Here is a 138,015-nt window from a genome sequence, read left to right as displayed (position 1 = left end):
CAGCTCCAGCTCCACGTCCTTACACTGTATGGCCATGGCCTCTGCTCTTTCCTCAGAGCTCTGGAGCCTCACACGCAGCTCAGACACCTCAGTTTCCAGCAGCTGCTTCTCTTGAGTTGCCTGGTGAGCTGTCTGCTCTATCTCTGCCAGCAGCTTGGCCTGGATCTGGAAGATGGATGCACAGAGCCTCAGGGACAGGGCTGCTCCTGAGGCTGCAGAGTGGGCTGCAGGGAGAGCAGCAAAGAAGAAATGATTTCAGGCAAAAACCATGCCAAAACCAAAAGGCAGAAAAGCAAGGATCCCAAAGGAGACCAATGTAGAGAAAAGAGGGAAAGGGAGGCAATGGGCATCCTTGAGGCTGCAGCTCTGAACAGCAGCTGAGATGGCTGCGCTGGAAGTGCCCTGCCCAGCCTGCCATAGCCACCTCTGTGTCCCCACATTGCTCAGTGCCCGGCACAGGCACCAACTCTGTCTGGGACAACACTGCTAACTGAGGGACACAGAGGCTCCAGAGGAGTCTGCTGCTGCTCCCCTCCCAGATTTCCTGCTGGGAGCCGGGAGAGAACGGTGCAAAACTTGGGCAGCAGACAGCAGATCCAGCCTCGGCCTCAGGGTGCAGCAGCAGCCCCGGGCAGAAGACGGCAGCTGTGCGTGCTGCTGGGAGGGGAAAGAGGTTGGGGCCTCCAAGGCAAAGGTGCTGTTGTGTGTCCCTGGAGAAGAGGATGCCACTGCACAGCTTACCTGGGTGTTGACCTCCTGCATTTCTCTTCCATGCTCAGAACAGAGCTGCTGTTCCTGCTTAAGAGCAGAAAATAACCGAGACACGCGATTGTTCAGCAGCAGGTTCTGTTTTTCCAGAGTTCTGAGGCACTGGTTCTTCTCCTCCAGAGATAGAATCAGCCTTGAAGCAAAGTCTGAGAGAGCCCCGGGAACAGTCCCACAGAGCCCTGTCACAGCCTCCTGAGAGCCCCGGCTGCCCCAAGGGCTCTGTCTGTGAAGTCTCTTACAGGCACAGCTGCACAGGAAAATCCCAAACATCTGCCTGGAGTCACCAAGAGTGTGTCCTGACTTCCCTTTAATGTTCTGAATTAGGAAAATTCTCCCAATCTGTTGATAAAAATCCTCTCAGTATGTGGTTAAATGCACTCTTACAGTATGCTGGGCTGGGCTTTGCATTCAAAGCATTCATAGTGTACACTATGAGTTTTATAGTTGAGACAAACTTCTATATATCTACTTATTATATTGTATTCCATTAAATATTTAGATTTTATATAAGCATTTCTGTTCAAATACAGATAACATTTTTATGTTTCATACTACATAATCAAAATAATAAAAAGGCCACATTTAGTCCTACTCCAGGATTTTTCCCAGCTGCTTTAAAAGCAGCTTGTGTTCACCTCGAGCTTCCATGCTGGAAAATCCATGCCTGTGACAGCCCAGGGCATTACCACTGCCTTCCCTTTCCAGGGTGTTGCCCTGAGTGAATCTGTAACAAAGCAACTGCTGAGTTTGAGGTAACAGACCTGGGAGAATCTCTCAAGTCTCAGGTGTTTTTCATTTAATACAAGCTTGATTCATGAGTGCAACAGGCAGCGAGCAACCTGTTACAGTGGAAAGGGCTTGGATGATTTCACAAATTCAGGGAGTGTTTTCTTTGTGCAGTTACAGCAACTAATTTACAAGTTGCTGTATTATTTTTTTCCTACAATATATAGATATTTTGACTTGTAGGTAAATTTAGCCATTACACATCGCTGTGTAGAAAATTCAAAAAGCCTTTTCTAAGTCCTGAATAGCTCAACACAGACAGGAACAGTACAGGAGATGTTGTATCTCGTCCCTGAGCCTACTGAAATAAAAGCTCTCCTGTAAGTGTTGTGATGTAGCTCACAGTCAGAATTTTCCACATTTGGCTGTACTGTTGGAGAACAAGCTCTGAAGCACCAGAGCTTTCTCAGAAACTGGTAAGTGGGAAAACTTTATTACTAAAGTGTCACAGTGTCTCTGAGCCTCTCCTCTGGGTAGCAACATCATTGCACTGAGTGGGGCATACACAGAGCTAAAGATTAATTATACCAAAAACTTAAAATGTAGACAACCCCATTTTTTAATTAATTTGTGTCTCCTTTGGGATAACTGCAGATTGTAATGCCTATCCCAAAGCTCCTCTCCCCACCATAGTTGGATTCTGTTACTTTCCACTCCTGTCCTCCCCAGGAAATTACTCCCTAGCACAAATTTAAAAAACTTTGATAGGGGCATTCACCTGGAATTGTCTGTGCTGGCACCTATGGAGCTGCCTGTAAGACCCACTGGAAACAACCCCATTAGACAGTGCAGCTAAAGCATCTCGTGCCTGGTGAAGACAGTGTGAAAGCCTGGAGTAATGTCCAAGGACAAAGAGGAAAACTCAGCTTGGTTTTAAGTGCTTCCCTGCAGATGGATGCCCTTCAGGACTAGAGCTCTGAGGAGCTGCCTTTCTGCAAATATCTGCCCTTCAGTGCTATTTTCACAGCCCATAAAAGCTGCTCTCTCATGGGTGATGATGCTCATTTCAACATCTCTGCCTCTCAGTATAAGGAATTTCTTTCCCTGTTCCAACAGGGAAAAATAAATTCTTGATGGCAAAAGTGCTATCCATGCAACCTCTGAGCTCTGAGCCCTTAGCTGGTGTTTACATCAGCACCTTTTCTGGGGAGAAAGTCCCAGTGCTGTGCCCTGGAGGTGGATGAAATGCAGCCTGTTCAGCTCAGGGCTGTACAGAGTGGGAATGATCACAGCCCTGTGCTTCCAGGCTGGGTTTTGTGCACACAGAGAGCTGGGCTTTGGCCCTGCCCACCCTGGGACCACAGGTGGTGGCAAACAAAAGTACATGAGGGAATTGGTTGTCCTGTAATGAGACCACCCAACAAACCCTCTCCCAAAAGCAAAGTCAGGTTAGAAAAATCCCCAAACCAGTCAGCAACAAAGCAAGACTAGAGTGAGACAGATCAGGAAAGGGACAAATGGCACTAGGAATGCATTTGCTGGGTCAGGGAGTGTCTAGATAGGAAAAGGAGACACAGTTCCCTGCTTCCTGCTCATGTGTGAGCAGATCCAGCAGAATCTCAGCACAGGCACGTCCCTGGGGCTGGGCCAGCATGGCCCCCAGAGCAGCTCCACAGCCAGAACTCCTTTCTCCAAAGCATCAGTGCCTGGGCACCGTGTGCTGTTTGGAATATGCAGAGGATGTGACACACGGGATAAGGAGTCCCATGGCTCACAGGATGCTGATATGCCAGCACTGGCTGTTGTGTCTTTTAGGCTTCAGGGGCCATGATAATGTGATGGCTGTCTCTGGTGGAACATCTCAAGGCCCCTGGCAGGTGGCAGCATAGTGAGATTTGCTGAGGCCACAAGGAAAGGAAGGGAGGATTCATGTTAGGATCTGGTCCTTTTGTTTTGTTTTTCCTTTTCTGTCCTTCAGAAGGAATCCGGAGTCTTCAAGGTGCCTCCTCACTTGGTACCACATCTTCCTCCAGTGCTCTCTCAAGCCATTTGCAAATATTTCCTTCTCACATCCCCTGCCCTTTTATCAGTATTTGTCCCCCATAATCAGTGATGTGTTTTTCACATTGTTTGTTCTTCTTCTAGCTTTCTCCCACCTTGGTCCTATATTAGGACAAACCTGGGGCCCAGAAGGTGAATGGCAAAACCTCCCCCTGTGTCCTGGCTTGTAAGATAAGCATGTATTCTATTTGCCATCTGTTGGAGGTGGGGCAGGTATCTTCTGTTAAGCTGGGCAGTTTTCTTATCTCTTCCAAGAACAATGTCTGCCTCTGGGGAGATATCTTCTGTTCATGGGCCATTGAATGACTCACTGCGTGACTGATGGGGTTACATCATCCCATTGCGAGATGCTCCACCCAGAGGGAGGAGCCAGCCATCCCTACCTGCATAAAATCAGCATTTCTTGGGACATCAGAACAACCACTTCACTGGATTCCCAAAGGAGCAGCTTCTTCTCTGCTGGATTCCTAGAGGAAGACCAGGCCCATCTACTCTATCACCAGACCTTCAGAGAAAACTACACCATTCTACAGGACCACCGCTCAGCAGCATTTCATCTGCCACTCTAGGAGGAGCAGCCACCACTTAACTGGACTATCACCAACACCCTGACTCCTCAGGGTGTCAGGTTGCTGACCCTATCAGTAGTTTTGTTTGTACTAATTACATTTTTTTTTCTAATTTAGTTGTTTTTTTTTTCTAGTAAAGAACTGTTATTCCCATTCCCTTATCTTTGCCTGAGAGCCTTTTTATTTTGAAATTGTGGTAATTCAGAGGGAGGGGGTTTACCTTTTCCATTTCACAGGAGACTCTTGCCTTCCTTCACAGACTCCTGTCTTTTCAAACCAGGACACCCTGTTCCAAGGCCATTTAGGGATCTCTCTGACCAGCCTTAGCTGTAATTAGGATAGCCTCACCCTTGTCCTGTCTTATTCCTTCTCTTTTGGTCTGTTGGAAATCCTGGAACACAAGATCTGGCTGTGAAACAGTGACACAGTGACCAGAGGTGAACCTCATCTCTCCCACAGTCCAGGCAGGCTGGCAGAGGTTGCTCAAAGCAGATGCAGATAAGATCCAATTATCTTCTCCATCCTTCCTGATCAGTGCCTGACCTCTCTCTGTTGTGCCCTGTCATTTTTACACCCTTGATTGGCAGTCCTGTTCCTGACACCCATGAGCACACAGCAGGCTCAGCCCTGAATCCACAGCTTTTCTCAGACCCCGAGAGATGTGTGCTCCTGGGATTCAGCATGAACCCCAAACCTGTGAGTTTTATGGTTTGATCCACCAAATCAGCTGGAGCTGCACAACTGGAAGCTGCAACTCTGTAGTTCAAGCCTTTGTTCCTTTTCCCTGGGCACTTAAGAGAAATGAAGACAGATGAGTATTGTGGTGTTTCTGTGCCACAGTGGAAGGAGGGAGGAGTGTCAGAAGAAAAAATTACATTCATCTTTTTGCCTCCTAAGGGCGAAAGGCTCTGATCTCTTGCTACAAAGGTTCAAATCTGTAATTAATCATAATCTGTGATATATGAAGCAGAGCTCTGGTAACCTTCTACAAGCCTTTTATTGTTAGTCCTATATAAATATCAATGTAATTTGTCTGTCTTGTTAGGGGCTAATATTTGGCTTGTGATTATTTCCTATAATCTGTTGTCAGAGGAGCCCTCAGTGTGAAATTCATGTTCTTTCTCCAGCCGTTCCAGCAGCAGGTGTGGCCATATATGAGCAGCTCGTGAAAACAGTCCAAAGTATGCATATTATGAATTTATAATCCACCAGCTGTGTGTTGCAAGACTGGAGTTTCAGAATGCTGCTGTCAAATGTCCGACAGTTTCTGTTGCACTTCCCTCTCCCATCACCCCATTCTTGTCACACCTCTCTGACTGGGAACCCAGTTCTGAACATGGGGCCTGCTCCAGAGGCAAAATGGGCAGGTTTTCTCCCATTTTCCCATAGTTCCTCTTGGGGAGGCCATAAGCACTGACACCAGAAGGATTCACATGCAAAACGGCCCAACTCAGTTCAGGCGTTCCTGGGGTGCTTCACTCTTGGGGTCATTCCCAGCATCCCTGGGTGTCTCACCTTCATCTTCCTTGTGTTTGTGGGAATGGAGAGAGAACAGAGGGCAGGAGGTGTCCCTTTGGCACCTGAAAGTGTGGCCCTGCCTACAAGGGTCTCTTCTTGCACATGGCTTTTTCTCTCCAAAATTCAGGATCAGGGAGCATTGCAGGGGATAATGTTCTCTTCCATAGCATGGGGGTAAGAAAGCAAAGGGACAAAGAAGCAATGTCTCAGAGACAGGCCACAGCAAATCAGTGAGCTTCAAATGAATGATTTTTCTATGGATTTTTAGTTCTCCAGCTGCAATTCCTAAGGATTTTAAGTCCTCTGCCCTGTTAAAACATGAAAGCTCCAAAAGCTATTGGCATCCAGTTGTGGAACAAACTAAAACTGCCTCTCATTCAGGTGATGTTACCAGTTCCCAGGACCTTATCAAGCAGTTCATCTATCTGCTGTGCCTTAGCACCTCCTTCAGAGCCATCCCAGCCAGTGACTCCTGGGTTTGGATCAAAATGGGACCCCCTGACACATACATAGAGAGCTGCTGAACTGACTGTGACTGTTTCTGTGCAGCACTGGTGGAATGGGACTTTTTTCCAGTCTTTCCTTTGCAAAATGTGAGGGAATGTCCTCCTATGCTTTGTGGGTCCCCTCTGGCCTTGGTCTTTGAAGTGGCCAGTGCAGGAGAGCAACCAAGCACAGATGCACATGGGCTGTGCTGGCTCTCAGACTCCTGCTCTCTCTTCTGCCAATGGATTCATTCCCCCATGGTCCCTCCATGTGGGCAGGGGCTCCCAGCATGGCTCAGAGTGGGTGTTGGTACAGCTAAAGCTCACATATGCTGAGGGAAATGGGTATCCTTGGGCTCTGAAAGTGTTTGTCCCTCTGCCCAGTAGCAGCAGCTGATGTTTTGTGGACTTTTGCATCTCCAAGATGGTCACAGACTCCAGCCAAAATTCTCTCTGTACTCCAGGTAGAGGAGGCAGGAGGTCCTTCCTGCCCCTGAGAACGCTACAGGAGGAATGCCATAAATTCGGTGCCCACAAAAAGCACTAACTGCACTCTGAACACAAATTTCTCATTTTATTCAGTTTGGGAACTGTATGAAAGGGCTGTCAGCCTCTGCTATGGGTATGTACAGAAAATCAGGTGATGTCTCCACATGGAGTGTCTAGACGCAGGTGGCACACTGCTGGGTTAATAACATTGTGCTGCTTTGGGCTGGGGTGGGGTTAATTCTCCTCACAGCAGCTGGTGTAGGCTGTGCTTGGGATCTGTGCTGGAAACTGCCAATAACTCAGGGGTGTTTTCGTTACTGAGCAGGGCTGCCACAGCCAGGGCTGTTCTGCTCCTCACTCCTCCAGCAAGAGGAGTGCACAAGGAGCTGGGGAGGGACACAGTGTGAACAGCTGAGCACAGCTGACTCCAGGGGCATCCCAGACCATCATGTAAAGCCAGGGAAGAAGGAGGAAGTGGGGGATAATCTGAGTAATGACAATTATCTGCCCAAGTCCCTGTTACCATGATGGAGCCTGACTGTCCTGGGCATGGCTGAGCACATCCCTGCCCATGGGAAGTGGGGGATTAATCCCTTGGTTTGCTTTGCCTGTGTGTGCAGCAGCCCACAGGAGTCCTTTTTGCTGCCTGCTGTGGGGCTCCAAGCGTTCAAGATAGTGACAGGTTCGATTGGAATGTGCTGGGTGGAATCTATAGGTGTGAGTGCTGTTGAGCTGTTAATTGGCAGCTCTGGTGCTTGCTGGGGGCTCGGCCCACGCTCAGATTGCAATCTTGTGCTCATTAGTGACAGCTTTTGGCTTTGGTCCTTTCCTAAAGCGACTGGGACCTGGGCACGAGTCCACAAAGGAGCAGGACACCCCAAAGTGTCTGATAAATTCACACCAGGGCAGGTACTTCTGGAAGTGCGTGGCTGTGGGCATGTCCATCCTGCAAAAGCTGTGCCTCCAAAGGGATAAATCCATGCTGGAGAAGGGACATCTCAGGGCAGCTGGTGCTGTCCATGCTGCAGCAGGTACACCTTGGTCATACATGGCTGTGCATGAGATCATGCTGGAGCACCTGAAACTGTGTGGCCATGGATTAGCACACACAGAGGGATGGAGGCAGGGGTAGGGCCCTGTTGGAGCAGGGCCACTCCCAAAGGGAATGTGGCTGAGGATAATGCCATGCTGAAGCAGGTGTGTCTCTGCAGGTGTTGTGGCCCCTGGATGAGGCCACACTGGAGCAGGTGCAACTCAGAGCTCTGTGGCTCTGCATAAATGTGTGCCACAGCAGGTATATTCCTTTGGAGACTGTGGCTCATGGATAAAGCTCCACTTGGAGCAGGGACACCCCTAAGGGACTCCAGTCTGTGATTAAATCCAAGCTGGAGCAGGGGCAGGGAATGAGGGAAGAGTTCACTGCAGTGTTAAACCCAATAATCAGGTCCAAAGAGGTGGAGATTGTCATGGAAATATCTTTAAGTTGTTGTAACCCAGGATTTGAGTTGCAGGTTATGGGAATTGCTACAGCAGGAACCATCTGGACCAGTGAAGGAACTACACAAGAAGCAGTTGCAGGGCAGCAATGACCTGACCTGGGCTGCCTTGGGTGCCCAGCAACTCCCCACAAACACCACTTCTCCAGCCCTGAGTGACCACCATGCTGTGGAGCCCAAAGGCATGGACTAAATGAAGTGAATGCTCACTTTGTGGACATTTGTGGACATTGTGTGGACATTTTACACAGTGGTCTAAAGACTAGGGGAATGATATCTGTGCATTATATCAAAAGATGGGAAGTGGGCTGGTGTTTAATGAGCTTGTGTGGATACTATGGGGCCTGAGCATGACATAAAGGGTATGGAATAAAGGGTGGAATGCACTTCTTTTGACTGGGATGGAGTCCATTTTCTTCCCAGTAGCTGGTACCGGGCTGTGTTTTGGATTTGTGCTGAAAATAACCCTGATAACACAGGGATGTTTTGGTGGTTGTTGAGCAGGGCTGGCACAGCCAGGGGCTGTTGTGCTCCCTGCCCCAGCAGTGATGTTACCATGATGGAGTCTGCTGTCCTAGGGATGGCTGAGCCTGCCCTGGGGAAGTGGGGAATGAATTCCTTGGTTTGTTTTACTTGTGTGTGTGGATTTTACTTCACTATTAAACTGTCCTTATCTCAATCCATGAGGTTTTTTTCTTGATTTTGATTCTCTCCCCTGTCCCACTGGGGTGATAAGTGGCTGGGAAAGGCTGAGCTGCCAGCTGGGAGTAAACCACAACAGAAAAGTCACAGAACACATAGGAAACCTCTGCCTGAGCTTAGACTAAAAACTGATGTGTCCAAGCCGAAATCCCCAGCCTCTGCTGCATTACAAGAATATAAAAGATGAGTGATATTTTTTTTATATGAATCCTATGCAGGTCTTCTAGATATCCAATATCTGGAACAGCAAGGCAAGGATTCCTGGCTTATTTTTCCTTCAGGGATTCCTCAGGTGAAAATCTCAGATCAGTTCTGTCCCCTCAGGCAGAGCTGGGCCAAGAGATGTTCACACGGACTTCAGTTTGTTTGGCCACAGTGCTGGTGGTGATCTTCCACGCTGGGAATTAAAGACGTTGGGTTTTTTCCCTGACATTTTCATTTTAAAAACATGTTTATTTTATTCCTTTTCCTGACAGGCTTCTCCCTGCAGTTCCTGCCACATTCCTTAGCGATTGTGCTGGCTGCCCAGCAGAGGGGTGTAGAAGCCAGCACAGGCACCAAACCTGCTCCCATTGCTCCCAGCTCCTCTTCCCGCTGTCCGCAGATCCCATCCCTCTCTGCACGTGCTGCAGGTGGGCAGGGAGGTGATGGAGGGGGTGAGGAGGAGCCAGCCAAGCCCCCCAGGAGCTGCTGGTGCCGTAGCCCAGGGCACAGCCCCGGTCTGGGCACACACAGGGCTGTGCCTTGGCCATCACTCCAGGCACAGGGAGTGCACAGGCACCAGGGATGATGGCTGGAATCCTGAGGTGAGGGAACCCCCAGGAGTGCTCAGGGGGCTCCCAGCCTCTCCTGGATTTATTTGTTTGGAGTGTGTGGCTGTTTGAGGAAGCTGCCACCTGGGTCTGCATCCGATGGGAATGAAGGTGTGTGGTGTCCCTCAGGAGCTCTTGCTGTCCTTTGACCTCACGGGTGACAGGAGCAGGCCGTGCATGGCAGCTCCTCTCACATCCTATCCTCCCCACCTTTGCAGGCTGCTCGGTTCACGCCTGGATGTGTTTTCCTAATGAGGCACTTCGGGGCCTTTCAAATGAGTTCCAAATTCCCTTCTCTCCATCTGCTTCCCAGCCTCTGTCCATCTGCTCTGTCAGGCCTGGCTGACATTTGTCACCGTGGGGAGGATTTTGGGTGGTGCAGCAGCCCTGGGACGCCCCGGGCAGCGCTCACTGCCCATCCCCGATGGCTGCCAGACCCGTGGCCAGGATGACCGGCAGTGCCCGGCCCCTGGGGTCTGCCCGCACCCAGCCCTGTCCCTGCCCCTGTCCCCTGCCCCTGTCCCTTTCCCTGTGTGCTCCACTCTCCCAGCTCTCCGGTGCCAGTGTTGGGCCAGCTCAGGATGGGGAGAGCCTGCTGTAGGCACAGGAGGGTGGGGATGGGCCTCCAAAACCTCCGTCTGCTCTGAGGATGGTGATTTGCTGAGTGCCTTTGCATGCCTTCCTGGGGGACTTCTATTCCCTTCTCCAGCTATTTGCCTTCTGCTGGGGTTCAGCACTTCTGACTCTGAATAAAAGCCAGAAATTCCCTGGACTCCAGGAGCTGGATGAGTGGAGGGACTTTGTGACATTGCGGCAGAAGTGTTGAGTCATTAAACTGACGTCCCAGAAAATGCTCTTTGCATTAAGGAGATTAATCACAGATTTCTTTTTTTTTTTTCCAAAAACCTCCTTAACTTCTGTGAATCCTTCCTGTGAGTCCTTCTCTGTGCTGCCTACGATACTTGGCCTCCTTGGCTCAAACTGAAACTGATTTAGCATTAAAAATGCCATTCCCAACAGTATTAATAACACCTAAACCCTTATGGGTGGAAATCCAAAGAGCTGATCTCCTCTCTGGGAGGAGATCAAAGAGCTGATCTCCTCTGTGAAGCAGCCTGTCAGCATTCCTTACCAACCATGGGAAAGGGGCACAGTTTACTGTAGTGGCAGCTGGCATAAGAATCTTTTGGGGATGAAGTGGAGGGTTAAGGCTGGGCAGAACTCTTGACCTGATGGTGCCCACCCATTAACCCAGCACTGGCAGGTCATGGAGCTGGAGGGATGGGGAGGCTGTGCCCCGGCCACTGGCTCTGATGAGCTCTGCCCCCCTGGTGGGTGGGGGACTCTCCTTGCAATGCCAGCAAGGATTTCAGCTGGAGCAGCACGAGGAAGCCGAGCAGGAGGGTGGAACACTGCTGCCCCAGGCTCTGGAGCAGCCCCAGCTCCAGGAGATCTGCTGAGCAGAGCAGAGGTGTGGGAAGAGGCTGTCAGGAGCTGTGACGGGTGTGCATGAGGGGATGTTGCTCTGGGACAGTGCTGGGGACACTTGGAGGGATCTGCCACACAGGAGTGGGGCTGGGCTCAGCAATGGCTTGTAGGAAATGCCCAAGGAGGGGAAGAGAATTCATTCACCCTGGTAGGACCTCAGAGCATTCCTGTCCAGTCAGGAGAGCAGCTCAGAGCTCAGCTGCTTATCCTGAGCATGTAATGAATGATACAAGAATTCCACACAAGGATAAACATTATCAAATAATTTATTCTTAGATCTTTATACATGAGCAGAGATAGAGATTTATTCTCAGCAGTGCAAACTGCTTTCCATGAAGGTTGTGTCTTCGGGCTTTGAATTAAGATGTGCTGAGTTTATTTTTCCCTGCCACAGCTTTATGTGACCAGACTTCAGAATTGGCCTAGTAAATCCAGCAGAACATCTCTGGGCTGTGCCATGAGTAAGAAAGAAAGATTTAATAGCACACATAACTGACTGGAAGAAAGACCCCAGTGCAGGTAACTGTTGGCACACCTGGGCTGTCCTTTGGGCTGAGCTTACAGCAGCTGAGGTGGAAGGTGATGAAAGGAGAAGAGTTTTGCACCTTTTGACACAGAGCTGGAGATCAACCTGTTTGTGGATTTTTTTCAAGAAAGAAAAACCACTGTACTGTAAGACTACTTTGTTATTTTGCTTCTCCGCTGATTTTACTGAGTTGAAGTTCAGTTTCCTTCTATTTTGAGGGAATTACAGATGCTCATATTAATAAGAGGTTTGCACTCATGGCTTAATTTTATCCTTTTCCCAAGACTTGCTGACAAGTCTGTTGATAAAATGGTTTCGTTTTCACTTAGTACAAACACAGATGGAAGAATATTTGGGTGTCTTAATAAAAAGAGTGTCTGGATGTCATTTAATAAGCTACTTTTTTTTTTTTTTATAGTAAAACCTGAAATACATCCACAGAAAAATAAAACCCATGGCTGTAGCATTTGCCACGTGGTGTGAAGATGCAGGATCTGGCTGCATTCCTGGCACCTGGGTGGGGCACAGCAGGGCAGGGGGATGCCCAGGGACAGCAGATCGCTGGGTTTTCACTGGGATGGGGTGTGGACCTGAGATTTTCCATGAGATGGCACAGAGGACTTTGAAAGACTCCTGCTGTCACTGTGGTGACCTCAGCATCTGTTATAGTGTGGTGCTGTGAGTGATGTGCAGCGATCTGTCACTGCCTCCTCCATCCTATGCTGCTTCAGGAGGGAGCTGGGCTGAGCCTGGAGCAAGGCATCCCCCAGCCCTGTCCGCAGGGGCAGTGCCATGGTGGTGACCACGAGAGCCCCAGAGAAGGCCTGGCTACCTGGCATGGGTTTATGAAGGAGCTGGTACCAGGGAATTGCCCCACTGGCCACTTGCAAAAGCTGCTCCAGTGGCTTGTTCTCTACCTTGGGAATGAAGCCTTGAGATGTAGGAACTTAGCCAGCTGAAAGGAAGCCTTCAAGTCCTTACAGAAATTCCAACTAGGAATTAATTCAGGCCTGGCTTACAGTCCCTGCAGGAAACCCACAGCACAGGTGGGTGCAGCCAGGGGATACAGGGATGTAGGGAGAAAAGCAGAGAGTGCAGGGTGAGAAGTGGTGGTGTTAAATATGAAAACACATCAGGCTGCTTGTGGGGGTGGCAGGGGAGAGGAGCTGGGTTTGTTTAGGCAATCCTGGAGCAGGCTCTTTGCATCTCCTCCCTGTGCTCCAGCACAGGGACAGCTCTGGGAAGGTGAGTAAGATCCTGTGCCATGTGTCCTCTCCAGGGTAGGAGACCCCCGAAGTGAGCACAGGGGTGAAGTTCAGCCCAGAGGTGACACTTGGGATGCAAAATGCCTGGCTCAGCAACGTGAAGGAGCAATCAGCCTGTCTGCACGTGAACTTCCCTGCTCCTGGTGATCGATCTGGAGACATCAGCACCTTCTAATAATGCTGCAGTGCCGGGGGGGATGGAAAACAGACTGTTCTGCCCCTGTCTGAGTGCCGTGACTCAGGGAAGCTCTTTGCTCAGGGATGAGCACCCACCTGACACCTCCCAGGCTGCCACCCCTGGTACCTGGCAGTGCCCGAGCGCAGTGCTGGGCTGCAGGCAGCTCCCCACCATCCCATGGGCTCTCCACAGGGTGGGAATGAAGATCCCAGGGGTGGAAGCCCGGGGTCCTGCAGGTTCTGGGAGCAGTGGCTGCCTTTGCAGCCAAGTGGATGGACCAGGAGCATGGCATTCTCCCAGGGAAGGGGGCAGGGAGCGTAGTGCTGCCCCCAGCCCTCAGAAATATCAGTACCAGTCACTGCTGGGATGAGGCCAGACAGAGAGAGCGGGAAGTATTCATTGCTGGGCCATTATTTGAGCTGCAGTACATTTTCCTTGGGTAGAGACAAAGAGAAATAAAGCAGCAGCTCAGTCTGGCCCATCCCATTGCCACATTCCATCCTCAATGGTGCAGCCTGCAGAGCCAGGCCAATCACAGTCAGGGGATTTTCCTGGGTTTATTCCTGGATGGATCAATGGAGACACCAAATTCTTTTGGAGTGGTTTGGGACTGGGGTAGTTTTCCCAGTCATCTTTTTGCCTATTCATTTCCACACCAAAGAGCTCTTGTGGTTGCTGGTGTGAGCCTGGCCCTGTGCCATCAGCTCTTACCAGAGACCTGGCAGTGCTCACCTACCTCTGTCATCCAGCAGCCCTTGAGGAGCCAGCCAGGCTCTCCTCTGGGACATCCTAACCTGAGCCTCTTCCTCCAGAAGGTAGGAGGAGATGCCCTGCTCAGGCTCCTCTTTGCCTCTCATCCCTGGATCCTTCTAGAACTCAGCTAAAGTACAATTCTCACTGAGCCAGCATTAGCCAGGGCCGGGTCCCAGCCCTCAGCCCTGTGTGAGGAGCAGCAGCAGCACTCAGGTGCCTCAGGGGTCTGGGCTGCATCCTGGCAGAGGGTCTAGCACTGGCTGTGCCATCAGACACCCTGTGAGAGCCTGAGCTCTTTAATTTTCTCTCATTAATGTCGAGCCTTGGATAAGCTTTGGGATATTGCACATGGAACCGGCAGAGGCAGCGCTGTCCCTGCTGGGGCAGGCACTGCTGGCTGTGGTGCCCCGTGGACATGCTCATGGGGCCCTGTTACAGAGTTTCTTTTGTATTGGAAAGGTCTGAAAAGCCCCCTCAGGTCAGCGAGTCCAACCCCTCTCCCAGCACTGCCAAGGCCACCACTAGCCCATGTCCCCAAGTGCCACATCCACACAGCTTCTGATGTCACCAGGGACGGTGACTTCACTGCCCTGGGCAGCTGTGCCAGTGCCTGACCACCCTTTCTGTGAGGAAATTTTCTGAAATATCCAATCTAAACCTTCTCTGGCCCAAGTTAAGGCCATTTCCTCTCACCCTGCTCCTGTTCCCTGGGAGCACAGCCTGACCCCACCCGGCTGTCCCCTCCTGTCACAGGGAGTTGTGCAGAGCCAGAAGGGGCCCCCCGAGCCTCCTTTTCTCCAGGCTGAGCCCTCCCAGCTCCCTCAGCTGCTCCCGGTGCTCCAGCCCAGTTCCCTTCTCTGGACATGCTCCTCATCACCCTCTCTTTTTGTGAGGGTCCCAGAACCAGACACAGGATTTGAGGTGTCACCTCAGCAGTGCAACAGAGGGCAGGCACTGCCCTGGCCCTGCTGGCCACACCATGGCTGGTAGAAGCCAGGTGCCACTGACCTCTTGCCCACCTGGGGACATTGGTGGGGGGATCCTGCACCCCCCAGCTGTGGTGCAGTGACTTTGTCAGCTCCATAGTGCTGGGACTGCACTGGGATTTCTGCTTTGCTCAGAGGTTCAGGCACTGATGCTGTGAGTTACTGGGAGCTTCCTACATGCAGCTGACGTCCTCTGGTCCTCCTACACGCAGGCACTGGATGGTGGTTACTGCTCCAGCAGCTGCCTGTTGGGTTTCTCCGATTCATGCCAAGTTAGCACAAAATGATCAAAGCAGCCAGTCAAAACTCCTTCTTTTTCCCTGCAGATCATTGGTGGCAGAGATTTTGATCCCTTTGAAGGGAAGAGCTAATTAACAACTCGCTGAATTAAGTAGAAGGTGCAGTGTATGCACTGACTTTTTGCTGTTTTCGGGGCTGTCACGAAGATTACTCATCCCGAGGAAATAATCGTTTCCATAGCGACTGATGTACTCGGTAGGGGAAGAATCGGAGACACAAATAACAAAGACAAAGGCCAAATCTATAATGCAAAGAGGCGGATGCAAACACAACAAACCCCAGGCTGCAGTGGGATGCAGTGAGGGAGATCCCAGGAGTAGGGGAGAGTGGGAAGGACTTTGACAGGGCAAGGGGCTGCAGGGCTTGGTGCAAGCATCTCTTCCAGGGAGTTCAGGTGGTTGCTGCTGCAGGATTTCTTGCTCAGCAGCTGCCACAGGCCTCCTTAAAAATCACAGAGATGTTCAATCTAGCCCAGGATGTGCAGAAAGAGCAGTGTTTGGAAGATAAGCAGGAATTGAATCTTCTCTTCACCTCTGCTGTGGTATCACATCTGACTTCATCCAGGTGAGTGATCCACAAAGCTTTTGCCTTTTCCTGCCTGCAAGTCCTGTTTTTATAGCCCTGAAATTCAGTGATCCCATAAACAAGAGCAAAGTGCCTCCACCTGCCAGCACCAGCTCCCTGTTGACTTCTGAATTGCAGGGACTGTAGGGGAATGTGCCTGGAGCAGTCTGGCCTCTGCCCACAACACCCAGCTCACTGCCCCTGGGCAGAGCTTTAGGCTCCAAACATCTTGCATTCCAGCCTTCTGGAGCCACAGGGGCTGGGCAATGGGTTGGGTGAGCAGCAATGAGGGCTGGCCAGGATATATTTATCCTCTGTCAGTGTAGGGGGGGGGAATGCTTTGACCTCTGAGGTCAAACAACAACCTATTTTACAGTCACTGCTCTAGAAGTCCTTGTTTCTTCCACCACATTTCTCCCTTTATCTTTCAGAGCAGAGTAAATCTGGTGGGGGACAGGATTTACCCCTGCAGTGGTCCAGCACAGGCCCAGATTCCCAGCTCAGCAGGAGCACCATGTGGTACAAATGCTGCACGAGGCCCAGAATATCAGAGATCCAGTTTCCAAAGCCCCCCGCATTGCCCAGCATCTCCCTGGTAAGAGTCCTGGGCCAGCCTGATGCCAAAGTGTCCAGGATTCATGGAATCACAGAATCACAGAATGGTTTGGATTGGAAGGACCTTAAAGCTCATCTCATTCTCCCTGCCATGGGCAGAGACACCTTCCACTAGATCAGGTTGCTCCAAATCCCATCCAGCCTGGTCTTGGACACTTCCAGGGATGGGGCTGCTTTGGTTCTTCAGGGTTTGGCTGAAATAAGCCAACACATTAACTGAGGCTGATCCCAGGTGACATGAGTGCTGGAATCCATCAGCATCCTGTGACCAATGTAACCAGTCCCACAACCATGAAATACTCTGGCTCTACCACTCCCAGGTCTGAAGCCTTTGGAACCCAGAGCTTCTTCCAGGCTTTCTTCATCAGGGTCAATGAAACATGGCAGAGGTTATATGAGTTGTTTAATAAACCAGACAGATCCTCAGCTCCCCTGAGGTCCCCATTCACAGCTGCAGGAGTATGCAAGGTGAGCACAAAGTGCTACAGGGTTCTTCAGGCTGAAAGAATTGGGACTGTTCCGCCTGAACAAGAGAAAGCGGTGGCAGCCTCAGAGCCCCTTCCAGGGCCTAAAGGAGCTCCAGGAGACCTGCAGAGGGACTGGAGACAAGGACACAGGGAATGGCTTCCCACTGCCAGAGGGCAGGGTTAGATGGGATATTGGGAGGGAATTGTTCCCTGGGAGGGAGGTGAGACTCTGGCACAGGGTGCCCAGAGCAGCTGTGGCTGCCCCTGGATCCCTGGAAGTGTCCAAGGCCATGATGGATGGGGCTTGGAGCAACCTGGGCTAGTGGAAGGTGTCCCTGCCATGGCAGGGGATGGAATCACCTGTAAGGTTGCTTCCAACCCAAACAGTTCTGGGATTCTGTGATTCTTCTATGAATCTTCTATGATTCTTCTTGGCAGGTGCCTCCAACCCAGCAGCCACAGTGCTGCCTGGAACATGTGGGAAGTTTGGCAGCAGGGAGGGCTGAGGGAAGGGATGAGGAAGGAGATACTGTGCTGAATAAAAATGCTTGAACAAGGAGGGTAGATGCTGGCAATTCCCTTTTGGCTCTGGCTCCTAAGCTCCACTATCTGTGGATAAATGCTCCTGCCAGGTGTCAGACAGACCCTGAGGTTTTGGGGTTGTGACAGCCTCTGTGCTCTTGCTGCCAGGCTCTCCCCTGTCAGAGCCATCCTGTACAGCTACAAGCTGGCAAGGAGGATTCCATCCCTTGTTCCTTGGTCTTCTCGCTGCAGAAAAGGGCCTGGAAGTGCCACGGCAGCAGCGGGACTGAAGCCCTGGCTCTCCTTGGCAGCCCTCCCTCGCTGTATCCCCAGCTCCCTGCAGAGTGTGCAGCCTTACAAAACACACCTCCCACCTGCTCGAGTGCCTCTGCCTCCTGCAAATATCCCTGAGGTCGCTTACGTAAACCAGGGCTGGTTTGCTGAGGCAGAAGAACATTTCCAAGCAATATGAGAAATAGCATCGCTGCTGCCTCAGGCAAACCTGAACCCCAGCGTTCAGGGCAGGAGGAAGAAGGAGGGGCAGATTTGGATAGATGAGTTTTTCCCCTGTAGAAAAACCTCTTCAAGAGAGAAATGTACATTTCTTCTCATGGGCAGCCCTCCTGCACTGCAGCATCTTTCCCTGGAGACAATCTCAGACGTGCTTCTCCTGTGTCCAGAGCTGCATCAAGCCTAGGGGCCAGGGGAGAGGTAACTTCCTGTGTTGGGCATTCTTCTCCAGGTCATTTGTGCAGATCATCTGCCTTCTGCCAAGGACTGGAGGTAAATACAGCACTGCATGAGATTTTGGGGGAGGCAGATGGTTCAGACATGACTGCCCTCAAATCTTTCCTTTTTATGGCCACCACAGAGGTATCCTGGCATAGACAGGTAGGGTAGGATTTCCAAAAGCTGCCACTGACAGAAAGGGTGGCACTGGCACAGCTGCCCAGGGCAGTGGTGGAGTCACCATCCCTGGAAGTGTTCCAAAGGTGTGTGGATGTGGCACTTGGGATCATGGGAACTGGGCAGTGCTGGGTTCAGGGCTGGGCTGGACTGACTGCCTTAGGCTGGAAATGGGTGTGTGATTTATTCCTATCTGATGGGGCAGTTCTCTCTGTTCACTGGGCAGTTTTTCCTTCATCTCTCCCACAGCCAATCCTCCCTCCAGGAGATCTCTTCTGTGCATGGCCAGTGAGTGTCCCTGCATGGCTGAGAAAATTCCATCATCCCCTGGGGAGATGCTCTGCCCAGGGGAGGAGCCAAGCATTCCTACCTGGATACAACCTGACTTTGGAACCCCACAGCAGCCTTTGCCCACTGCATTCCCAGAGGAGCAGCTTTCTTGCCCACTGCATTCCCAGAGGAAGCCCAGGCCCATCTCCAGCAGCCCTGGAGCTTCAGAGGAAAACTCCACCCTTGTGCAGGATCCCTGCTCCAGCAGAAGCACAGCTGGCACTGCAGGAGGGCTGAGCCACCATGGCATGGGACTGCTGCCACCACCCTGACCCACAGGCTGCCAGGGCCTGCTCTCACTCTGGCAGTGCTGATTTGTATTACTGCATTTTTAGTTTATTATTTTCTTCCCTAAAAAAGAACTGTTATTCCTATTCCCATATCTCTGCCTGAGAGGCCCTTAATTTCGAAATTATAACAATTTGGAGGGAGGGGGTTTGCATTTTCCATTTCAGGGGAGGCTCCTCCCTTCCTTAGCAGACACCTGGCTTTTCAAACCAAGACACACTGACTTAAAGGTCCTTTCCAGCCTTAATGATTCCGTGATTTTGTGCACAAAGGAGTTTGTAGCTTATTGGACTGGGCAGTTAGTGGTCAGAACTTTCCTCCAGGAGTGGAACACACCTGCTGGTGGGACAAGCTGGATGCTGGGCCCTCCACTGGTGGCACTGGAGTGACCCCCTCTATGGGGCTGGGTGCAGGGACCTCCCTGGGCACAGGGCACAGGGACCAGGCACAGGGACCTCCCTGGGCACCTGATGGACACAGCCCTTGGAAGGACATCCCCTGCTGCAGCTGGCTGTGTTTGCCAGCAGGTTGCAAACCAAGGATTTCAAGGTAGGGTAATGTCATCATCCCAGATCTTGGGATGCTGCTGTTAGCACTGAAAAATGTTTAATAGCAGGGTGGTAAATTCCGTCTCACTAATTTTGGGTCTGGGACATATTCAAGCGATTCCTTTTCTTTTAAAAACCTGTGGAATTCATCTGCAAAAGTTGGGATTATTAGTGCTGGGAAAAGACCTGCCTGCAACAAAGGGTACCTTGGCAGCCCTGGAGCCGTGTTTGAGCTTTAGGGCTGGAGCTCTGGAATGGGAGAAATACAGAAAGGCTGGGGATGGGGATGGGGATGGGATGCACTGTCCTGCACCAGGGAGACTTTTTACACAGGCAGATAGTCATAGCAAGGAAGGGTTTTAAAGTAAAAAAGGAGAGATTCAGATGAGATGTTAGGAAGAAATTCCTACTTATGAGGGTGCTGAGGCCCTGGCACAAGTTGCCCAGAGAAGCTGTGGCTGCCCCTGGATCCCTGGAAGTGTCCACGGCCAGGTTTGGCAGGGCTTGGAGCACCATGGGCTAGTGGAAGGTGTCCCTGCCTGTGGCAGGGGGTGGGACTGGATGCTCTGTAATGTCCTTCCACCCCAAACCATTCCATGATGCCTCTGTCAGGTGCAGAATGTCAGGCTGTGTCTGGGCTCCAGGGCAGAGTCTGTCTCTGGTGGTTTGGTGGCCTCAGGTGGTGTCTTCAGCGTGGGGTGAAAGCCCAGATCCCGCTCTGCTGGTCAGCTGGAACACAGCTGTGCTGACAAACCCTGGTGACCAAAGGCTTTTAGCTCTCACATCTCCCAGCACGTCCAAGTCTGGCAATGATGTGGCAGAGCCTGGGCTGCTCTGACCTGCAGCTGCTGCTGCAGGGCTGGCTCAGACATCAGCTGATGGCTGTGTCATTTCCATTTCCTTTGCTTTCCTCCTGCTGCCGGTCCCTCCCTCCCCAGTCCTGTGCTAAGAAATGAACTATTGATTTACACGAGGCATTCCAGAGCAGAGCACTCTCCCGGCCTCCCCTGCAGGTGGGACTGACAGGATTAAATGTTGTGGTTAATGCTGGATCTGGGTCTGGCTGGGACCTGAGCAGGGTTCAGCCCGAAGGCTTCCCCTGAGCCCTTCCTGACCCAGCCCTGTGTGGGCTGTGCCTGACCCTCCGGGGCTGGGGGGCTGCATCCAGAGGTGCAGTGGAAGAGGTGACTGAGCCAGGGTGGCTCGTGCAAGACTCCTCCTGCCAGTGCCAGGGACTGTCACATCCCAGTGCTTCAACCACCAGGAAGCAAAACCTCCTGCCCGAGCGTGTCCTTTGTGTCCCTGCTCTCCTGGTAGCCCTCTGTCCAAGTGGAGTCCAGGGCCTTGAGATGACAGGGAGCCTGGTACTTGATGCAAGGACCTCCCTTCCCCACAGAGAGCTCTGCAGGTTAATTACCTCTAAGGAAACATTAATTTGAGTGTTTCCAGCTTTCCCGACCACTGCGGACCTCGGGAGAACAGGACTTGCTTTTCCAGTGAGGACCCTGAGATCTTCTCCAGTTTCTCCCCACTGACTATTTTCAGAACAGAATGACTTTTTCCTTTCCCCACCCTCCTCTCTCCAAGAGAAGCCACCCATCTCACCCTGGTGGGCCCCTGCACTGCCCAGGGCTTGGGTGGAGCTGCGTGCAGGGCTCAGGCTCTCCTCGGGGCTCTCCATCCCTTTGCCCAGACAGGAACCTGCTAGAGTTCAAAGAGCATTTGAAAATGCTCTCAGGCACTTGGTGGGAGTGTTGGGGTGTCCTGTGCAGGGCCAGGAGCTGGATTTGATGTGGATCCTTTCCAATTCAGGATATTCTGTGAACCTGACCTTTGCAGACCCCACAGGGAGCCTTTAGCATCCAGCCATGGGGAAGCTCTGCTCTCAGGAGACCTTGCACGGTCTCCTTCCCTGCGGGGCACCCAGCTGTGCTTCAGAGAAGGTGGGAGAAGTGTGTTTGTGCCCGAGTGGGGAAAGCACTGGAGGGTCGGTGGCCTCGGTGGGACTCCTGCGTTTCCCCACCTGCCAGAGAACATGGTCCACGGTTTTGACCCATAGCACTCCTCTGGGATACTGGGAAGCTTCAATTCACCGGGATGCACAGGGTTCTTAGAGTGCCTGAGCAGGGAGGTACTTGAGGAGCAGCCAATTAGCTCAATATAATGAGCCTTAAATACTTTCCTTGTCATCCCCCTCTTCTAGCTGCTGCCTTCTTTGTGCTCAGCCCTGCATCCAGGTTTCCATAGGCATTCGCTTCTCTCTTTGCTTCTGTGATTACTTATAATTCCTGTTTAAATTCTTCTCATTTTCACAGTGTAATTAGGCAGATGAGCAGCTTTTGTTCTGCAGTCAAAAAGCAATTAGCTGTGCTTTTTGCTTGGTGGTTGTTTTTTAATTAGGACTTTGTTGATGGCTTTTGTCCTCAACACAAAATAAGGGTTGAGGGGTTTATGGGATGCAGCTGCTGCCCAGGGCGAGAGGGACTCCCTGCCTGCCTGAGGAGGTGGCAGGTCGGGGAGGTGGCCAGAGCTGTCCTTGCCATTCATCCCGGCAGCCACAGCCGTGTCCCAGCCATTGAGCTCCTGTCCCAAAGTGTCTGGGCAGGAACGCTGCTGGGGTGAGGCAGCTCTGAGAATCACGGGATATCCTGAGCTGGAAGGGACCCACAGGGATCAAGTCCAACCCCTGGGCCTGCACAGACACCCCAACAATCCCACCCTATGCATCCCTGGCAGCGCTGTCCAGTTGTGGCTGCAAGTGGTCAGTGCTTGCTGTGATGCCCCACAGAGAGATGCTCCTGGGGGTTTGTTGTGCACTTCTTTTTCTCTCACAGAATCACAGAATTGTTTATGTTGGAAAAGCCCTCCAAGATCATCGAGCCCAACCATTAGCCCAGCTCTGCCAAGCCCACCACTAAACCATCTCTCCAAGGGCCACATACAGGAAAATTTCCAGCCATGGTGACTCCACCGTCTGTTCCAATGCCTGACCACCCTTTCAATGAAGAAATTTTCTCTAATATCCAATCAAACAGCCCCTCTGCCACTTGAGGCCATTTCCTCCTCTCCTGTCCCTTTTTCCCTGGGAGCAGAGCCTGACCCTCACCTGGCTGCAGCTTCCTGTCACAGAGAGCTGTAGAAGGCAAGAAGGTGCCCCCTGAGCCTCCTTTTCTCCAGGCTGAGCCCCCCCAGCTCCCTCAGCTGCTCCTGGTCACACCTGTGCTCCAGGAGATCACCCTGTCTGTGTGAGCCCTTCCAGCTGCTCAAGGTTTAAGGGGCTCAGCAGCTTTCCTTAAAAAACTGGAGCACTGCCCAATCCCATCTCTGTTCCTGCAGAGTGGGCAGCCTCTGCTCCTCAGCTGAATGAGTGTGAGACAAAGGCACTGCATCTCATCTCAGCATGGCTTTTGGGACTCTGTGTAAGTGACAGCAAATATCCCTGTGGGCAGAGCCCTTATCAGAAATAGATGTATTTTTAATACACAGTACCCACCAATTGACGAGGTTGACCCCAATTTCCTCATTGCACTCTTCACCTCCCCTTAAACTCTGCCTTCCTAATGGCACTGAGACACAGCCCTGTGTCCCATCCCTCGCTACCCGGCCGGGCAGCCCCACGACCCCCGTGCCAGACAGGCCCTGGGGCCCTTGTGCCAGCTCAGCTGTGCTGTGGATCCCTGGGAACGCCATGGCATCCCAGCCTGGCCCTCCAGCCCTTTCTCCAGCTCCTTGGGGTTTGGTTGCCCTGCACAGGGGGGAAGCTCTGCAGCTCCTGCAGCGCACAGGGAGCTGAGAGGAGCCTTTGGAGAAGAGCTGATGGAAGGGACAGTGCTGTGTGAGTGTGCTGGCATCGGGCATGGGGGCTCGCACAGCAGGACACTGGGCAAGGGGGCTCGTGGCCACTGGCAGCCCTGTGCCATGGCAAAGGAAGCTGTGGCCCCCTGGGTGGCTGTGCCAGGGGGATGCTGTGACTGAGAGCAGGAATCTCAGCTCCTTCCACATCCCAGAGCTGGGTCCTGGGCTGCTCCCAGCACCTGGGAACTGCTTTGTGGGGAGACCACCCTCCCCTCGTGGGGGGCAGTGGCTGTGCTGCCCCTGCAGAGATGAGCAGGAGTGGGTGACATCCAGGGGAAGGTGGCCATGGCTGGGGGACATCCAGGGGAAGGTGGCCACGGGCTGCCCTGGCTGATGGCCAGCTCCCTGGGCCCCAGCACCCAGCCTGTGTCCCTGCCTCTCCTGCAGCAGGGCAGGGCCGGGGCTGCCTCGGAGGCGCAGCAGTGCTGGGGGGTGTTTGTGGTGTAAGTGTGGGCATCCACAGAGGGTTTTTGTAGCTGTATCTCAAAGTGTTTGGGGGAAAAACCAGAGCAGGTGGCCAGCACTCTGCAGGGGGATGGCAGTGGGTGCCGGTGGCATGTCCCCACCCCTGGCACACATTCCCTGCCCACGGCTGCCCTCACTTCACCGGCGCAGCAGATGCTGAGAGCCAGTTCTGGTTTTTCCCAAGGCAGCCGGATGATGGGAGCTGTTTCACCTGCCAACATCAGCACGACCCTGCTGCTAAACCCACCCTCCCCAGGGGCTGCTGGCAGCACCTGAGTGTTCCCTTCCAGGGGCACTGTCAGCTCTGTTAGGGGATACACAAAACCTGAGGTGTCACATCGACATTGATTTTATTTCCTCATGTTGAATTCTGAGTAAGGTGGCTTAGGGGCGGATTTCTATGGGAAGACACAAGTTAATGCCGTGTTTAAATCCTATTGGGGGAGCCTGGCAGGTGTCACGGTGGGCAGGACAGCCAGCCACAGCACTCCTGGTGTCACCTGATGAGGTGTGACAATCACCGTCAGCGCTGGGCCCCGGGGTCTCTGCCAATGGAGGGAGAGAGGTGACAGCCAGGGATGCTTCCATGCCAAACCATCCTGCCCTCCGGCTCTTCTATTTCTTGCCTTTTTTGCTGTATTTAAGGTGTCTCAGATCAGTCCATCAGTCAAATGTTCCATTCAGTGCTACGAGCAGCAGGTACTTCCTGATGGAGATTATTTGCATGGAATAACACAACGCTCCATCTGCAGAGCGGCTCTCCTGGAGAATAATGACATTTTGGGCTGTGCAGGAGCCAGCACAAAGCTCACTCCCAGCTTGTAATCCCCTGGAAGCCACTCAGTAGCACTTGAGCAGGGTGTAAGGGGGCAGGGCTGTGTGCCAGCCCTCTCCTTGCAGCCCAGGCGTTATCCCAGATGCATTGTTGAACAAAAGCTCTAAGTCCAGCTCTTTGCACTGGCTGAAAGCAAAATCACAGCCATTCGAAGCAGCTCCTTTGGAACCTAAAATTATCTTCACATCATATTTCTTCTCCAGTGGTGCCAGCACTACATTTTCTCAAATTCTGAGTCAGACATCAGGAGAAAGAGTGAAAATGTAATTGGCTCAAATATAGAATCACGGAATAATTCAGCTTGGAAAGATCTCTAAGACAATCAAGTCCAACCATTAACCCAGCACTGCTGTGCTCACCACTAAACCATGTCCCCAGATCCCCATCCACACGCCTTTGACCACTTCCAGGGTTTGGTGTACACTTCCAGGGATGGTAAAACATTTTGTAATACCCAGGGATATGATACAGTTTAGAGAAGGATCACAGCATCAGGCTGGCTTTCTCCTTTCTGCTGTCTCTAAGGCTTTAAGACCCTCTGGAGCTGAGGTTTGGGGTGAGGAGCTACAGGATTTTGCTGTTCCTTTATGTTTTAACAGGCCAGTGCTCACCTGCTGGGGTGCCCACGGTGATGCTGTGCCCAGTGGAGCCCTGGCTGTTGCTGCCGTGATATCCAGCTGGGGCTGTGTGCAGGAGCCCCTCGTTCCTTGTTTCCTGACACATTCCCTGAAAGAGCCACGAGCCCTCGGCGTTTCACTGGAAAAAAAAGAGAGGCAAACCTGTCTGTTGCTTGGTGCTGGTGCAAACAGGCTGGGACACTCCTGTCCTGGGGTGTTTGCTCGGAGTCCCCTCCCTCCGCAGGGCTGTTGGGCAGTGGGTGCCACTGGTGCTGGATGTGCTGGCGATGGGGACATGGAAGAGGTGCTCCTTCCCCCGAGGCAGGGCCACGGCAGCCTCCCTGCCCCCAGAGTGCCAGGGCAGCTGGCTCCTCAAGCCCAGCACCTCTTCATGGAAACTCTGCCCATCCAGCCCCTCCCTGGCACTGCTCCCCTCGTACAGAGCCCCCCAGAGCTCTGCCCCTCCTCCTCTGGCAGGTGTGGTGAGGCTCATTTAGAGCTCACCAAAGTTGCTTCTTTATTTGCATGAGGACATGGAAGAAATTACAGTAGTTACATCTTTTGCTGACCGTGAGCTGTGGCAGCTGATGTGACTGTCACTACTGCCACCGCTGTCACTGCTGCCACTGCTGCTGCTGCCAAGCAACCTCAAGCTCCATTGTCCCTCTGCCTCAAGCCATCCTCCCATGTCACCATGGACAGACTGGAGGGAACAGCTGCAGCTCTCAGGGGGGTTTATGCTGGATCTCAAGGAAAGGTTCTTCCCCAGAGGGTGCTGGGCACTGCCCAGGCTCCCCAGGGAATGGGCACAGCCCCGAGAGCTCCAGGAGCGTTGGGACAGCGCTGCCAGGGGTGCCCAGGGTGGGGCTGTTGGGGTGTCTGGGCAGGGCCAGGGGCTGGACTGGATGATCCTGTGGGTCCCTCCAGCTCAGGGTATTCCATGGTGTGTGATCTCCTCTCACTACTTCCCCCATGAACTGCAGCCCCTTTCCCTGGTGTTCCTCATGTTGCAGTGAGACCAGAAGGCCCCTGCCATGCTGTGCAGAGATAAGTGGTTGGTTTGGGAAGAGCTGAATGAAAAACGAAGGAATGGCACAGCTGCAGGGAGCACAGTGCAGTTCCCCCTGGGCACAGGAGATCCCCGAGCCACCTCAGGCTGAGGCAGCCCAGCTCACACAGGGGGAGTGAATACCTTCCTCCAGGACATTTCTCTGGAACCTGTTTCACTGAAATCAGACTTTATGAATTGTCCATGTCAGTGACTTCTGCTTTTGAGAAAAGTTTTTTTTAAATCCTTCCTTTCAAGGGCATTTTTATTCCAAGAGCATACTTTCTATTGTGAATTATATAATGGTGTAACATTTTAAAGTATCAGAAGAAAATGTACCAACTTTTTTAGGATCCACACTTCCAAAATAATTTTTTTTGGGATGAAAAGATGAATGTGCCTTTTTTCCCCCTTTTACCCATATGCCTTTGGAAGAATTTCACAATGTCAGCATTTTCTGGGAAATGGTGGTCCTGCTTTCCTCTCTCCTGGGGCTCTGGGTGGGAATGTCTGGGCTTTCCCTTGTGCTGTTTCCAGGGGTGCCTGTGACTGATCCCTGTGCACAGGCTGGATGTTGTGGTGTTTATCCTGCCGGGGTGATAATCCTCTCCTTCGAGCAGTTCCACAAAGCTCTTGGCAGGTTCTCTGCAGCTCCAGGGCCCCGTGGCAGGTGTCCTCCCCTGTCCCCTCTGGTGTCCATCGTGTCCAAAGGTGACAGGAGCGGGAACAGGGGTGGGGAGGGCTGGAGGAGTGACCCTGGGTGCCGGGACTGGTCTCTGCCCCTCAGGGACAATCCATTAACCAGTGCAGCCTCCCCTGTGCTGACCCCCAGTTCAGGACGGCGCTGGTGTTCCAGCCCTTCCTGCGCCTGTCCGGTATTGTAAAGGCAGGCGAACCCAATGGGAAGAATGATGATGTCTGACTCAGTTCAGAAGGCTGAACGAGTTCTTTATTATAACTATGCTATAATACATTCATTTACTATATAAAGGAGGATACTAAAACTACATGCTACTTTCTCTAACACTACTAAATCTAACTAACCCACAGCTTGTGACCCTGTTCTCCAGAGTCCAGACACAGGTGGATCCGATTGGCATCAGGCCCAAACAATTCTGACCAGAATCCAATCCAGCAATCACCCCAGGTAAACAACTCTCCAAACACATTCCACAAGGAAAAACAAGGAGCAGAAATAGAAACTGTTTTCTCCTTCTTTCTCTCTGTGCACCTCTAAGAAAAATCCTGAGAGAGAGAGAAATGTGCTTGCCACAGTCCAGCTCTTCCCCAGCCCCTCTGCGGTGTTTGCATCGCTGCTAAACCGGGCAATGATCGCTTCAAAGGGAGCCCGAGCTCCCTCCGGCTCCCGGTGACTCCGACACGGCAATTAACGCCTTCATTAGCGCTTCCCTCCCCGGGAACAAAAAGCCTTTCTCCTTTGGTGGGGACAGAGGAACTCGGACAGAAGGACCTGGGTTAGTGTCACAATCGCGGCTCAGCTCGGCAAGAGACAAGGGAATGGAAGAGAAGGGAAGGGACGGGATCTGTGCAGCTCCTTGGAGAGAGGTCGTCATCCACCTACCAATCTGAAGAGCCATTTGAAACTCTGGGAGCACCTCACCTAAGTCACCAAGTCCGGAGTAACTCACAGGATCATTTTGGTTGGAAAAGCCCTCTAAGAATGAGTCCAGCCACTGACCCAGCACTGCCAAGCTCACCACCAAACCATGTCCCCAAGTGCCACAACCACACAACTTTTGAACACTTCTAGGGACTGTGACTGGCCAGTGCCTGACCACCCTTTGCATGAAGAAGTTCCGCCTGATGTCCAGTCTGAATCTCCCCTGGCACAGCTTGGGGTCATTTCCTCCTCTCCTGTCCCTTGTTCCCTGGGAGCAGAGCCTGACCCTCACCTGGCTGCAGCTTCCTGTCACAGAGAGCTGTAGAAGGCAAGAAGGTGCCCCCTGAGCCTCCTTTTCTCCAGGCTGAGCCCCCCCAGCTCCCTCAGTCCCTCCTTATTCTCCAGACCCTTCCCCAGCTCCATTCCCTTCCCTGGATACACTCCAGCCCTCAACATCTTTCCTGTCCTGCAGGGCCCAAATGATGAGGAAGCTTCTCCCACTGTGACTTGCTTTTAAAATGACAATTTATTGATTTCTTTCTTGCCTAAACTCTCTCCTCAGCCCTCAGCATTTATTGTGGCCCTCACAGGGGCTGGTCCCTGCAGGGATCAGCTCAGGATGATGGATTGGAGCGTCTGCAGTCCCTGCTTTGCTTTGGCCAGGTACAATTCCAGCTGGGGTGTGCCAGGCTGTTCTGAGACTGATGAAGAGGCAGAGTGGGAGACTGCAGCCAGGTTTAGTTTGGGGACCCAGGTGAGGCTCCTTCCCTGTAAAACAGGGACAATGAGTCTTGCCTTTGTTTGCAGCCAAGGGGCTGCAAAGTCAGTGAGAGCAGGGAAATCCCTGGAAGCCTCTGGAGGAGCTCAGAGCCTGCCCTGAGTGCTCTCAGAGAGCCAGCTGGGGTTTGTATGAGCATTGTCTGCACTGGAAACCTCACAGCTGCTTGGGGCTGTAAGGACGCCAGAAAGGGTGGATGCTGAGGGAAGGGAAAGGAGAAAGGAAAGGAGAAGGGAAAGGACAGGATTAACCTCTGTCACAGCATTCATAAGGCTGCCTTTGCTCCTGGCAGCCTGCAGCACTGAGAAGAGGCAGAGAGAGCCCAAAAGGAGCTTAGAGGCTCTGGGCACTTGGACTGACACTCCTTTCCCAGAAGGTGTCTGGGTAACTCCACAGCTGGGAGCAAAGACCACTGGCCTTGCTCTGGTGTTGGCAGGATGCCCCAGCCTGGGTGTTGCCCCGTTATCCTGTGGGCAAAGGCTGCTGTGGGGTTCCAAAGTCAGGTTGTATCCAGGTAGGAATGCTTGGCTCCTCCCCTGGGCAGAGCATCTCCCCATGGGATGATGGAATTTTCTCAGCCATGCAGGGACACTCACTGGCCATGGACAGAAGAGATCTCCTGGAGGGAGGATTGGCTGTGGGAGAGATAAAGAAAAAATTGCCCAGTGAACAGAGAGAACTGCTCCAGCTCTGACAGATGGGAAATAGAATGCACAGCCCCAAACCACATCTTACAACCCAGGACACTGGGACAGTGGGAGGTGTCCCTGCCCATGGCAAGAGGGGTGGAATGAGATGATCTGTAAGATCCCTTCTTGCCCAAGCCATTCCAGATTCTGATCCTGGAGGCTGCTGAAGAGCTTGGCTTTCACCCAAAATATTCCCCCTCTCCCCACCTTGCTGTGGCAGAGACAAGTTGGAAATGTGTCTTAGGCTGGAAATGGGTGTGTGATTTTTTCCTATCTGATGGGGCAGTTCTCTCTGTTCATTGGGCAGTTTTTCCTTAATCTCTCCCACAGCCAATCCTCCCTCCAGGAGATCTCTTCTGTCCATGGCCAGTGAGTGTCCCTGCACGGCTGAGAAAATTCCATCATCCCATGGGGAGATGCTCTGCCCAGGGGAGGAGCCAAGCATTCCTACCTGGATACAATCTGACCTTGGGAACACCACAGCAGCCTTTGCCCACTGCATTCCCAGAGGAGCAGCTTTCTTCCCCACTGCATTCCCAGAGGAAGCCCAGGCCCATCTCCAGCAGCCCTGGAGTTTCAAAGGAAAACTCCACCCTTGTGCAGGATCCCTGCTCCAGCAGAAGCACAGCTGGCACTGCAGGAGGGCTGAGCCACCATGGGATGGGACTGCTGCCACCACCCTGACCCACAGGGTGTCAGGGCCTGTCCCAGCTCTGTCAATACTTTTTTTTGTTTGTACTATTACATTTGTATTTTTTAAATTTTTCCTAATAAAGAACTGTAATTCCTACTCCCATATCTCTGCCTGAGAGGCCCTTAATTTCAAAATTATAACAGTTTGGAGGGAGGGGGTTTATATTTTCCATTTCAGGGGAGGCTCCTGCCTTCCTTAGCAGAATCCTGGCTTTCCAAACCAAGACAAAAGGCTGCTGAGAGCCCTGGGAGACAGGAGCAGCATCCCTGGGAAAAGAGCCCATGTCCCAGCTGAGAACTAACCAGAGTGTTCAGAGACCCCAAACAGCTCATTCCCAGAGCTCCAGGCTGTTTTGTGTCCTGGGCCATCCTGCGCTGTGACACGTGTCCTGCGGCGTGCCGGGGCAGGGGCCATGCAGGGTCCTGCTCTGTGCGTGCCTGGCAGCCCGTGAGGAGCTGTGGGAATGCCATCCTGCTGGCAGCACTCACGGGTGACATGGGGACACGGCTGTGGGGGTCTGGCAGTGTCAGAGGAGAGCCACTCTTTGTGCAACAAGCACTTTGACAGCAGCTTCTTCCTGCCCCTCCTTTTTGGTTGTTTTTTGGGGGGTGCTGCAGAGAGGTAGGTGCTGGTCTGTCCGAAGCCATCCTGGCTGGAAGTGAGCTCGAGGCTGGGCTGGAAATGCTTTGGCTGGTCTCTCATCTGGCTGGTGCTAATCCCTCCACGCTGAGAGAGAAGGAAAACACAGCAAACCCCACATCTTAACCACCAGGATTTGCTTATGGTGTGTGCTCCCTTCCAAGGCTCCCAGGGATTCCTTTCCCTGGAAGGAAAAGCAACTTTTCTTTCTTGCCTGTCAGGAAGGAGAGTGCTGAGGGGGGCTCTGCTGCAGTGTGGCTATTGCTGAGTGTCAGGGGTTGTCTTCTGGAAGAGCTGGGCCACAGAGGAACTCAAACCCCATCAAATCATGGAATCATAAAAGTTGGAAAAGCCCTCTAAGATGATCAAGTCCAACCATTAACAGGTCTACCACTAACCCAGGTCCCCAAGAGCCACATACACACATTATTTTGAACAGAGGTTTGAGGGTCAAGGCATCCCCTGTCCAGGTCACTTCACTCCTGCCCCAGCTCCCCCTCTGGATGAGCTCTCATCAGGCATTTCCCAGGGGCTCAGGGCTTGGCCACAACCAGCAGTGCTTCCCAGGAGTGAGCCATGCTGGAGTGCTGGGTCTGAGGCACTGGGTCAGGGGCAAAACCTGCATCCCTGCACAGCCCTCCCGGGCCTGGGGACAGGCTGGAGGTGCCTGTTTTTTCCAGAGGCAGTTTTTCCTGCACGAGGCAGCTGCTCATGCATCTGCAAATTGCCTGCATGACACCCAGGCAGGGCACAGAAAAGCTCTGGAGAGCAGCCTGGGCATGGGGAGACAGAGTCTCGCTATAACCCTGCTGTCACCTGTCTCTTTCCAATGGGAATGCGAGCCCCAGCGTGTCCAGGGGGTGAGGGGGTGCTGGCACCCCTGGGGCAGGGGAGGGGGGAGCTGCCAGCTGTTCCCAGCTCCTCTTCCCACTGGAGCAGCAGGTTCTGCTGGGAGAGGAGCACTAATGGAGCTCCCCCGAGCCCCAGCACAGGTCTGGTTCCTGGTCTGGAGAGCCCAGGGACAGGATGCTGGCACTGGCCATCCCCAGCTGCTCCAGGGGATGCTCTGGGTGCTCCACATGAACTGCTGGGGGAAATCTGCATCCAGCCCTGGAGCCATGAGCAGCATGGGGATCAGTCACTAGAGGACAAGCACAAACACAGCTTCAGATGACAACCCTGCTGCCTGGGGAAGCACAGGGAGTAAAAGCAACACTTGGCTCTTCAGAACAGCCCATCCTCTCAAACCCTTTAATGCACAACACCTCCTTAACCCAGGCCTCCCAAGGAGCACTTCCTGTCACTGTGAATTTGTGCACTGCCTTCAACATGGCAAAATTTACCCCATTTCACTGCAAAATGAACATTCCAGTCTTATGCTGCTACACCCAGCTTCTGATCTAGGAAAGAATTCAACAAAAAAAAAAAAAAAAAAGGCAAACCAGGTGTAGTCCTTCCTTCCTCTTTGTCACCCAGCTTCAGGCAGAGGGGCAGTGTTTGCACTGCTCAGCTGCTCTGCAGAGCTGAAATGCCCCTGAGCATTGTCACCCTGTGCCTGGGCCACTGCCCTTCGTGTGGGACCACTGGCCTCACCCTGCAGCATGGCCAGGCCTTGGGGGTCCCTTCCTCACCTGGGGTGAGGTTGAAAGTTTCCCTGCCACATGGATTATTCTCAGTGCACCCCAAACTGCTCAGCCCTCATGTGAGTGGGTTCCCTTCATAGTTTTTTCCTGAGCTTGAGAGCCCCAAGGATGCAAAACACATGAATTCCAGGCTGTTGGTTGTTGATTTTGACATTGGAGCTGTTTCTGTGCATAGCACGTGCTCCTCTGGCACATCAACACTCCACTGAGACTGGATTCACAACCCTCCACATGAAGGGCAGCCTGTGATCCCTTATCCAGACTGATGGGATACTGTCAAAGGCACTTATCCTTCCAGTGTGACCTGCTGGACTGCTTTGGGCAGCCCTTGGAATGCAGCTGAGCAGGGATCTTGGTGGCACCAGCTCTGTTCCTGCTGCCCTTGCACAGGAGAGGGGATTTGTCACCACGTCACCTCTCAAACCCAACCCTGGGTCAGTTGTCAACACAGGTGAAATTCCAGGCAAGGAGGAGCAAGAGCCACATCCCCATCTGATGGCATCTGTGTTTTTCCATAGAAACAGAGAACTCAACTTCACCTTGAGGGCTTTTCCTTAGCAAAAGACTCCAGTGCTTGTGCTCTTGAACTTCTGGGGTGATTGAAAATTACACTCTTAGAAAGGAGAAGAGGAATTAAAAAGGCCCTCAGCTGTCTCTGTTCAAAATAACTCGTGGTTTTGAGACTTGGGAACTCTTGAAGGCTGGAAACACCATGATTGCAACCCTGCCACACACGTGCCTAGGGACTGAGGCAGTGCCTTTGGAGAGCCAACTGGAAAAGCAGCAGCTCAGAAAACTCTGTAAGGCTGGCAAAATCATGGCTTTAACAGCTCTTCCAAAATTTTAGCTGTCAGGATGTTCTGATCACAGCTGGATGCTGGTTTTACTCCTGTCTCCCGACCACTGTGCCCAGGGAATCAGGAGAGTGAGATGTTTCCCATCCTGGGCTGGGAGGAGCTCCTTAATCTGCACGGGAGGGACCTTGGCAGGGGCAGAGCTCTGCGGCGATTTACGATCATCCTAAATGTAACAGAGCTGCTTCTGTTGACCCCTGAGCGCCCTGGCCTTTTGGACAGCCTTGCTCGTAGGAGGTAGAGAGCAATGTTTGCACCAGCCCCTTGCTGTGCCTCCGTTTCCCCCGTGGTGGGGCACAAGGGGATGATGGGCAGCAGATCCCATTGACATGTGTTGATTTAAACTCTGGTATGAGCAGAAATGAGATCAAAAGAGGACAAAGTGCCCTGTTTTTCTTTTCAATATTCCCCTTAATGACTGCAGTTAACCCCCTTTGCCCTCATTTAAGACGGATCTGGCTTTTCCCTTGTTATTTTATGGGCCTTAATTACCTCTACATTTCCTCTTCTCCCAGCCTGGGGATCTGGCACATCTGGCCAGGCCTGATGGTGGGTTTTTTCCACTTCATGCACGGTGTCTTTGCTGTGTCAGGGCAGCATTAGCCCCTCTCCCTGCCCAGGCCAGGGTCACTCCCAAGCCTCAGAGCAGCTCCCCAGGACTGATCTCTCCAGCTGGGCGTGCACGGAGCCATCAGAGCCCCTTTCCCTCCTTGCTGGCTCTGTGCTCTGTTCCTCAGCTGAGAACACCCCTGTCCATCCTCGCTAGGGCTCTGAGCATGACTCAGGTCAACACTTCCACTGTTTCAATCCAGCACAAGTTACTTGTCTGATAGATCTGAGCTGGGCTCCCTCCACACCACTTGAACCCCACTGGGGTGTTCGTGGGGCATTTCCAATCCTGAAAAACGGGCCTTGGAGCAGGAAGAGAAAGGGGAAACAATTCCCGAGCTGCTCGGCTGACAGCAGCCTAAAACCTTGCAAGGAGCCCTTTAGAAATGCTGTTGCCACTGCAGGCGTGACATGGGGAGTGTCCTGGCTGGAATGGCACGGCCTGGAGCTGGCAGGAGTGTCCCGGCTGGAATGGCACGGCCTGGAGCTGGCAGGAGTGTCCCGGCTGGAATGGCACGGCCTGGAGCTGGCAGGAGTGTCCCGGCTGGAATGGCACGGCCTGGCAGCACGGCTGGGCTGGGTCTGTGCTGGCAGCAGGACACGGATCCATCCAGGGCAAGCTGGACTTGGGATCTTGCACAGCACAGCCATGGACCAGCAGAGCTGAAGGGCTGGAACAGCAGCTGGGAACACCTCCAGAAGGATTGAAGCTATATGAGGAATAAAGAGACTCCACAACCTGGGGTCGTTATGAAGTGGGTATGTATGTCAGCGCCCGACACAAGTGAGATATCTCTCCAAAAAGTTGTGCCCCGAGCCTCAGTCTGACCCACACCTTTATTCCCAAAGGTGTTCCATATGCAACACATTACACAACTTTGCCATGCATATTCAACCCCTGGCCCCGCCTGTCCTCACCTCTCATGCTAAATAGGTCCACGCCTTTCTAGGCATCCATGGTTTGCCGTGGTGGTCTTGTGAGGGTCTCTGGTGGTCTCTGAGGCTGAAGATCATGGTCTTCCTCATGACTGAACTTTTGAACTTTTCCCCCTTGCTCCTGCGCTTTTGGTCCTTTGGTGTTTATCTGAGTACGTCTGTCAGTCTTGATGGGCTTGGAGACAGAGGAGCCCCTTTATCTGGGTTCTTTATCTGCCTCCTCTGGTGTTGTTCTTCATGTGAGAAGCTTCAGAAATTTGTATTTTCCTATGCCCTTTGTACTATGGCAGAGGTTTCTTTAAGTAAAAGGTCAAAATTCAACACATAATTTTACAAGCTAAAATTTAAATGCTTAATTCATTTTGTTAACTCAAGTGAACTCCAAAAATTTCTATTTCAGTGTGACCTCTTCAACAGGGGATCCACAGCCCTTTCTTTGTGTGTCTGATATTAAACAATCACTTGATTGGGTAAAAATCCATGGAACTGCTGAGGTGGGAAGGCAATGCTGGAACTCTTAAGTATGAAAACTTTCCTCACACAAAGAGGGGTCAGGCAGTGGCACAGCTGCCCATGACAGTGGTGAAGTCACCATTCCCAGAGAGATTTATCAACCCTGAGGATGTGGCACCTGGGGACAGGGGTTGGTGGTAACCTTGGTAGTGCTTTGGTATTGGTTGGGCTCAATGACCTTAAAGGGCTTTTCCAACCTTCATGATTCCATGATTCAAACTCCTGCCCAAAGCACAGCCAAGGGGAGCAGGTTGGTGTCCTGGGTTGTAAGATGTGGTTTGGGGCTGTGCATTCTCTTTCCATCTGTCAGAGCTGGGGCAGTTTTCTCTGTTCACTGGGCAGTTTTTTCTTCATCTCTCCCACAGCCAATCCTCGCTCCAGGAGATCTCTTCTGTTAACGGGCCATTAATTATTAATTATCTTCTGTCCATGGCCAGTGAGTGTCCCTGCATGGCTGAGAAAATTCCATCATCCCATGGGGAGAGGCTCCGCCCAGGGGAGGAGCCAAGCATTCCTACCTGGATACAATCTGACTTTGGAACCCCACAGCAGCCTTTGCCCACTGCATTCCCAGAGGAGCAGCTTTCTTGCCCACTGCATTCCCAGAGGAAGCCCAGGCCCATCTCCAGCAGCCCTGGAGCTTCAGAGGAAAACTCCACCCTTGTGCAGGATCCCTGCTCCAGCAGAAGCACAGCTGGCACTGCAGGAGGGCTGAGCCACCATGGGATGGGACTGCTGCCACCTCCCTGACCCACAGGCTGCCAGGGCCTGCTCTCACTCTGGCAGTGCTGATTTGTATTACTGCATTTTTAGTTTATTTTTTATTTTCTTCCCTAAAAAAGAACTGTTATTCCTACTCCCATATCTCTGCCTGAGAGCCCCTTAATTTCAAAAATATATTAATTTGGAGGGAGGGGGTTTGCATTTTCCATTTCAGGGGAGGCTCCTCCCTTCCTTAGCAGACACCTGGCTTTTCAAACCAAAACAGTTGGTCAGGGCCATCTCCAGCTGGACTTTGAGCAGCTCCAGTGATGGAGATTCTGCAGCCCCTCCGAGCAACCCACCATGTTCAGCCACCTCACAGTAAAATGGCTCTTTCTGATGTTTAGGAAGGGTTTTCTGTATTTCAGTTTGTGTCTGTTGCATTTCATCTTTGTGCTGGGCACCACTGGAAAGAGCCTGGCTCTGTCCCCTTTGCACCCAGCTTCAGTTATTTATATCCATCAATAAGATCCCTCACAAGCCTGCTCTGCTCCAGGCTGAGCAGTCCCAGCTCTCTCAGCTTTCCTCACAGCAGAGCTGCTCCTGTCCCTCCATGTCCTTCACAGCCACTGGTGTAGCTGTAGAAGCCTTTCTTGCTGCCTTTACTGTTCCCTGCCAGACGCAGCTCTAGGTGGACTTTAGCTGTCCTGACCCCATCCCAGCACACCAGGATTTGTATTCACACAGTGTCCTTGGATTCTTTGTTCAATTCCCTGCTGCCTTTGCTGGATTCCCCGCTTGTCAGGGTGGAGTGGAGGAGCTCATCCTTGAAAATGAATTGTGGCTCCTGGACCCCTTTTCTCTCCAGGACTGCATCCTGTGGGACTGTTCCAAGCAGATCCCTCAAGAGGCTGAGTCCTGCTCTCCTCAGTCCGGGTTTGTGATCCTGCTTTTTGCTCTGCTCCTTTCTCTCAGGACTCTTAGCCATGCTTTCTCCAGCCAAGGCTGCCCCTCATTCTTCACACTCCTTGCCAGTTCTTCCAAGTTTTTAGGTATCAGATCCATCAGAGCATTTCCCCTCTTTGTGTACTTGACCACCTGGGCTAGGAAATTGTTTCCAGAGTGTTCCAGAAGCTCCCAGGATTGCTGTGCCCTGCTGTGCTGCCCTCCAGCTGGTTCCACAGGGGTTAAAGTCTCCTGGGAAGACCATGGCTGCAAACAGGACCCTTCTTCCAGATGTCTGAAGAAAGCTTCGTGTTCTGCTCCCTGATCCAGGGATCTGTAGGGGACACACAGGACTCTGTCCCCCACATCATTTTTCCTCCCAACCCAGATTCACTTCCCTGGTTCATGGTCCGTCCCAGGGCAGAGCTCCACACATTCCTGCTGCCCTCACACTAAGGACAGCTTCCTCTCCTCGGCTTCTCACCAAGGGCATCCTCTCCATCCACGGAATGATGCAGGGATTCATAGGGAAAAAACCTAACAAATGTCACTAAACACATGGCTGGGTGCCAAGGGAACAAAGGGCCTGGCCAGCCTCAGCCTGGCACCTCCTGCCTCCCACCTGGACCTTCCCACCCGCTCCCAGTCTCTGCTTGGCCGTGGCACTGCTTTTCCTATGGCACAGAAACCCCTCTGACAGCCAGTCTGGCGCTCAGCCTCTCTCCCATCTCCCTCTGTTTTCCCTCTCCCTCTGGACTCCCATTCATGTCTCATATTTAACTCTTCCCTGTTTTCTGACAGCTTTGATAGCTGCTCAGACATGGCCATGCTCCAAACGTGTCTGCTCCTGGAATGCCTGTCATTTCCTGCCAGAATTTGCCTTCTCTGAGGAGGCTGCAGCTTTCTGCCGAGGATGCTGCACGGCTCCATCCCAGTATTCCAGCTGGGAATGTCACCACTGTCCCAGCCACGGCCCCAGGCATGCCCAGCACTTGCTTTGGCACACAGCCCTGGGAAGAGGAGCTGCCCAGTGCTTCTCCCTTTAGGATAAGGGCTGTGAACATGCAGGGTTTGCACAGCTTGGACAGGATTTTAAAGGAAGGCAGATTTGTGTCTCCTGCCCTCTCTTCCTGGTGGAGACCCCAAAGCACAGATGGGGAAGTGAGCTGGGGCCTCAGCCTCAGCTTTACAATCAGTAGATGCTGCAGCACAAATTCTCTTGCTGGAACACAAAACCCTCACGCAGCCAGACCCTTTGGAGGGGCTGGGAGCTGAAGACCAACGTCAGAGACGTGTCCTGGGCACAGCTGCTGCGAGCTGGGGACCATCCCCTGCCACTCCCCGGAGCAGAGCTCTGCCCCGCTCTCCTGAGGGCTCTGCTTCCCCTCAGATTGTGTGCGTTGCTGTTTTCCCTGTGCCATCTGCGCTCCCTCTCCACCTGCTCTCTGAGTGGCACAGGCTGATGGATGAGGGATGGCTGGGCAGGCTCCAGGGGGTTCCTGGCCCTGGGGAAAAAAGGGAAAGCACCACCAAGACCCTCCAGGGGCTGGGGCAGCCCTGCTGTGGAGACAGGCTGGGGGAGCAGGGTGTGTTCCCAGGAGATGGATACTCCTTAACGAGAGTTAATGAGCTGTGGGTGGCACCTGCTCTGCATGCGGGGCTGCAGAGCCAGACTGGGCACCCCCAGACCTCTGAGACTGGGGGTGCTCCCAGCCTGCAGCTCCCACTGCGCACTGCAGGGGCCAGGGGACCTCTTCAGTCCTTCCCTCCCCTAACCTTGGTGTGGTGTAGAGCTCCGGGCTGCCCACGGGCTCTGCGGCTTTCCTCAGCCCCACGGAGGTGTCCTGCTGTCTTTGTCCTGGCTCAGCCTGGTGCTGAGGGTGGAAGGTGCACCAAAGTGCAGCAAAGCAACTTTTCATGCTCTTCCTTTCAGGTCAGGGTGTCTGGAACAAGCACGGCAGAGCAACCACACCCTGCAGAGCCTGCCTGACTCCTCAGATCAGGAGGGATTTATCCCAGCATCTGCTGGACTTCACAAAGGCTCCTGCATGTTTCTGCCATCACATGCTGTGACCTCAGTGACTTGGGAAAGCTTTGACTCCCTCAAAGTTGCCTCCACCACTGATGCACCACCGGGCTCCCAAAACAGATGGTGCAGGGACCAGGGTATGGAGAGAAGGTGAAGGTGAGGAGGTGGAGGTGGTTCCTCCACCTGGAAAGAATCCAGTGCTTGGCTGTGGGAAGGGACCTGAGGGAGGGAATAGGACACACGGAGAGGAACAGAGGGCCCTCAGGATGCTGGGATTTCTGGATAGCCGCAGCTTCCAACCACGGTGGTCCAGGAAGGGCTGGTGGCTGCTGGGTCTCACAGGGGGTTTGCTGGCAGCAGTAGTGGGAAGGAGCCAGGGGACAGGGGGACCTCACTGGCTGTGTCTCGGAAGGGACACCAGGAACAGCATTTCTTGGAGATACTGCAGCGAGAAGGGAGGATCCAGACTTCCAAGGAAACTGCTTTTGTTTGCCCTCAGAGCTTTATGAAACTTCTCTTTGATTCAAGAACAAGGCTGATATTTACCTTTTCTTCTCTGTCCTCAGCTGTCAGCTCAGGCCAAACTGAAGACAGGAAAAGCAGAAAACCAGGGAGGGAAGGGATGAATGGGAAGCTGAGGTGGGAACAGGAGAAGAGGCAGTGAGGAGGGACATGCTGGAGGATGGTAAGGAAGGAAAGCAGAAGAGGATCTGAGTACGGAGGCCTCCAGCCAAGCCACCAGCGCTTCTCTCAGCCTGTCTTTCATGTCTCGTAGTGTTTGGGTTTCTCTAAACTTAGAAAATCCCACATAAAGATTTTTTTATCTTATCACCAAGACTGCTAAGTGCAACCCGAAGTAAGAGACACCACATAGAACAAATGCTTAAACATTAAACCCACAGAAATCACAAGCAAATGGTGCGTTTGTTATTTCTATGTTAACCCCAGGAGCTCCGGGGAGGATTGGAAGAGCAGTGAGAGAGGAAGCAGCAGGAAGCAAGGGGAACCCTGTAAAGCTGGGAGAGGCACAGGAAGGAGAGCATTGTGTGGGTGCAGGAGTCTAGAGAAAAGCAGGTTCAGGTTCCTGGAAGCAGAGTCCTCCATCCCAGAGATGTGTGGAGGTGCCAGCACTCACACAACCTCAATTCTGACTCTGCATGCCATTTACAGACTTCAGTGGGATCTGGGAATAACTTTCTGCTTCTTCCAGAGTCAAAAGTTCAAAGTTTTGTCATTTGCTGGGTGCTTAGAGGACCCCCAGTATTTGCTACTTCACTGCACCCAAGCTCTGCATTTCCTCATGAGATGAGGAGCAGCACTCCCAGACACAGGGTTGGATTGTTGGGATGCCCTGGGCAGGACCAGGAGTTGGATTCAATGATCCCAGTGTGTCTGTTCCAACTCAGGACACCCTTTGATTCTATGATTTTAGCCTGATCTTTTGAAGTGTGCAGCAGACAAGCTTTTGGCCAGATTCTGCTTCACCCACTCTCATAACCCTGATCTTTACCCATTTTCATAACCCTGCTCAGCCCAACAGCTGGCACAGCTCCTTGGCAAGGCTCTGCTGGGGCACATGCCCCGTTCCAGGTCCTGCTGAGCCAGATGTGATGTGCAGCAGATGTTGTGCCACCATCCTGACCAGGCTGTCACATCCTCACAGGAGCCCTCGGGTGGGGACTGGCTGCAGTGTCAGTGTGAGGCCTCTTTGATTCAAGAACAAGGCTTCTTGAAGCCTTGCATCCCGGCAGAGTGGGGAAGTGTAGGACAAGGGATGGCAGCACAGGGATGAGCTGGGGAGGGCTGACAAGCCTCCAGTCATCCTGCCCATGCTTGCAGCGTCACGTCCCTCCAGATGTCTCAGCTGCCCTGAGCGTGTCCCTGCTCGCGGGATGTCACCGCTGCCCGGGATGGCTCTGGGGAGGAGCCTGCAGGAGCAATGACCCATCTGACAGCCCAGCTCCTGACTCACTCACCTGGAAGCAGGCTGGAGCTGCACCCCCAGCCTTGAGTGTCCCCAAAACTCCAAGACCTGAATGTGCAGCCCAGGCTGGAGCAGGGAGCAGCTCTCTGGCATCACCTGGCACCACCTGAAGGAGCAGCACCCTTCCCCTGCCCCACTCCCAGGGGAGACCTTCCCTCTGCCCCTCTGCTGGTGGCTCCATCAGCATCCATGGGACATGGCAAAGCTGAGCCCTCGGGGGATCAGCCAGGGATGGGACCTTCATTTGCAGCCAGCAGGAGCCTGGCTGAGCAGTGATGCAGCAGGAGTGGGTTTGCTACTGACCCATATCCTCAATCATTTACTGGGGAGCAGAAAACACATCCCACTCTGTTAGGGCTTCCCACGCCGTGCCCAGGTGCCAGAGGTTCTGGCCACGGGAGACCAGTCCTCAGTGCTGCATCCCTGGGCTGGTGCCACAAGCAGACTTTGCTCACAGCCCCTTTTCCCCAGCTGCTGGACCTCACTGTGCACTGGGGTGCATCAAGGTGCCTCGATGGAACAGGGAACGTCCTGGTGTCCTGAGAGGAATTTTAACAGCATTGGGGAAACCTCTGTGCTGGGTTTCTGCAGCCCAATCAGGCACATGGACTGCAGCACACACCCAGAGCCAGCCCAGCATGTGGACATGGCAGAGCTGAGCAGCACCAGGACTGGGGCAGCAAGGAGAGAGTGGGACCAGAAAGTGTTGGGGCAACAATAGGGTCATTCTCTGGGTGTCAAGGACAAAAGGGCCTGTGGAAACCTGTCTCCTGTGCTGGGAGCAGGGAGCCCACGTGGCCCAGCAAGGGCAGGGCTGGGCTGGGCTGGCAAGCAGAGTGCAGCACTTACAGGGATTCCTCCCAAGCATCGTGCCCAGATCCGTGCAGCCTAAATCCATCTGCAGTGAGGGGGTGGAGAGCCATCAGCACAAGCAGGAAGCACTGTCAAAAAAAGCCTCGTCAGTGTTGTTACGCCGGTGCAATCATGTCAGGAACACAAAAAGGCATCGGCACCTGCAAAAGAGCAGGCGCTGCCTCTGCCAGCCCCACGCACGGCTCCAGCCCTCCGAGAGATGGGCACGCAGCTCCTGCCGTGGCTCCGGGGCTCGGCACATCCAGGCTGAGCCCTGGGGCCGCTGGGACCCCGCAGGTGACAGGGCACGGTCCCCTCAGCCACACCTGAGCCCTGCAGGGCTCCCAGCACAGCCCAGAGCCCCCGGCAGCCCCTCAGCCCAGCACAGCCAGGGAGAACGGGGGGCTCCTTCCCCATCAGCTGTGCCTCCGTGGGACCAGGCACTGCCCCCTGGTCCAGTCCTGTCCCCTGAGCCCTCGCTGTGCTTCCAAACCCGCGGGGGACCAGGGCTGCAGCCCAGGGGCAGCGTTCTGTGGGTGCCAGCTGTGTCTGGAGAGCATCAATCACTGCTGGCTGCTGCCCGCCTCCCCTGCCTGCTGCTCCCTGCCAGCTCCTGCTGAAGGACATCACTGGGCAGCCCCATCCCTGTGCCAAGGGGCATTACCTGATGGCCCAGGGGAAGGCAGACTTGCTCCCTGCTGCTGCCTTTTCTCCAGCTCTGACAGTGAGCCAAGCAGGCTGTAGGCAGCTCGTTGGCATGTGGGGCTCCAGGACGGATCAGATCCTTGAACCATCATCAGTGCTCCTTCCTCATCCTGCACTGCCCACCAGTCTGGGCCACTGCTCAGACACTCCCCAGGGTCCCTCCCAGGTGGGCAGGGTTGCCAGCAGCAGATGCCAGCAGCCAGGGGCTCCTGGGGCACCCGAGGAGCACACCAGGACACTTCCCTTCCCCTGTGCCAGACAGATTTCAAACCTCCTGTACAACATCACTTCAAACCTGGCCTGGCAGCACAGGAGCAATATGTGCTCATGCACAAATCCAAAGGGATAACAATCCCTGAGGAGGAGCGGCAGCTGGCATGGCCCAAGGAGCAGTTCCTGCCAAACTGCTTATCTCCCCAGAGAGGATTTGCCCCGGTGCTTCCCGGCATCCCTGACCTTGCTGTTACCTGCCAGGGGCTGCTGAGCTCCTGCAGGGCTTGGGAGCTCCTCCCTCTGCCACAGCCCAGCTGCCACATTCCTGACGGGCACAGCTCAGCCTGGCACCCCTGACACTCCCCTTGGCACACCCACGGGCCCAGGAGGTGCCTTCAGGAGAGAACTGAGGATTCCTGGCACTGCTGAAGCACCAGAAACACAGAACACAGAAAAGTCACTTTGAACTGACCCATATTAAATGTTTGGGATCTGCTTGTCAAGTTACAGCAGCTCTTCTCATCCTGGCAAAATGTGCTGTCTGCAGATCAAACCCCCCCTGCTCTCCTTCTCCAGAAGGGACACTTCTGGTTTGTTCCTTGGGGTGTTCCACTTCATGAGAAGATCTGGTGTTTCCCTTTTGGAAGGTGGATGAATTGTGTGCAGGAAGTTCTGTGTGGGAAGGAGAAGGTGCCTCTGCTCAGCTTGAGCCTTCACTGCTCCTGGACAGCCCCAGCTGCCCACCCCAACCTGCCCCATGCCCTGGTGGGGATTCTGTGCTCCAAAAGGTTTTGTGCACCTGTGTGTGGCCATTCCCTGAGCTCCAGGCACATCCCTGCTGGGGTAAATGAAAGGCTGGCAGAGCTGGGGGTGTTTAGCCTGGAGAAGAGGAGGCTTCAGGGAGACCTCAGAGCCCCTGCCAAGGCCTAAAGGGGCTCCAGGAGAGCTGGATAGGGACTGGGGACAAGGCATGGAGGGACTGGACACAGGGAATGGCTCCCACTGCCAGAGGGCAGGGATGGATGGGATATTGGGAGGGAATTGTTCCCTGGGAGAGTGGGCAGGCCCTGGCACAGGGTGCCCAGAGCAGCTGTGGCTGCCCCTGGATCCTTGGCAGTGCCCAAGGCCAGGCTGGATGGGGCTTGGAGCAGCCTGGGACGGTGGGAGGTGTCCCTGCCACGGTCCCTTCCAGCACAAGGCAGTCTGAGGTTCTATAAATTCATCCAGGAGTGGAAGAGATGCAGGAGGGAGGCTCAGGCTCAGTTCCCTCCCCAGCACACCTGGGCTGAACAGGATTGCTTGATGAAGAATGAAAGTGCCCCTGCCCAGTGAGGAGAAGTTTGTGTCCTGTTTGAAAGGACTGATGGCCAAAAACCAAGAGGGAGAAATAGAAAGTTTAACAAAAGCCTTCAGGAAGAATGGGAGGGTGCAGTGGAGCCCGAACAGGGCTGAAGGAGGGAGCGTGGTGAAGACTCCTGACACCTGAGCAGGGCACAGACAAACACCAGCAGCAATGGGGACAACAGGGAAGAGCTGGGAATGTCCCCAGGGAGCAGAACATCACAGGGACTCACTGAGACAGCACAGGCCAGGTATGCCATGAAAAAAGGGAGAGCCTGGAAAAGGGAATAGTGCAGAATTTCTATACATCAAGGATGGATGTGTAAAGATGAATGCAGAGCAAAGCACAAATCCAGAGAGGAAAATCAAGCAGACCAGGAAGAAATGAGTTCTGCCTAGATGGATAAGCCAACGAAAATATAAATCTGTCTGTCCAGGAAAGTCTTGATCAAGGAGGTGGGACAGAGAAGGGAATGCCAGGTGACACATGAGGTGGCTGAACCTTTGTGCTTTAAATGCGTACAGAAGTGTTCACACTAACCAGATTACAGCTGGCAACAAGAGGCTTGGAGCAAGAACAGAATAATGGAGAAGAATAGAGCATGGGAATATTCAAATTGTCAAAATCTAATAAAGTTTACCTTGGCATACGTGAGAAACCAGCCACAGTCGTCTCTGACCTCAGAAAACACAGGTACAGGTGAGGTCCTCGTGGAGTGGAGCAGGGGGAAGCAGAGCCTGTGGCATTAAAAGGGAGTAGGGAAATCCACTGGGCAGCCTGGCTTTGATCCTGAAGAGATACAGAAGGAATTATTACACGGCATATGCTAAACCTCTCAAGGGTAATACATGATAAGGAACAGGCAACGGGGATTTGCCAGTCACACAAAATACTGAACCAATGCAGTGTCCATCACTGATGGGGGTTCAGCCCAGCTGGAAACAGGAGCAGTGGATATGGTATGTCTTGGCTTCCGTGGCATTTTGGAATGTGCGGTGGGAATGCTCCTCAGGAAACACAGGTGATGGTGCACAATCCCAGCTGGTTAAAGCACCGAGGGGGGCTGCTCAGCCTGGGCACCTGTGGTCAGTGAGGTCCTGTCAGGTCTGTCCTGGGGCAGGTCCTGGTCAATATTTTCATTAACCACAAGGCTGATGGAACAGTGATCATGCTTACAAAATGCTGAATTAAAAACAGAACACAAAGGGCTGCAACTGCTTCAAAGGACATGAGCAGAATGTAAAATAAAACTCAGCTGCTGAGAAATGACTGGGAATTGGTAACAGTAGTTCAATAAAGACAAATGCAAAGCAGGCGACCTGCAATGCACCACCCTCGCACAGAGATTCTGGCTGGGCACCAGAGCCCCTGCTGGGCACTCTGGAGATGCCTGCTCTGCCTGGGCACCTTCTGCTGCCAGGGTGGGGTCAGCACAGGCTGGGCATGGCCAGCGAGGTGACCCCTGTAAGGCAGGGATAGAACAATGGGATGGTTTGGCTTGGGAGGAACCATAAAGCTCATCTTGTCCCACCCCCTGCCATGGCAGGGACACCTTCCACCATCCCAGGTTGCTCCAAGCCCCATGCAGCCTGGCCTTGGACACTTGCAGGGATCCAGGGGTAGCCACAACAAAGGACAGCCTCAGTGGTGCTCTGCTTGGCCTGGGTGGGGGGGAATTTCAGCCACACCTTTTTTTTTTTAGTTTTTACAGAGATGCAAAACAAAAAAACTTACAAAACAAAAACAAAAAAAAGCTTACAAAACTATGAAAGCTTTCTATCAAATTTTCAAAATTCTTTACAAATCCACCTCTTACATTGCCAGAGATTTTTGCTGATCATCTCAAGGAGAAGGAAGCAAACAGGTGAAAGTCCAGAGGAGATGGAGATGCTGACAAGCTTAGTTGGAAAAACATGAGCTGCAAGAAGGGGAAGAACACATTAAATCTGGGTCTGGCAGGGTGAAGCCTGGGCAGGGATATGAAAGCAGCCTTCTAAAATGCAAAAAAAACAAAAAAAAACCCAAAAAAAAAAACCCAAAACAAACAAAAAAACCCACTAGAAAGAGATTAATGATCACTTATTTTCAGGTTTACCAAGGGTGGTTTTTTTCAGTAATTGGCTTAATTTGCATCTAGAGAGATTCGGGGTGGATTTTGATATTGCAAGGAGATTTTCCTTGTGCCACATGATGATGCATCAAAGGCTGGTTGGGATCTAGGTGCTCCAAAGCTCCCTGCAGTCCCAGCTACTCTGGGGCTGCCAGGCACCCTGGAGGGACCCCCCTGTGCTGGGGTTCCTGGGGAGACACCCCTGGTGAGGCAGGGCTAAGCAGGGGAGGGCTGGGCAGAGCCCCCGCGGGTGCAGAGGGAGGAGGGGAGGCAGTGGAGGCTCACATCCCACTCCCCAGGACCTGCTGCCCCCTGCCCTGGGAGATGGAGCTCTTTCCCTGTGCCAGAGGGTGGAAGCCGTTCTGTGAGCTGTGCCACTGAATGGGAGAATCATCTCCATGAGCTCCAGTCGTTCCCTTTGTGCGACATCCCTCTGCCTCTCCAGCCTCTCCTCTCCCGTCTCTCCACTCCTGTTTTGCATCTCCTGCGTCATCCCTTTTCTGCTGCACCCCTCCCGCATCTTTCATCTTCCCCGTCCCTCCAGCTGTGCTCCTCCTCCTTTCGAGTCTCTCCCTCTTCATTCCCGTTCTGTCTCACAGCAGCTCTTTAATTCAGCAGCACGGCATTTCCATTTGAATTGCTTTCCTGCCTGCATCCCGGACAGGAGCGGAGCCAGGGGCTGCATCCTGCCCGAGCCCCACCTCCGGGGCTGTCACGCGGACGGTGCTGGCTGTCCCCGGCCCGGTCCCATTCCGTGGCCCTGGCAGGGTGTCCCCAGGCCCTCTGCCCTGCTGGGACAGCGGCGCTGGCCGTGGACCCCTCCCGGAGAGGCAGTGACAGGGAGCATCCAGTGCGCGCCATGGACATCCCCGTGGGACTAACCACCGTTCCCAGGGCATCTGCAGGGTACCAGGCACACAACTCTGTGCCACCTGTACCCATCCATCCTCGTGGATCCCCCCAGGCAACCTGGGGACCCCATGGCAAAGGCACAGGATGAGCGTGGCGAGGAGGGAGCTCTGGTGAGGGTGTGTCCCTAAGGGCTGTGGGCGCAGGCAAAGGGTTTCCAGCAGGGTTCTGGGAGCAAAGCTCTGCTCCCATCAGGGCACTGCACGCCCAGGGCATCCCTGGGCTCTGAGGCTCTCCCAGCGCTGGGACCTGCCCAGCTCTGCACAGACCCTCAGACCAGCCGCAGCATCTGGTAAAGTCTGCTCCTTCCCAAGGACCATCTCCACACCCTCCTGCTCATCTGGGTGCTGAGGCTGGTGTTTTGGGGCTAACTGCCTCTTTCCTGCAGTTTCACAGGCCCTGTGAGCACCATGCCCTGGTCTGTGCAAAGCATCTGGATCTCTGCTGGCCTGTCCAGGCTGAAGCAGAGGTGGTGTGTGCTCCCCAAGGGCACCTCACCATGTCCTGCTCTCCCAGAGCCATGCTCGGCCCTCCAGGCACCATCGCAGCCACAGGTTTTCCACCAGAGGCACCAGCTGGGCACCAAGGCTTTGGTGGAACCATCCCTGCTGGAGCACCGAGCCCTCGGCCGTGACCTTTCAGGGAGTTTTACCCTGTTTCAACCTGAATATTTGCACTTTGCAGTGGACAATCTTCTGGCCAGATTCTGCCATCTTTACACATTTTCATAACACACAGGCTGTGGCAACCACATGGGTTGGGGTTGCCCTTCCTCTCCACCAGTGTGCTCAGTCTCACCAGGACCCTGCCCAAGCAGGGGCCAGCCATGCCCAGGCCCTGGCCCCAGCCCTCCCAGAGCCAGGCTCTGAAAACTGAGAGCTTGTGTGTACCCCAAATGTCCTCTCCCACATCCCTGAATTCCCTTCTCACACAGCAACACGTGTGAACATCCATCAGAGACCACTGAGCTGGCCTGGGACCTGTTGGGACAGCTCCACTCCTGCCCTGGCCCTCCTGAGGCTGCAGTTGGGGTTCCCCAGCTGCATCCCCTGGAGAATGGAGAGCCAGGAAATCCCATCCTGTGATATCCATGGATATGGGAGGCCCCGTAGTGAAAGTCCCCAAGACCAGAACCATTCCCTGGTGCATGTTCCCCAGGGTGCCCTGGGTGCCAGGGCTGGGGTAGGGACCTGTGGCTGCCCCCCATCCCCACCTCCTCCTGCCTGCTCTGGAGGCTCCCTCGTGTGCTCAGCTTCACCAGATCTGCCTGTCTCTCTTGCAGTGCTGCAGCCTGACCAGGCTAAATGGGATTTTCTCACAGGCCAAGAGCTTCCAGCCTCCCAGGCTGCTCCTCTCCTCCTCTACCAGGTGCCAGTTAATGGTTAACCTCCAGGAGTTTTCCTTCTGGCAAACAGGGAGCCCTTCAACATTCTCTTTCACCTCCTGGTTAAAGAAAAACCAAGAGGGCCAGTTGGTATCTGGGGAACTTCTCTCTGTACCAGGTGGAAGCAGTGCCCACTTTGCAGATTCCCAGCCAGCGCAGGAGCAGCTCCAGCCACAGCTGTGGCACAGGGCAGAAGAGGGGCCAGGTTCACTTAGAGGACAGAATCATGGAATAACAGAATAATTTGGGTTGGAAAGGACCTAAAAGACCATCTCATTCCACCCCTGCCATGGGCCAGGACACCTTTCTGCAGCCCAGGTTGCCCATCCCTCACATAGCATCTCAAACCCACAAATGAATTTTCAGTAAGATCCAATCAAACAGAATATCCATGACTCCCTTGGAAAGTGTTTCTTTTAGGATCTATGGGAGTGGATTTCCAAAACACTGGACTTTAAATGAAGCCTCTCAAGCTCCAGCAGCCAAGATGGAGAAGCTTGTGTTGATGAAGTTGAGGAGTAGCTGAGGATGGGGGTCCTGCAGGGACCTTGCTGTTTGTCCTCAGGAAAAGGACCCCATTGGGCTGGGAATCAGAATTCCAGCTGTCTCCTCCTCCAGGGGCAGAGGGAGTGGGAACAGGGCTGGCACTCTGATGTACTCAGGGAGCCTCAAACCCTTCTCCATGGATTCAGACTCACTCTCAGTGTGCAGGCAGCTGGGCTGGGGGGGCACAAGCTTGCACTTGATGTCTCCAGAAGCAGAGCTGAAAAGGTGCTTGAAAGAGGGCCAGGTTCTGCTGGAACAGAGCCAAGGGGAAGGACACTCTGTGGCCTTGGGTGTGTTTCAGTGGTGGCCCTTGGTGGCCTGTGTCAGGGGGCTGGAACCAGAGGGTCTTTAAGGACCCTTCCCACCCAAACCATTCCATGAATCTGTGCCAAGCCATGGACACGTGGTGACCCTGGGACCCATGAGCAGAGGGGCTGGTGCTGCCCTTGGGGACAGCAGCAGGGCCCAGAGCCGTGTCCCTTCGGGCCGAGGAGTAAAAATAGCCACTGATTCCCATCCTCTCTGCCATGATGGAAAAAGCAAACAGGCAAAGGAGGTTTCGCTCGGGTTGTTAAATTTTCATGGCGATTTAGCAGGGCTGGTTGGGAGTCATTTTCCAGCTGATTTCAGTTCCTTTGAGCTGCTCTTGGGCTGCAGGGCCTGGGCTGCAAATGTGACAGCAGGGAGTTGCTGCTTTGCTGTGCAGAGCCTTGCCAAGGAAAAAGGCTGGCCTGGAAAAGGGTGCTAGCAGCATTTGACAAGAGATGATAATGCTAATTTTGGTCCCAAAATCTTGCTGTAATAGAAATGAGGTTCTCATATTGATCCCAGCAATTACAGCCACAAAGAGCTCACGCAGTCAGGGAACATCCACTTCTGCAGCTGACAGACAGCAGAGGATCCCTGGATCATGGCTGCTAATCCTAACAGAGCTTCATGGAGGGAATTCTGCCTTTGGAGGATAAATCAGAAATTTATCAGCTGTCAGAAATTGGGCACTGCTCTCCCTTGGAATCACAGAGTCATGGAATGTTTTGGGTGGGAAGGGATTTAAAGCCCATCCAGTGCCACCCCTGCCATGGCAGGGACACCTCCCACCGTCCCAGGCTGCTCCAACCCCCGTCCAGCCTGGCCTTGGGCACCGCCAGGGATCCAGGGGCAGCCCCAGCTGCTCTGGGCACCCTGTGCCAGGGCCTGCCCACCCTGCCAGGGAACAATTCCTTCCCAATATCCCTCCTAACCCTGCCCGATGCCAGTGGGAAGCCATTCCTCCTTATCCTGTCATTCTAGGCCCTTGTCCCAGGTCCCTCTCCAGCTTTCCTCAGGCACTGGGAGGGACTGAGGAATGCCAGGACAGGCTGTCCCAGTCTGCCTCAAGGCTGCGTGTCTTACCAGTGCCTCTCACCCATCTGCCTTTTGTGCCAGCAGGAGCAGCTGGCAGGACCTGGCTCTGCTCCAGTGCCAGCTGGGGCTGGTGTCCAAGGTCTGACATTCCCAGGGGTATTTCTAAGGATGCTTGCAAAGAGCTTTTGCCAGAAAATATCCCTTCTGGGGTGCCAGGTGCAGGTGGACCTGGGCATTCCAGGCCAGGCCTGATCCCTGGGTCCTGGTGCAGTGTGACCTGCTGGGGTGTCACCGTGCTGTCCCGGCGTGTGCTCGCTGTTCGCAGACACATTTTCCAGCAGGAAGGAGCGTTTTCCAGCCTGCAGCATGGCAAAGCACAGTCACTGCCTCAGCACAGCTGCTTTCCCCAGCAGCAGCCACTGACCTTTCTGCTCTGCCCAAACCACCCGCGTGTCTGCAGGGCCTGCGGGGTGGGAGCAGTGCCATGGGGAGAGAGGAACCAGATGGTGCTGCAGGAGGGCATCAGCCTGGGCCGGTCCCTCCGGGTGACCTGTGAGGGTCAGGGCACCTGTGACCAGTGCCACCGTCACAGCTGCCCACAGGATCCTGGGCCCTGGCAGGTGAGCAGGGGCTGGAAATGTGCATTATGGGCAAAGCACCAAAGCTGAGGGGGCAGGACGGATTCCCCAGGGCTCCCACAAGGCAGGCTAAGTGCTTTGTGCCAGGAGAAAACCCTTGGTGGTTCTGTCTGCTCCAGGACTCATCTGGAGCTGTCCATGTGAGCACCTCCAGTGCCAGTGTGGGAAATGGATTTGCAGAGAATTCTCAAAGCCTGACAGAAGGCTCACACAGTGAACATCTGTATGTAAACTTTGAGATTAAAATGCTGCCTTAGAAATGCCATGGAATAGGACAGATATTGCTGAGAGAGAAAAAAGTTTCAAAGGATGGCCTTGCAAATAACACTAGATACTTTAGAGAAATAGAACTATGAAAGATGCATTGTAGTGGAGCCAGGAGGGGTCGTTTTAGCTGATTTGCTTTAAAGCATCTGTAGCATGGTGTGGCTACAGCTGATAGGCCAAGAAACACTTAAAGTGTATTGTAATTTGGAAATAGTTGGCTTCTGATTGTGATGGGGTGAATTATAACATCTGCATCGTCTCACCCTTCTCATGAGACTGAAAATGGAAGAAAAGTTTTTAAAACATGTCTCATTTACCCCATCTCTGGGTCAGAAAAGGGCATAATCCAACAGCTCTGGCAGTGCTGCCCATTCCTGGTGAGCACTGGCCACCAGCTCCCTGATCTCAGGCCTGGAGACTGGCCCTGGCTCCCTCCAGGATGGGTCAAGCACATGTGCTGAGCATGCTGAGGCCCTGAGCCAGGGCCCCTCCAGGCTGAGTTACTCACAGGGACATCCCAAGGGATGAGGTGGGGATGGACATCCCTCAAACACTGGCTTTGCAGGGGGGTTTTGCACAGAATTGAGTGCCCTCCCCCGGCTCCAGCTGTGCCACTGTGGAAGACAGGAGCATGTCCCAAAAGCACCCAGCTGCCACCAGCATGGCTGGTGCCCCTGTGCCCCTGGCTGCAGCAGAGCCCTCAGGGCTCCTCTCCAGGCTCAGCACCTCAGAACTGTCATGAGAGAGGGCCTGCCCCACTCTGCAGGGAGTACCCACATCCCTCCCCAAAGTGACTGCCTGCAGTGTCTCTGAGCCCAGGTCTCTGTGGCCACCCCCTCTCGGTACAACCACAAACTCCCTTAACTTTGTCACTCATTGACTGCCTTGCATTACACAGCTCTGCTGTAATTCGTATTTCTTTTTGCTTGTTTGAGGCACCTCTCTTGCTTGCTTTAAGGATTGCTATTTTACACCACTGCAATTTTTAATGCTGTAAAAGATCTGGTCTGTTCAAAGGTGTTCTGGTTTGAAAGCAAAACCAGTGAGAGACTCCAAGTCAGAAATATATTTTATTAGGAAAAGGGAAAAGAAACAAAACCATGCAATAATACAAAAGAAAAGCCACAGACAGAGTCAGAATACAACCTGACACCCCTTTGGCCAGCTTGTTGGTAGCAGTCCAAATTGGAGTGGCTGCAGTCCTCCTGGAGTGGCAGATGGGGTTCTGTTGGAGCAGCGGTCCTGTAGAAGGGTGTACTCTTCCTCTGAAGGTCCAGTGAAAAACCCAGCTGCTCCTCTTGGGAACCTGTGGGAAGGCTGACTGCTCTGTCCAAAACCCCTGAATATATCTAGGTGGGGATGCTTGGCTCCTCCCCCTGGGCAGAGCATCTCACAAAGGGCTGGTGTCATTCTGAGTCATGGGTGGGTCCTTGATCACCCATTAAACAGAAATGGCTCCTGGAGGGAGTTATCTCTGAGTCCTGTGGCACATTGATGGGCCCATTAACAGGAGATAAGGAAAACTGCCCAGAAGACTGCTGGGCAACTGCTGCACAGATGGCAATAGAAAACATCCTGCTTCTCAGTGTCGGACAAAAGGATAAAAGTCAAATCCGGTAGTAGTTACTATTTACTGTTCTAGTAAGTCTCGTCTGTTCCAAGGTCTTAATTCCAAGCCTTCCTCCATGTCTATACTTTCATCCATCATCTCTGTAAGATCTTGTGAACTCTCTGTGACTCCATTTCCTACCTCTCTCTCTTGTATGATAAAACCTTCTTTGATAGTTTTGTCCATCACTTGCCGCACGCACAAAGTATGCAAGGTATCACCACTAGCGTCACCACCAAAACACCCAACCCATATAAACCTGTTTTACAGAGTTCCCTTAGCCAACCTTACCCCCTGGGCTTCCCAGCCCTTCTCCCAAGGTATTGGGGCAGGCCTAGGGCTCAGGAGAGGTTCAGTGCTTTGCCCAGTGCTCCCTGTGCCAAGGGCATGTGGCCTCTTGGCTCCTGCCAGTGCTGAGGGCTCTGTGGCTCGGTCCTTCCCCCAGATCCCTGCTGTCCCGTGCTCAGCTGCCATCCCGTGGGGCTGGGGGAGCTTTGGTGAGCCCTGCACTGCCTGCAAGGGGTCAAACGAGACCACGGTGACACAGGAGCCCTGGCCAGGGAGCAGAGCTGGCATTGCTCCACAGGCCCCTTCCCTCCTCCTCACTTCTGGACTCATCCACAAGCATCAGCTGAAGCTGGCAGGGGGCTGGAGGTCTCAGTACCACAAATAAACACCCTGAAAAGAGGCCCCCACCATCAAGCCTGGTCCTGTGCTGCTGGGAGAGGCTCCAGCTGGGTGTTGGACAACCCTGGCAGGGGCTGGCTCTGCACAGATCTTTATTTTCCAAATATTATTCATGACCCTGTGTGTGATGAGCAGTAACAAGGCTGGGATCTCGCTGAGTGCTGCTGCCAGGGTGCCTGGGCCAGGGAAATTGGCTGTGGAGCATTGGAAGTGCTCTCACAGCATGGGGGGCTGAGCCTGGCAGCTCTAGGGACGCTGCCCTCAGTGCCCTCGGCGCCCTCAGCCACAGGGTTGGGGCTGGCTCATGCCAGAGGCTGCAGTGGATGTTGCTCGGAGTCCAGGGAAGCAGGAATCTGGGACAAAACAGAATTTGTTACCCCAGGCCTGACTTCTCAGCTCAGCTCTGGGCTCGTGTTCCCATGTCGCAGTGGGGTGCAGCCCTGTGCAGATGCTCCTCCAGTCCCATGACATCTGTGGGGTCCTGTGTCCTCACAGGAACCTCGCGAGGACCTGACCTCCCCTTTTGTGTGCTGCTCGTGGGACTGGGCCCCACAGGCAGACACAGCATGGACCGAGCAGGAGAGGGAGGCTCAGCACAGCCCTGGAGCACCAGGAGCACCCTGGCTGGGCTCAGGGAGAGGGGGAGCAGAGCTTCTCTGGGTTCAGCACACTGAGGGGCCACCTCCAGTCTGGCTCAGGGGTGTCTGGGATGGAGACAGCAGTGGGGAGGCGATGGCACAGCACTGTACCAGCCCCACGTGCAGGGACATCGTGGCCCAGGGAGCCCTGAAGGTGCAGAGTTCCCAGCTGCCTCCTGCCCGTGGATCCCACTGATCCCATGGTCCTGGTAGCCCAATCCCCTGATCCCATGGTCCTGGTGGCCCAATCCCCGTGCTGCCCTCCTGCCCACGGGCACAGCCAGCAGTGGGGCAGAGCCAGAAACAGGGGCCCACCCGTGAGCCTCTCACTGGGAGTTTGGCTGCAAATCCTCTCTGGAAGAGAGGGCTGTAATTTAGCAATACTGGCTCGGGCTTTCCTGTTAACTTCCCCAGGCTGCCAGGTGCTGATGGCCAGCTTGTCCAGCAGGGAGGGACTGTCCTGCCACCCCTTCCCAGGCACTGGGAGCAGCAAGGTAGGTGAACTGCCTTGCTGGGGGACACAAGTCCCGTGGAGAGGGCAGGACCGAGGCTGTTCCCAGGACTGGAGGCAGCTGGGAAGGGACTGGCAGGAGGGCAGGGGTGGGGAGTGCTGCCAGGGCCCAGCCAGCCCTCAGCCTGCCTGCCCCAGGTGGAGCAGGGATGGAGGGAACAGGAGCTGCTCCTGCTCTAGCACCAGCAGGTCCCTGGCAGGGACAGGGTCAGGGACAGCACTGACCCCGCTGGGTTTGGCTCTGGCTGACCCAGGGCTCCCTGGGGTCCTGGTGCTCCCTCCTGCTGGGTGGATGTCAGGGACAGGCTCTGCTGTCCCAGGAGCTGCAGAGCTCCAGTTCCCATCAGAGAGGGGCCAAAGGCTGGCATTCCACATGGCTGGGACAGAGCAGGAGGGGCTCAGCATCTGGAGAGTGCCTGGCACTGAGTGAGGTGGGTGCCCACTGAGGAGTGAGACTGCCTGGCCTGGCCTGGTCTGGCCTGGCCTGCCCACCCCACTGATGACAGCAGTGGGACCGTGGCTCTTGGCAGCACACAGGAGACCATCTCCACGACCAGGCTTTTTGCCTTCAGGCAAGGCTGGCCCACCCTATAGCTCCACTTGGAGCACTGAGATCCGTTTCTGCCCAATCTCTGGGAGAATTTCTGAGGTAGGAGATAGTAACCACGTGAATCCTGCATCCAAACCCAGGAGCACCATGGCAACACCCAGACCTCAGTCCAGAGTGTTTAGCACCAAATGTGGCTTTAGCAGAGGTTTCTGTAAGCTATTCGGCCCTCCCGATTTGCTGATCCCAGACCAGAGTCTTCTTTCTTGCACCTGGCAAATCCTTGCAGCACAGCCTCATTCAGCCCTGGTGGTTTTGCTGTTTTATCCTGGGGGAAACTTTTCCTGGATTCCCTTCATTCAGCAGGCATCCCCAGAAGGATTGTAACCACATTGAACCACATTGTAACCACAATAACCGCTGGAGCCCCTGCTTGTTGTGATCCACATCCTACAACTTCTCTGCCTCTCTGCATCTGCAGAGAAGGGAGGGGTCCCCACCTCTTCCCAGAATAGGAAACCCAGGTAGGAAGCACAAACTGCTGGGGACCCTTGGGAAAGAAAGTACTGTTCTTCCTACAGCGATCCCAAATCCTCCCTGTATGAAACTGAGTCTCAAGCGTGTCTTAAACCCACAGACATTTACAGTCAGCAGGTATGAAGCTGAGAGAGGTCCTTGAGAGCTGCCAGCCCAGCCTGGAGCACAGGAACCTGCCTGGCAGCAGCTGAGTGAACCCTGGGTTTCCCAGGAGAATGCCACAGAGGTGTGGGAGCCACAGGATCCAGCGTGGGAAGAGGCTCGTGTGAGCACTCTGTAACCTGACACATGCAGCGAGACCCAATAATTAGGCTGGTAATTAGAGCTAAATGATGGCTGGGATGCTGCTCTGCTCGTGGAGTGGAGGTCATTTACTTCGGTAGGCTGTGGCCAGGTGACCATCACTCCTCAGCTGAGTGTTCCCTCACAGCAAGCTCAGCCCCGTGGGACTCTGGGGGACAGTTCTCCAGGCTGGACTGTGCAGGCTGCAGGAGTTCCACATGGCTTGGTGACTTTTCCACCTAAGCACATCCTTAGTTCATTCTTGACCCTCTCTTGATTTATCTTCTGCCATTCCAGCTTTTAGCTTTCCAATTTTCCTGCCTTTCATTGAACCACTGAATCACTGAGGTTGGAAAAGACTCCAAAATCATCAAGTCCAACCGCTGATCAGCACCACTGTGGTCACCACTAAACCACATGCCCAGGTGCCACATTCCCACGCCTTTTGAACTCGTGCAGGGATGGCACCTCTGGTGCTGTGCTCAGCAGTGTTAGAAGCCAAGATTTTCACGTGGTCACCTGCTCTGTGTGCTGGGACACTGGGGGCTGCTCATCTCAGATATCTCAAATCCACAACAGATGGCTTCTTTCTTATTTTTTTTTTCTTTTTTTAAGCATTCCCTTCATGCCTGTGACTCTTAATAGAAAAATCCATACAGTCTCAGGATGTTTGCAGTGAGAAGGAAGAGCCTGGGCAGCAGAAAAGGTTATGCAGGACAAAGTCATGTTCCTGGGCAGAAATGCCACTTTCTGCTGGTACAGAACCCCAGGTCAGTGAGGGGCCTGGGGGTCCTGCTGTAACTGGCACTGCAGCCTCCTCTGGGTCTCCCCAAAGCTGATGGATGCAGGACAGGCAGTGTTAAGGAGCATCCTTCTCACCAGGGCAGGAGGGATGAGATGTCACCCAGAGGGGTGATTGGGCAGGGTGGGTTCAAGGAGCACATGTCTCCACATCCACTCTTCTCTTCACACCTTGTTCTCCACCTGTCCCTGCCCTCTCTCTGGGGCTCAGCTGCTCCCACGGGGATAGGCTGGTGTCCCTCATCTTTGCTCAGACCCTACCATCTCCAAGCTGGCAGTTAATTAAGCTGTTGGAGCCTTCCCTTGAGTCAGAGCATGGCAGACCTGTGCCAGGGGCTCCCTCAGGAGAACTGCACTTTCCTGGCAGACTCAGGATGGGACGACACAGGATATCCCACTGCTCTGCCTGGCGCAGTCTGGGGCAGAGCCTTGGCATCCCTGCACAGGATGGCAGTGCCGCCCTGCAGGGGTGGTGCAGGATTCCATCCAGCTGGTCTGTGCAGGGAGCCTGGCTAAGGAGGGAGCGGATCCAGGAGGCTCAGGACCCACACCTGGGGCTGGAGCTGCTGCTGGAGGAGGACCTGCCCAGCCCTTCCTCCTGCCCCTCACACCCCAGAGCGCAGCAGGAACCCCTTGCCAATATTGTCACACTCTCCAGCTCTGCTGCAGCACCAATGCTCTCTTTGCACCTGCTTACAGCTGTGCTGGGTGGCACGAGGGACCCCACACCCTGCCCTGGGCCTCAGGGGCAAATATTCCTTCCTCCCAGTGTCCCAGAGGTGCTGCAGTGCTTCCCACTGCAGTCCTTCTACCTGCAAGGCAGCAGGTGGGATGTGTCCTAACTCTGACACAGGTCATTAATATCTTTGATTAATTAAAAAAAATGCATTTCCTGCCCTTTTATTCCTATTTTTCCACCATGTGCATAACTACTTGCAGTATCCCAGCTGTCTGAAGGCCAGACCCTGACAGCATTTGGGGAGAAGGTCCTTGGGAACCCTTGGGAAGCAAAGGATGAAGGGCGTGGGATGTCTGCTCATCCCCCAAGACTTCAGAGCTCCAGACATGCAGGGATAATAAGGGCTTGATTACCAGATCTGGTGACAGTCCCTGATGACATCTGTCCCAGGGACTTCTTTGAGCTTGGGATCCCACTCAAACAGCCTGGAGGAAGATGGCATCAAGAGCTGGAAATGTTTTCTTTGGCTGGAAGCATTTGCCTGAGCTCCCCAGCGTTCCCACCACCCAAAGGTGTGAAGGGCAGGAGGTGCCCAGGAGCTGCAGCAGCTGTGGCCCTTCTTCTGTGGGGTGCCAGTTCCTGCCCATGGGCACCCCCAAGCCTCCTGGTGGGGGGTTTTGCTGAGGGGGCTGGAGCAGAGGAGCACACAGGAGCTTCTCACTGATCCCAGCTGGCAGCAAGCTCCCCGAGCTGCACAAAGGGCCTTTTCATGCCCTGCATAAACAAGCAAGAGGCATGAAAGGTTGTTATCACAGAGCATCAGCACCAGCAGCAGCTCAGGCGGGATTCCCAAAATAACCTCCTCCCAAAAGGCACAGACACACACACCCCCTTTTCCCTGCTGCTGGGATTTAGGGGATAAAGGCTTTGGGTGCCCCCAGCCCCTCTGCAGAGCCCCGTACCCAAGCTCTGTCCCCCTGTGCTAGGCAGGGCCTTCTTCAGCTCAACACAGCCCTGCCTCAGTTCCTGCTGCATCCCTGTGTCAGTGTGTCTTGGTTTGGAAAGCCAGGTGTCTGCTGAGGAAGGCAGGAGCCTCCTCCGAAATGGAAAATGTAAACCCCCTCCCTCCAAATTGTTATAATTTTGAAATTAAGGGGCTGTCAGGCAGAGATATGGGAGTAGGAATAACAGTTCTTCACTAGGAAAATTAAAAATACAAATGCAATAGCACAAACAAAAACAAACCTGTGCCAGAGTGAGAAGAGGCCCTGACACCCTGTGGGTCAGGGTGGTGGCAGCAGTCCCATCCCATGGTGGCTCAGCCCTCCTGCAGTGCCAGCTGTGCTTCTGCTGGAGCAGGGATCCTGCACAAGGGTGGAGTTTTCCTCTGAAGCTCCAGGGCTGCTGGAGATGGGCCTGGGCTTCCTCTGGGAATGCAGTGGGGAAGAAAGCTGCTCCTCTGGGAATGCAGTGGGCAAAGGCTGCTGTGGGGTTCCAAAGTCAGATTGGATCCAGGTAGGAATGCTTGGCTCCTCCCCTGGGCGGAGCATCTCCCCATGGGATGATGGAATTTTCTCAGCCATGCAGGGACACTCACTGGCCATGGACAGAAGATAATTAATAATTAATGGCCCGTTAACAGAAGAGATCTCCTGGAGGGAGGATTGGCTGTGGGAGAGATAAAGAAAAAACTGCCCAATGAACAGCAGAGAACTGCCCCAGCTCTGACAGATGGGAACAGAATGCACAGCCCAGCCACATCTTCTGACCTAAGACACATGGAGCATCTGTGGAGGATCCTCAGCAGGGCTGGCTTATGGTTGCAGATGGCCCTTCCCGACACCGGGGCTGTGAGGGCTGATTGAAGGTTTGCTCTGGGCCTGAAAGGTGGAGTTCCAAGAGCTCCAAGTTGCTCTTCCTTGCAGGAGATTTGTTTCCACAGCTGCACTCTGAAGCTGGGCCCCAAGCTGCACCACTCTGGTCTATCTCCTTCAAAGAAGAGCAGGTTTCCATGTAGAAGAGGCACTGCTGGAGCATGTGCTGGTCCTCTTTGCTTTCGTTCCCATAAAGCCAGGCCAGAGTCACTGCAGAGGTAAATTGAGTGGAGAAAACTTGCTGGAATGAAAGACCTTGGAGGCTCTCAAGGAGATAGAGCCATAAACCCAGACTGGTCTGGGTTGGAAGGGACCTTGAAGACCTTCCAGTGCCACCCCTGCCATGGCAGAGACACCTCCCACTGTCCCAGGCTGCTCCAAGCCCCGTCTAGCCTGGCCTTGGACACTTCCAGGGATCCAGGGCCAGCCACAGCTTCTCTGGGCAACCTGTGCCATGGCCTGCCCACCCTCACAGAGAACATTTTCTTCCTAACAACCGATCTAAATATCTGGTCATTTAGTTTAAAACCATTTCCTCTTGTCATATCACAATCTGCCTGTGTAAAAAGCTGCTCTCCCTCATTGTTATAAGCCTAAAACACTGCAAGGGGCTCCAAGATCTCCCTGGAGCCTCCTCTTCTCCAGGTGAATGCCCCCAGCTCTCCCAGCCTGTCCCAAAGCAGAGGGGCTCCAGCCCTTGGAGCATCTTTGTGGCCTCTCTGGACTCACTCCAGCAGCTCCACATCCTTCTGATGTTGGGTCCCCAGAGCTGGAGGCAGCTCTGCAGATGAGATCTCACCTGGGTGGGCAGAGGGGCAGAATCCCCCCCTCCCCTGCTGCCCACTCCCCTTTTGATGCAGTCCAGGATGCCCCCCTGGGTTGCTAAAAATCTGGCAAAAGCCTGATGCCCAAATCTGTCCTAACGCTGAACTGTGAAACATCTGCCAGCCTTTTGCAATTTATGCAAGTCCTCATTTATTTGTGGTTTTTTGTGTTGTTTCCGGTTTATTCTGCTGGACAATGGGAATCTGGTCAGGACATCCTCACTTGGGTTGCAAAAATTACCTCACTCTCAAAAGAGTGAGATCTTCCTATGGAGCTCCCGGGGCTCACAGGTCCCTCTGTTCACACTGAGGTTGCAGGAAGCTCCAAAGTTTCCCTTGTGCACCCATGGGAAACCAGGGTGGACACTGGACACTGGACAATGGACAGGCAGAAAGGCAGCTCCACCAGCTGAGTGGTGGCTGCATTTGGGGTCTAAACCAGCTGTTTTTTCTGGAAATGTGTTCAATTAATCTGAAAAAAAAAAAAAACTGAACAAATGTTAGCTGCCTTAAATGTCTTTAAATGTCTTGAAATATCTTTTAATTTTCAGTTAAGTTCCTGAAAACCTTACAAAATTTCCACTTCCTTAGTGTTTTCTGGGGGAAAAGAGTAGTCTTGCTGTCCCCTGCCTGCCCACCCCATCTGCCACATGTGGTATTTCCATTTGCTCCCATCACTGCAGCAGGAATTGGACAGGGATGCAGGAAAGCTCATTTATCAGTTATTGAATAGCCAGGAGAGTCCAGCACAGCTGGGGCCACTGAGGGCTCCCAGGGGATTATTTTGCCAGGGAGGCTCTTTCCCTCTCCTCAGCAGGCAGAGGTGCATTTTACATGCCTTCAGGGCTGTTGGAGACTTTCAGGCTTTAGCTTGGTGGTCAGAGGAAGACAGGCTGGGTTGTTTGCACCAGTGTGAGATGAGGAGTGAAGGATTCACTGGGGAAATCTGTTCTGTACATTCTTCTTCCAGCTCCTTGGCTCCCAAAGGGGATGCTGCATCCCAAGGGGACAGTGACATTAAGGATATCTGTGCTCAGAGTGCTACCAATGCAGTCACCCACTGACTTATCTGACCCAAATTCACTTTAAAGGGTGAATTAACATTTACATTTCTCAGACTTTCCTTTGGAGTGTGACAAAACCCCCTGAGCAGCCATCACTGTTTTCCCTTTGAAGGCCTGGAAGATGAATGCAGACAGTCACAGCAGCTTGCACACAACTGCAGGTTTTTTTTTTTTTTTTTTCCAACAACACAGTGCAGCTTTTCTCCTGTATAAATTCCCTACAAATACACACCAGTTGTGACCCTTGCAGTAAATGCTGTCCCTTGCAGGGCAGCCACCCCAGCAGCAGGCAGAGACCTCTTCAGCACTGTCCCTTAAGGATGTGGAAGGGAAAGCTGTGCCTGCACAGGGGATCTCAGCAGCCAGCTGGAATATTTGTTTGTAAATGAATGCCCTCCCTCAAGTTGGCTCCCATGCAGTGGGGTGTTTCTTTTTTTTCCAAGAGGTTCCTGCTATTTACCCAACTTTCCAGCTGGGCTTCTCCACGGCACAAAGCGGCAGGACCTGCCTGAGTTTGTACAGTGAGTCAACAGCTCAGCAGGGGATTAGAGCCCACAATCCTGCTGGCATCGCTGCCTTGGCTCGAACCACTGGACCATGCAGCCTCATTTTGTTCCTGGTACTCTCTGCTGGTATGTGGTTTGTCAGGGAAAAGGCCTCAGTGTGGCTAATAAAGGAGGCACTTTCTAAAGCATTCAAACAAAGCTCGCCTCATCCCTGCACTCCAGCCCAGCCGTGGTGCTGAGGGTCAGGCTCCCTGTGGGGCTGGGGGGAGGCAGCTGAGGAGCAGCACCCAGAGGCAGCTGGCACAGAGCCCTGGCACCCACAGCTGCCAGACAGGTGACCATGTGCTGACACACTGTGACTGCCTGGCTGCAGGGGACAGGCAGAGGCTCCAGGTTGGAGCTTCCCTGCTGGGAAGGGTCCCCCGGCCTCCCTCACACCACTGGAGGCCTTTTCTGTCCCTCACACCAGGAGAGCCACCGAGGGCAGCTGTGCCACCAGGTAAGGGAGCAAAGCCAGGCCCTGCGGGGCAGTCAGGGCACGGGGTGCTCTTGGGAGTCCTGCTTGGTGCACATGAGCTGAGGGCACCACAGGCTCTGGGAGCGGGCAACCCAGACCCGTGTGCTGGGCTGGCACGTCCCTGCATGCTTCAGTGTCTGCCAGACAGGGGGGCAGAGAGGGCTGGGTGTGCAGCATCCCTGCCCCTGTCTGAGAGCCAACCCCATACTCAGGCTTACACTGGGAGCAGAGTGGCCTCTGCACCCCTGTGCCCCCAGCGCACCCCTGCTGTGTATCCAAGTGTGCCCATGCATCCCATGTGTCCATGCTGTTGGTGCACGCAGATTTTGAAGAGCAACAGCCTCCCCTTCCATCTGCATCTCCTGGGGGGGTGGGGGCTGCTTGCCCTGACACCCCCAAAATGCACAAGTGTGGTCAGGTGCTGATGTGGCGATCTCCCGGGCCCGGCTCATGGGTGTGCCCCCCAAAAGCCGCTGGTGGACAGCCCGGGGTGCTCCACCAAGGGCCGGGCACCCCTGGGAGCTGCAGGACCCGCCGCATGTCCCGCACGGGATGGCAGAGGAGGCTCAGCAGGCCCCGGGGGAGGAGACTGAAAGTACCGGGTGCCTCCGCGGGACCCCGCCCGTGGCCGGGGGTGCGTCCCGCGGGACGTGCGTGCGGACACCCGGGGGGCCCTGGGTGCCCCGGGGACAGGGGGTGCCCCGGCGCACCCCGCAGCCCGGCGGGGCCCGGGAGCGGCTCCCGCGGCGGGGGCGGCGCGGGGCCGTGCGGGCGGTGCGGGCCCGCCCCTCCGCAGCGCCGCACCGCGCCCGGCCCGCCCCGCGCTGCGCCGCGCCCGCCGCACGGCGGGGCACGAGCGGGCACGGACGGGCAGCGGCGGCGGCCGCGCCCGGCACACGGCGGCGGAACGGAGCCGGGCCGAGCCGAGCGGGCAGAGCCGAGGTGAGCGGCCGGGGGGGTGCCGGGCCGGGCAGCCCCAGGTGCTGCGCGGCGCCTGCGAGGAGGGAGGCGGGCAGGGCTGCAGCCCCGGCGCCGGGAAAGCTGCCCCGAGCCGGGCCTTTCCTCAGCGGCAGCGGCGCATCCCGCTCCGCGTTCTGCCGGGATGCTGCGGGCGGGGCCGGCCCGGCTCCCGCGGGGTCCGGCGGGCGCTGCCGGCGCCGGGCTCAGCGCAGCGCGGGCAGGCGGCAGCGCCAGCCGCGTCCTGCGGGCGGGACCCGGCGACCCCCGGCAGTCGTAGCCCCGGGGATCCGTAGCTCCGAGCTGCGGCAGCACATTGAACCGCAGGGCTGCGATTTGAGGGAGACGATTTACATTAGAGGGAGAATGTGGAGAGAGCCAGGAACAACTTGGAATGGGTCCTCGCATATTTCTGTGGTTATTTTTGGAGTACCGTCATATGGCAGGAGGTGGGCTCTGGAGGTATCCTTGAGCTCAGCATTTTCTCCATAGGCTGGTTACCCGGGAGATTGTACTAGAGGACCTGCGTGGCCCTTTCCCCATCAGCGGTTTCTGTTTTTCCCATCGCTGTTTCTCTGGCTGTTTCCCGGGGTATTGTTCCCTCCTGCGTGCCCAGCCTTCAGCCTGTCTCGGTGGGGACCCTCCTGTGGGCGAACAATGGTCTGGGTGTGCGGCTGGGCAGTCTCAGTGTGCTGCAGGCGATGGCAAAGCTGTGCTTCATTCAGCTGTGGATGGTGTGAGGTGACTCCTGATCAGCCCCTTCTCCATTGCTGTGGATGAGGTGTGGCTTCTCCAGCATCCCCAGTGAGACCAGCCCATGCATCCGTCTCCTTCCTGCACTCAGCTGGCACCTTCCCTCCAGCTTTCTCCTGCTACACTTGCCCAAAGGGATTTTTGCTCCAGAAAGGCTCGGGGTGTGGGGAAGCACGTTGTTACTCTGCGCTGTTCCTTGTGGGTCTCCACATCCACGGGAGGGCTCTGGCTGTGTCAGGCCCCTCGGACCACGGCTGGAGAGCGGCTCTGGTGGCCTTCAGCTGCGTGTCCTTGTTGCCATCGGGCGAGTTCGGAACCAAGGGAAGGCTGCCTGGCTTTGGGTGATGGTCCTTGTGAGAAGGGAATTCATTACTCTTCAGTTCTGTTGGTTCAGAGCCTGGCTCGGCAGGCACGGTGCCCGTCTGCGGGCTCCCTGGGCTGCTCGGGGCTGTGCTGTCCGTGAGGACCTGTCTGCAGGTCCTGTCTGCAGGGACACAGGGCATGTTCTGGAAGCTGTGGCAGGTCCAGAGCTCCCTCGAGGCATGGCCTCTGTGTTTGGAGTCAAGGACCAGGGTGCAGCTGTCTCCTGTGGGCTGTGAGCCACTCAGGGAGGGGAGGATTCCCATCTCCTCTCCTCTTGCCACCGTCCCTGTGCCATGGGGATTGCTCTCCTTGATGCAGCCGTTCCCAGCAGAGCCCTGGGCAGAGCTGTGGGCTGCAGAGCCTGTGTTTGGCTACCTCTGGTGGGGGATGGGTTCTTGCCCTGCTGCTTTGGCTGCTTGTGAACGTTGTGCCCAGGACCGCCTCGGATTATTGATTTTTACCAATTTTTGAGATATGATCATTCTCCAGAATTCTTAGGGGAGATGTTTTGGTCAGGAGGAAGCATCTAGAAGTGGTTTTTGAAGTCCAGTATGGGATTTCTGAGCTAAAGGTATGAGTGTTCCTGGCGTGCAGAAGGAGAAGGTTTTGGTGCCTTCCCTGTGCAGACACTGAGTGTGCTGGGCCCCCTTCCCTGGGCTGCTGCCACCACCACCACCTTCCAGGGTAAGTGTCTCCGGGCATCTGATGTCTTTGTGGCCAGGAGGGGTGGCTGGCTCAGCTGAAGAAGTCACTGCAGCATAGATTGGGGAAAGTCTTTTTCTTCCCGCAGGCAGCTGAGCTCCCTGTTAAGCTCAGGGTGATGACCTTGGTCCTGGTGAGGAGCTGGATCCCTCACTGGTTTATGGAATTACATTAAGGCTTTCTGCTGGCAGCACTGAGCCCTCGTCCTGTGGGGGTTCCAGCGTCACTCCGGGCATCCTGCCTGCCTTCCCCTTGCTCCAGCACTGCTGGGGACTTCTGCTTTCCTACGGGTGCCTTCCAGACACACACAGACCACTCAGGTGCCTGACTAATTCTGTCCCTAACAGAAGAAATCTTTCCCTTAACTAATTAGGGTTTCTAAATTAGGAAGCTGCTGAGAATGACCTGTCGGTTAAAGGGCAGTGGGTGGGCTTGGCTCTTCCTTGCTCCGAGAGCTTCCTGCTCAGACTCACAGACATCACTGGAGTGTCCTTTGCCTTAATTCCCTTTGGCTGTGCACTTGGGCTCTTTTCCTGCTGCCTTGGGCATGGAGCTGTGGCACCGAGTGGCAGCTGGGACGCGACGGGGAGCGCGAGGAGATGGGCTCAGCACGGCTCCGCGCCGAGCGGCGTGGGCGGCTGTGAGGCCTGCCTGTAGTAGACTTTCATGCGGTGCCTGTCACTTGGAGGTCTGAGCTGAGCCTGAAGCTCTCTCTGCCAAAGGAGAAACACAAAACAGTGGCAGTCCCTGGGTGCTGGGAGCTCCTGCACAGGGAAACTTGTGCATCCACAAACACCTGACTCGACTGCAGCACCTAAAAATGTGCTGGGGCTGTGGCAGCCATGGCTGCGGGGCTCATCGCAGTCGGTGCCTCTGAGTCAGCAGCTTTGGGTTTGTCACAGCCTGTGCAGGTCTGTGGTGCTGAGCAGTGGGGCTGCCCCTGACCCTGCTGCAGGGGGATGTGGGGTTTGATCTGGACTCAGAGGCACCGTGAGCTCGTGCTGTCCCTCGAGCCTGGAAGGAGTTGTGTCTGTGCGAGCTGGAGGGAGCTCCAGCCTCCCTCGGGAACCCCTTCCAGCCCCTGCCCTGTGCCATTCAGGGCTGTAAAGCCGAGCATCACTGCTGCTGGCCAGACTTCCTAGGCCGGTCCTTCATCACCCTCTTGCCTGGATTACAGGAGGTGGAAAGCGTGGTGGGAGGAGACTGTCTTTGATGGGGACATGTTGCAAGGCTTCCCTGGGGCTGCAGATCCAGCCTTCCTCTCCTTCCAGCCCTTGAGTGGAAGCTCGTGGGTTGTCCAGGACCTAAGTGTGTCTTCAGATGAAGAGGAGGAAATCTGGGCAGCCACGTTTTCCAGTGTGGAAGCAGTGGCTGTGTCCTGCGGCAGCTCTCCTGTCCACACAGTGTGTCCCTGGTGCAAAGCGGGGTGATGGGCCCAGGCCCCGTGGACGTCCCTTGTCTTGGATGGCAGCTGCTCCCTCTGCCCTGCCTTGCTCCAAGCGGATGTGTGGAGCCATAGAATCATGGGTTTGGGTTGGAAAGGACCTTAAAGTTCATCTCAATCCAACCCTCCTACCATGGGCAGGGACACCTTCCCGGCTGTCCCGGGTTGCTCCAAGCCCTGTCCAACCTGGCCTTTGACATGTCCAGCCACAGCTTCTCTGGACACCCTGCGCCAGGGCCTCCCCACCCTAACAGGGAAGGATTTCTCCCCGATATCCAATCCTAAGAAGAGCTGTTGGGCTGAAACTTGGTACGAGAGTCAAGGTTTGCTCTCCTTGCACTGGGCAGGCAGTAATGGGACAGACATCCCAGAGCCTTGGATGGGTGATTTGATACAAATTCTTGTGTCTGCTTCTCCCAGTACACAGCTGAGGGAGCTCTGGATGCAGCTCAGAGTTGTCACTGTCCTGACTGGTGTGTGCACACCCCTGAGCCCACTCATGCCCCTTCCCCAGAATGGAAGCAGCAGACAGAGCCTTAAAATCTGGATGATAAATCTCTGGAAGAGGATTTTCTTTCCACCTCCTGCTGATGGTCTGTGTGTTGCTCTCTGAAGGCTCCCTGGGGCTCAGCAGTGCCCCGGGCCGGGGATCCTCCGGCAGGAGCTGCCACGGCTGGAGCAGCTGCTCAGCACCCCGGGCTGGCAGGATCCCAGCGCCGGGGGGATGCCGGGCTGACCCTATTGTGCTCCGAACGCGAGACAAATGAGGCTGAAGCTGCAGATCTGTGCCTGCCAGCAGGTCAGCAGTTTCACTCGGGCACTTGGCCTCTTTGTGGCAGTGAAATGTGGCCGCAGGTCGGGATTTGCTCCATCCCCCTTTCGGTGCCCAGCCCGCTCCCCACCAGCTGTGACTGGACCCTGGGACCACCTGGCTGGGTCGTGCTGTCCCCGAGCCCTCCCGGGCCCGTGGCGAGGCGCTGGGGTGGGAAGCAGGAGCAGGTGCTGCGCCAGTGTAAAGCGCATCCTGCGTCTGAGGCGATGCTGAATGGGGATTCACAGCCCAGCCCTGCTGCCAGGTTCCTCCCACCGGCTCCTTCCTCCCTCTGCTCCTACTAACCCACTGCCGGGGCCCCTCGCTGCCTGGCAGCAGCGGAGATGTCTGCTGGTATCCTTCCCCGAGCATCAGATGGAGAGGAAAACACAGGGTGGAGTCAGCTCCCGCACAAAGGAAATGTTGAGGTATCGTTTCTGCCTTCGGTGCGTTTTTGAGGTGGCTGGGGAGAGATTAAACAGGATCTTAACACATTCACAGCCCCCTTCCCACCTCATTTTCCTGTGAATCTGTTGCTGTCATGGTATCTTTCGGATGATATTTTTAGCTTTGCCTTTTCCTTTTTTTTCCCCCTCCTCTCCTCGTATCAGGCTTTAGAAGGGAAACACGTTTCTATGGGAGAACAGAATGAGCCATTTCACGAGACATTTTGTTATGGGCAGAAGAGCCGGGAAATCTGATTGTGTGTTTGAAATGACACATTCCCCTTTGTAATCAGCTAATCGGCCTGGCTGGGGCCAGTGCCAGCAGCCAGGCGTCCTGGCCGGTGGAGGCGGGGATGGCCCGGCCCCTCATGGCATCCTCCCCCGGCCATCTCTGCCGGACCATCCCCAGGTGGCCACACGTGAAGGGCTCGGGGGTCCTGCAGGTTTTTGTCTCAGCGGTCCATGGGAAGCAGCTGGATGATGTCATGGGGTGCGCTCTGGGTCTGGCAGTGTCTGTGCTGGCAGGAGCGCGGGGGATCGTGGCACCTGACACAGCTTTGGGGCTCTGGTGATGCTGAGAGGCATGTGGCAAAGGCCTCGAGGTGGGAGAGGGGTGGTTGGACAGGGGGGCTGCTGCTCACTGTGGGGAGGTGTCATTTTTGACAAGGATACAGACTAATGTTACGTGGTGATGGTGAACTTTGGCAGAGGAAAATTCCAGTCTGAACTCTCAGCAGTGCTTCCCTTTAGCAGATTTACTCAAGTCCTGATAGATGAAGGTCCTGTGGAGTGAAGGGGCCAGAACAAGAGTAGCCTCCTGGGAGGGCTGATCTGGCTTGGATCTGCACATCCCTACGTGGGGCAGGGGCTGTTACCTCTGCCAATTCCCTGGGGCTGTTCTTCAGGGAGCCAAGGAATGCTTCCTGCTGGTACGGCATGGTGGCCATGGTAGCATAACATGTCTGGAAGTGTCCAAGGCCAGCCTAGATGGGACTTGGAGCACCCTGGTCTGGTGGAAAGTGTCCCTGCCCACGGCAGGGGGTGGAACGAGATGGGCTCTGAGGTCCCTTCCAGCCCCAGCCATTCTGGGATTCTATGGGATGAGTAAATTCCTGTTTGTCACCTTGGTCTGGTTTAAGACCTGTCTGACTTGGGGTCACCAAGGGAAGGGCCACAGGATGTAGAGAAGGTGCAGCTGCCTGTGCTGTGTTTTGGGGACAGGGGTACTCTCAGCGCTCCTGGGCACCTCCATGCTGCTGGCGGAGCTTTGGAGCTCAGTCCCACCCTGGGCAGGCCTGGGAAAGCCATGGTGGTGTGGTCCATGGACTGGTCCCTGGTGTGGTCCATGGACTCCCCTGTGTCTCCTGGGCTCCTCTGCAGCTGCACTCCCTGCCCTCCCCTCCCCTGCTGTGCTAGAGGGGACACTGCGAGTCCTTGTGCCTCGGTTGGACCCATCAGCAGGTTTGCAAGGTGCTGGTTTAAATCTGGGTGAGCCAGAGCAGCGCAGGGCTCCTTCCTAAGCCCAGCCAGTGGTGCCTTCATCCGTGTGCCACCGTGTCCCCGCGGCTGTCCCCGGGCAGCGTCACGCCGACCTGTCAGGGCTGGCTGAGGTGGTGACAATGTGGGTCACCATGGGATGTTTGTGAGCCCGAGGCAGTGTCTGTGCCTGTCCACACCAGCGCTGGCAGGGCTGCGTGGCAGCAGCTCGGGGCACAGGCTGGCGTGGATTTCTGCTCTGGGGAGCTGCTGTTTGTGGGCAGGGTTGGGGGAGGCCTAGCTCCCACTGCCAGGATTCCCAGAACATTTCATTAATATGATCCTCATTGATGCAGTGTCTCACACCCCGAAATGGCCATGGCTCAGGGCCGGCACAGCAGCCGTGGTGGCCTCTCACAGGGCAGGGGGGATGGTCTGAGGGGATGGGGAGTGCAGGGGCTTTGTTTGGCAGTGTCAGCACAGGCAGGCTGGGGAATGCTGAGTGCCACTGCCCTGCCTGTGGTGGCTGCATCCTCCATCCTCCCTCGCAGCAGGAGCAGGTGCAGCCCTGGGAGCCCTGGCTGCCGGGGCCACTGGTGCCATACTCCTGCTTGGGGGTCTGTGGAAAGCTGGCTGCTCTTGTACCTGCCTGCCCATCTCTGCTGGGCATCTATCGACTCCCCTCCTTGAGCTGGGATGAGAGAAATCCAAGCACACAAACCGGGCAGCGGCTTGAAGTACCCACAGAAATCACTGGGCTCCACAGAGAATGAGCAAGGCCACAGAAGCGGCGCTAAAGCAGGGAGAGAATCCCACAGATCCCCTGTGTGCCCTGTGTCTGCTGCTGGAGTCCAGCCCGTGGATCAGCTCAGCCTGGTGGCACCCATGTCCTGCTGGAGAGACAGAGCCCTTCTCATAGGGCTCTTGGTCTGCTCTGCCTCCTGAGCCTCTGAGCAGGAGCATCCCCGTGAGCAGAGGAGGGAGGTGAAGGACAGGGAGGTTTCTCTGGGCTCTGGGATGGAGTGGTGTGGGCATGAGGGTACTGGCACAGGACAGCAGCCCCCACACACCAGTGGCATCCCTGAGTCACAGTGGGACACACACCCAGCTCCAGCGCTCAGGCTCCATGGCAGTGGTGCCTGTGGCTGGGGGGACCCGGGGCTGTGGGTGCCACCAGCGCTGGAGCTGGCCACAGGCTTGCCCTGCGTGGCCACCCAGCCCTGCTGCCCACAGCCCAGGACAGCTGAGCCAGTAAAACCACACGGCGGGGTGGGGATCTGTGCCCGCTGGGCAGAGGTGTAGGGAGTGCACCCAGAACCAGCACGTGGTGGTGACATCCTGCCTGTGCTTCCCCAGGGTGACAGGCACAGGACAGGGCCACGCAGGTGGCAGCTGCCACCCTCTCCTCCTCACCTCATCTCTCATGCAGATCACCTGCCCAAAGGTGGGTTTGTGTCCTTGGAGGTGCTGAAGCTCACAGCTTTATTACACCAGGTTTTCTGGCTCGGAGCAGCCTTTGTGCCTCCTGGGAAAGCTGCTTGGGTCGGTGCTGCTCAGGGCGGGCTGTGGGCTGCACACAGCTGATGTTTGCTTGTGCAGAGTGAAAGGATTTTGCTGAATCCATGGGAGAGGTGGGAGCTTTGCATAGGCCTGCTTTGCTTCTGCCTGGGGGGAGGCTGGGCCTTGCCAGTCCGAGGATGTTTGAAAATTAACCCTTGGAGAAGTGGGAGCTATCCCTGCTGTGCCAGACCGTGCTTCCTCCTCCTGTGGCACTGTAGTGCCGCTGGGCAGATTCTTCTCCCTGGCTAGGTGCAGTTGTCGTGTAAATAGGCTCTGAAAAGGCAGTTGCAGGCTGAGGCTGCCCCTGCTCGCTGCTGGTTCTCCTCCTGCCCTGCTGGAGCTGCCATGGCTGGGCAGCGGGGCTGGCTCCACTGCAGCCAAAGCCCTGCCAGCCAGATGCTGCCCTCGAGGCACGGCCGTGGGTGACAGAGGTGGCACAGACGGCCTGAAAGGAGAGCCTGGGCCGTGCCCAGGGGATGTGGTGGCACTCGGAGGTGTGTGGGCTCTGCGGCGTTACTGCTGTAGTAAATATTTGCTGTTCTCCAGGAAGGAGCGGGGCTGGCTGCACTTCAGGAGAGCAAATGGGGCAATCCACAGCTCCCATTTCCAGCAGGGAGATTTGTATGGAATCCAAACACAGCGCTGGAGCTGGGCAGGCACCCTCTGGTGACAGCTGTAGCTGTCCTTCTGAGCGCTTGCCATCATCTCTGGGAAGGACTTTTCCCTTCTTTTTAACCAAATCTGATTTCTTCTTTGCAGGTTGTAAATCGTGCCCGAGCCGAGTGCTGAGAGCAGCCCCTGGAAGCAGCGTGAGTTTATCCTGAAAGCTTTTGTTCTCCTTTCCACATCCCACATGAGGTTGAGTGGGTTTTACAGCACAGAAAAGGTTGCTCAGCACGGAGAGGTGCTGCAGGGAAAGGCCTGTCTGCCAGGAACCCCTGGGAATCTGGCCTGCTCCCACCAAAACACTAAACTGCTGGGCCTGGGGTTGTTGTGGCTTTCTTTGTGTTGGGATTGCATCCTGGTTCAGCTGGGACTTGGGCAGCAGCCCCTTGGCCCACAGAAAGGCTCCTCCAGGCTGCCCAAGTCCCTGTCCACTGCCAGAGTGGGTTTGGGGTCTCAGTGTTGGGTTTCCCCACTCTGGTATCCGTGGTCTCTTTTGTGTGGAGGATCTGAGGAAGGCAGTGTGTCTGCAAAGCAGCTGTGGGGTTTTGCTGGCTGTGGATCCCTGCCCAGGGCTCAGGTCCCTGGGCTCACGAGGCTGGGCACAGCTGACCTCAGGTACATGCTGGGAGAGGGCTGAGCTGCAGAATTCAATTGCTGTGATGCATGAAAGAGTCGAGGGCCTGTGGTCCAGCCTCTTCAGGGACACCAGGGTCCCTCCAGCTGTTGGGCTCCTCCATTCCAGAGCCCCACTGCCCAGCACGGTGACAGCCATGTGAAACCAGATGTGAGCAGCTTCCAGCAGCCGTGAGGGCTGGGGGGACAAGGTCCTGCTTCGGCTTTGGCTCTCTGACCTGCAGAGCGAGGTGAGCCTGGGCAGAGCTGCAGCATGACCCTCACCCTGGCCTGAGGTGGGAGGACGATGTCCTTACCTGAAAACTGGGATGAGGAGCTCCACAGCTGCACCCTGCCGTCCTGGCTCTGTCCCAGGTGACAGAAGTGTGTGACAGTGTGTGCCACAGGGCTCAGACACTGCTGCCCACAGGGTTTGGCTCCTGCCCACACAAGGCAATGGGTGCAGGTTCTTTATCCAGAGGTTCCACACCCAGAGGGTGCTGGGCACTCCCCAGGGAATGGTCAGAGCTCCAGGAGTGTTTGGAAAATGCTCCCAGGCACAGGGTGGGTTTGTTGGGGTGTCTGTGCAGGGCCGGGGGTTGGACTAGATGGTCCTTGTGGGTCCCTTCCTGCTCAGGATATTCCATGGTCTGTGGGTGTGGGCCAGGGATCTGAGTCCCTGCTGAGGGCTGTGCTGGGCTGCTCTGATGGGCTCCTCGGGGCTGGAGCTGGCTCTGGCTCACAGCAGGGCAGGTCTCCGTGTTTTATGAGCAGTTTCTCACCAGCTCTCCTCCTCCAGGCACTTTGCAAGATGCCAACTCCACCCGTGCCCGAGGGTGCAGGTCTGTAGGGAGAGTCAGGAGAAAGGCAGGGATTCTTGTGGCAGGGATTCTTGTCCTGCCTTCGTGTGCTCAGGGGTTTGGGAGTGAGCACACGAAGGTGAGCAGTCTGGCGTTAGTCGAGGCAGAGCTGCAGGCCCAATGTCAGTGGCGGATTTCATGTGGGTTTCATGTGCTCCTGCATGGCCTCAGTGTCCCCTGAGGGTGGGGTCAGGGTGCCCTGGGCTCTGTGCTGGGCTCTGTACCTACAGGGTACCCACGGGGAGTGTTCTGCTCCTGGGCAATGCCACCAGGAAGCTCTGCCCCTGGAGGGGCTGCAAATCCCTGTTGGGGTCCCCCATGCTGGGCTGGCATGAGGAGCAGGAAGGAGGACATGTGCCATCCCCATGGTGACTCCTGGTACCAGCCAGCCCCTTGCCCTTGCTGGTGGCTTTGGTGGCCCAGGTGCAGCTGGGGGCCCTGGCCCAGCTCTGGGTGTCTTTGGTTGCTCCTTGTATCTCGTGGGTGCTGCAGCTGTGTGCCCCCGGAGGTGTCCCCTGCTTTAGGAAGGGCTGGTGACACTTAGGTCATGGCACAGGGATTGTGCTGGCAATGAGCTTCTCCTGTCTCTGGGTTCCAGCAGCTCCCTCACTCTGATGCTGGATCCCAGTTCCTGGGCAGGGTTCCTGGCTGCTGGGGCTGGCTGGGGACTGATCCTGTGGGAGCTGGACATGGTCATCCATCAGCTGGCCTGATGGTCACTGTAGGTCCAACTGAGCTACCCCATCCTCCTCAATGGTGCACAAGGTGTCATCATTACCTTGGGGAAAATGACACTTTCGACCCTGACAGGGCCTTGTGGGGCTGCAGAGCAGAGGATGATGATGGTGGGGAGAGTGCTTGGCCCTGCCTTTGGATGGGAGAAGATGGGGGAAGGCAGGGCTGAGCTTGTGCCAGGCCTGGGCTCCTTTTGGTGCCTTCCCTTGCTCTGGGTGCAGTTCCCCTCCTCGAGCTCCTCTCCTCCTCCAGCCCACTGCTTCCCAGGGTGTCTGGCCCTGTGTTCTTCTTGCCCAGGGAGCAGCTGGTCTGCCCTGGCTGCCACATCCCAGCACAGGGCAGCTGAACCCATTGTCCCTGCCTTCCTCTGCGGGCAGGAGGAAGGATGGGAGCAGCTCTGTGCCAGTCCCTGGCAGGGTGAGGGTGTTCCACAAGGGCTGCAGCACCCCTGCCTGCTCCTGGAGTGCAGCCCAGGTGCCTTGCTGGTGCTCCGCAGAGGGCAGTGGCATCTGAACTGGGTTCCCAGGGCACTGGCTCTGCCATCACAGCCTTTGGCTCAGCCTCCCTGCCCTGCTGCACCAGAACATTCCAGGGCTGCTCTCTGGTGCCATCCCTGCGTGAGGCTTGGAGGAGGGCAGGGATGGCTGCAGGCTGGTGGTCCTGCTCCCTGCCCGAGCTGACTTGGCTGTGGCACCTTTTGGACAGTCACTCCCCATCCCAGAAAGCGGGGGGGGTCAGCAGGGCAGGGCCAGCTCCCGGCACCACCCCCGGGGCTGTGGGGATGTGTCACTGGGGAGTTCAGTCCCACAGCTCTGCTCACAGGCACTTTTTAATGCCTGCAGAGCTCAGGTGAGCACGGAGCACCTGCTGAGGCCCCCTCAACACCCCGGGCAGGATTCGGTCCCTGTAGGAGGAATTGGCCCAGGGCACTGCACAGATCCCCTTTGGCCTGAGAAGAGCTGTCGGGCTGTTTCACAGAGCAGCTGGGGGGATGAGGCTGCTCTGTGCTCCCTGCCTTCCACCCCTTGCTGCAGCAGGACCCTGGCAAGGCTGGCAGCCCTGGCACAGCCAGTGGGAGCTGGCAGTGCTGCCTGTGGCTACCAGGGCGGTGCTCTGCCTGTTCTGCCCTGCCCCAGGGCTGCTGCTGCACTTTCCTCTTGATTTGGGGCCCATCCTGGCTGCAAGACATGCCTTGGTCAGCGAGCCTTGCTCTGCGCCATCCCAGCTGCTGGGGCTGAGCAAACAGGTTTGTGGTATGTGGCAATGTGGGCCCTGAAGGCTGGGGGAGCTGCCAGCTCCCTCAAACTCTTGGGAAAGGCTGGCTGCTGGCCAAACCCCTGCTTGCCTTGGCCGAGCCTTTAACCTCTTGTGCATCACAACACTCAGGAGCTGGGCTCCCCCCGTGCTGGGTCACGGCAGGGCAGCCTGGCTCTGACCCCTGGGCCCGGCTGTTGGAGCCTCCTTGGCCAGAGGCACGCTGGGATCCTGCCCCTGCTGTGGCATGCAGGGGGTGTGCTCAGACAGCAGGAGCTGGGGCTCTCCTGGGAAGATGCAGCTGTGCTGCTCTGCTGGCCCCGTGCTCACCCAAGCCCTGGCAGGTGATGGAGAGCTCTGGTGCCACCCTCCCCACTCCTCCTGGCCAAGGGTTGGAAGGGCTGGGCTGGGCTGGCTCCTGCCCTGCTGCACTGGGGATCCCTGTGGGGCTGGGGGGAGAGGAAGAGCTGTCTGCTCTCACATCCCTGCGGAGGAGGAATTGCCACCTGGGACTGGTGTTTCAACAGCTTTTCTGGCACAGCAGGGCCCAAGGGATGTGGAGCTGTGGGCAGCATCTGAGCAGGGCCAGTGTGGGCTGGGGATCTGCCCGACTTGCTCCCAGGGGAACAACAGGGGCTGGGGCATGTCCAGGAGGGCACCTGCCCCGGTGCTGGTGTGCTCTGGGACATCATCTTCCAACAGCACCTCTCTGGCTTCTTCCAGCCCGTTTCCCACAGCCCTTGCTGTTCTTTCCTTTATTATGAGGCCCCCTGTGCAGCAGGCAGGACACTTGGTGGGGCATTGCAGGGAGCTCTGCACTGTGGAGAAGCTGTCAGAGCCTCAGGCCACTGGGCTTGCTGGATGGAGTGGGAGGTTGGGGCTCCTTGCGACTGGTGTCCAGCTCCCATGTGCATGTTGTCATTGAAGGCAGCCAGAGCTGAGGTAGTGCTGTCACTCCACCTGCTCCAGCCCCACCTTCCTCCAGCCAAAATCCCACGGATGGCAGCACAGCCCCTGGTGTGGGGGCAGGTGGGCTGGGCTGGAGTGCTGCACCCCCATTGCAGTGAGGAGTGCTCACTGCAAGCTGGTGCTTCATGGTGGGTTTTGGGTGGAAAACTGGGGCTGCATGGATTTGGGAGGGTGAGGGAAGGAGAGGGCTGCCCTAATCCTCTGGATTCAGCTCGGCTTTTGTGCACAAGGCTGCTCAGCTGCAGGGGAGAAGGTACCCGGGTTGCCGGGGAGACAGAGCTGTGGGATGTGGCGGATGCTGCGGCCGGGGAGACTGTGTCACCCTGGTGCTGCCACCAGGAACAGCCCCAGTGACAGTCCCTGACTGGATTGTGTCACCCTGGTGCTGCCACCAGGAACAGCCCCAGTGACAGTCCCTGACTGGATTGTGTCACCCTGGTGCTGCCACCAGGAACAGCCCCAGTGGCAGTCCCTGACTGGATTGTGTCACCCTGGTGCTGCCACCGGGAACAGCCCCAGTGACAGTCCCTGACTGGATTGTGTCACCCTGGTGCTGCCACCAGGAACAGCCCCAGTGACAGTCCCTGACTGGATTGTGTCACCCTGGTGCTGCCACCGGGAACAGCCCCAGTGACAGTCCCTGAGGCTGCTGCAGGGACACAGTGCTGAGCCACGTGTGGCCGTGGTGCTGTGAGCACGCTCTTCTGTGGCTCTGGTGCCTGTGGTTGCCCTGGCTGGTGCCCTGAGGTCAGGCCAGGCTGGGAGGTCAGGGGGCTGTGAATGCTCCTGGCATGGAGCAGGGCCCCGAGGCATCTCCATGTGTGTCCCCTGTGCCAGCCCAAGCAGGGTGATGCTGCCTGGGGGGGCAGGTGGCCTTGACAGCACTCAGCTCATTCCCCTGCTGACCAAGATGGGCAGCCCCAACTCTTGGAAAGTCCAGGCTTCTCTCCTCTTCTTAGAAGGGTCACGGATCACCTTCAGGTCTCCAGGAGGTGACCAGGGGCTGGTGAGCAGAAGCACACGGTGCTGTCCCAGCCCAAGCTGGCTGGGACAGAGGGCTCAGGCTGGGGTGGACCTGGCTGAGCTGGAGCCACCTCTGACTTTGTGGTCCTGGTCCTGCCTGAAGCTTTCCCAGGCAGGAGCTGTGCCAGCCTCTGCCCAGGGCTGGTGGCATGGTCCAAGACCTCCTGGACACAAATGGCTGTGTTGGGATTGGCTGTGGTGGGGCCAGACCAGCTGTGACAGTGGGATCCCTGCTCCCAGTGTAGGGCTCAGGGTGCCTGCTTGGGTCCCTCCTCTTGGAGCAGGAGGCTCTGGTGGTTCTGGTGGTTCTCTCAGGCTCTGCCTCTCTTGGGCTCTGCCCTTGGCTGTGGTGGGGAGGCTTTGCTCAGGTTTGGTTTTTGTTTCCCCTTTATTTATTTATTATTATGTTTTTAAGCTTTTCCTGCAGCCCTTCCTTCTCTTGTCACTTAATTGTCCAAGCTCCCTGAATGCTTGTCACCTGCCTGGGGGTAGAATTTGAGACACATCAAAGGTAGCTGAGCTTCTGCAGGCGCTGAGCTAACATCCTCTGGGAGCTGGGGAGAGATTAAACAGCAAGGGAAAAAAAACCAGCTGCTGTGCTCAGGTTTGGCCAGGAGGTAAAATGGAAGGGCTGGGGGAGAGCGAGGCAAAAGCAGCAATATTGGCTCTCCAGAAAATGTCTGTCCTGTGCCTGGGAGGGGCTGGCATGGGGGTCTCTCCATGTGGTGAGGCCTTGGAGGAGCTGGCTGGGGGAGCAGAGGCTGGAGCAGCTCTGCAGCCGGAGCTGAGGGCTCCGAGCACGGCTCCCAGAGCCCCTGGCATGGCTTTGGACAGCTGTGGGTCAGGCTGGGGCTGGCCCTGCTGAAGGACTCAGCTCTCTGCTGCTGGCTGGAGTGCAGGAGCGGGGCAGGGACCAGTGCCAGGGCTCCCACGGAGCGGCAGAGCTGGTGGCACACCTGGGGTCCCGCGGATTCCGAGGGCACAGGAGGGCCCAGCCTGGGAGCAGAGCTGCACAGGGCTGAGCCGGACTCCAACTGCAGCTCAGCAGGGGCAAAAAAGGAGTTTTCAGCTTTGTCCTTGGGAGTGATACAAAGCAAATGGAATAAATCCCAAGCAGTGGCAGTTTGTGGTGTCAGGCCTGGATCGAGGCAGTGCTTGCAGAGGTGTCAGCACCTTGGGCTCTGGCAGAAGTCAGTGCCAGCTGCACCTCCTAGGCCTTGGCAGAGCAGCCTTTGGTCTCCTGGGGCTGCCCTGGCCCTAGTGGGGCCTGTGACCAGATTCCCGAGCCTTGGTGAACCTGCACTCAGGAAAGAATGGATTTTTGGGGATGTTTCTTTTGGTTTAAAACCCTTATAGCAGCAGGCATTTTGTTGCAGAAAATATCTCCTTAACATATCTTAAAAAAAAACCCAAAATAACCCACCTAAGATATTCTCCTCCACTTCCCTGAAAAACCTTAGGGATTGATGCTGCTGGTGGGTGAGCCAGTGTGGGATGCTGTGCCCCAGCATATCCATATGGCAGCAGGGATGGATGCCCTGGCTGGGGGTGAGGGGAGCTGGGGACTTTGGGGAGCAGCCAACTGCAGCTCTCTCAGACTCCTTTAGTGCCAAGGGTGCAGTGCCAGGGGGCAGTGCCAGGGTGGGGAGCTCATGGAAGCCTCCTTGTGCTGGTGGATGCATTGATTTCCTGCCACACAGTGATCAGTCAGATTTTCAGGCGCCAAGTCAAAGGGAAAGCTTGGGTTTACTCTCTGACCTGTGAGAGGTCAGAGCTCTGCCAGAAACACCAACACTGGGGATGGTTTAAGGAAGCCCCCAAAGGTCTATTTTCAGGCTGTGGTTTTTCATGGTTAATACAGCAGTTTCCTGCTCCTCTTTCCAGCCAGCTAATCTGTCTTCCCTCTGAAGGGAGATGAACAGCAGCATAAATTGCAGGCAGGGCCCAAAAAGACATTTGCAAGAGCATTTCTCTTCCTTGAGCTCCTGCCTGTTTCACTTACAGATCTGCTGCTCTTCTCCTGTGAACTTGTAGCATTTTCTTCCATGCAAATGGATTGTGAGGTGTTTGGAGGGATGTTGGCCCCTGTTGGCTGAGGGTGTTCAGCCTGGAGAAGAGAAACCTCCAGAGAGGACTTGAAGCCCCTTCCAGAGCCTAAAGGGGCTCCAGGAGAGCTGGAGAGGGACTGGGGACAAGGATCTGGAGGGACAGAACACTGGGAATGGCTTCCCACTGCCAAAGGGCAGGGATGGGTGGGATATTGGGAATTAGGAATTGTTCCCTGTGAGGGTGGTGAGGCCCTGGCACAGGGTGCCCAGAGCAGCTGTGGCTTCCCCTGGATCCCTGGCGGTGCCCAAGGCCAGGCTGGACGGGGGTTGGAGCAGCCTGGGACGGTGGAAGGTGTCCCTGCCATGGCAGGGGTGGCACTGGATGGGCTTTAAGATCCCTTCCCACCCAAACCATTCTGTGATCCCAGTCAGCTGGACTGGCTCTTGAGATGGGCTCAGATGTGATGAAGGTGTTTCCATGTGTCCTTTCCCTTCCCTACGTGGCATTTATCAGTTTCTGGAGGCAGCAGCTGGACCTGGGGTGGGAGGGTCTCATCTGGAAGTGCTGCTCCCTTTCCTGGAGGCCTTTGGGCCGAGGGGGAACTGAGCTGTGGGGTTCAGCTCAGAGTGCAGAGGAGCACATGCCAGTGGAGCCATCCTGCTGCTGCAGCGGCAAGGGGGAGCCTGGAGGGCACCAGGGCTGGTTCCTGGCTGGTCCCAGCCCCCCTCTGCTGCCAGGCTCTGCAGCAGGGCCGGTGCTGCTGGCAGGGCCGTGCTGGCTCCAGCGGGATGCTGGTCGCTAAGCAACCAGCAGAGGTGGAGCTTCCTGGGTACCATTCACAGTGCATCCCTGCCTGCATCCCTGCCTGCGCCGTGCCTGAGCCCTGCCTGCATCCCTGCCTGAGCCCTGCCTGAGCCCTGCCTGCATCTGCATCCCTGCCTGCATCCCTGCCTGCATCCCTGCCTGAGCCCTGCCTGCATCCCTGCCTGCATCCCTGCCTGCTTCCCTGCCTGAGCCCTGCCTGCATCCCTGCATCCCTGCCTGCATCCCTGCCTGCATCCCTGCCTGAGCCCTGCGTGAGCCCTGCCTGCATCCCTGCATCCCTGCCTGAGCCCTGCCTGAGCCCTGCCTGCATCCCTGCATCCCTGCCTGAGCCCTGCCTGCATCCCTGCCTGCATCCCTGCCTGCATCCCTGCCTGAGCCCTGCATGAGCCCTGCCTGCATCCCTGCATCCCTGCCTGAGCCCTGCCTGCATCCCTGCCTGCATCCCTGCCTGCTCTGGCACCCCCACATCCTCCCAGGCAGCTCAATGGGAGCTCCTGCTGCTCACACACCCCCAGGAGAACATCACCAAACCCTGATTTGGGGTTTCTCTGCCCAAGATCACCCAGACCTTTCCCTGGGGAAGCAAGATGTCTGGAAGCTCTGTTGACCCTTTTGCTTGGGATTCCCACCTCAGCACTACTTCCCTGCCTGGCGCTGGGAAGCAGAGCCAAAAGAGGGGAGCCCCAAGGCTCCTGCACCTTGGGACTCCCTGCAGCCCTCTGGCTGGGCTGGGGGCTGGCTGTGGAATGCTGCAGGAGCAGCTTTCCCCTCTGGGACAGTTGTGCTTGGGGAGCCTGGGTGCCTTGAGTCCTCCTCAGGCTGTGGCTGTTTGTGACAGGGACACCCAGGCTGGCACAGGGACACACAGGCTGCCTGGGCACATTGTGGCCTTGGCTTCTGTTTCTTTGTGCCCTTCCCAAGGCACTGGGAGGTTGTTTGGCTCAGGTGACATCCTGCAGGTGGGAAGGAGCCTTCCCTGTCTGCCTGAAGGATGGGGAGGATGTTCTGGGGGTGGCTTTAGCCCTTCAGTGCCTCCCCAGGGCTGGTGCATCACTTGCCATGGCACTGGTGGATGTTGTGTGCTGAATGTGGAGCACCTGCTTTATCCCCAGCCTTCTCCTGTGCAGCCAGTGCTCCTTGCTGGACTTTGCTGGAGGAGCTGAAGGCCCCAGTTGTGCCATCAGATCATGAATTTCCCCTCCCTCCACTCCTGGTGCGTTCCCCCCTCTGCTGACTGTGCAAGCCATGCCTTTTGAAAAGTCAGTGTTTCCCTGGAAGAGGCACATTCCTGGCTTTATGGGGCTGCCTGGAGTGATGGAAGGGACAAGCTGGGCAGCCTTTGGCTGTGCAGGAAGCCCCAGTGGACTGCCAGAGCCCTTGGTCTTTCCCTGGTGATCAGGCAGCGGGGTGGGTTTGCTGTGGATCTTGCCACAAGGACCTGTCCTTGATGCACCCCCTGCTCCCAGGTGCCACACTCATGGGATCCTGTGCTCTGGGCTGAGTTTTGGGGTCCCTGTGAGCCTGCAGGCTGGTGTGGCTGAGCTGGCAGGAAGGTGCTGTGTGACAGCTGTCCCCAGTCAGGGAGGGGACTGGTGAGCAGCAGGGATGGCTCTCAGGGAGCTGAGGCTCTGCCTGGGAGCAGAGGATGGTTTTTCATCACTGGTGACAGAGAAAAACAACTGCTTGTGCTGCTGAGTGGCTGTCCCAGGGAGGGAGTGAGGGGATTGGGCTGGAACTGGAGAGTTCTGGAATAGCATCATCCCCGTGTCACCTCCGTGGCCTGTGGGACTGTGGAGCTGCTGGGCAGGTCCAGCCAAGGCCCTGGTGTGGCTGAGGGCATCAGTGGGGCTTGGCTTTTGGAGGTGAGATGGGAGGGGCCCGTGGTGCCAAGGAAAGCAGGAAAGTCCCCAGAGCACTGGGCAGGCAGGACACGGTCTGCCCCTAGGGAGGTGCTGTGACACCAGGGCTCAGCCGTGGCACATGATGGCTGTGGTGGTGCTGCTGGTCCCATCCTGCCCCGCTGGGAGCAGAGGGAGAAACCAGGGGGGGACTGGGGGCTGTGGGGTCTGCTGGCTTTTCCCTCTCCCTGCTCTGTGGTATCTGGGCTGTGCTTCCATCTGGAGAGGCACTGGGTGCTCACAGGGGCTGACTCAGGGCTGTCCCCCCGCCAGCTGGGACATCTTCACTTGGGCGTTAATGAGGTTGTGGAAGGTGTTTCTTGGCTTCTGAGGGGACACAGCAACTCGTTCCTGGACTTGTTTACTCAGCTGGGAGGTGTCACTCAAAAGGGTGGGAGTGAAACCTTGCTTCAAGCGGCCCCAAAAGGACCATGTCCTGCCGTGCGAGGGGGAGCAGGGAGGACGCTGCCTTTGCATCCTGGCGGGCTCAGAGGAGGAGGAGGAGGCGCCTCAGTCCCTCTGGGATGCAGCAGGCTGTGCTCCTCTTTCCTGGTTTTTCCTGGTGCCAGAAGGGTTGGGCCTGGAGCAAGCTGGAAGGAGGGTTCGGTCTCTCGGGATGGGCTCTGCCCCGGCTGCTCTCAGCACTGGCAGCTGTCATGGTGAGCTGCCATGGCTGCCTGACTCCAGCCTGGCTCAGGGGATGACTCCCTGTCTATTTGGTGGCTTCCTTTTCCCCCCTAACTTTCTCATGATTCATTTTTGACATGTGGCACAGTGCTCTGGAGCCTCAGGGATGCTGATCTCCACTTCCAGGGCGTCCTTTTGTGGAAGAGGCTCAGGCTGCTCCATTAACCCCGGATCAGGGGCTGGCACCGGGGCAGGAGGGCACTGCCCGTCCCCTGCAGGCGATGGTGCCAGGGGAGGATGTGGAGGGAGGCCCTTTGCTGCCTGTCAGCAGGGTCAGATGTCTCTGTGCTGCCTGGCTCGGGCATGATGAGCGAGCAGATGTCTGGGCTCCTGGCAACTGCTGACATCATGTAAATCCATAATTGCCCAAACACACATTCAACACATGTCAGTCAAGGCTGGGCTGGCTGCAGGAGAGCAGGGAGGTGGGAGAGCCCCATGCCACAGGCTCCTTTTGGGTGGTGGATCCCAAAGCTTGTGGAGGTGTCACACAGGATCACTGCCCTCATGTGAGCGTGTTCCCATGAGCTCATCCCACCCTTACTGCCTTTGCTCTTCTATTTTTCCCCACATGACCCAGTTCTTCACTTGGCAGCTCCACCCTGGCTGTCACACTCTGTGTGATGACGAGCTGCTGTCTGCTCTGTCTGCTCCAGTGGTGCCTCAGCCAGGCCTTGGCTCCTTCTCCCTGGTTCAGCATCCCAGGGCAACTGCAGGTCAGGTCAGTGGAGCTGGGCACACCAGCTCGACAGCTCGAGCCTGCCAGGCTGGCTCGGGGCAGGACAGCACCCACCTGTCTGGACAGAGGTGTCTGAAGCCATCAGCAAAGCCCTACAGGGCCTGTCCCCCGGAAGGGACCGGTCCAGCCAGCCTGGAGGAGCCCTTCCTGCCCTCCCTGGTCAGGCAGGCTGGGCTGGACCCGTCATCAGCGCCAGAGGGACAGGAGTGGATGTGTCTCAGTGGTTTCCCTGGGAGCAGCCTCCCATGGTCAGTCCATGGTGATTTCCTCACCCAGCAGGTTCAGACCTCTGAGCTCTTCCCTTCCTCAGCTGCAGAACCATTCAGGCTGGAAAAGACTTCCAAGGTCATCGACTTCAACCTGTCACTGATCACCACCTTGTCAACTAAACTGTAGCACTGAGTGCCACATCCAGTGATTTCCTGACCACCTTTAGGGTGGGGACTCCACCACCTGCCTGGGCAGCCCTTCCAATGCCTGGAGCCCTTTCAGTGAAGAAATTTTCAAAATATCCACTCTAAAACTCTGCTGGTGCAACTTGAGGCCATTCTCTCTCCTCCTGTCCCTGTTTCCTGGGAGCCCCCTCAGGGAGTTGTGCAGAGCCAGAAGGTGCCCCTCGAGTCTCCTTTTCTCCAGGCTGAGCCCCTCAGCTGCTCCTGGTGCTCCAGCCCCTTCCCGAGCCCTGTTCCCTTCCCTGGACACACTCCAGCCCCTCAAGGTCTCTCGTGTGAGGGGCCCAGAACTGGGCACAGCACTTGAGATGAGGAGCTGGTGCTGCCATGGGGTGGGACAGCTGAGGTAGGTTGGCAGGACAAGGTGACAGAGCTCACCTGGGCTGGTGTGAATCTGCTCACAGGCTGAGGTGAAGAGGGAATGCTCACTTCCTGCCTTTCATGCTGCTCTTCATGTTCCCAGTGCGATGGTTTTGAGCTCAGTCCCATCCTGCTGGGCAGGAGAACAACGTGCTCTCCTGCTCTGACAGCCTTCCAAAGGCTCCTGGCCAAGGGGTGGGAGGGAGCAGGCTCGGAGGGGGCTGGGGCAGCGTGAGAATCCTGGCGAATCCTGACCCTGCTCATGCTGTGGGGACAGGGATGGGTGTGTGGGGTGAGGGACCATGCCTGCAGGCACTGGTGGCTGCAGGGAGGATGGGGTGATGTGGGTGGTGGTGGCAGGGGAGGAGCACAGCCTCTCCCCGTGTCCCTCTGCTCCTGCAGGACTTGGGGTGCCCGTGGGAGGCAGTGTGAGGCCAGCAGGGACCTGCTTTAGTGTGAAAGGAGGACACGGGAGAGATTGTGACTGTCTGGGAAAAGACTTGGGGGCTAAAACACCCATCTGTGTGACTGCCCTGAGGAACACTGAGGGAACAGCTGGACCTGAGGAGGGAACATGGAGAGGAGGCTTGAGAAGAGCGTGCGGGGATGAGAGGTCAGAGAAAGTTTTGCACCAGAGGCAAATTTCAGTGCTGTGATCACAAAGCTGTGCTGCCCCAGCTAACGGGGGCCTGCAGGAGCCAGGCAGAGAGGAGTGAGCCCCAAGGTCCATGCAGCTGCAGGCAGCAGGCTCTGGTCCCTTGGGAGCAGCCAAGCCCTGCAGGCCGGAGGAGCCACTGGATGGGTGGGGCTGGGCCCCAGCAGGTGCCCAGCTGCCTCTGCTGGGTGCTGCAGGGACCTCCCTGGGCAGCTCCACAGGGCTCTGGAGACCTGCTGCTCTCAGAGAGCCTCCGGATCAGCCCTGGGAAGGAGCGAGGCTGGAACTGATGGACCTGAGCAGGCACTGCCCACTTGGGCTGGAGTCAGGTCCTGCTGGTTGGGCGGTGGTTGTAGAGGCTTCTGTGACCCCCCAGAGCTGTTGGCTTCTCCAGGACTCAGCTGTCCCTGTCACTGGGTCTCTGCAGGGCTGGGCCATGGGGGTCACAGAGGCCTGGGGACAGTGGGGAGCTGCAGAGCTTCCAAGAGTGGGAAGGCAGAAGGAGCTTTGCCCTGCCTGCTCAAGACAGGGACAACAGGCCAGATCTGGAGGGAGGGAGAGAGGTTTGCTGAGATGGAGAACAACTCTCTAAGCTGAGGAGGATAAGGCCCTGGTGCAGGTGGTGGTGCAGGAGAGGAGTTATGGAATCCCAGACTGGTTTGGGTTGGAAGGGACCCTAAAGCTCATCTTGTCCTACCCCCCTGCCAGGGACAGGGACACCTTCCACTATGCCAGGGTGCTCCAAGTCCTCTCCAGCCTGGTCTTGGACACTTCCAGGGATCCAGGGACGGCCACAGCTTCTCTGGGCGCCTGTGCCAGGGCCTCACCACCCTCACAGGGAGGAATTTCTTCCCAATATCCCATCTAACCCTGTCCTCTGGCAGTGGGAAGCCATTCCCTCTTGTCATCTCACTTGTCCCCAGTCCCTCTCCAGCTCTCCTGGAGCACCTTCAGGCACTTGAAAGGGCTCCACGCTCTGCCCAGAACCTTCTTTTTTCCAGGCTGAAATTCATTCAGCTATTCTGAATCAACCCAAGCACATGCTTCAAAAGTCTTACCCGGGCATCTTTCCATGTCCTTTCTGGGCTCAGATACCCTCACCTGGAGCCAGAAGAACTGCCCACAGGCACAATCTTCTCAGGGCCTTGGCCCATGCTTGGTGCTGCAGCTCAGAGTGGGGTCAGAGGCTGTTCTGCATCCTCAGTGTGTGGCCAGGCCGCTGCTTCCAGCCTCTGCTTTCCTGCTGAAGGACTTCTGCAGAGCAGGTGCCCTGTGCCAAGCTGAGTCCTGGTAGTGGGGGGGTTTGGGTTGCATCTTGCAAGTCATTGAGGAGTTCTCAGTCTGGCTGTTTGTGGTGTCTGAGCACTTGGATGCCAAAGGATTCTCCTCAGCTTTGTGGGGACACAAATGCTGTTGCTGTACATTTGTACAGAAGTGAGACTGGGGAAATGTTTTCTTAGCAGAACAGAGGCAAAGCCAGGTAAGAAAGGTTGTTCCAGGCTGGACCTCTTGCCATCCATCTCTGCCAAGGCTGCTGTGGGCCAGCTTGAGAGGATGTCTGGACATGGTCCTCCCCTGGATGCTATTCCTGGCTCTTGTTCAATCTCCTTTGACGCCCTTTTAGTCCTTTTGTCTATCTGTGAGATGCTTCAGAGGATGGAAATTTCCAAGTTCCAGTTTCCCTGCAGCAGCTGGAAGCCAGCTAAGCCACACGTGTGCTGTAGGACTCGGGACAGAGTTTCAAACACTCAGCTTTAGGGGTGGGTGCTGTGGGCAAGTCTGGGGACTTTGGTGCTTTGGGGTTTGTGCAGGAGGGGTCACGGAGTGATGGCTGTGTGGTGGTGACGCTGCATTAATGTGGATAAACCACCCGTTATAAATACATCCTGAGCTGCAAACAGACAGGGAAAGCAGCCTGGGCAGGGCAGATCGCTGCTCAGAGACAACCAGGAACGGCTGAAGGGTGTTAAAGGGTGCTAAGCAGGAGGGAAGGGGTGTAAAGCCGGGGGGTGTGGGCACTTCTCACCTGCAGCAGCACTGGGGCTGAGGGGTCTCAGCTCCTGGGGGATGGAGGAGCTGGTGGGGGGCTGGGAGCATGTGGGACTTGTGGAGGTGGGCATGGGGCAGCACCACTCCTGCTCCTCCAGGCTTGGTGGCATGGCCTGTCCCCTCTCTGTCTCCTCCATGGAGAGTGGGGAGGGCTGGGCACCTCTCCTCTGTGCCCTCGAGGTTTACCCTACACAAGGAGCTGCACGGGGGAAGGGGATTCTCCCCCGAACAGGGACCTGCCAGGCTCCTGGATCCAGCACAGCTACTGGGGAGCTTTGCTTTTTTGGTTGCATTTTGCAAGTCATTGAGGAGTTCTCAGTCTGGCTGTTTGTGGTGTCTGAGCACTTGGATGCCAAAGGATTCTCCTCAGCTTTGTGGGGACACAAATGCTGTTGCTGTACATTTGTACAGAAGTGAGACTGGGGAAATGTTTTCTTAGCAGAACAGAGGCAAAGCCAGGTAAGAAAGGTTGTTCCAGGCTGGACCTCTTGCCATCCACCTCTGCCAAGGCTGCTGTGGGCCAGCTTGAGAGGATGTCTGGCCGTGGTCCTCCCCTGGATGCTGGTCCTGTATCATCTCCTGAGGAGCTTTGCTTCAGCGAGAGCCCAGGGTGTCATGGGGACCCCAGGCACTGGAGCACTGTCCAAGATAAACTGGGAAACACAAGGATGGATATCAGCGAGCCTGGCTGTGTGGGAGGCCCTGGAGGCTCCCGGGAGCAGTGGGACACCCCTGTCCCATGGGACCTGGGACATGGCCCTGCATGTCCAGCCTCTGGGGAAGGGGGAGGTGACAGGACCCTGGTGGGCAGCACTGGGGGGGCTGGGTTGGGCTGGGCGGTTCCCTGCAGTGCAGTTCCAGTCCTGGGGCAGGACTGAGGTACCTTCTCCTCTGCACATGAGTCCCCTCTGTGTCCCACTGTCCCAGGGTGTCCCCTACAAGGAAGGTCAGAGCTGATGAAGGAGCCCATGTGCTGCTTCCCACCCTGTTGCCGCTCCGAGCTCACTCACTCTCTCTTCTCCCCACTCTGATCCCTCTTGCATCCCTTCCCTTAAAAACATTTGTCTCTGATAATTGCCTGTGAGGCCTGAGCAAAGACCCCCGAGGCCTCTGAGCTGCCCTTGCCTTGGCAAAAGCTGAAAATCCTCTTTCTTCCCACACCTGGGCTCCCACAGAGGGGCTGTGTCCTTCCCTGCAGCGTCCTGGGGTCCCTGTGCCATGGGCTCCAGGGCACATTTCTGTGCACAGCAGAGGTTCCTCATCTGCCCTACAGATTCTCCTTGGAGCTGGAGGTCCTGCCCAAGGACAGGCTGCTCCCTGGTGTTCCTGTCCTGCTGGACCCCATGAGTCAGTGGCCCCCCACCATTCCTCAGCGTGGTGTGGAATCCTGGCATGGACAGGGGGCCTGTGTTGCACATACTTGTGTTATTTAGTCTCCTCTGGGGACTCTTTGGGGTTTTTCAGGGTCCTGGTCCTGTTCCAGTCTGTCAGTGGTGGCAGTGGGGCTTGTGGCTGAGCAACCACAGGGTCCCCTCTCTGTGACAAACGTGGCTGGGAGAGGATCGGGTGGGGAGGAACCAGAGGGAAGCCTGCCCTGGTGTCTGTAGATGTTCAGAAAGGGTGAGTCAGGCATCCCAAAAATGGGCAACTGGGCTAAACTCCACAAATATTCAAAGAGCTGCCCCTTCAGTGAGTGCTCTGAGGTGGGTGTTGAGGACAGAGCTGAGCAGACACTGACAAGGACAAGTGGTCCAAGTGGGGTGTTTTGGGAAAAGACTGGTGTGGGCATGGATCAGCTGGGCCATGCCAGAGCTCCTGGCCTCCCAAATCCTCCCTTCTCCTGCTCACCCTGGGAGGGCAGCAGGGACACGGGTGGGGACAGTGTCTCCCTGTGGCTGGGTGTGACTGGGGTGCCCGAGGGTGCCTCTGGTGGCTGGAAGTTACAGGGAATGATGAGCCCTCACCTGGACTGAAACCCTCAAGGACTGATGGGGTATTTCCCTGTCTGGAGCCTGAGATGGCAGCTGGGTATAGGATGAGGCTGATCCCAAATGCCAACATTCCCCACCTGGGTGAGGGGCAGGGAGGGTGCCTTGCTCTGACTGAGCCCCACGTGCCTCAGTTTCCTGTCAGGACTGGGTGAGCTCAGGGAGGGGACACAGGCAGGACAGTCCTTTCCCCCAGCACAAGGCCAGTGCAGCAGCTCTTGGCCAGTCTGGTCCCCCCAGGGAGAGCCATTGTGCCCCTGGGCCCAAGGGTCGGCCCTGAGCCGGGCTGGTGCAGCCCAGGGCCCAGCCCGTGTACCCCCTGCTCCAGGCCCCCCTTCCCCTGGCCCCGAGCTGTGCCGGCCCTTCCTCTGCTGGGGGTGCAGGGCAGTGGGGCAGCCCCTTCCAGCAGTGCCCCCAACACTTCCCTCCTTCCCTGTGGGCATGCCACAGTGTCCAGGGAGGGATGTGCCCAGGGCTAGTTCAGGTGAGGGTTTTCAATTGATTTTCAGCCTTTCCAGCACAGCTTGGCCTGCCCTCCCCTCCCTCCACCCCAGCTTTATTGCTACCAAATTAATGAGGAACGTGTTGGTGCTTGAAGTCAGAGGCTCTGTCAGCAGCTCTCTGCCTTCCCCCAGGTTCCCAAATGCCTCCAAAAGGATGGCAGGCAGCTCTGCCAGGGTGAGGGTGCAGGGATGGGACCTGTGCCTCTCCGCCCCCACAGCATCCTTTGCTGGGATCTAAGGGCTTCCTGGGCCCCTGAACTGAAACCAAAGCCCAGCTCAGCCTTGACCTCTTCCAGGACTTGAGCTGTATCCCACTGTGGTCTGAGGGTGCTGGCTCTGCTTCCCTGCCTGAGTCACCAAATTGTGCTCCAGGTGGCAGTGGGGGATACAGGCAATGCCCTCCTGTGCCGTGTGGCATCACAGGGATGGGAGGAAACGGTGCCGTGGGGTCGGCAGGAGCAAGGGAGGACTCTGCAGCAGCACTGCCTGTGCAGGAGCTCAGCTCAGTGCTTGCTTGGGGGGCACTTTTGGGGGAGGGGGAACACCTGTGGGGCCCTCAAACTGTTCCTTCCCCCAGGAAGCATCTTGGTGTAGTTTCTTGGTGGGTGAGGAGGTGCAGGATCAGGCCCGGGCCCATCTCCCTGGGATGACTCAGGAATTAGTCAGGTCCTTGCTGAGCCTGTTGTCACCATGGCAGTCTGGGGGGCTCTTCTGGGGGGTGGCACAGTGGCTGATGTCCTTCTGCTGGCCTCATCCCTGAGCTGAAACACAGATGAAGGTCTCTGGGTTCTGCCTCCCCCCTCCAAAGGGCTGCCTGAGTTGGCCTGTGCCAGCCCAAGGGGTTCACTTGCCTCTCCTTAGAGTGGAAAGGTGGGAGCTTGTCCATGGGGTGCCAAGAGGATGGGGCCAGCTCTGCTCAGCGGTGCCCAGGGACATTCCAGGGGCCTCAGGCACCAAGTGACACACAGGAGGGGCCCTCCGAGCTCAGGAGGCACTTCTGCACTGGGAGGGTGGCCGAGCACTGGTGCAGGTGCCCAGGGAGGTGGTGGAGTCTCCATCCCTGGAGAGACTCAAAAGCCACCTGGACACATCCTGGGCAGCTGGCTCTGGGTGGCCCTGATGGAGCAGGGGCTGGGCAAGGTGACCTGCAGAGGTGCCTCCAGCCTCCCCAGGCCTGAGATCCACTTCTGGAGCAGCGTGCAGGGGCCTCTGGCTGGGCAGTGTGCAGGGGTTCAGCAGGGCACAGTGGCACAGTGGGTCCTCCCTGGGCATGGTGAAGGTGCTGATGCCACAAGGCCCAAGTGCCAGCAGGACTCCCTTTGGAACCTGTAGGTGTTCAGGTCTCCCCAGCCCTTGTGCACCCTGGGGGTCTCACCAGTCATGGAACCACTGAGGCTGGAAAGGAATTCTGTGAGTCAAGTCCAACCCTTAACCCTGCTCTGTCAAGGCCACCACTCACACAATGTCCCCAAAGTGCCACATCTGTATGTCCTTTAAATTCCCCCACGGATGGTGACTCCACCACTGCCCTGGGAAGCCTGTGCCAGTGCCAGACCACCCTTCCCAAGATCTTTATTGCCAAGAGGAGTTTCCACAGGCCCCTCTGCAATTAGTGGGTAGTGGATGCAGTGGGTCCCTTCCAGCCAGGCCAGAGCCTGAGCCCCTTTCTCTGGGTCCATCATTGCTTCCTGCCAGGGATGGAGGGAAGGTCCTTCCTGCCCTTGTTTTCCCCAGGCTACCTGATGGAGCCAGCAGGGACTCTGTTCAGTTGTGGATGACACCAGCCCTGACCAGTGCTGAGCTGCCCCCAGTCCCAAACCCCAGTGGCTGCACCCTCCTGGAGAGTCGGGAAGGGGAGAGATTCAGGGCTGGCAGTGCCATCGGGGATGCTGAGGCTGCCTGGGCACGGTGGGTGCTCCATGGGGGCTGCAGGGTGTGGGGGAGCTGCAGGCCCCACTGCAGGCCTGCCTGAATTGTGGGGATTGCACTGCTGAGGTGTCAGATTAGGGTGCAGAGCAGGCAAGGATTCTGAAGGAGTATGAGTTTGCTGGGAAGTGTGGGATTCCTGGTTCTCCCTGGCTGCAGGCGTCTGTGTTTCAGAATGGGACCCCTGGGCTGTCCCAGTTCAGTGGCTCAGGAGTCCCTGTGAAGGGTGCTCAGCCTCGGGAGGGCTTGGAGGGAGGGCTGTGGGGGCTGGGACCCCTTCCCTGCCTGTCTGGTTCCCCCAGGGCTGATGTTCTTGACTGGGGGGCCAGTCCATGAGCATCACAACCCATGGGTACCACCTGGGGAGCTCATACTGGTGAGCAGCTGGGCAGTCTGGGTTTCTCCTGCTTCCAGTGTAGTCACCCACACAGTGAGTGCCTGTACCCCGACAGCCAGAGCCTGACGGGGTCTCCCAGCAAGTCCCCAGACTTGTGCTTTGTCCCCTTGGGTTCCTGATGGCTTGGCATGCCCAGGACTCCCATCAGCGTGTGCTGGAACTGGTGGGTCCTGCCTGGGCACCGCTGCTCCCAGCAGGCTGCCCACACCTGGTCAGGGTACCCCAGCTGCCCCCCGGGACCCTGCCTGTGCTCCGGGTGTCCCCGTTGCCAGCAGGAGCTGTCCCTCTGCCCGGCAGGGTCAGTGCTGGGCTACAGGAACCCCCTGTTGCGTGGTGGGATGCGAGCACCCTGCAGAGTTTCCCTCCCGTGTTTGCTCCGTGGGGCTGTCCCTCCCAGGGGACGAGCAGGGGACGCGTGCCCTGGAGACAGGGATGTGCCGGGTGTCCCGCTCGGCCCTTCCCCCTGGGCAGGGCCGGTGAAGGAGCCTGTGTTCAGCCGCTGCTGGGACAGCTCGGCCCAGCCTGAGGCGAGCGGGGTGCTGGGTTTGGATGGCAGCGCGGTGTTTGCTGCCCCAGGACCCATGGCAGGGCTGGGCAGCGCAGGACAGTGCCAAGTTACCTTGGCATAGAGATGTGCAGCCGAGCTCTCCTTCCCTGCCGGGCGTGCGCAGGGAAGGATCCCGGCAGGAGTGCCCGGCCCGGGATGAGTCAGGTGCTTGCGGGGACGGGGAGCGATGGGGCTGGCACCGGCATCCCGGGGGACGCGCCCGGCACGCCCGGGAGGGCACCCGGCGCTGGGCCGGGAAGGCAGCCCCGCTCCCAGCTCCCATCCCATCCCATCCCATCCCATCCCATCCCATCCCATGCCGGCTGCGGCTGCAGTGCACATCCATCCCTCCATCCGTCACTGCGCGGGGCGTGGGAAGAGGCGGCTCTGCAGAAGGCGCTGCCTCGGATGCAGCGCCAGCCCGGCGGGATGAGCTGTACCGGGCTGAGCCGAGCCGGGCTGAGCCGAGCCGGAGCCATGGGCAGCTGGCACCCAGGTAGGGCCCTCCGCGGGCACTGCGCGGTGCTCGGCCCCGCTGCTGCTGCTGCTGCCGCTGCTGCCCTGCCTTTAGCCAGCAGCGGGTGCCTGGGGAGGATGCGGCTCCTGGAGCCTGGGGGTGATGGGGGCGCTTGGACTTGGTCTTAGAGGTTTTTCCCAAACTTGACGGTTCTGTGATTCTATGGCGGGGCACTTATACAGCTCTGGACACTGCAGATCTCTGCCCCTGACAGTCCCCTGTGAGGAGATCAGGGTTCAGTCTCCAGAAGCAGGGGATCTCCTGTGTTTCTGATTCCCCCCGCCCCGCTTCACCATAAACAGCTCATATGATCCTCTGGCCCTGCTGCAGAGCAGCACAGGAGAACTCTCAGGCTGCACTGTGGAGTGGTTTGGGGATTTGCATGTCCCGTGCCTGGGGATGAGGTCCCAGGGGTGGCACTAGGGCTCGGGGGTGGCACTGGGGCTCAGGGTGCTGTGTGCTGTCAGGGCTTCGGGGCTGCTTTCCTTGTTTGCTGTTTCTGTGGAGGATTCCCAGGACTCCTTGCCGGGCTCCCCTCAGGTTTCCAGGATGGCTGCAAGGCACTGCCTGTGCCCCTGTCCCCTGCCAGCTCAGCCCTGCTTGGTCGGGGTGCTGGGTGCCACAGTCCCGGTGAGCATCTCCGTTCTGCCTGGGGGCTGGCAGGTGCCTGCAGCCACTGCCCCGTGCCATGCAGCCGCTGCCACCCCCACAGGGTGCCCCCCTGTCCGTGTGTCTCTGTCGCAGCATCTGTCCCCAGCGTGATCCCACAATGTGATGGGGGCTTTGCTGCCACCATCAGCCCCACGGGCCCTTGGCAGGGGTAGGGGTGGAGGTCACTGGGTTGTCACCCGTCTCTGTGCTCCCCAGCTGAGCTGCTGGAGCGGGTGGAGCTCCGTTTGGGCACTCAGCAGGCGGCTGCTGCCGGCCTGGGACCGAGATGCTCCGGAGGTGAAGCCTCGTGGATGGGCAGAGCCTCCACAGGGAGCGTAAGGGGGAGCCCGGGAGAAAAGGGGGATGCTCAGCCTTGGAGACCAGCCCGGCAGCTGGGAGTGACTGGGCAGAGAGGGGGAGAGCAGGCTGCAGGGAGGGGAAGGGAAGGCTCTGCGAGAGGAGCGCTGCAGCGGCTGGAGCTGGGATATGCTGGGAAAGCACTGGGGTAAAGCAGCTGGGAAATCCACACTCAGGCTTGAAGGGGAAGGAGGAGGAAAACACCAAGGCGAGAAGGAGCAGTCAGGGAGATGATGGGAGGAGATTCCAGGCATGACAAGCAGGTCTGCCTCTGATCCTGCTGAGGTTTCCTTTGCAGTCACCGTTCCCGCTTACCTGTTCCGGTAGCCAGGAGCTCCATCCAGTAGCCTGGAGCTCCATCTGGCTCCAGCCCTCTCCCCTGAGGAGAGCATCCCCCAGCCCTGGGCTCCAGCTGCAGCAGGATCGAACCAGCCCTTGCTGGAAACTGGGCTTGTGCTGAAAACTCGTCCTTGCTGAAAACTAGGCATGGGGTACCAGGAACTGTGGGTGCCAGGAGGAGCCCTTTGGCCACTGCCCTGTACAGGGCAGGCTCTGGGCGTTTGTGCCCACTGCCTCCAACAGCCTCAGCACGGGATTTGCTCTAGTGGGACAGGCATGAGCAAGGCTGGGTACTGGGAGGGCTGGTGCCCAGAGGGGTGGGGTCCTGCTCCCGCTGTAGGAAGTATGCAGGAAGAAATAACTTTAGAACTCCATCAAGTTCACTGCAGTTGTGTAAACCTCTTTTACAGGTTTGTGACAGCAGATAATTCAGTGGAATTGTCCCTTTGGCAGCACTCTGGGACCCGTGTCCTTCTTGAACCCGTGGCCTCCACTCTGGGGTCTCTGCTGGGACAGCAGGAGCTGAGTTTGCACAGGGAAGGTGCTGTGGGACGGGCAGGGCTCCAAGGCTGCTGCTCCCTGTGTGTGCTGTGCTGCCCCCTCCCATCAGGGACAGCTCCTGCCTATGGCACAGAGCTGCTCCCAGGGCAACATCTCCTTCTGCAGCTCTTGAGGGCCATGGGAGAGGCCATGGGAAAAAAGAGGGACAAGGGGCTGGACAGGTTTCACCCTGAGTGTACTCAGGTCCCTGCAGAGCCTGCAGGTGCCCCCAGGGTGCTGGTTCTCATGTGGGCCTTGGTGTCCATCTCCCACAGCCCCGGGTGCAGGTGAGTGCAGGTGACCAGGCTGCCACAGAGGGTGACAGCATCCCACTGCAGGTGCCACTGTCCCCAGGAGCTTGGTGCTGCCAGGCTGGGGCTGACCGTGGGCTGCAGCAGCACTGGGGTGAGCGGCAGTGCTGGAGGAGCCCCAGCCTTCCCAGTCAGCCGCAGGGCAGGCTGGGAACGGCTCCTGAATGCGGCCCTTGTGGCTGTGCTCGGGAGCGTGGCAGTGCCAGCATGGTCCCTCCATCAGGGCTGTGCAGCTGCAGGGCTCAGCTGCAGCAGGGCCATGCCTGCAGCCACTGCCCCTGCCAGTCCTGGCTCCCTCAAACAGCTCCTGTGCAATGCTCCTGTGCTCCTCCTCCCCAGCAATGACCCTGTGTAGGGACCAGAGCCTCCCCAGCATGACTCTGAGGCCAGAGACTGAGGGATTCCCTGCCCTGGGAGCAGGGAGATGGTCCCTGGGGATTTGCCAGGCTCTCTTAGCAGAGCTCTGCCACCCTGGCACTGCTGTGCCGTGCTCTCGCTGGCTTCAGCTGGAAGGCAGTCCCTGGCATCAGGTTCCTGCCGCACCATCAGAAGGTTGGAACTGGAGCTAAAGAAGCAGAAGTGAGGTGGGATGAATTCCCAGCTTACTACGCTTAAGAACCCCCCTCATTTCCTCAGGGATCACTGCAGGGAAGAAAGTTTAGAAATGTCAAGTGAAAAACTCAGCATGTTTTTGGCCCAAAGTGATGCATTGTCATTTTAGACATTTCACGTTGATTAAAAATTCACACACTGAGATCCAAGTGGAAGTGCTTGGGAACGATCCACACAGGGACCAGGGCTTGGAGCGAGCAGCTGCTTGAATTTGCAGTGGAAAAAAGCAGCCCTGTTTCCTCTGTGGATAAAACAAACCACTGGTGACCCCTGAAAGCTCCTGGTGGCCTTGGCTGAGTGGTGGGGTCTCTCAGGAGGAGCTGATGCTGCTCAGGATGGGCTGTCTGGCCTGTCATGGCCAGAAGAACACGGCCATGGCACAAGGGCCTGACATCCTGGGCCTCTGGGTGTGAACTGAGGCCTCTTGGTGACCACCCAGCCAGCGCAGGCATGGGAGGGGAAAGTTCCTGGGATCTCCCGGCTGCGAATCCGGCGGAAGGCGTAGGCTTGACTCCCCGTCTTCTCCGTCACCTCCTCTCCGTTCCCTCCACCCCCAGAGCCAGTTTTAGTCATTTTCCTGGGAAGGTTTCACATCTTCCCACGGCTGAGGACACCTGAAGGGCAGCAGTGGGACAGGAGCTGTGGTGTGGGATGGGTTTCTTTATGAGTCTTGGTGACACTGAGCTGAGCCTGAGCGGTGCAGTGGATCCACCAGGGATGGGGCACCCAGAGGGTCCTGGGCAGGCTGGAAGAGCTCACGTGAACCTCACGGAGTTCAACCAGGCCAAGTGCAAGGTCCTGCACCTGGGTCAGGGCAGCCCCAGCACAGGCTGGGTGCGTGGGGAGCAGCCCTGGGAGAAGGGCTTGGGGGTGCTGGTGGTGACAAACTGGATGTGACCTGGCCATGGGCACTGGCAGCCCAGAAACCAATCCTGCCCTGGGCTGATCCCACAGCGTGGGCAGAGGTGAGGAGGAGATTCTGACCCTCTGCCCACCCAGGTGAAACCCACCTGCAGAGCTGCCTCCAGCCCTGGGGACCCAACATCAGAAGGATGTGGAGCTGCTGGGGTGAGTCCAGAGAGGCCACAAAGATGCTCCAAGGGCTGGAGCCCCTCTGCTTTGGGACGGGCTGGGAGAGCTGGGGGCATTCACCTGGAGAAGAGGAGGCTCCAGGGAGACCTTGGAGCCCCTTCCAGTGCCTAAAGGAGCTCCAAAAGATCTGGAATGGGACTTTGGAAAAGGGACTGGAGGGACAGGACAAGGAGGAATGGCTTTCCACTGCCAGAGAGCAGGGTTAGATGGGATACTGGGGAGAAGTTTTTCCTGATGAGAGTGGTGAGGCCCTGGCACAGGGTGCCCAGAGAAGCTGTGGCTGCCCCTGGATCCCTGGAAGTGTCCAAGGCCAGGTTGGGCAGGGCTTGGAGCAGCCTGGGATAATGGAAGGTGTCCCTGCCCATGGCAGGGTTTGGAATTAGAACAGGATCTGCAGGCATTACTCAGGGCTGCTGGTGTGGCTGCTCTATGGGCAGGCTGGGTGATACGACCACAGGGTCACAGATGCTCCAACTGAGCCACCTTGTGCAGCCACAGCCCTTGGACTCAGGGAGGGATGATCCCAACAGTTGCTGCGCAGCTGGACATGGCTTGGTGGGGAGTTGGCAGGGCCTGAGAGGCCTGAGTGGAGAGTGAGTGATGGCCCAAAGGGTGCTCCATGATCTGTGGAGTGTGGACCCTCCCAGGACACCTTGCTAGCCCATGCTGTGTTGGCATAAAAGGTTTCCAAACCATAAATGTTCTAAAAACATGCTGCTGAGCATCTCGGAATGGGAAGTGCCTTCCGCTCCCTGTTCCTGGCCCTGGGTTTGTTTTTCAGGCAGCTGGGGTTGGAGGCAGGAATCCACAGGGTCCCAGGCTGGCCGTGGGAACCCAGCGTGCTGCTGCTGCTGCTGGGGTGGCCAGAGGGGAGCAAACCAGCCAGCCCGGATGCGAGCTGTGGAGCTGTCCGTGTTTGCCATTTCCTGTGTCACTGCAGCCTTTCCCCTGACTCACAGCCTGCCTTTTCCTCCCACTCCTAGAAAACACCGAGTGAAGGTTCCAGCCAGTGCAGGGGTGTGGGAGCAGGGGTCAGAGCAGCCCCACTGCCCGCTGTGCAGGGATGGGGCATGACCAGGTGGGTCCTTGTCACTGGTGTCCCTCTCCACTGCTGGCTCTTGTCCTCCAGCTCAGAGTATGAAATCCTGGTGTCCTGTGCTGCTGCCACCAGCCCTTTGCAAAGCCAGCTCTTGGCACAGACAGGGAGCCGGGCTCTGGCAGTGGATCTGTGTGTGGACAGGGATTGGGCTCTGGCAGTGGATCCATGAGTGCACAGGGATTGGGCTCTGGCAGTGGATCCGTGAGTGGACAGGGATTGGGCTCTGGCCGTGGATCTGTGCGTGGACAGGGATTGGGCTCTGGCAGTGGATCCGTGCGTGGACAGGGACTGGGCTCTGGCAGTGGATCTGTGCATGGACAGGGATTGGGCTCTGGCAGTGGATCTGTGCGTGCACAGGGATTGGGCTCTGGCAGTGGATCTGTGTGTGGACAGGGATTGGGCTCTGGCAGTGGATCCGTGAGTGGACAGGGATTGGGCTCTGGCAGTGGATCCGTGAGTGGACAGGGATTGGGCTCTGGCAGTGGATCCGTGAGTGGACAGGGATTGGGCTCTGGCAGTGGATCCGTGAGTGGACAGGGATTGGGCTCTGGCAGTGGATCTGTGCGTGGACAGGGATTGGGCTCTGGCAGTGGATCCGTGTGAGACAGAGATGGGCACATCCCAAGCCTGTCCCAGCCTCCCCCGAGCAGCCAGGGCATCCCAGCCGGCTGCCCGGGCAGCATCCCCCAGCCCCGGCTGACACCTGCTGTCTCTCCCCCGGGTGGCGGTAACCAGCGCGGTGACCGGCGGTCATGACCACGGAGACGGGCCCCGGCTCTGAGGTGAGGAACGCGCAGGAGGACGCTCCGCAGCAGCAGCTGGAGGCAGCCGCCCAGGGCCCCACGGCCGCGCCCAGCCCCGCCGGCCGCGACACCGACCCCAATGAGAAGCTCGGGGCGCAGCCCGACACCCGAAACATGGAGCCGGTGAGTGGGTGTCGGCCGGGGGCCGTGAGAGGGGTCGGGCAGGAGCAGCACGGGACGAGCCGTGCCACCGGTCGCTGCTGGCCGTGGTGCAGAGGCGGGCCCGGCCCGTGGGCCCGAGGGGCAGCCCCAGAGGAGCCCCTGAGGCGGGGCTGGCCGGGCCTGCCGCTGCCCGCGCTGCCCGCACAGCTGCTGCAGGCAGGACGGGCCGCGGGAGCCGTGTGGGGAGTGCCGGTGCGGTGGGAACGGCCCTGCTGGCCCGGCCGGGAGAGAGTGGTGCTGAGTCCCCAGCTGAGCTGCCCCGGGCCCGGCCGGGAGGGAGTGGTGCCGAGTCCCCAGCTGAGCTGCCCCGGGCCCGGCCGGGAGGGAGTGGTGCCCTGTCCCCAGCTGAGCTGCCCCGGGCCCGGCCGGGAGGGAGTGGTGCCGTGTCCCCAGCTGAGCTGCCCCGGGCCCGGCTGGGAGCCCCGGCTGCAGCCGGTGTTGGCTGTGGAGCTGCTGGGGACATGAGCTGCTGCCCTGGTGGTTGGGCAGGGAGGATTTGGGTGCCCAACTGACCCCAGGTGTCCGTTTTCCAGGGAGGTGGGCTATGCTGGCAGTGTGGGTTGGTGGAACTGGCCTTGGCTGGGCACGGTCCATCCGCAGCTGCCCTGCTCTGCTGTGCCGAGCCTTCCCCCTCTGCCCTTGGGTCCCTCGGGCAGTGGTGCCAGGTAACCCTCTGTGTGTCCCTGCTCCAGGGCACAGACATGGAGGACAAGGACTACAGTGAGACCGATGGGCTCTCTGACAAAACAACTCCCAGCAAGACCCAGAAATCACCCCAGAAAACCACCAAGAAAGTGAAGAGTGCCCTGTGCAGGGTGACCCTGCTCGATGCGTCCGAGTACGAGTGTGAGGTGGAGGTGAGTCCCAGATTTTGGGGGCCTGTGCTGGCACCAAGGAGGGGACACTCCTGGGACCCTGCCCAGTCCAGAGAGTCCTGAAGGACAGGACTCATCCTAGGACAGCTTTTTAGTACCTCTGTCCTACAGAAAAACACACACAGAAATAGTAATTTAAGTTGAAATTTCAAAATTAGTTAAAAATCTGGAAAGAAAGACCCTTGCAGGGAATATCAACCCAGTGAAACCAAATTTGGCAGCTACTCATAAGAGAAAACAGTGTCTAAGTCAGAAGCTTAGTGGCTGGGGATAGAGCTCTGCCTGGCAGTTCAGGCACCTGGCAGTGGCTGCAGGATGGGACAGAGGGGACATACACCTGGCAGTGGCTGCAGGATGGGATAGAGGGGACATGCACCTGGCAGTGGCTGCAGGATGGGACAGAGGGGACGTGCACCTGGCAGTGGCTGCAGGATGGGACAGAGGGGACATGCACCTGGCAGTGGCTGCAGGATGGGACAGAGGGGACATACACCTGGCAGTGGCTGCAGGATGGGACAGAGGGGACGTGCACCTGGCAGTGGCTGCAGGATGGGACAGAGGGGACGTGCACCTGGCAGTGGCTGCACCAAGTGTGCTCTCCATCACTCCACATGCTCCTGGATCCTGGTGGCTCTTGTTATGCTGTGCTGGGGGATCCAGCCACCACTGCCACCAGGAGCCCATCCCTGCAGCCCTGGGACACCCTTTGGCACCACTTTAGGGACACACAGGTGATCCTGGAGCTGCAAGGCTGGGATATGGTGAAGCCCACGCTGGGTGAGAGCATGTTTTGGTGGTCACCTGGAGGGGGTCCAGGAGCCCAAGGGACCAGTTGACCATCATCCTGTCCATGTCTCTGACAGAAACACGCCCGCGGTCAGGTGCTCTTTGACATGGTGTGCGAGCACCTCAACCTCCTGGAGAAGGACTACTTCGGCCTCACCTTCTGTGATTCGGACAGCCAGAAGGTGAGCACGGGGGGTCCCTCTGCAGCCAACCCCTCCAAGGTGGGGGCCCCCCTGACCTGCTGTCTCCTCATTGCAGAACTGGCTGGACCCCTCCAAGGAGATCAAGAAGCAGATCCGCAGTAAGTGCCTGGGCAGGGTCCATCCTCCCCAGCCCTGGGGTGTCCCATGCGGCTCCTGGATGGCTCAGTGTGGCTGTCCTGTGGCAGGTCACCTCCCCTCCTGCCCTGGAGGGGACCTTTGGCAACTGGCCTGGGGACAGGGATGCTGTTGCTCATTCAGCTGTTTGTTACCCACCTCTTCTCTTACTCATGAGAGGCGAGGGGACAAAGGACTCTGTCTGTGCCACTGGAGAGCTGTCTGAGACATGGTGCTGCTCTGGACACCACCTGCCCTGTGCAGGGAGGACAGGGATGGTAGGGAGAGTGGGGGCCTTGCTGAGAGAGGTCCTGGGGTGCATTTGCCACGGTATTGCCTTGCTGGGATGGCAGAAGAGCTGTTGCCCAAAGTGTCACCTTCTGGGATATAGGAGGCTTTTACTGGGCACTGAGCTTGTGGCTCCTGCAGTTGTGATGCTTTGCTGTCCTGAGCTCTCTGGGGAGAATTCCCCAAAAGTTGTGCTGGAGTCCCAGGTGCTGAGCCCCTGGCAGCTCCTGGAGCCCTCTTGTCCCTGCCCTGTGCAAGGCTTGGAGGGAGCAGCAGGCTTCTCTGGACACATGCATGCTCCTGTGTCCTGTGTGCAGCCCCATGGGTGCTGTCCTGAACTGCTCTCTCCCCTCCCTAGGCGGGCCCTGGAACTTTGCCTTCACTGTGAAGTTCTACCCTCCAGACCCTGCCCAGCTCACAGAGGACATCACCAGGTGAGGACCATGGGCCTCCTTCCCAGGGAGTCCCAGCCTGCTGTGGCATGCACAAGTCTCCTTCCTGGGGAGCCCCAGCCTGCCCTGGGGGGCACCAGATTGGTTCCTGGGGAACCCCAGCCTGCTGCCCTGCCCCACTCTGACCGCCTGCCCCTCCTGCAGATACTACCTGTGCCTGCAGCTCCGTGCTGACATCATCACGGGCCGCCTTCCCTGCTCCTTCGTCACCCACGCCCTGCTGGGCTCCTACGCCGTCCAGGCCGAGCTGGGTGACCATGACACTGAGGAGCATGTGGGCAACTACGTGAGCGAGCTGCGCTTCGCCCCCAACCAGACGCGGGAGCTGGAGGAGCGCATCATGGAGCTGCACAAGACCTACCGGTGAGCCCCAGGAGGGGACAGCACGGACAGCTGCCCCATGCCCCTGGGGCACCCAGCCACGTGTCCCCCTCTCTGTCTCCCTGCAGGGGAATGACCCCTGGGGAAGCAGAGATCCACTTCCTGGAGAATGCCAAGAAGCTCTCCATGTACGGGGTGGACCTGCACCACGCCAAGGTACAGGGCTAGGGGCCATAAGAGCACTGCCCCTTCCCAGCCTGCTCCTGCCCACTTTCCTCCTGTAGGGAAGGCTCCTGGCATGGCTTTGGGTGGCACCAGAGAAGCACCAGAGATCAAACTCCACCAGCCTGGAGTTCAGTGTTCCCTCTGCCAGCCAGCACTCTGCAGGAGGGATGTGGCACTGCTGGCCAGGCTGGCTCTTGCCAAGCTGCTGACCTGTCCCCTCCTGTCCTCTCCAGGACTCAGAGGGCATCGACATCATGCTGGGCGTCTGCGCCAATGGTCTCCTCATCTACAGGGACCGGCTGCGCATCAACCGCTTCGCCTGGCCCAAGATCCTCAAGATTTCCTACAAGAGGAGCAACTTCTACATCAAGATCCGCCCAGGGGAGGTGGGTGCCTGGTGCTGGTGCAGCCCCTGGGTACCTGTCCTGAGGCTGATCGTGAGGATTTCCTCACCTGGCTCCGGCCTCTGCTCCAAGGATTCCACATTTATGACCGTGCTGGCCAAGAGAGCACATTTCCTATGGCATGGATTTTCTTTTGTGTTTTGTCGTGACTTCAGCAGCTGAGGGATGCCAGGATCCCATCCCTGACAGATGCTATGACCCTGCTGGTATAGGGAGCTTGTCCAGGAATGGGGGTTGAGGGCCAATCTTCACAAGTTTTTTTCATTCATTTTCAGTCTTTATTTTCACTCATTTATAGTAGGAAAATGCATTTCCACTCATGTGTTTCAGCAAGCTGGAGGGCAAGGACAGTACACATGGGAGTGGTGACCTCATACCAAAACAGCTGTAAAAGCTTTTTGTTTCTTGAGGGAATTTGTCTTGCACAGAAAAGCCATTTACAGCTGAGGAAAGTACTTAGCCAGAGGTGTGGGGTGTATCCCATCACTCTGCTGGGCATGGTGCTGGGCATGGACCATCCCACCATGGATTTGAAGAAGATTTTTGATGGTCTTTTGCATGGTCACAGCTCCTGCCAGGGGAACCTGAGGACCTTGGCAAGGTCCTGGCATGTCCCCTGGGACAGGATGTGCCTGTAACAGCCTGTCTCTGTCTCCCCCAAGTACGAACAGTTTGAGAGCACCATTGGCTTCAAGCTGCCCAACCACCGCTCAGCCAAGAGGCTCTGGAAGGTCTGCATAGAGCATCACACCTTCTTCAGGTGAGGCACCTTCTCTAGACCTTCTCCAGGCCTCCTTTCCTGGAGGGCAGACACATTCCTGCTTCTGCTGCAGTGGGTGCACATGGGGAGCAGTGCCAGGAGGCCTGACTGGGGCTCGCTGACACTGTCCCACCCCTGTGATCCCTAGGCTGGTGTCCCCAGAGCCACCCCCCAAGGGCTTCCTGGTGATGGGCTCCAAGTTTCGGTACAGCGGGCGCACGCAGGCGCAGACGCGCCAGGCCAGCGCCCTCATCGACCGCCCCGCGCCCTTCTTTGAGCGCTCCTCCAGCAAACGCTACACCATGTCCCGCAGCCTGGACGGAGGTACAGGGGATCAGGGGGACGCTGCTGCACTGGCACGAACAGGGGAAGCTGCCCGGCCTCGCTGGGCGGGGTCACAGCAGCATCAGGCTTCCTTCTGGAGGCTGTCCCCAGCCTCATCCCCGTGGCGCAGGGGCTGTCCCCACCCCAAGGGCTAGCTCAGACTGTGCATGAACAGAGGGACATGGTAGGGCTGGGGTCAGGCAGCTCAGGGACACATCACCCGCTCCCCTGTACCCTGGGACCCCTGGAACTACCTGCCCCGGGTGTGAGCTGGCAAAGTCATGGGGACTGGGGCAGGAGCAGGGTGACAGGGCTGCAGTGACCCGGCTGTCAGAGCTGGCAGGGGCAGGGTGACAGGGCTGCAGTGACCCGGCTGTCAGAGCTGGCAGGGGCAGGGTGGCAGGGCTGCAATGACCCAGCTGTCAGAGCTGGCAGGGGCAGGGTGGCAGGGCTGCAGTGACCCAGCTGTCAGAGCTGGCAGGGGCAGGGTGGCAGGGCTGCAATGACCCAGCTGTCAGAGCTGGCAGGGGCAGGGTGGCAGGGCTGCAGTGACCCAGCTGTCAGAGCTGGCAGGGGCAGGGTGGCAGGGCTGCAGTGACCCAGCTGTCAGAGCTGGCAGGGGCAGGGTGGCAGGGCTGCAGTGACCCGGCTGTCAGAGCTGGCAGGGGCAGGGTGGCAGGGCTGCAGTGACCCAGCTGTCAGAGCTGGCAGGGGCAGGGTGGCAGGGCTGCAGTGACCCAGCTGTCAGAGCTGGCAGGGGCAGGGTGGCAGGGCTGCAGTGACCCGGCTGTCAGAGCTGGCAGGGGCAGGGTGGCAGGGCTGCAGTGACCCAGCTGTCAGAGCTGGCAGGGGCAGGGTGGCAGGGCTGCAGTGACCCAGCTGTCAGAGCTGGCAGGGGCAGGGTGGCAGGGCTGCAGTGACCCAGCTGTCAGAGCTGGCAGGGGCAGGGTGGCAGGGCTGCAGTGACCCAGCTGTCAGAGCTGGCAGGGGCAGGGTGGCAGGGCTGCAGTGACCCGGATGTCCTCCATGGGCAGAGTTCTCGCGCCCAGCCTCTGTCAGCGAGAACCATGACGCCGGGCCTGAGGGTGAGAAGCAGGATGAGGACGGTGAGTCTGGCAGCAGGAGACGCTCTGAGACGGAGGATGAGGAGGTGACCACCCCGACAAAGATCAAGGAGCTGAAGGTACAGCCGAGGTGGGCAGAAGAGGGTGGGGGTGGAGGAGTAGGCAGGCAGGGCCCGGGCACAGGCAGCAGGGCTGGGCGGCAGGCAGGAAGGGTCACCTCGGGGCAGGGTCCCTGCAGCCCTGCTGGTGTCACCTGTGGCCCAGGCTGGTGGGACCCTTAGGATGTGGCTCTTGGCCCCACCGGTGCAAGTGGAGCTGTCACAGGGGTTCATCTTAACTTGGATTCCCCAGAGCCCTCCAGGTGGTGTCAAGGCTCATCCCCAGGCAGGGCTGGACCTGGGAGCAGCCCGGTTCTGGGGCAGGGATGGGGACAGGCTGAGCACATCAGTGCCCATCACTGCCTGGGCACAGCCCACCCCATCCTGCCCTGGTCCCTGGGCTGTCCCAGCCCATTTCAGCCCCGTGCTGGGAGGGGAGGGGGGTCCCTACCAGCCTATCAGCTTAACTGTGGTGTTTGTGACAAGTGCCCTCAACTGACCCTGCTGGTTACTTTTAACTCTCTCTTTGCTGCCAGCCGGAGCACGAAACAACCCCCAGGCACAAGCAGGAGGTATTCTCTCTCTGGAGTATCTTAGTCCTCATTGGTCCATCATATTGTCCATCCTTCCCAAAACAAGTCCGTCTGTCACCCTATTTACTGGAATACAAGATGCACCGGGCCGGGGGTTGGGTGCTGGAGGAGCCCGAGGAGCAGACAGCTGGGGATCAGCTGTGGCATCTTCTATCCCACTAAGTAAGGTGGTCCTGATCGTGCCTGTGAGCAAGAGCCCTCCCAAGGGCAGGAGAGCCCCTGGCCCATTGGGATGACCTGGCTTCTGCTCGTGTTCCTGACCCCACCATGTCCTCACCTTGTGTCTCCTCTCCTGTGGAGCTAGTCCCATCCTCCTGCTGGCACCCGACCCACGCTCTGCTCCTGCCTGACCCAAACTGCCTCATCCTCCCCTTGCCCAGCTCTCCTGCAGCCCCCAAAGAGCTGGGCTGGGGCTCCCCAAGCACTGTGGCTGCCATCCTCCCCCACAGGGGCCAAGAGGCTCTGAGCTGCCTGGGGGAGCCAGCACTCACACCAGCCCTGTGCCTGCCCACCCTGAGAGGGGCTGAGCAGAGAGGGAGGCTGAACCCTCCCTGCACAAATTGTGCCTGTGGTGGCCCCATCAGGAACGATTTGTCCTGGCCTCAAATCCAGGGCTGCTCCCTGGGGGATCCCCTTTGTGAGCAGAGATCCCAGCTGGAGCTGTCAATGGGAGCGAGCACGGCCAGGGGCTGGGGTCGGCCATGCCGGCACCGCCCAGGCTCCCTGTGCAGCCCCACCGGGGGTGGGCCCCGGCCCCGACCCCGCCTGCCTCATCGCTTGCCCACTGCATGTGCATGTGCTGCGCCCAGCCCAGAGGTGGGCACACCTGAGCCCTCCTCACCTCCGACATGCAGGGCCAGGGCGGGACTTTTCCTGAGCTCTGCTGAGCCTTCTGTGTCTGGAAAATTTGGTGGGGCTTTTCCTGGGACTCTCACGGGTCTCTGCTCTGTTGCCGAGGAGGTACGAGGGAGGTGTTTGGGGGCCTCCTTTTGAACCTCAGGAGAGCTTTGGGTTTGGGTTGGAGGCAGAAGCCAGGTTCCTCCTGGGAGTCGGTTTGCCCACCTCTGCGGCGGGACGAGGGGGCACTCTGGCGCTGTGCCCTCACCGAGCCACGCTCTGACACCTGACCCCTCTCCCCTGGGCGCTCTGAGCTGTCCTGTCTCCACAGCAGATCAGACCCACCCACCCTGTGCTGGTCCACAGGGATCCAGTCTTGGATCCATGCTGGACATCCCTGCCCAGCCCTGGGCCTCCACCCCTTTGTCAGAGCCTTCTCCAGAGGAGCTCTGCTGGAAATGCCTTTCTGAGACAGAGCCTGGGCTCCCTTTGTGCCTGGCACCAGACAACAGCAGAGGCTGCTGGTGTTTCCAGCAGGGCCCCATTCCTTGCTGATCCCAAGGGAAAGCTGGGTGTCCCTTCCAGGAAGCTTTAGCTTGTCCCCAGCCAGGAGGACACAGAGCCCTGGAGATGCCACCAGGCCATGCCGTGCCCTTTACCTGCTACACACGTTCTGCTGCTGCCTGCAGTGAAAGAGCTCCTCCCTCTCCTACAGTGAGACCTGCAGACCATGGTGCTCCATTACGCTCCTCATTTGGCTCCTGAGATCCTAAATTCCAGCCCAGTGTGACACCAACCCTCCTGGTGCCCCTGCTCGTCCCTTTGGACTGGGCTGCTGCTTTAACCATTGCTCTCTTCCTCTCTTCTCCCCAAGTTTTTAGACAAGCCAGAGGATGTTTTGCTGAAGCATCAGGCCAGCATCAATGAGCTGAAGCGGACCCTGAAGGAGCCCAACAGCAAACTGGTTCACAGGGACCGGGACAGGAGGCTGCCTTCCTCACCAGCCTCTTCCTCACCCAAGCACGAGGATGAAACACCAAAGGGAACCCCTGAAAAGGCCACAGAGGTTTGTTCTGGTGCTTCTCTTCCAGAGAGGATCAGGATCTGTTGGGGAGGAGTCCTTCAGCTGCTGTGCTGCCCTGAGGAAGCTCAGTGGGAGTGACGTGCTGCGGACAGGGGTGTTGTTTCTGTTTTTGAACCATTTTCACTGCTGGTGGGGGTTCTTCCTGGGCACTGCAGGAGACTGAGCAGCCCTTGTCTGGAGGGGTTTTGGGGGTACCTGAGAGGTGGGCTGTGGCTCTGGTGGCCCATGGGATGGGGTTTTACTCACTCTTCTCAGGAGCAGCCTGTGGGGTAGGGCCCATGCAGTTCCTGCCCAGGGGTGTCCCCAACAGAGCAGGACCAGGCTCCTGTGCAGGGGTGCCCCATGGTGCTCTCAGCAGTGGAACCTGAGTGGTGGGAGGAGGTGGAAGAAGAGAGGTGCCATGCTGGCATCCCAAAGCCACATCCTCCCTTCTGGGCATTCTGCACACTGGCTTTGCACTGGGACCGTGGGGGCAACAGGAGAATGCTGGAACTGGGTGCCAGGACAGCCCCTAGTGCTGGAGCGTGGCTGAAGGGATGGGATGTGGCACAGCTGAGCTCTGTGGCCTGGGGCCCTGCTGGGCTCAGTGCAGCAGCATGTGACAGGAGTGTCCCCCTGCCAGCCTGGATGCCCTGTCCCTGCCAGGGACCTTCCCTGCCTGCTGTCCCTCGGCAGGGCTCTGAGCCAGTGCTGTGCCCGCAGCAGGGGACGTGGCTCCAGGAGGGTGGGTGCCACACGTGGGGCTGCTCTGCCCTGGCTGCCCCCTGTCATGCAGAGGGCACGGGCTCAGCAGGGAATTTGGGATGTGCCCGTGTTCCCACTGGGCCCCAGCACTGCCTGGAGATTGGGGCTGCATGGGGGGGCTGTGGCCCCTCACAAAGCACTCGGCTGGGAAGAGGAAGAGGGGCTTTCCCTCACATTGATTTTACCATGGAATATATCAGGTGCAGAGATGTGAATGGAGCATCTAGAGCTGGCACAGCTGTGACCTCTGTCCATCTATCTATCAATCCTTCCATCCATTCATCCATCCGCTCACCCACCTACCCACCCTTTGTTCCTTCATTCCTTCTCAAATTCTTCCTTTCTCTCTCTCTCTCTCTCTCTCTCTTTGTCTCTCTGTCTCTGTCTCCCTCTCTCTCTCCCCGTGGGTGCTGGGGTTTCCGTGCTGGCACAGACGATGGAAGAGGACACCTTAGACGATTTTGCATCTGAGCATGGAGCTTCCCTAAGCATGGAGTCTTTCACGCAGAAAAGCCTTGTCTCCTCTCCTGAGGTTGTCACCATCCCCTTTCTCCCCCACCTCTCACTCTCACCATGGGGGTCCCCAGCCTGCCAAGGGGTCTTGTGCCCTCTGAGCAGGGCTGCCCATGGGTGGGTCCCCTTTCTGGTGATAGGCAGGGCTGTTGGTGAAACATCTCCTCTGGCTGTTCCTGCTGGACTGTGAGATGTGTTCCTGGAGAGAGCTCCCAGTGCTGGTGCAGGGCCGTGCTGGAGCTCAGTACTGAGGGTCCCAAGGTGTGACAAGCACATTTCAGCAGGGGTGACCCCATGGCCTGGACACCTGGGTGGCTGCTCCAGCAGCCTCAGGCTGTCCTGGCTGCAGCTGGAGTTCTCTAGGCCCAGGCACCCTGACAAAGGGCATCCTTGGACCCATGCCTGTGCACAGCCAGGTCACGCTCCATCAGCATGAGGGGTGTGAGCTCACAGCACCCCCTGTGTGCGGGTTTAGCTCAAGGGAGGGGACAGCCAAGAGTGGTGCCTTCACTGAGCAGAAGCAGGCTGGGGTTTGAGCCTTGCTTCTGTCAGGATTGGCCCCAGGGGCATGCGATGCTGGGACACTTGTCCTGCCTGGGCACCCCAGAGAGAGGCAGAGAGGTGGGGGACAGGCTGGGCACACTCTTGCTCCATGTGGATGTCCCATAGTCCATGCAGAAGTCACTAGCATGGGCAGGAGCCTGAACCTGGGCTGTCTGAAGCAATCCCCAGGAGGCAGGATGGGGTTCAGGGAGGGCTTGGGCACAGCCTGGGCTTCAGCAAAGATATGGCACCTTCAGTGGAGCAACAGCATCTCCTGGTCCATGTTGGCACCCTCCCCATTCCAGTATTTCAGAGCTGGAGGACAGAAACAGCAGGTGTGAAGTGCACACATATCTCCTGAGTCAGTCTTGCCCTCGGTGTGCCCAGCCTGAGCTGGGGTACAGGTGCTAAGGTGGCCTCACCTGTGGTTTCTCTCCAGGCATCTGTGACTGAGACTCGGCCCCGGCATGTCCCCACATATCCCCACAGGCCAGAGCCTGTGGTTTCCCTGAGAGATTCATGGCCCTGAGGGGGTGATGGCACAAGGACAGCACATTTGCAGAGCCTGAAGCTCTCATCACTGCCAGAAGGTCCTCTGGTGCCCATGGGCTGCAGGCCCACTGAGGTTGGGTGGTCTGTCACTTCCAGCCCTCTGTCCCCACTCCTGCTGGAAGACAGGAACTCTGGACTGGACAGTGCCAGGAGCCTCTCCAGCCCCCTGTTTTCTCCCAGCATCTGATTCTGTCATTATCCTTGCCTGAGGCTGTGCTTTCCTCTCAGGTGAGCTGGGTCTTCTTCAAAGCAGAGAAGGGCAGCAGGGGCACTGAAGGATGCCCAGGGGAGAAGCCCCCCATGTGCCTGGGGCTCTCCAAGGTTGTGGCCCCCGATGGCAGGAGCAGAGGCTGTCTCTGCTCCCTGCTGTTTTCTTTTCTTTTCTTTCTGTCTCTTGTGCTACCTAGGCCACTGTGGGAATGGCCTTCCCAGTTGTTCTTGTCCCTGAAGCAGATTTATGGGGAGGGAGGGAGGGAGGGAGGGAGGGAGGGAGGGCAGGAAGTGTGAAAGTCATTTATCCCTTGGGAGGTCAAGGCTGGTCTCTGGGCAGAGCCTTCCCAGCATCATCCCTTCAGAGGCAGCTTTGCTGTGGCTCCATCCTCCAGCCCACTGACCTCCAAAGCTCATGAGCTCCCTCCTTCCCTGAGGGATGTGCCCCAGTATCCAGAGATTTGCTTCAAGCATCCCCCAGTATGACAGCCTGGGGTCCCAGGGGTCCGTCCGGCCCCCCAGGCAGCCGCTGCCGTAGGTGTCCCGGATAGCGCTGTGCTTTATCAGCTCAGCCTGTCCGGGTACCTCAGGCTAGCTCCCAGCCCAGGCAACTTAGCGAGCAACTCTGGAGTGACTTCAGCTCTGTGAGTTCACCTCTTAGGTGGTTTTGCTCTGTGCTCACAAGTGCCTCAGCAGACGCAGGGATTGAGAGAGGAGAAGTCTGTGTGCAGTTCTGCAGCGGTGTCTTTTATTGGCAGCTCCTGCGAAGGGTTCCAGTGACAGCTCTTCCACTGAACTGGGCAGAGATGGGGGTTTATGTAGGGTACTGGGGTGTTGGAAATTGTCCAGTGGCCAGGGCTGAGGAGAATACAACCTATAGCCTTACAGAGAGATAACAAGGGTCCGAGGGCGGAAGAGGGGCTGCTTTGGTCCACTCATCATGACTCTGCATTTCTTGTCTTAGGCGAGTGACTGCCAGGGAGGCCTTGCAGGGCCTCTGACTGCTACACCCCAGAGCCCTGAGGCTCTGGAGACAAAGGGCTGCCCTGAGCTGTGAGCTGTAGCCAGAGCCCTCCAGAGCAGAGTTCACATCACACCAAGGAGGAGCTAGATGTCCCTTGAGCTGGGCTATGCTCATCTCAAGAGTCTGAGGAGAAGGAAGAAGCTGATTTGGAAATAAATCTGAAACTTTGGGGTTTTCCTGACTGGGTGAAGAGGTCCTGTCATAGATGAACACGTTCCAGGGGCCAAACTTTTTGATCTGCATTTATCTTGGGCCTTAACTCAGAAGAGGAGCCTCAAGAAAATCATCCCCTTTGCCCAGGGAAGATCTCCTCCAAAGGACTCTGGTTTGCAGCCAGAGAAGAGGGATGAGAGGGCTTTGCTGAGGAGATTTGTACATGTGCCCACAAGCTGTCCATCCTTGTCCTGGCTGAGAACAGGTCCAGCAGTGGGACAGCAGGGCAGAAGCAGGAGAGAAGCTGCTGCACCCTCAGGAAAGTGAGTGATGTCCTGTCTGAGCATGGCTGCTGAACAGCAGGAAGGAGTGCAGAGGGAATGAGTGCCAGAGCAGCGTGGGCTGCCCAGCAGCCCAGAGAGCCTCCCAGCCCGGGGGATGCTGCTGCCATGGGTCAGACCCACCTGGGAACGAGCCCGGGGCAGCCGCTGCTCCTAGCAGGCATTGATGGGCTCTGTTCCCAGTTCCATGGACTGGGAAGGAACAAAAGCTGCACTGGAAGCAGGAGTGGAGGAAGGGAGCTGGACAGCAGCTGGTGCAGGGTAAGGGGCTGTGGGAGAGGCTCGTGCTGGAGGGGGCTGGGGGTCAGGTCTCCTGCAGACCCTGCTGCTCAGTGGGGCTGCCTGGCCATGGCAGAGTCCCTGCCAAGGGTCCCTCTGGCACAGAGGAGGAGGGTGCCCTTGCTGCCCATCCCTGTGGATGTCCTGGCACTGTGAGTAGCTGGTACCTTCCTGCCCTCAGGGGTGGGGTGTTCTCTTGGGGGCCCATGGGCTGTACCGCAGCACAGCCCCCAGGTGCTTCCCTGCAGGCTCCTGGGGATTTTGGGGGCAGATGGAATCTTGGCAGAACCTGGGCCAGGGAGCTGCAGTGAGGGCAGGACCAGGGCTTGCATCACTGTGCCGAGGGAGCTCTGCTTCCTTTGGCACCTGGCAGAGAAAGCAGCAGCTGGGAATGGCATTTTTCTGCTGGGGGCCTTCACTGACTTCTCATTTCCTTGGGAGCTCTTCCACTAGTAACTAGTTTTCCTCCTTTCTTTTTCTCCTCTAATATTATCTTCCCTTCTCTCCCTCTGGCTCTGCTCCCCTCTCCCCCCGTTTCCCTTTCTCCAGTATCAGTCACTAGGTTTGCATTTTGGGGGCAACTGCTGCATACATTCCCCCAGCCCCCTGCATGGGGTGAGGCTCAGCTCACCTTTCCGTGGATTGCTGTTCCTGGATGGAGGGGGAACAGACAGGCAGTCCCCTCCCTGGGCCTGGAGTGCATCCTGGTGCCCATCTTTGCCCCTGCTGCAGGCTGTGCCCAGGCAGGCTGTGCCATGGGCAGTGTCAGCCCCATGGGGAGCCCTAGCACTGCCCTCTTCTTGTGCTGCCAGGGGTGGCTGAGCTGCCTCATGGTGCAGATGTTCTCCTGAAACTCTCTTCCTGTGAGTTATTTCCTACCTGCTGTTCCAAAAGTGGCTGGATTTTAGCAGTGCTTTGTTCTTGGCCCTCATGAGGCCTTTAGCTGACGTGCAGGATGAGCACATGGATGTACAAGGTGTCCCTGGCAGCAGTGACCTGGTGTCCCCTGCCAGCTGCACGGTGACATTCCCACTGTGGCCATGCTGCAGGATGCTCCGTGGCCTTTGCTTGTTCCTGCTGCTGAGCCTGTGGTCTTTTACACTTCACAGGGAGCCTTTCACAGGTGACAGTTTCTGAACACTTGTTTTCAGCATGGCTGGGTTCTGAGGAGATGTCCCTGGTGAGCTGGAAAGGAGGGATGGCCTTTTGGGGAATCTGAGCTGCAGCATCTGGTAGAAAGGGATAGGGCCTTGCTGATGGCTTGCAGTGGTTTCTTTCCCTGCTCGTGTTCTTGGCATTCTGACAAATTCTTAGGGCACGTGGATGGAGCTGAGAGTGAAGCTACCCAAAACCCAGGGCCTTGCTTCCAATGAAATCTCACCCCTGGGAATTGCCAGAGCCAGCTGAAAACAAGGGGGCAGCCAGCTGTGTTCCCCTGCCTCCAGAGAGACCCTGGTGGTTGTTAATGTGTCTACTGGGAGCTCCACTCCCACTCTGTGCCACCAGCAGAGCCCCAGGTATTGCAAGTGTGTCAGGGAGCCACCACGCAAAGCAAAGCACTGTCCCCAGAGAGGACACTGGCTCAGTCCCTAGTGTGGCATCAGCCCCTTATTTCCAGTCCCCCTCTCCATCAATGAGTTGCTAGGCTCTTTGTACAGAGCCTCAACTCTGGCCTTGATAAGAACAATAGTAATAATGATATTAATAATAATAATGACAATGATGATGATGATGATGATGATGTCGCCAGCCCTGTGCCAGGCAGACCAGCTGTGCTACTCGTGCCAGCAGCACTCGGGGCTGGGGTTTCTGATGCGTTTAACTCTTCTTGCTCCAATTGCAATACAGGGCTCGGAGCACTGGGTATTTATAGAGAGAGAAGCCCCTAGGCTGGAAGCTGTAGCTCTGAGGAAAACTCTGAGAGCCAAGACGGAAGAAGCACGTGCAGGGACCTCGGAGGGGAACACAAGTGGGAGCCTGACGAAAGTGGTGGTGACAGTAGGGAAAGCCAAGGACATGGCAGGCCAGGAAGAGCCGGCAGCTGCAGCCTTGGAGACGAGGAAGAGAGCCAAAATGATTGCTAGTCCCGAGGATTTTGAGTCTGTGTGGGAGGATGATCTCTATGAGAAGGACAGCAGGGGTGAGTCCAGCCCAGGGGAGGCACATCCACCCCCTGAGAGTGTGGAGGCCGAGCCCCAAGAGCCAGGCAAAGGCACAGCCACCAAGGAGCCAGGGCTGCCCAAGCCCTGTCAGCAGCCTGAAGAGAGGCAAAGGACCAAGATTTTGGAGCCAGAGCCTCCCCAGGCAGAAGTTGAGATGCTCTCCAAGGAACGTGCTTTTGCAGCCTTCAAGAAGCAGGAGGCCAGAGTGCCAGCCACAGCCCCAGAGCTCCTGAAAATTAAAGTGAAGGCTGGTGACGACAGCTCAGAGACTTCTGCAACTCAGAGGATCATCTACTTAGGAGACCCAGAGGGGGAGGAGAAGGACAGTAAAATACACCTGGTCTTGGACACTGGTGGGTGCCTTGGCTTGGAGGAGAGACCAGAAGCCCCAGTAAACACATCCGGGGAGGGATCTGGGCATGCCACACCTGTGGCGGAAGGGTTCCAAGCCCTCTCGTCAGCAAGTCACCAGCACAAGACAGTGTCTGAAAAACCCACTGGAGCACTGGAGATGCCTGGGATGGGCTGTGATGGGACCAGCCTGGGGGGACGTCCCCTCTCAGGGTGGGAAGAGCTGTCCCTGCAGCCAGAGAAGGCGCCTGGTGTTGGGGTGCCTGGAGGAACACCCACAGGAAGTGAAGCCCTGCTGTGTTCCCAGGAGGTGGGACCAGAGGAGCTGCAGAGCTCCGTGGGAGGCTTTAAGCCATGTGGCCTGGCAGGGGATGGCCCCAGGGCTGAGGAGCACAGAGGGAGCCCAGCACAGTCCCCAGACATCTGCCCAGCACTGGAGGGGCTCTTGGGAAGGGTTGTAGCAGACAGTGACAGGGAGGAAAGTGCCAGAGTGGTTCTTCAGATGGAAGAGATAGAGCCCAAGTCACCTCCATCATTAGCTGGGTCTTGGCAGGGCCACACTCACACCGTGGGGTTGGAGGGGGACAAACCCAGTGCTCCTGTCCCTCCACCCCTTCCCCAGAAACCCAGCCCAGTCCCTGCAGAGTCATCTCCGGGTACGGAGCCTCAGGGCACAGACCTGTCCCTGGGCACCAGCCCTTCCAGAGAGGCGGCCATGCCCAAGCGTGTGAGCCCCTCCATGCAGGTGGCACTACCCGTGGGCACCGATCCTGAAGCTGAAGAACAATCCCAAAATGTGGGATTTGCCTCATTGAAACCCTATCAGGTAACAAGTCCTGTTACAGGAGAACCACCCCAAAACACAGACACTGCAGCAGAGTCAATCCAGGTTAGAGACCTGGCCAACAGGGAGGTGGCCCAGGACATGGACACAGCACAGAGCAACGTGCCTGCCACTGAAGAGCCACTGCAGGAGGAGAAGCCCATGGTCAAAGAGCTCTTCCAGGGCTCAGGGTCGGGGAAGCCGACCAGAGATAAAGGCTCTGGGATGGAAGAACTGTTCCATGACAAAAGCCTTGGCATGGCTGAGCTGCCTCCCAAGGGAGAAGAAGCAGAACACCAGACTGAGACAATCCTGAGGGACTTGCCCCATCACACTGCACATCCCAAAGCACAAGAGCCACACCAGGACTCGGAGTTCAGTGTTGGACAAGATCTGCAGGGTGGGAGCCAGACATTCACAGAAGGCACCAGGGACAGTGACCTGGCTCTGGGGCAGCCACTGCAGGATGACTCTCCTCCCAGAGCAGCTGCTGATGTCCCACACTTCCAGTCCCCTACAGCAGGATTGTGCCAAGGAAGCGAGGCATCCCAGCTCCCTGCCCTGGTGAATGAAGGCGGGGCAGGGCAATCAAGTGGTGGGACACATCCAGCAGAGCCTGGGGTGTCGGTGTGCATGGCTGGGCTGGCAGGAGCTGTGGCCCAGGAGCACAGGGATGCTACTGTGGCCCAAGGAAAACAGGAGGACAGCAAGAGCTACAGGGAAACTTCTGTGGCCTCTAAGATCAAGATGTTTGAGCAAGGCGAAGCGGAGCGAAGGGCGGCCCAGGAGGGACAGGAGCATGTGCCTGAAGCTGAGACATTGGTGACAGCCACGGGGAAGACAAATCTGGCACAGGATGTGCCTTTGAGCACCAGACTCGCCTCACCCCCTGCAGTGGGACCTGTGTCCAGTGTGGGCTCCTTGGCCCTCGGGCAAGGGGCTGGTTCAGGAGACACCTCCCAGCCTCACCCCCTGAGGGAACGAGTCTCTGCTGAGCCCGAGCACGAAGAAGACAGTGCCGACCTGGCCTCGCCCGACTCCGGCTGTGAGCTCACCCTGGCCGAGGCCGTGGTAACTGCACTGACCCGTCCGGACGGGACATTCGTGCGCATGTTCTGTGGCTCTGCCCGTGTCCAGTGGCTCCTCACACATCCATTGACTGGCAGCAGGCGCTTTGCATCCCTGTCCTCTCTGTCTGTGTGTGTGGTCAGGCTTCACTGGCTGTATGCGCAGCCGCTGCCCAGTCGGTTCATCAGCTTTTGTTTTGCGCCCCCCCAACATTTTGGCTCCCTGGAAAATGACGCTCGCTGAACCCAGGAGGGGCACCCGAGCTCCGTGGCTGGGAGCAGGAGAGGGCACCATGGGGGTGGCTGGAGGAGCTGGGACTGTCACGGACACACAGCCCCAGCAGCACGCTTCCAGCTTCACCTGCATTTCCTACGTTGGTTGATTACCCCTTCTTGCTTAGCTGCCACCCTGCCCTGCCTTCAGCCAGCTGGTGGCCGGGTGATGGAGTAGTTTCCCTCGCTCTCGTGAGCGCTAGAGCAGCTCCTGCAGAGTTAATTTCCTTCCGACTAACCGTTTTCTCTAATCCAGAGCAAATCTCAGGAACCAAGTGGGGAAGAAAAGGAGTTATGTGACCCATCAGTAAAATCCAGCCTGAAAGAAGAGAATGTAAAGGCTGCTGTTCCAGTGGTCTCGCAGGTCTCAGTGCTGTTTTGCTAAGTGCTTCTCCCGGCAGTGTGAGCGCTCGCCCCGCGGCCAGGGCTGTGCTGCCCCTCCGCTCCCCTTGCAGGGCTCTCTGTATGTATTGGTCAGACACACACCCCCACACGGGTCTGCAGGCGTGCTCCCCCGGCGCTGCTGGACACCCTGTGTTTCGCCCATACCTCTCAACCTCCCACAGTGCCGAGGGAGGGGTGTGCCGGCACAGTCCGGCCCGTGGGGGATGGCCTTGGCTGCAAACGCTTGGAGCAGAGGCCAAGAAGTGGGGTTTCCTCTGGCATCGGTGGGCTTAGAGCTGTTCCTAAGGGACAACTGGGTGTAGATTTCCCATGGCTTCATGGCAAAGTGTAGCAATGGAACACGTCCCCTCCGATGGCAGAGTTGAGAGGTATGTCCGTGTCTGGAGAACTGTGGATGGAGGGAGGTCATCCCTTGGCTCTGGCCATGCTGTCAATTACACTGACCAGCTCACCCTGAGACTCACCTGAGGCCTCTGGAGGGGCAGGTGGTGTCAGTGGGGCAGACTCACCCCGGGGCAGCTGTTGGGCTGGACCTCCCCCCAGGGTGATGCTTCACAGGATGGTCAGTGGAATTGGCTCACTCCTCCTCAGTGGAATTGGCACCCTCCTTTTGCTTCTCCCTCACCGTGCCTGGCTGTTGGGCCCTTTCCTTTCAAACTCTTCTCTCTTTCTTTCCCTTGTTTGTTTTTTTTTGAGTCACTGACATCTGATAGCCCTTCATCTGAGCTCTTTCTGAATGTCTCCTGACAGACCCATTGTTTTGCATCCATCTGCTTCCACCAGTGCACTGAAGTGCCTCCAAGCTGGCCGAGCTTTTTTTTTGTCTGACCGAGCCTTTTTGAGATGATTCATTGCCAACAAACTTTTGGCACAATCCAATGGAGTCGCCTTCTCTCCCCCAGCAAAGCCACTGCTGTCAGAAAGGTTTCGGTCTCCATGCTTGAGTTGTGTTTGACTCTACTTTGTGATGTTTGCTGCAGCCTTCCTCCTCCTCCTCCTCCTCCTCCTCCTGCTGCCGTGTCCCTGCTGGCGCTGCCCCGCGGTGCTCACGGCCCCGTCTCTCCACGATTGTGTCTCCTTCAGAGAGCAGGCATGAGGGAGGGCCCTGAGGAGAGGGTGAAACCGCCCCGGCACAGGGCCCCTGAGAGTGACACCGGCGACGAGGAGCCTGACCAGGAGAAGGACTCGGTCTTCCTGAAGGACAACCACCTGGCCATTGAGCGCAAGTGCTCCAGTATCACCGTCAGCTCAACCTCCAGCCTGGAAGCGGAGGTGGACTTCACTGTCATCGGAGACTTCCATGGCACGGCCTTTGAGGACATCTCCCGGAGCCTGCCCGAGCTGGACAAGGACAAGAGTGAAACAGAAGATGAAGGCTTGGTTTCCTTCCAGCACACTGACAAAGTAGTTCCTGGACTGGAAGAGGATCTCAAAGGCAGGGATAAAGTCTCCCAGCCCAGCCCAGATGTCTCCCAGCCAGAGGTACACAGGGACACCATTCACCGGGACCGGCCCGGTGCCATCGTGCCTCCGTGTCCCTTGTGCCGGGTGTCGCCTGGCGGGTGTGCGCTCCCGGCTGGTTTTGGGGAGCATGCTGGCTGCCACCCCTTGTTCCTGCCCGTGCACGCTGTGTCCGTGTTGCATGGCTCTGTCACGTGCTTCGTGCATCTGCTAACCAGGAAAAGTCACTGTCACCTCTGTCCTTGCGTGTGGCTGCCCCACTCTCAGCCCACAGCAGCATGTGCACCGCAGGGAGGGCACGTGGCACTAACCATCGGAGCTGTCCTCGTGTCCTGCATGAATTCAGTGACCAGTCTGTGTAGTGCAGAGCCATGTGCTGCCCACTAACCTCTCTGGTCATGCTGGGGCTGGGGGGATTGGCCTCGTGGAACTGCCCTGGAGCTCATAGAGGGTCACTCTGTGCTGGGAGGGGTCATAGCAGGGCTAACAAAATTGCATGTGCATGTGTGTGGGGCTGATTGCACTCACGGGGACGGAACAGCAGAACCAGCCCCAGCTCTATGTGGCCTTGTCTCTGTGTTGGGCCAGGGCCATTTCCAGCCCACCCACCTAGGGCAGCCTCCAGCCCTGCAGGTAAGTCCCCAGTGCTGGGCAGAGCTGCTGAGGTTAGTCCAGACCTAAAGCCAGCAAAGAGCTGCAGAATTAGAGGGAGCTGTCTCTGAGCCAGCCTGGAAACCCTGGTGTGGAACTGTGGCCGTGGAGGATCTGCTCCAGGGCCAGTGTGGGCAGGGGGCTGCTGGCTCAGGAATACTGAGCACTGGTGAAGCATCCCCCGTGCAGGAGCCCTTGGCAGCTCCAGTTTCCTGCATCAGGGCAGTGCTGGCAGCCTGTGTCCATTCCCCCGAGGCTCTGACACCCTGGGTGTACCCAGAGACACCAGGAGCTGGTACAGATCACAAAATGGCTGCAGCACAGGCATGAAACTGGTTTAGTGGGTCTCACTTGGCTTTTGAAGAACAGTTTGTCCTTATCCATTGTTCTAAAAATCTATCAAAAAATTTGCAGGGACAGAGCATCAGGCCTGATTTGGGGTGTGTGGGTCACAGGGCACTGTGGGTGGTGCCTGTCTGCCCAGGGCAGCAGCCCAGCCCTGCTGTTTGCCCAGGTAGGACTCAAATGTGACATTCACAGAACATCGTGTGCGTGGCACCTGCGAAGGAGTGGGGCAGGGATGCTTTGCCAGGGGTTGCTGCACAAGGAGCAGAGAACTAGAGTGGCTGGGTTGGAAGGGACCTTAAAGGTCTTTCCAGCACCATGCCATGGACAGAGCACTCAGGGCTGTTGGCATCGTGCCCCAGGGCCTGGCTCTGCTGACTCTCTGCTGTTCCTCCTGCAGCCTTCAGCCCCAAAAGCAAATGCTGTGACTGTGAAGAAGCCTGAAGCAGAAGGCTCCGCTCCCCATCGGGTCAGCACCACAGACATGGCCCAGGTGACATGGTGGCTCCCCAGAGGCTGAGCCCTGAGGCTCCCCAAAGCCTCAGCCCAGCAAAGCAGCAGCTCTGGGACAGCGAGGGCTTTGTGGGGTGGTTGGGGGGGTCTCTGTTCACCCTTAGCTTGCTGAAGTCCCCAAAAAAACCAAACTAAAGCCCAGCCAGAGATATTGTCTGAGTGTCCCTGGCCCCACCTGCCATGCCTATAGTGACCATCTATAGTGGGTGACAGACACCAACTGTCTGTAGCTTCATGGCCCTCCCTGGCTTCCTCTGGCAGCAGGATATGGCCACATTGTCCCTGCAAGTGTCACCCACTCCCTGGTGGCACCTCCAGGCTCACCTGGTTTCCTTTGCCCTGGCAGGTGGACGGAGGTACCTCGGGCAGCAGGGACACCACCGTCACCGCTGCCCAGGCTGGCACCACAGAGACAGCGCTGGTGACCTCAGTAAGCGGGGCTGGCCCTTGAGGGCGGGGGAGCTACTGTCCCCTGCGGGAGTGACTGGGGCCAGCTGTGCTGGGGGGACCCTGCCCCACTGGGGGTGTCTTTGGAGGGTGACACCTGCCACATTTGCCCCATGCCAACATGAGCCAACATGCCCGTCTGCTCTTCTTTCAGGATCATGGCACCAAGGCTGGCAAAGGAGCCGCTCCCACCACGGACCTTCGCTCCCTGTCACCGGTGAGGGGGCACATGGTGCCACCAGCAAGGCCAAGTTGGGGAAGGCAACCCTGTAGGGCTGGGAGTGGGTGGGATTGGTCCCACTGGGCCCTGCACTGTTCCTAGCACTGGCACCTGGCTGTTGTGTTGGTACTGGAAAGGGAAGAAGGATGCTCAGAAGTCTGGGGAGCAAGAAGTCAAGAGACCTCAACCTGTGGGCTTTTTCCTATGCCAGATCCATACCTTGAGCATCTGCCTGAGGAGGATAATTCTCAAAAATACCCCAGTCCCTGGTGCAGTGGGCCGAGATGCATTTAGCCCTGGGTGTCCTGCGGGGTCACCCAAGACCACCCACAAAGTATCCTGATCCCAGTGGAGGTGATGGCCACAAACCATCCTGCCCAGCACAACCCTTTCTCTGGAAAGGGATTTCTTACTCCACCCCTTCATTTTGATGGAGTCCAGCCTGGCCAAACACCAGGTGCTGCCCCAGGCTCATCCCTTTGTGCTGCAGGGAGAATAGAGCTGGCACTGGGGCTGGAATATCAGTGCATCCTTCCCAGCCCTTGGCATGCACAGTGGGATGGACAGAGGCAGCCTGAGAACTCTGCTAGAGTGGCCCTGAGGGTGTGCAGGGAAGAGCCAAAAGCAGCCATGAGACCCTCTGCCCACTGCAGAGGCCCTCTCCAGCTGCTGTGGTCCTGGGATACCTGTGGAAACCTCTCCCTGTCCCCTTCAAGCCCTTGGTGCAGTTGGAAGCACAACTCATTGCCTTTTTCCCTTGCCATCTGTCCCCTCCCGTGCTTGGCTGAGAGGGTACATCCCAGCTGGAGGTCCTGGCTGGCTGGGAGCTGGGCTGGGGCTCCCCCAGGATGTCCCCTGAGTGCACTGCTCGTGTCCCGCAGATCTCGGGCGGCTCCGCTGGCAAGGAGGTGCTCACCAGCATATTCAGTGCCACTGCGGAAACGCTCTCCACCTCCACCACCACCCACGTTACCAAGGTGAGAGCAGCTCCAGGGCTTCCTGAAGGCCACTGGAATTAGGGGATGGGTAGATTGATATTGTGCTAGGTACAGCAGAAAGGGCCCCTCTCCTTCCAACAAGCCAAGAGCTGTGTGCTGTCCCGTGGGAATGGTGATCCCACAGAGTGCTCTGTGCCCTGGGTGCTGCCTGTCCCATCCAGCCAGGTGTGACCACAGCAGGCAGGCACAGCCAGGGGTGTGCATTCATCCAGGGGTGGGAAGTGAAGGAGACAAGGCTGCAGCGGACGGTCTTACCCATGGCTGTTGCATCCCCAGATTAAATACACGCATTTCTTCGGGGAAAAGGGGACAGGGTGGGAGGAAATGGCCTCAAGTTGCACCAGGGGAAGTTTAGATTGGGTATCAGGGAAAATTTCCTCACAGAAAGGTGGTCAGGCAGTGGCACAGGCTGCCCAGGGCAGTGGTGGAGTCTCATCCAGCTGGGGACATGGTCAGTGGTGGCCTTGGCAGTGCTGGGGGAACAGTTGGGCTTGGAAATCTCAGAGAGTTTTGCCAGCCTCAGTGATTCCATGTTCTATAAAGATAGCAGCAGCTGTGTGAGGGAGCTGAGCAGCAGGAGGGTGCTTGAGCAGCAGGAGGGTGCTTGGCACCTGCCCCAGCCCTTCTCCTTCCCCCCTGGGGGCTGCTGTGTGTCCTGAGTCAAGGGCAGTGGGAGCTCTGCTGAATTAAGGGGCAATTCCTGAGGGGATGCTGGTGCTGTTCCTGCTCCCATGGCAGAGTTCCCCTGCCTGGAGCTGGCTGCTGGGACAGGGGTGAGAGCTCTCCTTCTCCTCACACAGACTGTGAAAGGAGGGTTCTCCGAGACCCGGATAGAGAAGCGCATCATCATCACGGGAGATGAAGATGTGGACCAGGACCAGGTAGGAGCAGGATGCCCTGCCTTTGCCTAGTTCTGGCTGTCCCTGGATGCAGCACTGCATGTTTCTACTTCTAGCTGAACCTGTTTACTGCTTTTGTCCAAAAACTGACCACTGAGGCCTCAGACCTGTCCAGCAGGACAGGTTCCCATGGGTGCAGTGACCCTCAGGCCATCTGCCAACATGAAGCCATGGCAAAGGCCACATCCCAGTGCAGAACAGAGTGATGGCGTCAATTTTTTACGGTCTTAAACACATTTCTAGGTGCCCTTTCTCTGTTGAAATACTCCAAAGTGACCCAGGTCACCTCTGTCTTCCAGCACAATCCCACTACAGGTCGAGTCTCTCCAGGTGCTGGTGCCTCAGTGACAGAGGACAAAAAGTGACCCACTTTTGTGATTAAATATCAAAGACTGACACAAGTCTTTAAGTCCACAGGGTCATTTTCCTGTGACCTCACTCTTTGGGATTTGTTACTTAAGAAAAAAATATAAAGAGATAAAATAATTAAAAGGCTTTAAAGTAATTTTTAGAATTATGATAATGAAATTGATAATTCCTCTAGATTTTTCTAGTGTTTTCCTCTGCCCAGGTTTCAGTAGCACATCTGTACACAAAAACAGCAGAGAAAGGCAGCTTGTGAGGGCTCCCAATCATGGATGAATTCCCAATCATGCTGGATCCCCATGCTGGACTTCAGCCTCTACTGCCAGGCTGCTGTGGGTTCAGCTCTGAATCCCTGCATTCCTGTCCTCCTGGAATCCCACTCTGCTCCCTGGAATTCTACTCAGCTGCTTTCTGGCTGCAGTCAGGGTGCCTGATTGAAGGAGAGGGAGGATAAATGTTCTCTCTCACCCTTCTGCTTTCCAGGCACTGGCTTTAGCAATCAAAGAGGCAAAACTCCAGCACCCCGACATGCTGGTAACCAAAGCTGTGGTGTACAGAGAAACAGAGCCCTCTCCAGAGGAAAGGGACAAGAAACCTCAGGTAGGTGGAGAAGCTGCCAGGTGTGATTTACAGCTCCTGGTAATGGGGGTGTAACAGGTCATGATCTCTGGTCCCCAGCAGCCACAGATACTGGCGTGGTGGCCCTGGGCATGGCCACCTGGTTGTGGTCAGGAAGCCACTACCATGCCACTGAAAGCAATGCTGTGGATGTCATCCTGCTGTCCTGCTCAGCACAGGGCTCAGAGGCATTTGATGTAAAAAGGAAAGGACCTGGAAAGGACCTGCTTGTCCCCCTGGGGTAGGGAGGGGTTTGAGGGGACCTCAGGTTTGTGGGTAGGCTGAGGAACTTGTCTACAGGTTATGCAAAGCCAAAGTATCGGACCAATGCTGGCACAAATGATAATTTCTTTACAAAAACTCTACAGATTTTCAGTCCCACTCGGATCCTCAGGTTGGGTTTTTATACACACAGGTGTAGGCAGCAGCACGCAAGGTTTGCACCTCCCTGCAAGCTGTCACAGTCCCAGACACTTCTCTAGGGCTTGGGGAGTCCTGCTCCACCCTAAACCCCCTATTTGACCCCATTCCCCCCTGTCAGCCAGGTGATGCAGCTCCTCTGGGTTGGCACAGCCAGCAGACCCTGTGTGGGAGCAGTGGGGACAGAGGTGAAGAGGAGAGGGAACAGTTTTGGGGCCCCTGGCAGCAGCCAGGGTGCAGGTGCATTTGGAGAGGCTCCTCAGAACTGGGATTTTCCATTTCTTTATCATATGAAGGTTCTGATTGGCAGCTTTTAAACCTGGAAAAGCGACCAGCAATGCAGCTGGGAAGGTCATGAGAGGCTGGTGGAGCTGCCTCATCCTGTCCCACAGTACAAGCAAGTCCAGACATTCCTGCATCCCATAGGATCCACCCAGTTTTAGTTGAATGGCTTAAAGTGAGGGAGCGGCAGCTCCTCTCATGCCCTTCATGCACCAACACCAGCCCAGTGCCTGAATTCCTGCTAATTACCAGGGCTCCTGCTAATTAAATGTAAACTGTGGCCCCAAGCATTTACAAAGTTTCTATCCAGTGCCTCCATCCCAAGAGGGCCTCCATGGACTGGCACTGCATGACTTGGTCCTTTCCATCTGCCTTGCACAGGAATCTTGACCAACATGTTCCTGGAAGCCAACATCTATATTCCAACCTGGAGAACAGGGGAGAAGGAGCCTTCATGCTGGATTTGTCAGCAAGACATAGACATCCTGGCTGCAATGTTCATGGCAAGAGACAAAATTTTTTAAAAAATTGAATAGCAAATATATTATATATATATATACATACATACATATATATATATATATAAAAACAGGAAACAAAATGCATCCTTGCACTGCTGCTATATGCTGGAAACGAATAGCAAACAACACCACCAACAAACAAAGGCAACCCTCTGCAGATAAATTGAAGAAATTCCTGGATTGGTGATCAAATCAGATTTAAAAAGTCATAATAATAACAATAATCTCGGTAACAATACAATAAGCCACCATCTTGCATGTTACATAAAAGGACACACAATCATGAGTTCATTTGTTGCACACTGAATGGAAAGGAAAACTGCTTTGCAACAAAGCAAGTAAGCAAACTGAAGTAAAAAACCACAAGCAGAAGCAAAACCATTCCCCACCTCTGGAAAGAGAGGAAAACATTGAAGTTATGACCTTAGAGTTATTTTCCAATTCACAAGTGTCGTTTCGCCCTTCTCCTCATTCCATGCTGGTTTTTTGCATTTTTGGGGGGTTCTGTTAACTCTTGCCCTTCCCTTCCTTATCTTCTCTGTGCACTTGTCCAACCTCTTGTTCTCTGAAGGTATTTAGGAATGGGTCTCATTTCAAACAAAAGCAAATGATATGTACATGGTTTCTCATCTCTAACGAGCAGCCTGTGGGGTTTCATATGGATGTGCATTTCAGTTCTGTATATTATTCTATATAACGGAGGGGGAGGGAGGGAACAATGCTGAAATAATTCAACAGTGCTAGTACAGACAGTGCCAACGTTTTGAAATTGTTAACTCTTGGATTGGCTGTGGTTGGTGTACTTGGAGACTCTTAGATCACACGTGGGACTCTTGAGTCCTGCAAGAAGGAATGGGAAAGGTTTTGGCTGCTGCTGTTTGGGGGGGAAGGGGAGAGGGCGAGGGACAGGAATGTCCTGCCGGTGATCTGCAGTGTGTGGTGGTGAGGTTTGGAGGGGCAGCGGTCACCTGGAGGGGCATGGAAGGCTCCAGCTCCAGCAGCCATAGGCAGGATGGGCTCCCAGCCCCGCAGAGCCACGGGGTCAGCTGGGAGCGAGGTGGGAGCCGCAGGGCTCGGGGCTCCCCTGCAGCAGCCCTGCCGGTAGGTGGGGTGGCTTTGCTTTGTTTCTGGTTCCCAGTAATGCAGGTACTTGAGTTTTTTAGTAGGGTCAAAGGCAGAGGGGCTGTTAGTGCCCCGCCTCCCCCACTAGTAGGGGTGTGATGGCAAAGGGCCGGGGACAGCACTGGCAGGGCCATGGCAGTGCTCCCCTGTCTGCCTAGGGATGGGCAGTGCGGGGAGCGTAGCGTGCTGTGTCCATCCCTGCAGAGTGTCCCCAGCATTCCAGGCTGCATGGGAGAGCCCAGGAGGCGTCAGTGGGGCTGCTCCCAGCTCAGCCTTCAGCCACAGGCTCCCTCCAGGGCTGCCTTTGGAAGGGGATCGTGGGCCAAGCCCAGAGCCCCGTACACTGTGAACCAGGCAGTTCAGGTAGGCTCCCAACCAAAACCAGAAAGGAAAGAAATGGGTTTCCTTCTTGGAATTGTCTCTAGCTCCTGCAGAAACAGAAGGACCCATGATTCTGCACCATTTTGCCTTTAGTCTCCCACCCCTCACACAGGCTGTGCCCAGGACCAGGTGTGTTCTGCCAGGCCCTGCCAGGGCTCACAGGAGGCCCGAGCAGGAGCTCCTGAGCCATGAGGATGCCGTGGGCAGACCCTGCTCCCACCTGCGCTGTCCCAGGAGGGAGCTGCTCCCTGGCAGCTGCTCACCAGCAAGTCTGTTCTCCTGGCAGAGAGGCTTCTCCCGCAAGGCATGGAAGGCAAGAGCACAGGGGCTGCTGCCGGTGCCAGTGCCCATCCCCAGCTGCCAGCCACGCACCTCCAGAGAGCACAGCCCCAACCTAACAGCACTTAGGGCAGTTGCAAAGAGGCTCCTTTTCTCTCGTTTGTTTTCCCAGTGCACCCAAGCCAGCTGTGCCCAGCAGTGGCACCGCCAGGGGTGGTGGAGGGCCGGGGTCTGCCCGCCGTGCTGGCGTTCACCAGTACATGGCACAATTCAGGGTCGGGGGAGCCCACCTGGCTGGGGCCCCTCCACAGCCCACCCGAGGCCGCTGTGACCCTGCAGAGTTGCTTCTGGCGTTGTGCCCAGCCTGGGAAGCGAAGGCTCCCGTGGGATGGAGCAGCCTTACAGAGTGAGGCTCCCTGTGCGCCTGGGCTGAGTGAGTTCTGTTTGCAGTGAGCAGTCCCTGGCTCCCACAGCGTGTTCATCGGTGGCACTGTCCAAACCTTTTTTGTTTCTTAATAAAAAGAATAAAAGGAAAGGAAAAAAGCTCACTGCTTGTTCTCCTGGTGAGTTGCAGCTTTCTGCTGCTCAGCCCCAGCCTGCCCATCACCACTCTCCATTCTGGATAGCTGGCCACTGCTTTTTTTCTTCCAGGGGCCATTTCTGTGGAAAGGGGTGGGAGACATGAGTGCCTGTTTTTACCCAATCCCACAATTCATTCTGAACCTGGCCTGCGATTGCATGAGTAATAATAACAGTAACAATAATAATAATAATAATAATAATATTTATTTTTATTTGAGAAGCACCTTACCAACCAACTGCAACACTCTGTTGTTCCTTCACTAACTCTCCTTTTCTCTTCCCTTGTTCTCCCTCTCCCCCTTTGGTCATACTCCTTTTCAGTGCTCAGTGGTGTATGCGTGTGTGCTCACTGTTCTTGTATTCAATAAAAGTGAAATAAATGTGTTTGATGCTAAATCAGCCTGGGGCCTCGGTGGACTCTTTCCTACTGAGAGGATGGAGAAGTGAAGAGGGAACTTTGCAACAGGGAGCACTGCACATGGAAATACTAGGCTCTGTCTAAAGAGAAGATTGTAGAAATCACAGAATCCCAGAATGGTTTGGGCTGGAAGGGAATATAAAGCTCATCCTGTTCCATCCCCTGACACAGACAGGGACACCTTTGACTAGACCAGGGAGCTCCAAACCCCATCCAAGCTAGCCTTCCACAATTCCAGTGATCCAGGGGCAGCCACAGCTGCTCTGGCCACCCTGTGCCAGGGCCTGCCCACCCTGAGAGGGAAGAATTCCCTCCCAATATCCCATCTAACCCGGCCCTCTGGCAGTGGGAAGCCATTCCCTATGTCCTGGCATTCCAGGCCCTTGTCCCCAGTCCCTCTCCAGCTCTCCTGGAGCCCCTTCAGGCCCTGCAAGGGGCTCTGAGCTCTCCCTGGAGCCTTTAATTCTCCAGCTGAGCACCCCCGGCTCTCCCAGCCTGGCTCCAGCCAGAGGGCTACAGCCCTTTGGAGCATCTCCACGGCCGCCTCTGGGCTCGTTCCAACATCTCCACACCCCTCCAGTGCTGCAGAGCCAGAGCTGGACGCAGTTCTGCAGGTGGGCTCAGCACATGCCAGGTCGGGAATTACGGCGGGTGGAGCCGGGAGCGGCTTCGTGTGGCAGGTGCTGAGCCTCGGACACGGCGCGGGGCAGCCAAGGGGCTTGTGAGAATGCTCGGGATGCGGGAGGTGGCGGGAGCTGCCCGTCTCTGGGCACCCGACCCTGTGTTGTGCTGGGAGGGAGGACGTGGTGCTGGGACAGTGCGTGTCACAGCGAGGGTCTCCGTGTGTCTGTCCCGGGGGCCTCTCGGTCCATCAGTCCCAGGCACGGCTCGTGTCCGTCTGTCCCGCTGCGGGGCTGGCAGCACGTGGGACCCGGGGGAATGGCAGGCAGCTGGAGGGACTGGCGACCGCTTTTGGGGACAATGGGTCAGCGGGGAGCAGCCGCCAGCCATGGAGAGGCAGAAGGGAGCAGCGCCGCGCCGGGGGCTGGGGATGGGCGGTGGGGCCAGGGACCGAGCCGGCACCGAGCGGCGGGCGAGGCGGGGCACGTTCCGCTGTGTGCCGGGCACGGCCGCGGCGCAGCCCGGGCAGCTCCTCCCGCCGCGGGGCCCGGAACCGCCGGGCCCGGATATCCGGGCGGCGCCGCCGCTGCTCCGTGCGGCCCGGCCATGGCGGCCCTGCGGGCGGAGCCCGAGCTGGCCCGGCAGCTCTTCTTCGAGGGCGCGGCCGTGGTGGTGCTGGACGTGCCCGAGGGCACCGAGTTCGGCATCGACTACAGCGCGTGGGCCGTGGGGCCGCGGTTCCGCGGCGTGAAGATGGTGCCGCCGGGGCTGCACTTCGTGCACTGCAGCGCGGCCGGCGCCGGCGGGCGGGACGCGGGGCCGCGCTCCGGCCGCTTCCTCAGCCTGCGGCGCCGCGAGGTGCGGGTGCTGCGCTGGGACCCCGCGGGCGAGGCCGTGCGGCCCGAGCCGCCCGAGCAGGGCGAGGCGCTGCGGGACAGCCTGCGGGAGCTGGACCCCTTCCTGGGGCCCTACCCCTACGAGACGCTGAAGAAGTGGGTGTCGCTGAGCAGCTTCATCAGCGAGGCGGCGGTCGAGGAGCTGCAGCCCGAGAGCGGCCAGATCTGCGCCTTCGCCGAGGTGCTGCCCGAGGCGGCGGGGCGGCACACGCGGGACCGCGCCGGGCAGCGCCGGCCGCCGCTGGGCGCCGAGTGCCGCAGCTACGCCGAGGGCCTGGCCCGGCTGCCCCGCATGCGGCCGCGGCCCGGCACCCAGATCCGCTTCTCCGAGCTGCCCCGGCAGGCCTTCCCCGACGGAGCCACCCCCGAGGAGATCACCCGGCACTGCATGGACCTGAGCTACGCTCTGCAGCGGGTGATGGAGCAGCGCTACCCCGGCCGGCCGCTGGGCCTGCTCGGTGAGCACCGCCCGGGGAAATGTCATTTCTCTGCTCCAGGGTGGAACCTCTGCCTGTTCCCTGGCGCGCCGAGGGGTCTCTTCAGTGCAGGACAGAAGTTTGTGGAGTTTTTAGCAGCCACAGGGGCTGTTCCCATTGCCCGGAGGAGACTGAGGCCAGAGCTGCAGCTCCTCCCGAGGGCCAGCTGCGATCTCTCTTCTGTGTGACCAGGGAGAGCACCCGAGGGAACGGCTGTCAGGGGAAATTTAGCTTGGATATTAGGAAAAGGTTCTTCCCCCAGTGGGTGCTGGCACTGCCCAGGCTGCCCAGGGGATGGGCACGGCCCCGAGGCTGCCAGAGCTCCAGGAGCGCTGGGACAGCGCTGCCAGGGGTGCCCAGGGTGGGGCTGTTGGGTGTCTGTGCAGGGATGGGGCTGGGCTGGGTGATCCTGGGGGTCCCTCCCGACTCAGGATATTCTGTAATTCTGTTCTATGACTCTGGTGTGGGAACATGGTGCTGCAGCCCAGATTGCCCCTGATGAAGTCAAAGGCAGCTGTCACAGGTGGCCCTGGCACCTTACCTGTTCAGAGAACCTCGTGAGGACATATCTTACAGAGTCCTGAGAGCATCGAGTGGGAATGGGCTCCCCCAGCCCCTTGTTCCTGTTAGGCTGGGCAGGGGCTGTGGGGCTGGTGGTTCCTGCTGCAGGGACTGGTCCCTCCTGGCCGTGCTCCGTGTGCTGCTGGTGACAGTGACAGTGGCAGTGGCAGTGGCCGGGCTGTGCCAGCCCTGCTGTGGGGCACCGCATCTCCTGGAGCTCAACTGCTCCCCAGCCTATTTTGCAACCTGTGATACAGATAGATGCTGGGTGTGTGGAGGTCCTGGAGCAGGGTTTTGTTTTGTTGCAGGATGGAGGGAGAAGCCCTCCCAGCTGGAACCCAAGTTTGGAATAAGCCTTTGTTTGTCCCTTCTTCCGTTTTTTTTTTTTTTTTTTTTGTACATTAACATTATACAATTTATTCTTTTTCAAAATTACCAAAGACAACTGTAGGATGTAGAGAGAACAAATTACCTTAGGGAATGGTGGCTCCTCATTCAGCAAGGCAAACACGCTCGTTGAGGCACTGCCGACCTCTCCCAGAATTCCAGGACAGTGCTGTTTGCAGTCCCATGTGGTGCTGGACACTCAGCACAGGCAGGCTGAACACTCACAGAATAACAGCAGGGTTTGCCTTGATGTTTGGGGCTGTTTGGTGTTGTTTGCTGTGTGTAGAATCCCTCTCCAGTGCTGATAATCACAGTTACAGGGGACCTGCCCCGTTCTCCTTTGTTTTGCTCCATCTGAAGAGCAGCACAGGGTCAGTGTTTGAGGTGTGAATGCACTTTGCAAAAGCCAAACCAGAGTTTAGAAACCATTTGCGGAGCTTTGTGGAGGACACATTGCCAGGATATCCGTTTAGTCTTACATGTTTTGTTTTGTTTCCCTTCTCTGAACCCACACAGCTGAGTTGCAGTTTGCCTTCATCTGCTTCCTGATTGGGAACGTGTATGATGCCTTTGAGCACTGGAAAAGGCTCCTGAACATCCTGTGCCGCTCAGAGGAGGCCATAGGGAAGTACCAAGACCTTTACATCAACCTCATTTCCGTGCTCTATCACCAGCTCAACGAGATCCCAGCAGATTTTTTTGTGGACATTGTCTCCCAGGACAACTTTTTAACCAGCACCTTACAGGTGTGTTTGTGGCTGTTCCCTGGGAAGTTGAGTGGGAGGGAGGGCATTGTCAAATTTGGGGAGAAGCTGCCAAGGGAATTAAGCTGCGTGGGAGATGGGAGCCTGTCTGAGCACACAGGGCTTTACTTTGACTTTTTCCCTCTGTTATTCAGCAAGAAATTCAGCTCAACAGCTACAAGAGAGGCTGGGCAAGTGCAACGTGGTGTCTGTTTGTTTAATTTTTCCAGAATGCCATTCATTCTTCAAAAGAAAAAACAACACACAAAACTTTGGCATGAAGGACTGATGATGCCAATTTTTGGAACGCTGTGCTCAGTGTGCAGGGAAGCTGCAGCAAAGCCTTATTGAGCTAAGGGCAGTGATAGTGTTTAAGCAGCTTTTCCATTCCTTAGCACAGCTGAGGATTTCTTGTAGTCAGTTTCTTCTCCAGAGGGAATTTATGGTTATTCCAAAATGCAAAAGATGCTGCTTCTGCTGACACAGGTGAGGCAGATCTGTGGCTCAGCCCCAGTGAAAGCAGTTACCCCATTACTGGTGACTGTGCTGGCAGTGCAGCAAACTGGCTTAGTTTACAAAAAAAAGCCCAAATCAGACACATTGATAAAGCTGAGCAATGGGAACCAGCCCAGCAGGAAGCTCTGCTGCAGGTGCAGTTCCAAACCTCTCCTTGTTGACCCCAAGTTCTTGCTGTACTTTTGGGGAAGGTAAAGGTCTTTGGGCTTAATTGCTGGGTAAAATGTTTTCGGAAGCATTGCTTTAATCAAGTGGCTTTCAGATTTTTCAGTTGTGATTCTTACAAGTCTCGGGAGGGTTTTCATTTATATTTTATATTTGGTAGGTTTTTCCATCCCACTGGAGGACTGGACAGCCCGGCTGTGTTTGCAGCACGCTCAGAGCAGCGCTGCCAGTTCACAGCAGTACCTGAGGGGAATTTGGGAATCCCCTATTGCTGCTTCTGGCTGCCTGAGTCTTGTCCATCCCTGGGCTCCCTCAGTCTGTATTTCAGTCCCTCAGCAGGAGCTGTGCTGGTGTCAGGATCACCCTTAAGCCCTGGCAGGAGTCACCACATTCCCAGTGACAAAAGCCTTGCAGACTGAGCCCTTCCTCACTGAGTTCTCCATTGCTCTGCTCCCGTGGGCTCTCCCTGAAGTGGAGCCAGGGAAGCTCTGGGCTTTGCCTTATCCCCACTTCACACACAGACAACAGAATTCTCTGCCTCAGCTGGCCCTGGGCAGATGCTCAGAGCTGTGAGGAGGGCATTGTCTGTGCAGCTCCTGCTCAGCTCTGGAAGCAGCAACTTCATTTTTGGAGTTTGGTCCAAGGCAAGAAGAGCACAGCACAGCCACCAGTGACTCTGCAGCCCTACCAGTGCTTAAAGAAAAAAAAAAAAAAACAACTTGGTGAAATAAGTAATTGAATGTGCAGTTCATTGAGAAGAAGTGGGAAGTATAATCTTCTAATAATTTTTTACCCTACCAGCAGTATTGCTGTGTAAGAGTTCTGTTAGAAAGAGGCAGTTTTCCAGTAGAATGAGCAGGAAAAAGGCAAATGTTCATCCACAAAGCAGCAAACTCTGCTGCTCATTGTCAGTGTTTTATCCAGCTTCCAGTAAATAAGGGGCTGCATTTTCCCCAGAGGAGATTTCCTTTTTATGCAATTAGTTCTGGATCACAGGTTCAGGAGGAGCAGAACCAGGCTGGGCTGGGCTCTGGGGCTCAGTGCCCTGTTAATCACACAGATGATTTCCCCCAGGGTGCCAGCAGAGGCTGTGAATTTGTGACATGTTAATAAGTTTGTGTTTGGGAATGGAAGGCAGAGGTTCCTCCAGACTTCAGCACCCTGTGCACAAGGAATGGCTGTGCTGGGGATAACCAAGCTTTTTCCAGAGAGCTCCCATTCCTTTCTGACATTCAAGGTGTTTTCATTAAGTTTCCTCTGTATGCTGAAGTCTTGGTAACACCGTGTAACAAAAATATTTTAGGAGATCTCTACCCATGGCAATGAGGGCTGCAATTATTTGCTGGCCTTTTGGACACTTGCTGGAAATCTGCCTGCTAGTATTTGAATTTTTTAAAATAACTTCTGTCAAGATGTTTTCCTTAGCTCACACTTTGGCATATTTCAGAATTCCACAGTACAAATTCAGTTACAAACACACTCCTGCTTCAGACAAAGTTCTCACCTGAGTGCAGATGTGTGGGATGCTGACTCAGGGGTGTGAAGGCAGGATGGGCTTGGGCTGTGAGGTGAGAGGTGTGGGCTGTGCTTGGGTCCCCCACAAAGCTGCAGTCGTCCCAGGGTCCTAACCTGGCTCTCCCCTGGTGCTCCCTGGTGCCTCTGTAGGGAGGAGGTGCCCAGCTGGTGCCATGGCTGGGCTCTCCCTGACCTCTGCTCTTTGTTTCAGGTGCTGTTCTCCTGCACGTGCAGCTCTGCTGTGGATGAGGCTCTGAGGAAAAAAGCTGAGAAGTTCAAGGCTCACCTGACAAAGAAATTCAGATGGGACTTTGAGGCAGAGCCTGATGACTGTGCCCCTGTGGTGGTCGAGCTGCCTGAGGGTGTGCAGGTGGACTGAGCCAAAGGCCCCCTTAGGAGCAAAGAGCTTCTAAAATGACCCTTTCCTTCTCTTCTCCAGCCTTGCAGCTTCTTAAAGGCTGAGTCTGAAGCTGGTCCTCTTTCTGCTGGAGAAGCAGATGGGGGAAAACCAGGAGGATGCTGCGCTTTGTGCAGAGCCCAGAGGTGTTGGAGGAGTTTGAGTATTGCCATGTGGCAGCTTTGGACACCTTGGGGTTTTCCCAGCCCTTCTGCAGCATCTCCCCCTAGAACACAAACCACAAACAGAGTCACAGAATCATTAAAGTTCAGAAAGACCTTTTGATATCACGGAGTTCAGCCCTAAACCTGACAGTGCCACGATCCTCCTACACTCAGCTGTCCACTCATCCCTGCTCCCCTCTCCTGATGGGCCGGAGCTGATGCCCTGCTTGGGGAGCACCTGTGGTTTAGGGGTGTGTCTTGGTTTGAAAAGCCAGGTGTCTGCTGAGGAAGGCAGGAGCCTCCCCTGAAATGGAAAATGTAAACCCCCTCCCTCCAAATTACTATAATTTTGAAATTAATGGGCTCTCAGGCAAAAATATGGGAGTAAGAATAACAGTCCTTCACTAGGAAAACTAAAAATACAAAAGCAATAGTACAAAAAAGAAAACAAACCAGTGCCAGAGTGAGAGCAGGCCCTGGCAGCCTGTGGGTCAGGGTGGTGGCAGCAGTCCCATCCCATGGTGGCTCAGCCCTCCTGCAGTGCCAGCTGTGCTTCTGCTGGAGCAGGGATCCTGCACAAGGGTGGAGTTTTCCTCTGAAGCTCCAGGGCTGCTGGAGATGGGCCTGGGCTTCCTCTGGGAATGCAGTGGGGAAGAAAGCTGCTCCTCTGGGAATGCAGTGGGCAAAGGCTGCTGTGGGGTTCCAAAGTCAGATTGGATCCAGGTAGGAATGCTTGGCTCCTCCCCTGGGCGGAGCATCTCCCCATGGGATGCTGGAATTTTCTCAGCCATGCAGGGACACTCACTGGCCATGGACAGAAGATAATTAATAATTAATGGCCCGTTAACAGAAGAGATCTGGAGGGAGGATTGGCTGTGGGAGAGATGAAGAAAAAATGCCCAACGAACAAAGCATAACTGCCTCTAACAGATGGCCATAGAATACACACATATCTTACAATCCCGGGCAGTATCCAGCCCCCAAACTGCTCTTCATTCCTTCTCCCTGCTCCTCAGGCTCGCTGGTGTTGGACAAAGCAGAGTTGCCAGTCTCGGGGAGTTTCCTGTGTGGGGCCTCTGGGTTGTCCTGCACCATGGATGGCTGCTGCTTCTATCATCCACGCTGCAAATGCAGACATGAGGAATGTGCTGCCCTCCTGTCACCGTGTGGCACAACTCCCTTTTTTATTGGTGTGACAGATGAGTGATGCCAGGGTTGGCTCTCACAATTAAAGGCAAATATCATGTACATGTGTTAAGAGAAGTTTTAGACATTTATATTTATGTTTTACCCTCCTTGGCTGTTATCAGGTGTACCCTGGGTTTGGGACATTTGGGAGGGTCGGCTCGTTGCTATGAAAACACCTTACCTCCAGTCAGGATGTCAGGAAGTGATCTCCAGCACTGGACAGCGAAGGAGGAGTCGATGGAGAGAACTTTGGGAGAGGCCAAAGGGTTAAAAGGTGAAACCTCCACTGCGTGGGTGAGCACGTGGTGGGAAAATCCTTTGCTCCCGTTGCCATAATATTTTCCCCATTCAGTCTTGTGTTGTATTTTTGATAAGGTTTTAATGAACCTTTTAAATGTTTTGAAAGCGAATATGATTTTTCACATTGGGGAGAAATTAAAAAAATTAAAGACATAAAAAGCTTTGCTCAATCTCACCTTGCTTGGGCCACTCCCCCCTTCTGTTGCTCTAGAATGCATTTCGGAGTGTGGTGTGTCCTTTCAACAGTTTCCTGACTTGTGAGGGAATAAGGAATTCCAAAAGTATGGTGAACACCCCAGTCCATCACAAATGTGGCCAATTTTTGAGCTGAGTATGCGTGGCCATCGTTTCTCTGATGGTGACTTCCCTGTTACTGCCAGCACCTCCTGCCCACTGCCAAGGCACAGGCAGAGCACTTGTCTCTCTTGGGCTGGATTGGTGGCACTGGGGATCTCTCGTGGTGTGGTTCTGCAGCTCAGGCTGGCTTTGTGCAGCTCCGTGGCAGCAATGCCTGCAGCCCTCGAGCAGCACTGATTTGTGGGTTGTCAGATGTGAGCCAGGGGGGTTCTTCTTTTCTAAAAGCAAACTGAAGGTGAGAGGGAGCAGGTGGGAAGGTGCATAAAACGTGGCAGTGCTGTGGTCTTGAATCTGAAGTTAGCTCAGGGTTAAATTTTTTTTGAACCAGCAATTCTTTCTTGGGGCTTTCTCTTGTCCTGCTTAATAGTAAGTTGAATTTCTGTTCTTTGTTCAGTGTTTTGCTGTGTCAACCCTGCCTGTCTCTGTCCACTGTGGTTCAGTTCCAGTCTTTTTCAGGTTTTATTAGGTTTTCCTGGTGTTTGTTATTATTGTACCCTTATTTTTCTCCAGAAATAACACAATAGAAATCCATTTGTGCCTCCAACAGCTCCCAGGAGGGAGAGGTTTTCCAGGGTCTCTTAGACACACACCACCTTTGTTTGGAGCACTGTTTATGTGTGCTGTGCTTTGGCAGCTGGACAGGGCATGCCCCAGCTGCTGCAGATGGACTGGCTGGCACAGAGCTCCTGGAATATGGAAAAAGATGGAATGGAGCTTGATTCCTCTCTCTGAGAAGGAAATCATTTACTCCTGGTACTGCTGGTAACTGTCAGTCTCTGTGGCTCGTTGGGCAGCCCTGCTCCTGCAAAAGGGATGTGCTGGCTCTGGCCATTCCTTCCTGCTGTGCTCAGCTCTTCCACAGCCACTCCTGTTCCCCTCCGGAGACCTCCTGTCCTGCTCTGCGCTGGGATTTGGGGGCTTCCGTGGAGACAAGGGTGGCACAAACCGGGGTGGGGCTGGGGCAGGGATGGGGATGCTCCGGAGAGCCTGGGCTGGGGCACTGCGCAGGGGCCTCATTAGGACAGCGCTAATGAGCCGCAAGGCAGCCTCCATGCAAATAAACCCCCTGTGGGTTAATCAATAGGAGGAAAAATCCGTGGGGTCGCTGCTCTGGGTGCCCTGGTCCCGCTGCTGCCCTGTGGATGCAGCAGGAATGTCCTGCACCCTGCAGGGCTGGCACCTTCCCCTTCCCACGGAGCTGAGCCCCAGCCGAGCGCTGCAGCTGGAGGGGAGCATGGATTGGGCACCAAAACCCTGAGCCACAGCCCCTGGCAGGCCCTGGCTGGGGTGGGCAGGAAGGGACAGGGCAGGGAACGAGGCTCCCTTCCCTGGGCTCCAGCCCGGGTGTGCCCCTGTGCCCCCTGTCCTGCACGGAGCAAACTGGGAATGGGTAACGCGGCTGCTGGGACCCCTCCCAGCCTTCAGAGCCCTGAAGCCAGAGCCTGGAATGTTTCCAGCTCTCCCAGGGGCCAGGCAAGGCTGCCCTGGCAGGAGGATGGTGCCAGCAGGTGCCAGTGCCCCTCCAGTGCCCCTCTGCAATTTGCTCACGTGTCTGCCTGGACAGATTATGTCTCCTCCTATTGTAAATGCAGGCGAACCCAATGGGAAGAATGCTGATGTCTGACTCAGTTCAGAAGGCTGAATGATTTCTTTATTATAACTATGCTATTTAAAGGAGATACTAAAACTACAAACCTGCTTTTCTAACTACCATATCTAACTCCTCACAACTCGTGACCCTCTCTGAGAGTGCAGCCACAGGTGGATTGGATTGGCCATCAGCTCAAACAATCCTCACCAGAATCCAACCAAGCAATGACCCCAGGTAACAATTCTCCAAACACATTCCACAAGGAAAAACAAGGAGCAGAAATAGAAACTGTTTTCTCCTTCTTTCCTCTGTGCTCCTCTATGAAAAAATCCTGACAGAGAGAAGAATGTGCCTGCCACATCCTCCCAGCAGAGCCATTAAATAATTCAGGAAATCAGCTGGTGTTTGTAAAGGAGGGCAGGTGAAGGGTGGGAGGATGAGGGGAGGGAACCCCTCAAACCCCCTGGGCTGGAGGTTGGGGTTAGGGGGCACTAGTTGCTCCTGGCATATGTGGGGCTCCCCAGAATGGGATGTAGTTCTATCCTATGGTAAAGGGTTTTTAGCATTTTTTAGCATTTTTTATTCCCCCCAAGGGCAGGTTTAGCCAAATTTGTTGATTTTTGATATCAGAAGGTGCTTCTCCCCCGCAGCTGTGATGGCTGTGCCTGCACACCTTTGTGTGCATAAAAAGAATTACTGTGATTTTTATTCATTACAGTAAATATAGAAGCAAGTTTCAAGCTTCTAAATAAATTAATAGAATAGATGGAAGTTGTTGTTGGTTTTTATTCAAAAATCCCTGATTTCTCCCTCAGCTGAGGAGCCACTGGAAGTGCAAGGAAGAGCCTGGAGCACCCAGGAAAGCTTAACCTAATGGGTGTAGCTGTGGGCACACAGGAGGCTGAAGAGGTTCGGAAAATAGGTATATCAAGGATATTATTGAAAAAGCTGGGTTTGGAAAAGACATCCCTACCCAGCAGACGTGGATTTGTGGATCTTTCAGATGATGCACAAAACAAGAGCTGTTTCTTTTGACTGGACAGAATTGGGAGTTCTTTTTGCAATTGAGCAAGCAAAAAGGTGGCCATGTCTGTTTTGAAAGGATCTCTGGAGGACAGGAATTTCCTTGAGAATCTGACCTGTTTCATCCTGTGAATATTTTTTTTTCTCTAATTTTTAAAAAATGAAATTATCTTTGCTTAAACAAAAGCATGTAGAGACAGGACAAGGGGGAATGATTTCCCACTGCCAGAGGGCCGGGTCAGATGGGATACTGGGAAGGAATTCTCCCCCATGAGGGTGGGCAGGCCCTGGCACGGGTGCCCAGAGAAGCTGTGGCTGCCCCTGGATCCCT

The 138,015-nt window shown here is 56.4% G+C and overlaps 2 protein-coding genes across 21 annotated transcripts; both read left to right on the top strand.

The window, feature by feature from the left end:
• The first annotated feature begins 62,994 nt into the window (after nucleotides 1-62,994).
• On the top strand, nucleotides 62,995-125,524 carry EPB41L1 (erythrocyte membrane protein band 4.1 like 1). 20 transcript variants are annotated; one of them, XM_068208239.1, is made up of 26 exons: nucleotides 62,996-63,146; nucleotides 71,476-71,525; nucleotides 98,164-98,354; nucleotides 99,086-99,250; nucleotides 100,132-100,236; nucleotides 100,313-100,355; nucleotides 101,018-101,093; nucleotides 101,256-101,474; nucleotides 101,561-101,648; nucleotides 101,891-102,043; nucleotides 102,724-102,821; nucleotides 102,970-103,145; nucleotides 104,180-104,328; nucleotides 104,844-104,879; nucleotides 106,612-106,803; nucleotides 107,999-108,097; nucleotides 113,029-115,587; nucleotides 116,113-116,220; nucleotides 117,345-117,743; nucleotides 119,119-119,187; nucleotides 119,578-119,661; nucleotides 119,833-119,895; nucleotides 120,780-120,875; nucleotides 121,697-121,777; nucleotides 122,645-122,761; nucleotides 123,863-125,524. In XM_068208239.1, exons 3-26 carry the CDS (start codon nucleotides 98,181-98,183, stop codon nucleotides 123,869-123,871), a joined length of 5,358 nt encoding a protein of 1,785 aa, XP_068064340.1. In that variant the 5' UTR covers nucleotides 62,996-63,146; nucleotides 71,476-71,525; nucleotides 98,164-98,180; the 3' UTR covers nucleotides 123,872-125,524. The 20 variants fall into 20 exon arrangements, with proteins under 20 accessions (XP_068064343.1, XP_068064342.1, XP_068064340.1 ...); XM_068208235.1 differs by having other exon boundaries at nucleotides 119,119-119,211; XM_068208236.1 differs by lacking the exon at nucleotides 62,996-63,146 and adding an exon at nucleotides 67,576-67,662 and having other exon boundaries at nucleotides 119,119-119,211.
• A 2,448-nt stretch (nucleotides 125,525-127,972) lies between these two features.
• Nucleotides 127,973-133,346, top strand: AAR2 (AAR2 splicing factor). Its single transcript, XM_068208234.1, has 3 exons — nucleotides 127,973-128,759; nucleotides 130,242-130,471; nucleotides 132,876-133,346. The coding sequence occupies exons 1-3, from the start codon at nucleotides 128,012-128,014 to the stop codon at nucleotides 133,041-133,043; spliced, it is 1,146 nt and encodes a 381-aa protein (XP_068064335.1). The 5' UTR covers nucleotides 127,973-128,011; the 3' UTR covers nucleotides 133,044-133,346.
• Nucleotides 133,347-138,015: the final 4,669 nt, after the last annotated feature.

The sequence above is a fragment of the Anomalospiza imberbis genome, chromosome 17 (genome assembly GCF_031753505.1).
Source record: "Anomalospiza imberbis isolate Cuckoo-Finch-1a 21T00152 chromosome 17, ASM3175350v1, whole genome shotgun sequence".
NCBI lineage: Eukaryota > Metazoa > Chordata > Aves > Passeriformes > Viduidae > Anomalospiza > Anomalospiza imberbis.
Note: the sequence above shows the minus strand (reverse complement) of the source record. Positions and strands in the feature narration are given on the sequence as shown.

Excerpts from the sequence above, each read along its gene's own strand:
- EPB41L1 (XM_068208235.1), top strand. The coding sequence starts at position 98,181 with ATGACCACGGAGACGGGCCCCGGCTCTGAGGTGAGGAACGCGCAGGAG. Across the intron at positions 99,251-100,131 it reads AGTACGAGTGTGAGGTGGAG|AAACACGCCCGCGGTCAGGT; the intron begins GTGAGTCCCAGA and ends TGTCTCTGACAG. Across the intron at positions 117,744-119,118 it reads CAGATGTCTCCCAGCCAGAG|CCTTCAGCCCCAAAAGCAAA; the intron begins GTACACAGGGAC and ends TTCCTCCTGCAG.
- AAR2 (XM_068208234.1), top strand. The coding sequence starts at position 128,012 with ATGGCGGCCCTGCGGGCGGAGCCCGAGCTGGCCCGGCAGCTCTTCTTC. Across the intron at positions 128,760-130,241 it reads CCGGCCGCTGGGCCTGCTCG|CTGAGTTGCAGTTTGCCTTC; the intron begins GTGAGCACCGCC and ends GAACCCACACAG. Across the intron at positions 130,472-132,875 it reads TTTTAACCAGCACCTTACAG|GTGCTGTTCTCCTGCACGTG; the intron begins GTGTGTTTGTGG and ends TCTTTGTTTCAG.